We start from the raw sequence: 125,377 nt of genomic DNA, 5'->3' as shown, positions 1-125,377 counted from the left end.
CCAACCTGGGCTACATGAGGTCCCACCTCAAAACAAACACAACTAATATCAGTCCCTCTATGGGACTGTCCCTTCCTAAGAGACCCCAGAATGCACACAGACAGACCCAGGACTAGACTTCCTCCCGAAGGTCTCAAAGAACACTCTCTGCAAGCCGTGAGGCGTAAAAGCCTGAGTAAGGGCTGCGCACATCTGCATTCTGCGCTGTGTGACAAACCCTCCCTCTGGGGGCCTGAGTTTGTGCACAGGATGTAAGCTAGCTCTGAGCTGGGACAGCGCAGGTTGCTGTGACCAGCAGTGCTGTGTGCAGAGTACCAGCCAGGCTCAGCGGGGGACGGGATGGCCTCACCCATGTTCTCTGTGTAAGCAGCCAATGATCTGACCACCGAACAGACCTCTCTCCTGCCCGCCCTCTCTGCCCCTTCCCTTCTTCCTCCATCTCCAGGACACTCCACTCACCTCCCACACACACTTAAAATAAATTAAAAAATTCAACAAAACAGGTGTGGTTAGAGAAGATGCCAGGTCACAACCACCTGTGACTCCAGCTCCAGGGGACCCGATGCCCCTTCTGGCCCCTGTGGGTAACACACTTACAAGGCGCACAGACAAGCATGCTTGTTTATTTGTTTTGTTTTTTGAGACACATTTTCTTTGTCCTGGAAATCCCTTTGTAGACCAAGCTGGCTTCAGACTCATAGGGATCTGCCTGCCTCTGCCTCCTGAGTGCTAGGATTAAAAGTGTGTGCCACCACCGCCTGGTGAGCCCATAAAATATTTAATTTTATTGTGTTTTTGTTTGTTGTGTTTTGTTTTCTGAGACAGGGTTTCTCTGTGTATCTTTGGAGCCTGTCCTGGAACTAGCTCTTGTAGAACAGGCTGGCCTTGAACTCACAGAGATCCACCTGCTTCTGCCTCCCCAGTGCTGGGATTAAAGGCGTGCACCACCACCGCCCGCCTTTTAAATTGTTTTTAGGCAGGGTCTCACTATGTATCCTTGCTGGCCTGGAATGCTGGGATTAAAGGCATTCCAAAATTTTTAATTTTAAAAAAGGAGTAAATCGCCCATCAAAATCCCAGCAAAATTCTTCAAAGGCCACAAAAGAACAGTACTCAACTTCATTTAGAAAAGCAAAAAAAAAAAAAAAAAAAAAAAAAACCAGGATAGCCAAAACAATCTTATGCGATAAAAAACCTTCTGGAGGCATCACAAACCCTGACTCTACTACAGAGCAACAGTACTGAAAACAGCCTGATATTGGCATAAGAACAGACAGGTGGGTCTAGAGAAATGGCTCAGAGGTTAAGAGCACTGACAGTTCTTCCAGAGGTCCTGAGTTCAATTCCCAGAAACCACATGGTGGCTCACAACCATCTGTAACAAGGTCTGGTGCCCTCTTATGGTGAGAAGGCATATATGCAGCCAGAATAATGCCCCTAGATCGAAGAATGGATAAGAAAAATGTGGTACATTTACACAATGGAATACTACACAGCAGAAAAAAAAATAACATCTTGAATTTTGCAGGAAAATGGATGGAGCTAGAAAACATCATTTTGAGGGGGCTGGAGAGATGGCTCAAAGGTTAAGAGCATTGCCTGCTCTTACAAAGGTCCTGAGTTCAATTCCCAGCAACCACATGGTGGCTCACAACCATCTGTAAGGGGGTCTGGTGCCCTCTTCTGGCCTACAGGCATTCACACAGACCGAATATTGTATACATAATAAATAAATATTAAAAAAAAAACTCTTTCAAATAAAAAAAAAGAAAACATCATTTTGAGTGAGGTAACCCAGGCACAGAAAGACAATTATCACATGTACTCACTCATAGGTGGTTTTTAAACATAAAGCAAAGAAAGCCAGCCTACAAACCACAATCCCAGAGAACTTAGACAACAATGAGGACACTAGAAAAGACTTACATAGATCTAATCTACATGGGAAGTAGAAAGTAGAAAAAGACAAGATCTCCTGAGTAAATTGGGAGCATGGGGACCTTGGGGGAGGATTGAAGGGGGAAGGGAGAGGTAGGGAGGAGAGCAGAGAAAAATGTAGAGCTCAATAAATATCAATAAAAAATGAGTAAATCAATCTGGCTTTACCCATTTCTTTCTCTTTCTTTTAAGATTTATTTATTGCCGGGCGGTGGTGGCGCATGCCTTTAATCCCAGCACTCGGGAGGCAGAGGCAGGAGGATCTCTGTGAGTTCGAGACCAGCCTGGTCTACAAGAGCTAGTTCCAGGACAGGCTCCAAAACCACAGAGAAACCCTGTCTCGAAAAACCAAAAAAAAAAAAAAAAAAAAGATTTATTTATTTATTTTATATATACAGTGTTCTGTGTATATGTCTGCAGGCCAGAAGAGGGCACCACATCTCATTACAGGTGGTTGTGAGCCACCATGTGGTTGCCGGGAATTGAACTCAGGACCTCTGGAAGAACACACAGTGTTCTTAACCTCTGAGCCATCTCTCCAGCCCCTTCATTTCTTTTTCATTTAATTTTTTAATTTTATTTTGTAAATTGTTTCATTGAGCTATATATTTTTCCTGGCTTCTCTCCCTCTAAGTCTAAAAGCCACTTATGAGTGAGTACATATTATATTTGTCTTTCTGGGTCTGGGTTACTGCTGTGGGACAATGGTCTTCTATCCTGTAATGATCTGTCACTTGTTTGCTGTAATAAAACACTGATTGGCAGCAGCCAGGCAGGAAGTAGAGGTGGGAAGTGAGAGCAGGAGACTTCCAGGAAGAGGAAAGGCTGGGTTTGCAGTCGTCAAAGAGGAAGCAAGATGAGAAATCCTCGCTGATAAAAGGTACCAAGCCACGTGGCTAATACAGACAAGAACTGTGGGCTAATTTAACATGTAAGAGTTAATACGAAGCCAACCAGTTTATAATTAATGTAGACCTCCGTGTGTTTTTCTTTGGGACTGAATGGTTGTGGGACCGGGCGGGATAGAAACCTCTGTAAACAAGTTACCTCACTCAATATGATGTTTTCTAGCTCCATCCATTTGTCCGCAAATTTTAAGATGTCATTATTTTTTTCTGCTGTGTAGTACTCCATTGTGTAAATGTACCACATTTTTCTTATCTATTTTTCAGTAAAGGGGCATTTAGGTTTTTTCCAGGTTCTGGCTATGACAAACAAAGCTGCTATGAACATAGTTGAGCACATGTCCTTGTGGCATGATTGAGCATCCTTTGGATATGTACCCAAAAGTGGTATTACTGGGTCTTGAGGAAGGTTGTTTCCTAATTTTCTGAGAAATCGTCACACTGACATCCAAAGAGCCTGTACCAGCTTGCATTCCCACCAGCAATGCAGAAGTGTTCCCTTTCCCCCACAACCTCTCCAGCATAAGTTGTCATCAGTGTTTTTGATCTTGGCCATTCTTAAAGGTGTAAGGTGGAATCTCAGAGTTGTTTTGATTTGCATTTCTCTTATAACTAAGAATGTTGAACATTTCCTTAAGTGTCTTTTAGCCATTTCAGATTCCTCCGTTGAGAGTTCTCTGTTTAGGTCTGTACTCTATTTTTTTTTATTGGATTATGTGATCTTTTGATGACCAATTTCTTGAGTTCTTTGTATATTTCGGAGATCAGACCTCTGTCCAATGTGGGGTTGGTGAAGATCTTTTCCCATTCTGTAGGCTGTCATTTTGTCTTGTTGACCGTGTCCTTTGCTTTACAGAAACTTTTCAGTTTCAGGAGGTCCCATTTATTAATTGTTTCTCTCAGTGTCTGTGCTGCTGGGGTTCTATTTAGGAAGTGGTCTCCTGTGCCAATGTATTCAAGTGTACTTTCCACTTTCTCTTCTATAAGGTTCAGTGTGGCTGGCTTTATACTGATGTCTTTGATCCATGTGGACTTGAGTTTTGTGCATGGTGATAGATATGGGTCATTCTTCTACATGTTGATATCCAGTTATACCACCACTTGTTAAATATGCTTTCTTTTTTCCTTTTGATATTTTTTGCTTCTTTATTAAAGGTCAGGCGTTCGAAGATGTGTGGATTGATATCCGGGTCTTCTATTCGGTTCCATTCGTCCTCCTGTCTGTTCTTATGCCAGTACCAGGCTGTTTTCAGTCCTGGAGCTCTGTAGTAGAGTGTGAAGTCAGGGATTGTGATGCCTCCAGAAGTTCTTTTATTTTACAGGATGGTTTTGGCTATCCTGGACTTTTTGCTTTTCCATATGAAGTTGAGTATGGTTCTTTTGAGGTCTGTGAAGAATTTTGCTGGGATTGCATTGAATCTGTAGATTGCATTTGGTAAGATTGCTATTTTTACTGTTAATCCTTTTTATTCAAGATCATGGGCGATCTTTCCATATTCTGGTACCTTCTTCAATTTCTTTCTTCAAAGACTTAACGTTCTTGTCATACAGGTTTGTTTGGGCAGAGTTACTCCAAGGTATGTTATTTGTGGCTATTGTGAAGGGTGATGTTTCTCTGACTTCTTTCTCAACTCACTTATCATCTGTATAAAGGAAGGCTGTTTTTTTTTTTTAGTTACTCGTTGATCCTGCTACACTACTGAAGTCACCCGGTTCTTAGCAGGGGCTGGACTTGACCTGAAGTGCTGTGTGTATTTTGAAGCTATTGCCACATCTCTGTTCTCATGCAGGAGTAAGGCCAGGCACTCCCTCCTTCTGTCCACCCCTGAGCTGCTCAGACTAACTTTCCGGACGTTGAAGTCGTTGGATTAAAAAAAGAAAGAAAGAAAAAAAAGAAAGAAAGAAAGAAAAAAGAAAATTAAATAAGGCACAACACCATTGCACACCTCTGGAACGTTTGCCACGCTCAAACCCCCGCCACTGCTGTCCAATGACGGACGATGCCAGAATCAAAAACTTGGACACCACAGAACCCAAGGTCTGGCAGCTTAACTATGACCTGAGATCTCAAATTCTCAAATTAATGGAATTAACGATTCCACGTCTTTAATCCCGGATCTCGGGAAGCAGAGGCAGGCAGATCTCTGATTTCTAGGCCTAACGAGCTAGTTTCGGGCCAGCCTGGTCTATAGAACACCTCGTCCCTCTCCCTCCCCTCAAAAACAAACAAGGCCTGCAGGTTTCCCAGCCGCAGTCGGGGAGCGAGGGTTCAAATCCTCTTTCCCCACCTCACTGGGTATTTATCAGCCCTCCCTGCGCTCCGGGCTCCTTGTCTGTAGACAGGTTAGTGTTTGCACACAGACGTCAGAAATCTTAAGAATTTTGGCTCGGGCTGCCGGAAGCTGGCGGCCCGGGCTGGCCTCGAGCCCCGGCAGTCCGCCGATCCTGGACCACACGGGCAGCCCCGGCACTCCGCCCTCAGCGCTGCCCCAGCCAATGAGCGGGTGTCAGGGAGCCCCATGCTAATGACGTCCTCGCCGGACTCCGCCCCAGTGACGGATCACATACCACGCCCCTATAATAGCCTCCGCCAATAGGAAGCTGGATGCAAATTACAGGGCTGTAGCTCCGCCCTCCCGCGGAGGTAGCCGAGCTGCGGGCACCGCGGCAGACAAGTTAGGCGAATGCAAATGAGCTGGGATCCGGGCCACGCCCCCAGTCAGCCCGCCGCTCACCGGCTCGGCACGGGCTCGACGGGGCGGAGCTCCTCGGAAGTGGACAGGCTCCGCCCCTGCAGCCCGGCCTCCTGGGGCGGCCGCGGCGATCCCAGAGTGCCCCGCGCGCGGCGGCGCTCTGGCCCGGCGCTCTCGCCGGCGTCGCTGGCCGAGCGGACGCGAGCAGGAGCGCAGGCGGCGGCGACTTGCGGCGGCGGGGGGGGAATCCGGCGGCCGGGACACGGCGGGGGGGGGCAGCCGGCGGCCGCCGGGGACACACGGGGCTGTGATGTCGGAGCACGTGGCGACCCCGGGGCCCGGGCCCAACGGCGGCGGCGGCGCGGCGCCCGTGCGCGGCCCGCGCGGCCCCAACCTCAACCCCAACCCGCTCATCAACGTGCGCGACCGGCTTTTCCACGCACTCTTCTTCAAGATGGCCGTCACCTACTCGCGCCTGTTCCCGCCTGCTTTCCGTCGCCTCTTTGAGTTCTTCGTTCTGCTCAAGGTGACCCTTGACCCCTGACCTCTGACCCCAGCTGCCACCCACCTGCCCACTGTCACTGCTTCAGCACCTGACCCCTGACACCTGGATGCCCTGATGTCAGTCTTCCCACAGATGCAGCCCCTGGTCCCCACTTCCCCGGCTCCCAGGCCCCGCCTCTTGCCCTTTGACCTCTGACTCTGCAGCCTGGGAGCCTAGGCCCCGAAGTTTTCACTCAAGACCAGAGCCTGGTGTCCCCTTGGGAACACCTCCCACCTGTCATTCCCGTCCTACCCCACTCTGGGCCTCCCCTGGGCACAGTTCCCTGCCCCCTGCCCCCGTGTCACTCCACTGTTCTCAGAGTCTTGTCAGGCCTTCTGTGGCTCTTGGGTGAGGTCACCTTACTGGGGTCAGCAGCAGAGTCACAGCCCGGGACTGTGTGGCCTGGGACCTCACGCCTGCCTAAGTCTTGCTGGGAGATTGCAGTTGCCAGGCCCTGCCCTGGCTGTCTTCCTGCTGTGTTCCAGGGGGACACTGGGTTTGCAGTCACAAAGGCTGCTCAGGAGGGATGGGCACCAGGCTGCCTCTCACTGGGCACCGTGCCTGAGACAGCCTTCCGAGAGGAGCTGGCTGGGCCATCTGGTGTTGGGGGCGTGGCATGATGGCGGATGTGCTGGAGTTGGAGGGCATTGCCTTTTCCTCATGTGGGGCTGGTGAAGGTGGGACTGGCTCCTGTCGCTTCTCCAGAGCTAGTAGTTTGGGGTTTCATAGAGGTAGCTCAGGTACAAGCTCCAGACAGATGTCGGGTTCCCCTCAGTCTCCAGTCCCTGGTGTGGAGATGAGCCGGCGGCCCCTCTTCCTACCTTCTACACCCTCAGAGTCTCCGATGATGACCCCCAGCTGGGGTGCCAGGTGCCTGATCGTAGCCGGGGGTCTGCTGGATTACAGTTGGTCCATGCTGTCTGAATTGGGACAACAGGCCTTTTAGTGACTGGTTTCTGGGGCTGCTGTTGTTTCGGGGAGCCCTGTTGCTGTGTTTCCTGCCCATCCTGCCTGCCCAGCTTCCTCCCAGCCTTCATAGAGGGGGTGTGCTTGATGGCCAAGGCCTGTCAGGCCTGTACCACCCTGCACCCTGTCCCCACACCCAGCCTAGGCGTCAGCTCCTGCAGAAATCCAGAGAAGAACTGCTGGCCGTGGTATCCCCTCTGCTGGCCTTACAGCCTCAAAGACTGAAACTAGACAGCCCTCCCTTGAGGCTCTGGGAGCCTAGGCTAAGCAGCCATACTGTGTGGGCGACCGTGGGGTAGAGGGAGCTGCAGGCTCCTCAGGGTGTGGGCAGCTGTTGAAGGGCCAGCAGGAGTAATGGCCCCAGCTCAAGCCCTGCTCGAGTGGAGATCTGACGCTGGCAGGTGCTGTGTGGCACCCTTTGGTGGGCCAGTGGCACCGAGTGTTCTGCGGGAGGCGAGAGCATGCAGCCCTCACCAGGCCTCTGTGACCAAACTCTGCCTGTTTCTCTGGCACAGAGTGGGTGGATGAACGGAGGAGTGGCCCCAGGGCCTGAGTGGGCTGCCAGACACTAGTTCAGTGACAGGTAGGGACTTGTGGGATTGCCTAGCAGCTGTGGTGCAGAGAGAAGCCTAGATACGTCCACCTGTCCACTGGCCACCTCCCTCTGCTTCTGGTTGCCCAACATGTAGAGCATGGGCCTGTTTACTCCCAGTTCTTGGGCCTGACTAGCAGGAGCCGCTGCCTCTGCTCTCAGCCTGGGAGGTCAGACTTCATGACACCTGATATGGGAGAGCCTCACAATTCACAGGGGTAGTGTTGGCTTTAGGCATGGTGAGCTCCGGACTTTAGCCTTGCTCTCAATCCCAGGGTCTGCATCCCCTCAGGTCACTACTAGGAGGGCTGGGGCAGGCTGCAGAGGGGAGGCATGGGCAGCAGGCAGAGCAGGTTGGGCAGCAGAGCAGCCCTGGCTGGTTCTGGCCTTAGGTTGCTTATGTCCCTTACCTAGCGGAAAGTGGGGGCGCTGCTGCTGTGCTTGCCACCACAGAATCTCTCTCGAGATTGGGGTTCAGGAGTCCAGTCTCGTCCGTGAAGAGTGTCGGGACTTGGCTGCACACATTGAGCATGCCAGGTTGTCCAAGACTGTCATGGTCCTGGTGACTCCCATCACCTAAGGGTCAGGGTCCTGGTTCTCGTGGATCTGCAGACAGACAGAGATCTGTACTGGTCAGTGGGACTGCGGGAAGTTCAGGGAAGGTGTCAGTGGGGATCATAGAGGAGTTTTACTCTATACCCTGTATAGGCCCAAGGAGCGCAGAGTCCCCTTCAGCCCAAGGACATGGCACATGAGGGACATCCTGGGGTCTACAGGTGCTGCGAACATCCCTGCCCTCCGCCTGACATGGGTTAGGGCAGTGATTCTCAACCTTGAATCTGTGACCCTTCAATACAGTTCGTGTGGTGGTGACCCCCAGCCATAAAATTCTTTTCATTGCTATTTCACAACCGTTATGAATCATAGTGTAAAAATACTTGCATTTTCCAGTGGTCTTAGACAACCCCTCCCCCCCAAGGGGTCATGACCCACAGGTTGAGAACCCCTGGGTTACCAGCTTTCTAGTTACTCTCGCACTGTGCAGAGAAAGAGGAGGTTGTTCCCAAAGGGTGGGGCCTCTGGGGTGACTGTTGGTCTAGCATGGGGCATTTGAGGTTAATAAGTAGTATTAAGTAATCTGTGACTGCCGGGCGGTGGTGGCGCACGCCTTTAATCCCAGCACTTGGGAGGCAGAGGCAGGCGGATCTCTGTGAGTTCGAGACCAGCCTGGTCTACAAGAGCTAGTTCCAGGACAGGCTCCAAAACCACAGAGAAACCCTGTCTCGAAAAACTTAAAAAAAAAAAAAAAAAAAAGTAATCTGTGACTTTTAAAAACTTGTAGCCAGGTGGTGGCTCTACAGAACGTGTGTGAATACATATGTGTGTGGGAGCCTGTATCCCCCAGTATTCATGGGGAGGTCAGAATAGCTTGTAGGTGTCAAATTGGGGATCAAACTCAGGTTCTCGGGCTTAGTGGCCAGCACCTGTACCAACTGAGCCATCTCTTTTCTTGACCTGTACTTGAACATCTGGAGCTGGGTTGGTCTCAGCAGGGCATCATGGACCCTGCAGGGTGTGAGCAGAGCTCTTGCCCTTCCATTCCAATCCCCCACATGGCCCACAGTTTCCTCGCTGCAGGGTTACCAGCAAGAGTGGCCATTGCCCTTTTCCAGGTGAAGCTACATTTCCCAGGCAAAGCAGCCTGCTACTACTGAGGTGCCCTGGCCCCACCTGGCAGGGCAGCCATGTCCTTAGGGCTCCTGCTAGTCCCAGGAGCAGGGCAGAGGGTGCCTTGCTGGAGACGTTGGCTATTTTTAGCTGGTGAGATCGGGGCTTCTGTTAGCAGCAGTGAGACTGGGGTCCCCAAAGGCAACTTTGTGGGTTTTTTTTTTTTTGAGATTTATTTATTATATATACAACATTCTTTCCATGTATGCTTGCATGCCAGAAGAGGGCACCAGATCTCATTATAGAAGGTTGCTGTGAATTGAACTCAGGACCTCTGGAAGAGCAGTCAGTGCTCTTAACTTCTGAGCCATCTCTCCAGCCCCCTCCAAAGGCTACTTTGAGTTGAAGCAGCTGCTGGGCCAGGAAACTGTTGGAGTGGGGACCTTAGGCACCTGGGTCCCAAGGAGGCACAGGCAGCCAGGGATACCTGGCTGGGAGAGGGGTGTCCCTCTGCCGTGCTGACTGCCCTCACCGCACCCCCAGGCCCTCTTTGTGCTTTTTGTGCTGGCCTACATACACATTGTCTTCTCCCGGTCGCCTATCAACTGCTTGGAGCATGTTCGAGATCGATGGCCGCGGGAGGGCGTCCTGAGAGTAGAGGTGCATCACAACTCAAGCCGGGCACCGGTGGTCCTGCAGTTCTGTGATGGGGGTCTCAGCGGCCTGGAGCTGGGGGAGGAGGAGGAGGAGGAACTGACCGTGGAAATGTTCAACAACAGTTCCATCAAGGTGAGCGGGTCTGGGCGCCCAGTCCTGGGGACACCCACCCAGTAGACCATCAGGGACTGACACCTAGGCCCCCTGTGCTGCAGTTTGAGCTGGACATTGAGCCCAAGGTGTTCAAGCCTCCAGGCGGCCCCGATGCCCTGAATGACAGCCAGGACTTCCCTTTCCCCGAGACGCCAACTAAAGGTTTGTGGCCCCAGGTAGGGAGGGTGGCAAGGCCACACTGAGGGTGGGCAGCTGACCACTCTTTCTCTGTCTGCAGTGTGGCCACAGGATGAGTACATTGTGGAGTACTCGCTGGAGTACGGCTTTCTGCGGCTGTCACAGGCCACACGCCAGCGCCTGAGCATCCCTGTCATGGTGGTCACCCTAGGTAAGGCAACTTGGGCACCCTGGCGGACTGGGGCTAGGCCAAGGAGCATCCGGCTGTGAAAGGCTCCCCGTCTTCTGTGAACGCTTGACTCCCATCTACCCACAGACCCCACCCGGGACCAGTGCTTCGGAGACCGCTTTAGCCGACTCTTGCTGGACGAGTTCCTGGGATATGATGACGTCCTCATGTCCAGTGTGAAGGGCCTAGCAGAGAATGAGGAGAACAAGGGTGGGGCTCCGGGCGGGGAGGACGGGGGGGGGGAGGGATGGTGGCCACCCAGCTGCTCATGGCCGCCTCTCCCAGGTTTCCTGAGGAATGTGGTGTCTGGGGAGCACTACCGCTTTGTCAGCATGTGGATGGCACGCACGTCCTACCTGGCGGCCTTCGTCATCATGGTCATCTTTGTGAGTGAATAGGCATGACTGGCACTCCTGGGGGGCTGCCGGGCTGGGGTGCCCACCCCCAGGCACCCCTGACCCTGCCCGACCTGCCCGCCCGCAGACCCTCAGCGTGTCCATGCTGCTGCGCTACTCGCACCACCAGATCTTCGTCTTCATCGGTGAGTCCTGGCCGGCCGGGGGTGGGCTGGGCTCTCCCCAGGCCCTCACGGGCGGCCGCCCTGTGCCCGCAGTGGACCTGCTGCAGATGCTGGAGATGAACATGGCCATCGCCTTCCCCGCAGCGCCCTTGCTGACCGTCATCCTGGCCCTCGTCGGTGAGGACCCCCGCTGCGCCCCCGCCCCCGCCCCGCCCCACCCGTGCCAACCCCGCCGCGTGTCCCCGCAGGGATGGAGGCCATCATGTCTGAGTTCTTCAATGACACCACCACGGCCTTCTACATCATTCTCATCGTGTGGCTGGCCGACCAGTATGATGCCATCTGCTGCCACACCAACACCAGCAAGCGGCACTGGCTGAGGTGGGGGTGGGGCCAGCGGGGGCGGGGTCAGGGTGGATCGGGGCGGGGCCTGTCAGACAGGGCAGCTTCTCCCGCCCCGCAGGTTCTTCTACCTGTACCACTTTGCCTTCTACGCCTACCACTACCGCTTCAACGGGCAGTACAGCAGCCTGGCCCTGGTCACCTCCTGGCTCTTCATCCAGGTGAGGACCGCCCTGCCCTGCTGCGCCCCACCAGGCTGGCTGGCCTACTGCTGGTGGGCGGAGCCTCATGCGGCCTGGCTCACCTGACCTCTGACCTCCGCAGCATTCCATGATCTACTTCTTCCACCATTACGAGTTGCCGGCCATCCTGCAGCAGATCCGCATCCAGGAGATGTTGTTGCAGACGCCACAGCTAGGCCCCGGGACCCCCACGGCGCTGCCCGACGACCTCAACAACAACTCTGGCTCCCCTGCCGCCCCCGATCCCGGTCCTCAGCTTGCGCTGGGCCCCAGCTCCAGCTCCGCTCCCGCGGGTGGGGCATCTGGGGCTGACTCGCTGGGCGCCGCGGCCTCGGTGTCCGGCAGTGACCTGGGTTGGGTGGCCGAGACGGCCGCCATTATCTCGGACGCGTCCTTCCTGTCGGGGTTGAGCGCCTCACTGCTGGAGCGGAGGCCGGCAGCCCCCAGCACCCCGGACAGCGCGCGCCCTGACCCCGGGGTCCCCCAGGAGGATTCGCCTGCGCCTGCCGGGTCCTGAGAGCAACGACTTGCCCGGCTCCCGGCGGGGCCCGGCCGGAGCCTGAGAGAGCTGTGGTCTGCAGGGAGAGGGGCTGGCGGTGAAGGTTCTGGAAGCGGCCGGGACAGGGCGGCGAGGTGCGGTGGGCGCGTGGCCGCCGGCCGCCTGGTGCTCCCCAGTGCCTTCCTCACGGCGCCCGCGCAGGGCCCAGCGCCCGGGCCCGGACTCGCAGGTGGCGGCTCAGGACGCGGGGCGCACGTTCTACGCTATTTAATTGCAGTGTACAGAGTCGTGTTTGTATATAGAATAAACTGTCGTGGACAGCGCGGCCGTGTGGTCCCTCAGCTTTCCGCCGGTCGTACCTGCAGCAGACGCAGTGGCCGGAGCTGGGCGCCATCCCCCAGTCGGGCCCGCAGCTCCCCGCGCCGCAGTAGCGCACTGCGCAGACGCTCCCGCGCCGCCTCGATGCGCAGCTCCAGCTCCTGCAGCTCCGCTTGCGGACCAGGCCCATTGGAGCAGAGCCATGGGCGATCCCCGCCGACCTCCCGGGTTTCCAGGAGGAACCGCACGCGCCGCTCTCGTTCAACAGCCCTGCGCACCCGCCTCCAGCGCGCCGCTCCTTCAGCTGCAGGCGGCTGCTCCTCGGGGCCGCTAGGACAGAGAGGAGGCAGTGGCCCTTGCAGCCCGCCTGGCCACCTACCTGGGGCTCCCCCCTCCCCGCCCCACGCTCACCTGCACTCTTGTTCCGGCTTCTCCTGGTGCCCTTCTGGCGTCCCAGTGTTGAGTGCTCGGTGGATCTTCTAGGGACACAGACCAGCATGTCAGTGGGCGCCCGGGTTGCCCATCTGCGCCATCCCACCCTATTCTGGTCCCTGCCACCTCACCTGGCTCGTGTGAAGCCAGTACTGCAGTCTGTTGCCTCTGCGGATGCGTGGCAGCACCAGGTGGTAGAAGACGTGCTCACCCAGAGAGCTGAGGAGTGCGCTGCCCAGCCCGAGACACAGCAGCACAAACAGCCCCGAGAAGTGGTAGACACCCATCTGCAGCGTCTGCGGACAGCGGTGTCCCCAGGGGGTCGGGGCCAATAGGTGGGGGGATCTTAGGAATGAAGGGGTGTTGGGGCTGTGTAGGGTGAGTGCCAGTGCACGCAAGCATAGCCAGAGCTCCCCACCCTGTGTCCCGGGCGCCTGCCCACCTCCGTCATGGCGAACACCCGCTTCCCGCAAGGCACCATCTTGTACCACTTGTCATGGAGCAGGTCAATGAAACCGGAAGACTTGTAGCGACTGATGAACTCCGACAGGTTGGAAGTGAGCGGTGAGTTCTGGGGCAGCCCTATGCCGTAGCCTGGAGAGGTTGAGCCGGGTGGGAGGAGGCTCCAGTACACTGCGCGCACCCACGGCTGGGATGCCCAGAACCCCACTCCACACTCACCCTCGATAGCAAAGGGTTTGCCCACGGTGAGCAGCTTACAGTCAGCGTCAATGGACACCTCGTAGTCCAGTAGAGACTTGTCCATGATGAAGGCGTTGAGCTTGGGTGGGTCGCTCCTGTGGAGCAGGATGGTGCAAGGTCAGCAGGCCCTGAGTGGCAGGTGGCCCTCCGACACCACACAGTACCCCGCAGACTCACGTGAGCATGGCCACTCCATGTGGAGTGGTGGGCGCACTGTGGCGCCGCATGTGCGCGTGCATCTCAGGGAAGCTCGCCTTGATGTAGGCCTCCGCGCTGCTCTCCCACACGGTGCCGAAGCGGAAGCCTTGGGAAGGGTGGTGCAGCTGCGGAGGAGGAGCGCTCAGCCGGCAGCCTGCGCCCCTACCAAGGGCCTGCTTGACCTCGCGCAGGGGCCTCTCGTACAGCGCTCAGATGCGGTACCATCAGCTCTGCAAATGCTTCATTTGGGAACCCCAGAGACACTCCATATTCTTCTGCTCTCACCCCAACCCCAGTCCTCACCTCACCTGGCCTTGGCTATCAGCCACTATGGTGGCTAGAGCACTGGGCAGCACCTAATTGCAGGGAGCCCAAGACTGGGGGTGGGGTCAGCAGGTTGCGACCAGCTAGATCCCAAAGAGGGGGAAACTGAGAAATAGCACGAACTCCAAAAACATGAAAGGCGAGAATAAATTCGGATGTACTTCAGCATGCCTGCCATCCCTGAAGGACGGCTGTTGTTGGTTTATGTTTTTTTGCGACAGGGTTTCTCCGTAGTAGCTTTGGAGCCTGACCTGGAATTAGCTCTTGTAGATCAGGCTGGCCTCGAACTCCCGGAATTCCGCTTGTCTGCCTCTGCCTCCCGAGTGTTGGGGTTAAAGTCATGCGTCACCACCGCCCACCTGGCTGCAATTCTTTAAAAAAGGACTCATCCTTAAGAATGAAGGCCTCGGATGGTGGTGGCGCACACCTTTAATCCCAGCACTTGGGAGGCAGAGGCAGACGGATCTCTGTGAGTTCGAGGCCAGCCTAGTCTACAGGAGTGAGTTCCAGGACAAACGGACAAACAGGACTGTTAAACAAAGAGACCCTGTCTGGAGGTAAGGGAAGCAAACAGAGGTGTCATCAGGGTGGGGCCACGTCTAGAATCCCCCAGGGAGGAGCTGGGGCCAGGTCAGGGGGTAGAGACCCTGGATTCCATTGCCAGCACTGCAATTGCTGAGCCCAGTGCCACCCCACTCTGACTACAACCCACAGCCCCTCAGCTTTCCCAGGCCCCACCTTGGGGTCATGGATTCCAGACAGCTCCTCAAAGGTCTTGTCCCCGACCATGACGGCAGCCAGATTGGCTGTGTAGCTGGACAGCACAAGCAGGCAGAAGATTGCCCAGAGGTTCATGAGGAAGCGTCCGGTAGGACACTTGGGTGTCTTGCTGGAGACAGTGCGCCCGAAGAGGATGGCATAGCAGAGGTTGAGCGCCGAGGAGTAGGAGAACACAGTGCCACGGTTGCGGCCACGGGGCGTGAGTCCATAGGGGCTCCGCCATTCGTACAGGGTAAGGAAGAGCGCTGTGAGGTGCAGAGCAGCGAAAACACCCACCCACATGGACCAGTGCAGAGGCCACATGAAGGCCCCGATGGGTGAGGCCGTGTCCCGCGTACGCACCATGATGCCCAGGCTGGTGGAGAAGAAAGGGCTGGTGAAGTCCACCACTCGGGAGCGAGCCGAGTTGATGCTGAAGCTGGTCACAGCCATGTGTGCCCGGCCAGCCAGCAGATCGCCCACCAGGCCTGTCCAGCGTCCATCACGCAGGGCCCCATATTTGCCGTCCCCCACAATATAGAGCTCGAAATCAAAGGCCAGGTCCTCAGCCAGCCGCTCCAGCAGGTCAATGCAGTAGCCGTAACAACATCTTCGCAGCGTGCGGGGAACCGAGCCGTTGGCTAGTGCTGCAAACAGCGCATCCAGCTTGGACGAGTCGTTGGTGCCTGGGTCTAGACACAGCTGTCCAGCTGGGCACTGCCCATCCTCATCGGATTCCCTGGTGAACACAAACGGGTGCTCCACCAGGGTCACCACTCGCAGCTTCGGCCGTGCCTGGGTGCCAGATGGAGACGGGATGCGCACAGCAGCCGTCCCGGGCTCAAACTCCAGCAGTCCGTCCTGCCAGCTGCCCACCGTTGCCCAGGCTGGGGCGCCCAGCGGATCCCGGCGCAGGCTCCACACCTTGAAATGCCGAGACACGTGCACCTGAGAGGAGCCTGTCACCCACACGGCCCCTGTGCGGCCCTGGAAGGATGTGTTGCTTAGAAATCTGGGGAATGGAAAGAGTAGGGATTATCACAACTCTGAGAGAGCTGCGCCTTGCTCAGCTAGCCCCCGCCTGGAAGCCATGGGGGCTCTAGGCTGAGGATGGAGGGACAACCACCCGCCTCTAGGTTCTGTTCCTGCTGAAGCACCCACCCCTAACACACGGGACAGAGCCAGGCTATGGGCCTGGCCTTTCCCCCGCGAAGCTGGACTCACCGAGCCAAGGTGTGCCCAGATGACTCAGGCCCAGCTGGTTTCGGGTCCTCACAGTTGACGGCACCCGGAAGCAGGGAGCGCTCCGGATGTGCGAGGGCCATGCTACCGAGTGCTCGTGCCACCAGCTCCACCGTGTCGTGAATGGCAGCTTCCAGTGAGGGTCGTTTGATTTCTCCCAACGCCAGCACCCCAGGTGACAGACCGGCTGTGGGCAGTGCCTCCGCAGGCAGTGGTGTGCCCAGTAGCCACTGAGGACCTGGTGGTGCAGCCTCTAGGACCTCATGTGCGCGGGCAGCGCTGCAACCGAGGAGGACCGCGGCAGGCACTATGCTTAACCCTCCGTCCAGTGCCCCCAGCAGGGACAGCCCAGCCCGAAGGCCGCCATTGCTACTGTCCAGCCGACTCAGGTCCAGCACGAACTTTGGAGCCTGGCCAGCACGGCTAGTCCAGAGTGTCACAAGGCTGCCAGGGTCCCGGACTCGGCAGAGTACCAGAGCAACGTCCTCCCAGGCATGCGCCTGTAACAGGGACACCAGCACATCCAATATGGTCTCCAGGGGACTGGCCCAGTCCAGCTGCAGATGGAACGGGGTCTGGGAAGAGGAGGTTCCAGTCAGTGCTAGTGAGCTTGGTATCTGCAGCCCCATCTCCACTCCACTCTCTCAAGCTGGGTACCGTCCTGCCTGCTTCAGCTCACCCTGCTCTGAACCCTCTAACCCTCCCCGGTACCTGCCCTCCCCGCCCAGGCTGGTCTTGAACTCATGATCCTCCTGCCTCCTGTCATCCCAGAGCCCTAGGTTGACAAGCAGGTACCATTTCTTCCAGTTATGCCCTGCTGAGATGGGATCCCAGACTTCATGCACCATGGCCCCAGCTTCTCTCGTGTTTTCTATGCATTCCCCCAGCTACAATGACCTTTCCTCTCCAAGCTAGTCAACTCCCATATGTTGGGGAATAATATTTTAAGGCGTGTTGCTTTTTTTTTTTTTTTTTTAAAGATTTATTCATTTATTACATATGCAGTGTTCTGCCTGCGTGTATGCCTGTATGCCAGAAGAGGGCACCAGATCTCATTGTAGGTACCTGGGAGGCACCATGTGGTTGCTGGGAATTGAACTCAGGACCCCTGGAAGAGCAGTCAGTGCTCTTAACCTCTGAGCCATCTCTCCAGCCCCCAAGGCGTGTTGCTTTTGTCTATGCTGCATTTATTTAACTCTGTGAAGCTACGATTCTGTCTGTCTTGAAGCTATGATTCTGTCTGTCTAAAACACCTGCTGGTCTAAAGGGCTGAACGGCCAATAGCAAGGCAGGAGCAAGGATAGGCGGGCCGGCAGGCAGAGAGGGAGGAAAAAATGAGGAAGAGAACAGAACAACAAGGGAAAAAGGAGAAGGGAACCCAGCCACCCAACAACACAGCCAGTCATGGAATAAGAGTGAAAGTAGCTGAGCGTTGGTGGCGCATGCCTTTAATTCCAGCACTCGGGAGGCAGAGGCAGGCGAATCTCTGTGAGTTCAAGTCCAGCCTGGTCTACAAGAGCTAGTTCCAGGACAGGCTCCAAAACCACAGAAAAACCCTGTCTCGAAAAGCCAAAAAAAAAAAAAAAAAAGATTTAAGAAAGAGGCAGGGCGGGCTGGAGAGATGGCTCAGAGGGTAAGAGCACTGGCTGCTCTTCCAGAGGTCCTGAGTTCAATTCCCAGCAACCACATGGTGGCTCACAACCATCTGTAATGAGGTCTGGTGCCCTCTTCTGGCGGGAAGGCATACATGCAGACAGAACATTGTATACATAATAAAAAAAGTTAATTAAAAAAAAAAAAGAAAAGAAAGAGGCGGGGCGGTGGTGGCGCACGCCTTTGATCCCAGCACTAGGGGATCTCTGTGAGTTCTAGGCCAGCCTGTTTTACAAGAGTGAGTTCCAGGACAGCCTCCAAAGCTACAGAGAAACCCTGTCTCAAAAAATCAAACAAGCAAAGATTTACAGGAGAGAAAGATAAGAGCCCAGTGGCAAAAGGTAGTTGGGTTAATTTAAGATAAGAAAAGCTGGCAAGAAACAAGCCAAGCTAAGGCCGGGCGTTCTTTTTTTTTCGAGACAGGGTTTCTCTGTGGTTTTGGAGCCTGTCCTGGAACTAGCTCTGTAGACCAGGCTGGTCTCGAACTCACAGAGATCCGCCTGCCTCTGCCTCCCGAGTGCTGGGATTAAAGGCGTGCGCCACCATCGCCCAGCCGGGCGTTCATTTTTAAGAATAAGACTCCGCATATTCCGGGTGGTGGGCCCCCAAAAAGCCTAAAGAGTAAAACATCACACAACACCTCCACATCCTTCAAAACCCAGCTCTGTCTCTTCTCTGTAGACCTGGACATTATCAGGGAGAACCTTGGACTCTCCGGAGCTCGCCCAGACTTTGGTTCCTGTCTGTCTCTCTCCCCACTTCGGCTTCCATCCTGACCTAGTTCCACCCCCCCCCAGGCGCCCCCTGGTGCTCAGCACGCGCTGATCGAGCGTCCTTAGGGGTTTTGTAGTACATGGCCCCAGTAGACACCCACCATCCCCTGGGGCGCTGCTGTCACGGACGCGTGGCTGAGGAACACAGGAGGATGCCACAGCTCTGTTTGGGGAGGCCAGGCCAACCCCAGAGGAGCCGGAATTGGCTCAGAGGCTGGAAGCATAGCTGCCCGCAGTTCCCAGAACGGGACGATCTTCAGCTTTGGTCTTGAGTCCCCCACCCAACCAAGCGGCCTTAGGGGATACAGGGAACCCAGGGACACGAGGGTCTCAAGCCCTGCTCCGAGTTGTTACTCCTGGTGGGAACTTTGGTTGGCCTGCTTGGTCCGGAGTGAGACAGCTTCAGACACAGACACAGAGACCCTAGCCAGGTGTAATGGCGCATGCTTTTAATCCCAGCACTCGGGAAGCATAGGCAGGTGGATTTCTATGAGTTCAGGGCTAGCCTGGTCTACACAGTAGAGGTTGTCTCAAAACATTAAGTAATTTTAAAAACTTAAAAAAAAAAAAAGACATAGCGAGGATGAGGATGGGACATGCCGAGGTTGGGGATGGACCGGCTCTGCTCTTGGGCTGGAGGCCACCAGAGCGCTGTGGATAGGGAGTTGCTGGCCTGTAGGGCCCCTGGGAAGGAAAAATGGACTTCTGGGAGGATTTCCCAAACTGGCCAAGTCCAAGGAGAAGAGAGTGGCGCGCCCTCCTAGCCAAGGCAGGCTTAGCAGGGAAGGGATGGGGCAGGGGTCCTCTCCATTCCCTGGTTGGAGAAGTGGGGCTCCCGCTTCCCTTCCCCGCACCCCAGGGTCCCCAGCGCTCCCTGCGTACCGGGGTTCCGAGGGGAGCGCGCGCCTCCCTCCTCAGGATGCTCAGTACCGGGGTCTCCGTGGCCGCTGCCAGGAACTGCAGCAGCCGCAGCTCGGGCCGCGCCTCGGGAAAGGCTACCGAGGCCACCACGCCCGGCGGTGCCAGGACCTGGCACAGACCTCGGGCCAGAGACGCGGGGTCCCGGGCGGGGGACGCGATGGCCACCAGATCCAGACTCAGGTTGTGCGGCAGCCGCGGTGCGGGGATGGCCAAGGCGGCCAGGACGCGGGCGCGGGCGGCGGGCGCGCGGGGCAGGAGCGCAGCTAGGCGTAGGGAGCCCCCGGCACGCGAGGCAACCCCGCAGGGCTGAGGGTGACCGCTCACCGCCCGGAGCCCCAGCGCCAGGACGAGCCACAGCGTCCTTACACGTTCCATCCCGAAGTTGCCCCTGTGCGCGGGGAAGGAGGAGACACCTGGGCCAGTCCGCTCCTTCCCTCCTTTGGGTCCCCGTCCACTGAAGGAGGAGCTGGGCCACTGCCTGGCTTGCTGTGGCTGGCAGGGAGGGATGGGTGATGCCTCCCACAGCCCAGAGGTTCTCAGAACAGTCTTTACCAGCTCAATCGTGTGTGCACCCTGGGGGAAACTGGGGCAGGCACATCTGGTGGAAGGTAGATGTGCCCTCCAGTCCTGGCAATCATCTTTTTGGTAATTTTTTTTTTTTACTTTATTGACATACTGAGTTTATTTCACATGTATGTTTTTGTTTTTGTCCCCTGCCATTTCCACTTCTGAGCACCACTATGTCCTATCCTGACATCCATACATACTGAGAACCAAGTAAAGGGTGGAGCGCCATCCTTGAAAACTAAACAGGCATTTTAGACAACACACTGTTGGACAACATTTATCGAACACAGGAGGGAAAGTTCTCCCTTCGCATTATAAAAAGGACAGCCAGGTACATCAACTGTTGCAGAAATCAAGTAAGACGGAATATTTCAAACTGTTTAAACCATGTTCTTAAGGAGACTGCCCCCACTGTCAGAGATCTTGATAGTCTCCTGGTCAGTCATCTGGAAGCAATTCTTCACATCTTCATCCTCCTCATCTTCATCCTGACTCCTCTACAGCTCCCAGGTGCTGCCCACTACTGCGCACAGGCCCTGACCCGCACTTCAACAGGTGTTGGGATTTCAAAGCCCTCAAGAGAAACGCTTGGCTGTACAGACATTTTCAAAGTTGCCAGTGTTGCTTTAGTTGGACTGCCTGTATAGTTCACTGCGTCTGCCTCCGTCTTTCGCCCCAGCACCTCAACTAACCATTTCAGTGATAATTGGTGCTCATTCTCACCATTATCCGCCTTAAAGTGAAAATCTTTGTCAGCTTTTAGTTCACAACCGAAAAGGTAATTCTGAGGCCTTAGAGGGCTCCTGTCCATGGAGTCTTCCATGAGGTGAAGGCGCGTTCTTCGGTGGAGGGAAGTCGGACGGAGAGTACTGCCTGCCGCTCCTCAGAATAGACATGCAGGATGCAATCACGCCAGGGACCGGCAACAATCTTGAATCACAAAAACCAAACAACAAAAAGGTATCTGTATTTATATCTTGGGTTTGTGGGCTAAGCTGCATTCTGCAGGCCATGTGGGGACAGCCTTTGGGGTCTGTCACCCCTCTCCACTCTGTGGGTCCTGAGGATCGAAGTAGGGTCCTCAGACTTGGCTGCAAGCACCCTTACCCCATCTTGTTTTCTTCTCTTTTAAAATGTGAATTATTGCCGGGCAATGGTGGCGCACGCCTTTAATCCCAGCACTCGGGAGGCAGAGGCAGGCGGATCTCTGTGAGTTCGAGACCAGCCTGGTCTACAGAGCTAGTTCCAGGACAGGCTCCAAAGCCACAGAGAAACCCTGTCTTGAAAAAAAAAAAAAGTGAATTATTATTGGCGCACACCGTTAATCCCAGCGCTCTGGAGGCAGAGACAGGCGGATCTCTGTGAGTTCGAGGCCAGCCTGGTCTACAGAGCTGGTTCCAGGACAGCTGGGGCTACACAGAGAGACCCTGCCTCAGAAAACAGTATTATTTTTCGTATTCGTTTGAGACAGGGCTCCATTATGTAGCCATGGCTAGTCTGGAACTCCATGTTCACACCAGGCTGCCCTTGAACTCAAGAGATCCATCTGGGTCTGCATTTGGAGTTTCCGTGGTGGGTGGGTCCACGCTCTCAGGGACCACTGGACTCCCCGGAGCTGGATGTGCACCACCCAGCACAGGTGCCTGCAACCAAAGTCACACTCTCTACAACAGTCTGAACTGGCCATAGAGCAAGCAACCTTTCTGGCCTCCAGAACTCTTTAACCTTCCAAACCCAGTGTCAAAAGCCCAGACACACACACACACCGCCAGGCTCATCTTCTTATGACTCATTTAGGCAGCATTGTCATTGTCCCCTCGGTTCAGGGAGGATGGGTAACTTCAGTCCAGTTCCCCCTGCCTCACATATAGTAGATCCTTACACTCTCCTCCTCCTCCACTCCAGAACCCTCTATAGCTCCACTGTCACGGTTCCCCCCAACTCAATTGACTCAGGGTCCAGCTGTCCGCTGAGTGTGGCCTGTAGCGTCAGGGACCAAAGGCTTTCCTGGCTGGGAGGTTCCTGCTGGGAACTCTGTGGTCTGTCCTCACAGGCAGGGCCTGGCCTGGGAAATATGGCATTCTCCCAAGATTGGGCAGCGCCTGCAGAGAACACTCAGCCCTGATGAATGAATCTACACTCACCCCCAGCCCCACCCCCCACGCTCACTCTCCTTGCAGAGCTAAAGGAAAAACATCCATCAAGCAAATAAAAACGCCAGCAAGACAGACTGCACTTTGAGTCGCCTTCTAATGGGATGGCAGCTAGGCACCTGGCCAGGGCTCCAAGGTACATCAGGTTAGGGGTACTTCAGGATTCCTGCCTGGGGCCACCATGCCACCAACCTCAGTCCTCTTGGATGGGGCTAAAGTCCTCAGAAATCTGCCCTTGTCTACAGTGTTCCCAGCTGGCCTCTTCCAGCCTACAAGGACTCCTGGGTGTCGGTCTGTTCAGCCCACTGAAAGTGAGACAGTTGGGGTACAGGCCCAGCTGGATTCACCACTCCTAACAGAAGGGCAGAAAGGGCCGGGCGATGGTGGCGCACGCCTTTAATCTCAGCACTCGGGAGGCAGAGGCAGGCGGATGTCTGTGAGTTCGAGACCAGCCTGGTCTACAAGAGCTAGTTCCAGGACAGGCTCCAAAACCACAGAGAAACCCTGTCTCGAAAAAACCAAAAAAAAAAAAAAAAAAAAAAAAAAAAAAAAAAAAAAGAAGGGCAGAAAGGGACCCTCCCCTCCAGCTGAGTGAAAAGACACGCAAGACTCTCTTGGGGTGCAGGGATGCCTCAGTGTATGAACCTATCCCCAAGAATCCGGTTGTGCACATTTCAGGTCATTCGGCGCAGTGGCTGGCACTGGGCACAAGTCCCCACGGTTCCTGCTGGTCTCCGCCTCCACACTGTCCGCTCCCATCTCAAGAGGATGTCTGTAGGGTCTTGGTCCAGGCTGCCCCACTGCTCAGAAGACTGGGAACCGTGCCTTCCTGCAGCTTGGGTGCTCAACCAGCCCGATAATTATAATGGCTGAGTCCCAAAAGCAATTCTGATTTCTTATAAGCCCAGAGAAGCCAGTCAGCTCAGGGAAGTGGGGGCCGCACAGATGAAGGGATAATCCTAAGGAACACACTCAGCCCAGATGTCAGGAAGGCTCAGGCAACCTAGGCCAGCTAGCCTTTGAGGCCAGCCACAGCAGGTGATCACCCAGTGTGTGGCACTGCAGAGCTCACACACACTCATTCACTCACACACACTCACTCCCAGCTGGAACACCACACAGAAGCAGGAGCATGATAAACACCCAAGGAGGGAACCGAGTTCACCTTCACCCGTCTCAGGTAACCTCCCGAGGTCTCTGGTGTGCTGAGAACCCATGGCTGGTAGAGTCCCTGTGTGCCTGCTTCCCCAAACCTCTCCGAGGGAGCAGGGGCGGCTGGTATGGGAGGAGTCAGGGTATCTGGCCCAAGAATGCAAGGAGCCAGCTCAGAGGGGAAACTAAGGCAAGCGTCAGGGACACTAGAGCACCCAGCATCCCGGCACAGGACGCCATGGGTCCTCAGGGTATGGTCACATTCTGCCACCAGGTGCTTTCCAGGACGTCCTGAGCACACGGTGATGGGGTTTCAGGGTGAGGTCAGCACTGGCACCCGCTCCAGCTGCAGCGGCGACAGCTCTGCTAAGTCACTTTTCTGGATCGTTAGGCAGAGGTGTCAGTTGACAGTGGTTTTCCAGAAGGCTCTGTGAGTATTTGGGCTGAACTCCAGACTGCGCTCTGGACCATGCGGGGCTGGTCACTGCCTGGTCGGCCCCAGTGAGGACCCTATGCTGTCAGTCCCTCACGACCTCAACCACCCACGCCCTGGGGTCCCCAGGTGTGAGGCCTCCCAACCCAGCCCCGCAGGGACAGAACAGCCCAGGCACAAGTTTCTTTGTCCATCCTTTGTTTTTAAAGCACCAGAGCCAATGGCAAGTGTTCCCGTGACAGCCGCGCAGCTCGCGTCACTTAGAGGGCCGGGTGATCATGCGCGTGGAAAAGTCGAAGAGGTCCCGGTTGATTTTGCGCAGGTTGCGCACCTCCTCCTCCAGCTCCAACACGCGCACCGGCAGCATCTGATTGCCTAGCATGTTCTGTGGTGACAGGGGCGTGTGGGTGAGGCCGCTCTTGCCCGACCTGCCCAGGCCCCTCCCACAACCAGGACTAACCCCGCCCACCTTCTCCACATAGCCGGATAGCGCTGCCTGCAGCTGCTCCAGCCGCTCCAGGTAGGTCGGCTCGGTGCCCTGAAAAGTGGTATGGTCACCCCATTGTGTCCCGTGTCACACAACGGAGCACTCCGGACACTAGGTCCTCAGCCTGTGTGCCACCCTCTGTGGAAGGGCCAGACACCACCCGGCCAAGGGCCCGGGGAGACGCTGAGGACGCGGGGCTGGGCAAAGTCCCTCCCTTCGGGTGCTCGCCCATCCCCAGCTGCTGTCCTCGGGCTGCCCCAATGGTCTATCCTGCTCTATTCTTTAAGACCCAAGTGACCTGCTCACACAGTGGGAGCAGTATGACAAGCCAGCCTTTGAATGTGGGCCGATGCCCAGTGTGCTCTCAGACAGGAGTCAGTTGTGTGAGCAGCCGTGGGTGCCGACGACCTGGCAGTAAGGACTCAGGTCTTTAAATGTCAGGCTGGGTGAGTACCTGCAGGTGGAGCCCTAGCTGCAGGCGCAGGCCCCCACCCTGGGCCTCATCTCCATGCTCAGCACCCAGCAGGTGCTTGTTGAAGAGAGGCAGGGGCGAGTTGGGCTTGAATTCAGGGTTCAGCATGCTGGGCGGGGCCAGGATGATGGCTGCATTGGTCACTGGGCCTGAAGGACACAAAACACCAAGTCAGGGGCTGGCTGCCGTGCGGGCCGATGTGCTCCCGGCGAGGCGCGGCGCGCACCTTTGAGTGTGACTGTGCGCAGGCTCTGTTTGCTCTTCACATCCCACAGCCGCACTGACTCATCGTGGGAGCCGGAGAGGAGAACACTGCCGTCCGTGGACACCGACAGACACGTCACCTGGTTCCTGTGCCCCCTGAAGACCTTCCCTGCGCTCTGTTCAGGCCGGAAGCTGTGTTCTTTCTGTCCAGGCTGTGGTGTGGGGAGAGGGCAGCTGTCAGTGTCTGGGATGTGGGGCACCCACCGTGTGCTCCCTCAGCCCCCAGTGGCCACTCACCCAGCTGCACAGGTCCACCTGGAAGATGGAGCCATCGCTGCCTCCACAGAACACATGGTGCTCAGCCAGGTCCATGGTCACAGACGTGATGCCCACGTCAAACAAGACAGACAGAAGCAGATCTCCCGAGGAGATGGCCCAGAGCTGCAGGGATGGGAGGCCTGGTACCACGGACAACCAGGCACACAGCCAAGCCAGGGAGCCAGGAAGGCTGAGGACCCTGGCACCACCCTGCCCATGCTACAAGCCTCCAAACCCATCACAGCCGCGCAAGCCACTCTGGCTGGTGGTGCGGGCAGCTCGGCTTCTGCACCAGACAGGGAAACTAAGTCACCAAGGCTGGGGTAGGAGGCCATGTCTTCGCTTCCTATGTTCCTAAGCATGGGCAAGCCATGGCTACACAGACAGACAGACAGAAAGACATTTAGAGGAGAGAGAGGAGAGAGAGGGAGGGAGGGAGGGAGGGAGGGAGGGAGGGAGGGAGAGAGAGAGAGAGAGAGAGAGAGAGAGAGAGAGAGAGAGAGAAGAAAAAAATACTTTCTTATAAAAAAAGGGCTGGGGTAGAAGCCTGGATTGATCCAGCAAAGTGAGGTCCTCGGTTCCATCTCTAAAACTGCGCCAATAATAAACAAACAATCGCGAACTCTCAAGGGCAGCTGGCTACTGCAGCACAGCCGAGTGGGAATTTCCAGCAGACAGGTTGGACCGTCCATCTCTGGGTGTCCTTGGTCAGGCATAGGATTACGGGCTGTCTGGAACGGAGGCAGCCAGGGCAAGGGGAGGCCAGCCTCCCTCTCTCCTGGCTGAGCGCCAGTGGCAGTCAGGAATTTATGGGTCCAGGTTGGGGATGCTACCTTCATGGTCTGATCCAGCGAAGCTGTGGCCACCCGGGCCATGGGGCCTCCGAAGCCACAGTGCACATCTGTGATGGGGAGTGTGTGCTGGGACCAGACGTGCCTCGGGGCGAGGATCCTGGACGGGTCTGCCTGCAGCACACTGGGCATAGCACAGCGGTGAGGCCATGTGCAGAGATCCTGGCCTGCCTCCTCAAGCCCCCATGTCACCAGCCCAGGTGCCCCCACCCTCAGGCTCCCGTGCTCTTTCTGTGCAGACTCCTGACATGCGCCCTACCTGCAGAGGTTCCAGACCAGCACCAGGCAGTCCTTGCCCCCCGAGACAAAGTGGCTGTCGTCACCCGTGAACTTCAAGCATGACACGTCCTGGTAGTGACGGGTGAGGATGACCAGGAGGTTCCCAGTGGAGACCTGGGGTGGGCCAGGCAGCAGTCAGGGGTGACAGAACCCTGTCTACCTGCTCCAGGCCTCTGGTGGATGGAACCAGGGCACTGGGCCAGGACTGGCTGTGTCCCCAGTGTCTGCTGGCAGTGTGACAACCACCAGGAAAGGGGGACATAAGTTTCCTGGGTCCTCTGAGCCCCCAGGGGAGCCTAAGCTTGATCATGTCTAAGGTCAGCTGATCTGGGGTGTACTGGAGGCCCCCCGCGGCACAGCTGTCCATCAGCTGCATGAGAGCCAACGAGAAAACCAGAGGAAACAGTAAGCAACAGTTCCGCAGGAGTGAGGCTGCAGCCAGAACACCCGGATCTAAGGCCCGTGTCTGTCCACCTCACAACGGGGAGGGACAGAGGGACAATGTGGTGAGCCCAGGCTCCAGGCCAAGGGGTGCTGTTTCTGTCGGGTGTCTGGGCACCTGCAGACAAAGAGCTCGGCCACCCACACACTAATGTCACAGGAGACCAGCTCCCCCAGGAAAAGGGGCAATCTGTGGGGCCGGGCAGCGCCCCCTGGTGGTCACGACTCAGACTCCCCCAGGAAAAGGGGCAATCTGTGGGGCCGGGCAGCGCCCCCTGGTGGTCACGACTCAGACTCCCCCAGGAAAAGGGGCAATCTGTGGGGCCGGGCAGCGCCCCCTGGTGGTCACGACTCAGACTCCCCCAGGAAAAGGGGCAATCTGTGGGGCCGGGCAGCGCCCCCTGGTGGTCACGACTCAGACTCCCCCAGGAAAAGGGGCAATCTGTGGGGCCGGGCAGCGCCCCCTGGTGGTCACGACTCAGACTCCCCCAGGAAAAGGGGCAATCTGTGGGGCCGGGCAGCGCCCCCTGGTGGTCACGACTCAGACTCCCCCAGGAAAAGGGGCAATCTGTGGGGCCGGACAGCGCCCCCTGGTGGTCACGACTCAGGCTGGGGTCACCTTGACACAAACAAGAGTCACCCGCTGGACCATTATGTAGGGCATTTTCTTGACTAAATGATTGACAGGGGTCTTCCCACTGTGGGTGGCACCAGGCCTGGACAGGGGCTCCTGGGTTGCTGTAGAAAGCAGGCTGGGCTGGGCCGAGCTCCTGGAGTTCAGCTGAGGAGAGGGAGGAGGAGTCACCTGAACAAGGGGGTCAAGGGCATGATGGGGAAACCAGAGACAGCTGACCCGATCCAGTGGGAGCTCAGGGACTGTGGCTGGGGAACCTGCACGGGACTGAACTGAGACCCTCTGAATGTGGGTGACAGTTAGGGGGCTTGATCTGTTGGGGAGCGGGGCTGGCAGTGGGACCAGGACACGGGGGCCCATTCCTTGTGGAGGGTGGGACACCTTGCTCAGCCTTGATGCGGTGGGGAAGGAGCTTGGTCCTGCCCCAAGTTGGTAGGCCAGACATTGGTGACTCCCTAAGGAAGGCCTTACCCCCTCTGAGGTAAAGATGGGGGATTGCTGGGGGGGATGTGGGGGGTGGGAGAAGGGAGGGAGGTGGAACTGAGGTTGGTGTAGAAAATAAAAAGTAAATTACTTTAATAAAGAAAAATATGAGAAAAAAAAAAGAGAAGAAAGCAGGCTGGATAGGCTAGAGAGATGGCTCGTGGGGAAGCACTGGCTGCTCTTTCAGAGGTCCCGAGTTCAATTCCCAGCAACCTCGTGTAGCTCCCAGCCATTTGCAATGAGATCTGGTGTCCTCTTCGTGCCTGCAGGCATACGTGCAGACAGAACACTGTACACATAGTAAATAAATCTTTTTTTAAAAAAATATTTATTTATTTATTATGTATACAATATTCTGTCTGTGTGTATGCCTGCAGGCCAGAAGAGGGCACCAGACCTCATTACAGATGGTTGTGAGCTACACGTGGTTGCTGGGAATTGAACTCAGGACCTTTGGAAGAGCAGGCAATGCTCTTAACCGCTGAGCCATCTCTCCAGCCCCGTAAATAAATCTTGAACAACAGCAACAATAACAACAAAAAAAAAACCAGGCTAAAATGCAGGGGTGGGAGGTGGGGGTGGGCAGCATAGGGAGTTTGAGGGACACCTGATCAGGGCCGGTAGGGAGACAGGTGTGAAGAGAGTAGTCAGCACTGAAGTGGTGACGAGGAGGAGGGACTCAAGGGCCACACAGTGAGTTCAAGGCTGGTCTGCACTACTTGAGACCCTGCCTCTAAAGACAAAATCAAGAACCAGGGATGACTTGGTGGGTGAAGTACCTCCAGAACCCATGTTCAACCATCACTGACAGTGGTAGGTGGAACTAGGAGGCATCTTGCGTGCCTGAGCAGAGAAACACCGGCCCACATGCCAGCTGAAGTGGCTCTCTGATGCTCACACGTGCACTTTTACACAGTGTAGCAAACCCAAGAAGGCACGGGAAAGGGATCTTAGATGCGCCCAACCTAGGTGGATCCCTCCTGCGGGACCACACCTCAGGACCCTGGTCTGAGAAGGACGTGGTGGCCCAGGGATGGCCTGGAGGAAGATGAAGCTAGGAGGGGCAGAAACATGGCTAACCTCAGCTCTGAGGAGCAGGGTCAGGACACAGCCTAGAACCCCGCCTCCTCCGGCCTCACTCATGGCCAAGGTCATTAACTGGAGCCAGGCAGCTGGGGCCTCTGGCGCTGAGGAAGCAGGATGAGGCCGAGGGCCCTGCCACCTCTTGTCGTGACTGAGACAAATGGGGCGGGGCTGGCTATCACAGGGTTTGTGATAGGGTTTTTTGAGACATGGTTTCTCTGTGTAGCCCAGGCTATCCTAGAACTCAAGAGATCTGCCTGCTTCTGCTACCCTAGTGCTGGGATTAAAGGCATCCACCCTCAGCATCCGGCAATAATTTTACATTTTAAAAGATTTTATTGACATACATCTAGGAGGCCCTCAGAGGCCAGATGAGGGTGTGTGCTGTGGACTGGGGCAGCCGGAGCTTCTACTGCTGTCTCTCCAGTCCAATTGATGGTTTTTAAAAGTTCAATATTTTTTATTTTTCAGTTTATTTTCTTTATGAGTGCTTTGCCCACAGGTATATATGGGTACCAGGGATCACACCATTAAAGTCAGAAGTGGGTGTCGGCCCCTCAGAACCGACATCACGTGGTGCTGAGAACGGAACCTGGGTCCTCTACAAGAGCAGGACGCGCTCTTAACCACATCGATGTTGCCTGTGAGGGCGTTAACTGTTAAGTTGTGGCGTTCCTGCTTCCTGCCCTGATGTCCCTCAACACAAGCTATCAGATAACATCACAAAACGATAAACCAAACAGACGACTTCCGATCAGCGTTTTGTCAAGAGAAAACAAGTTAGAACACTGTCTTCTCCTAAGTTTCTTTTGTGGTTACCCATAAAGGTGGGGGCCAGCACCGGGGCCACCTTAGGCTGAGCCCTGGGCTGCACCCCACAGTCATGATAATTTAGGACCCCATAGACACAGTCATATTTTCGGTAACATCATTAAGAACACCTGCCTCCGTCAGCCTGGACACTAACCAGCGTTCCCAAGTGACACATATACGTGACAAGCTGTTCTCACCTCCCACAGGTAGATGCTCTCGGCAATTCCCGCCAGGACATAAAGGCCATTGGATGCTGTGGTCAGACAAGTGACTGGCCCAGGACACATGATTTTCTGTTGGAGCTGGTCCTAGGGACACAATGTGAGACAAGCCGTGTGAGCCTCGGGAAGAGCAAAGAGCTGGTTACATACAGGGAGCAAGAGGAAGGAGTAGGGGTAGGCAGAACCCCCAGTGGGTGGTTGGAGTGTCTCAGGGCTAGACCCTGGCCTAAACCCCCCACTCCCCACTGCAGCAGCCAGCGCAGCCTGGATGCCGAGACTGGCGGTGTGTGTGTGTGTGTGTGTGTGTGTGTGTGTGTGTGTGTGCCGGGATTGAGACACTGAGGCTTCTTTTCAGGTGGAAGAACAGCAACCTTTCTTTTGCCCAGCAACCTTTTATACCTCTCCTCCTTCTGTGGAGACCCATCGGCCAGAAAGAACACAAACATCCTGTCAATTACAGACCACAAGGAAGTTCCGCTGTCAGTCGGGGGAGTGAGGGCAGCTGGGTCACAATACCCCCCAAGAAAGCTCTACCCGACATGAAGGAGGCTCTGGTTCCAGAAACATAAGAACCAAAAAAATCCCATGCCTCAGTCAGTGCTTATAGTGAAGAACCGAGACCCTTAAGAGGATAACAAGAGCCGGGCGGTGGTGGCACACGCACTCAGGAGGCAGAGGCAGGCGGATCTGAGTTTGAGGTCAGACTGGTCTGCAGAGCCACTTCCAGGACAACCAAGGCTAAATAGTGAGATCCTGTCTCGAACCGCCCGCCCTCCCCCCGAAAATAAGAGGGCAATGAAAGCATTTGCAAACACTCCATCTCTTCCCAAGAACTCTGATCTGTCATGTCCTCCAAAAGCACGACTTCTATCTGACCCCACTTTCCTTTCTGCATCAAAATTAGCGCTTCTTTGACTAGAAATGCGCAAACGTTGATTCGCCACACATCATCTGAGCATGCGCGCGGAAATCTCAGGGCGCCTTTGCACCAGGCCCGCCAGGACGCCAGCATCACACAGCACCCCGGGTCGGGTGACCCCAACTCCAGCGCGTCCAGTCCACGCGGCCGTCCCTCGGCCCCCACGGATGCTGAGGCCACGCACCTTGCGCTGCAGCTCCCAGGCGCAGATGTAGTTCTTGCCTTGCTGCGCCGCCAGCAGGTATTCGCCATTGAGCAGCGCCAGGCCCCGCGGCCCCGCTTGTCCGCCGCGGTAGGTGAGCAGGTTGGCTCCCGAATGAAGCTCCCACACCACGCAGCTCCAGAGCTGCGCCGCGGAGTCCGTACACACCGCCACTTCCATGGGCGCCGCCATGTTGAACGGGCAGCCCCGCCTCTGAATCCCGTCATCCCTAGCAAGACTCTTAAGATGGCTCCTGGCCGGCTAGAGCGTCTCCTAGCGGCCGAACGGGAGAGCGCGCGCATGCGTGGTAGCTTCATCGTGGCGAGGAGGCGGAGCTCTCCGGTGCTCCCTGGCTCCTCCAGGCCTAGAGCGGCACGGAAGCGCGTGGGGCGGAGCTCTTCTGCGCACGCGTACAACGTTCGCCGCGGAGGGCGGAGCCACACGCTCTACGCCTGCGTACCAGCTCGGAGGGAGCGGGATCTCGCCACACGGGCCCTCGGGGGTGGGGGGACCAGCCGCTCCGCGCACGCGCGCGCTCTCCGTGCTTGCACCCGCTGACTGCTCGCAGGGTTTGTTTTGGACCGCAGATCAGAGGCGATTGCTATGCAGAGTGACTAGAGATTTTCGCCGGTTCTGCTGGGTGTTGGGCTCAAATGAGTCAAACTTTTACAGTTGTTTATTTCGTCTTGAGACACTCTAGTCCTCGACCAGTTCCCCTGCCTCAGCCTCCTGCGTGCAGAGATGACAAGCCTGTCACCATGGCCGGCTTACTTTTTAAACTTTGTTTTAAGGCAAAAATATATAAAAAGACCTTTATGCTTTATTTAGACCGAAAGAAATTAGTTACTGCATGTAAGATCAGGTTACATACACACCAAGGATAACACGTCTGGCCAGGGCGTCGCTTTGATGATTAAACGCGTACTGATTGAACACATCCTTTATTGATTTGCCTCCTCTTTGACCTTTGCTCTTTGGCGTCATAAATTTCACATTTGTATTTGGTTCACTCTGTGTAGACCCAACAAGTCAATCTCCAGCCAAACAGCCTTTAGCCTCAAGTCACAGCCTGCTGGCCGTAGGCCAGGTCTCAAACCAAGGGGTTTTGTTTTGTTTTTTTCCTAATGTGCCGTTAGTAAAGAAGAACGGATGCCAGTGTTGAATCTTGCAGCCGCGGATGTGGCTGTCCAGAGCGCTGCACCAGCCGGGGCCGCACCGGTCAGGTTTTGAGCCACTGTTGGGCCTCCCAGGGGAGGAGGTGCATGCCGGTGCCAACTTGGGACTCCGGGTCCTCCAAGCAGAGGAGACAGTTGCGGTGGAGAATGGCACTTAATGTGGCCACCAGATGGCAGGCACAAGCTGCGGGGACGTGAAGAACACCGAGGAGATCCACATGGGGCAGCCTACAAGAGTCTGAGGAAGAGGCGCCCGCTTGGAGCACGAGACTCAGGGAAACAAGGCGCTGTACGGGGCGCAAACAAGTCCTGGGGCAGAGCGGAGGATGTGGAGCTGCCTTTGAAAGCATCGGAGAGGCGGGTGAGGGTGGCGCACAAACCGGGCAGTGGTGGCGCAGGTCTTTAATCCCAGCACTCGGGAGGCAGAGGCAGGTGGATCTCTGTGAGTTCGAGACCAGCCTGGTCTACAGAGTGAGTTCTGGGACAGTCTCCAAAGTTACAGAGAAACCCTGTCTCGAAAAACAAAACAAAAAAAGAGCAAGCAAGCATCGAGGGACATAGCCTGTGTGTTACTGGATCGTGGGAGGGAGGGAATTCACCTCCCAGGACTCATGTAGCCCAGGCTGTCCTTAAACTCCAGTTCCTCAAGGTTGGAGAGATAGCTCAGAGGATAAGAGCACTGGCTGCTCTTTCAGAGGACCGAGGTTCAATTTCCACCACCCACATGGCAGCTCACAACTGTGATTCCAGTTATAGGAGATCTGACACCCTCACACCAATACACATAAAATAAAATTAAATAATTAAAAAAAAAACCTGTCAGATTGTCTTGCCTCAACTTCCTGGGACCCAGATCACAGCGACTTTTAGTGCTAAAGTGTGACTAGGAAGAGACCTGTGAAGATGGCTCGGTGGTCATAGCCCTTGCTACTCTTGCAGAGGACCCAGGTTCAGTTCCTAGCTCCTGTGCCAGAGCGGCTCACAATCCCCACCAACTCCAGCTCCAGGGGATCCGACACCTCTGGCACTCAAAGGCACCTGCATGCAAGCGAATGTACGCCCACATAAATACATGCACATATAATTAAAAATAACAATAAAATAAGAGACACAGAACCTGGGCTCACAAAGAGAAAAGGGGTAGGGGACGGGTGGTAGAGGGTGGGTCCAGCATGCACGAAACGCTGGGGCTCACCCCTAGCACCACAGAAAGCAGACACGGTGACACGGGTGTCGTCCAAGCACACGGGTTGTGTCAATTATTTTGGTTTTTCAAGACAGGGTTTCTCTGCAGCTTTGGAGTCTGTCCTGGAACTAGCTCTTGTAGACCAGGCTGACCTCAAACTCACAGAGATCCGCCTGCCTCTGCCTCTCGAGTGCTGGGATTAAAGACCTGCGCCACCACTGCCCGGTTTGTGTAAAATTTTTAAGAAAAGGCATTCAAGATGAAAGATATAGGGGTAATCCTGAAGGCCTGGGTTTTGCTCTCAGCAGAAAGAAGGGTGGAGGTGCCAAGAGCCAACTTGGGGTTTGAACTTGGTCCTGAGTTCCGCATGCCAACTGTGAGCAGTGGGTGAGGCCCTTGTAGGAATCCAGGCCTCCCTAAGGGGGTTGCTTAGAAGACCCAGCAGTGACAGGTCCGTGAGCCTCAGGGCCCAGGTACATCCTTATCTGGGTCGGTCAGGCCTACAAGTTTCCTTAATCTCCGTTTTAGGATTCGAGACTGGAACAGAGCCGGCTGGTCAGCAGCTGGGGAAGGCCTCCCTCGCGGAGACCTGGCTACTCTCCCCTTCCCAGGCGCACTGTGAGGTTAGGGGTCAGCCCGCCCCCAGTCGGTCCCTGGAATGAGGATGGTCCAGTTGTGTCAGCTGAGGACAAAAGCCACACTTTGGGCATCCGGGACCACCCAATTGCTAGACCTCTGAGAAAATGCAGGGCACAGCAAGGTATGGAGGATCCGGATCAGGGGAAACTGAGGCCCAGACATCCTTAGCGCCTTCCACCCATACGGAAGCTCTCCTACTCTGTTCTGCCAGCACCAGCCTCCACCTTCTCCCTGGGGGATCCACAAGCCAGCCCACCATCTGGGAAATCCTCAGGGAGAAAGGCTGACAGTGGACCCCCAAGAGGAGGGAGGTCTGCTCAGAACAGTTTTGTGGGTCACTGGGTGGGACCCGGCTGTGAGACACTCAGGGCTGCTCAGTTCTCTCTCTGGTGCTTGTCAGCCCAGCCGAGTCTCCCAAGAGATGCCGATACAGAAACATTGCTGGTCCTTGTCCCCCAGGCGGCGGCAGGGGCAGGAGTAAGTAGGAGCCAGCCAGCTGCTGTTTTCTGTCAGTACCCTGGGGAGGGACCAGCCTGGGCCAGACTTGGCCAGAGCAGGCAGGATGAGAGTCAGGTGGCCACGGTCTGGGCCTGTCCACCTGGCCTCAATTACCTTGAGTCATTCAGTCTCCCGAGTCCCCTGGGTGTGAGACTGACATTCAGGGATCCTCTCTCCACTCAAACCCTTGAGGCGTCAAGCTGGGAGCGGTGGTGGCACAAGGCACATGCCCGCGATCTCAGTCCTCTGGAGGTTAAGGCAGGAGTGCACCCGAGTCTGGGAGAGAGGGCTGGGGGCTGGGGAGGCTGCCGGGAGCTCTGGCCCCTGGGGGTAACAGGTGTCTGACACGGGGCGGGGGTGGGGAGACCTGGGGAGTTAGTTGGCTTCCCCGGAGGCCTCACCTGGCTGCTGGGGACAGAGAAGTGTGAGTGTCACGTGCAACTAGCCCAAGGGACAAAGATGGAGAGATGATGTCCCAAGGTGAGTTGAGGCTGGGACAGAGAGGAGAGAATGGTTCCAGGTGGGAGCGGGGAATGTCCTCTGGAGAGGTCCTGACACAGGTCAGGCTGGGTGCGGTGCCTGGGGGCAGAGGCATGCCCATCTCTGTGAGTTTTAGGCCAGCCAGGACTGTGGAGTGAGACCCTGTATCAAAAGAAAATGGTCAACATACATTGTATGAAATTCTCCAAATGTAAACCGGAGGTGTTCGAGACAGGGTCATACTATGTGGCCCTGGCTGTCCTGGAACTCGCTCTGTAGACCAGGCTGACCTCGAACTCAAAAGACCTGCCTGCCTCTGCCTCCTGAGTGCTGGCTGGGGTTAAAGGTGTGCGCCACTACAGTCCCAGCTTGTTATTTTTATTTTTTTCCTGAAGCAAGAAAAGAAACAGTAGCCATGGAGATGGTTGAGCAAGCAGGGACACTCATTCCCTGCTCCCATGACCTGAGTTCAGTTCCTAGGACCCACATGGTGGGAAGCACCCACCACACACGACATACGGACCTCAGGCGAAAGGAGAGACTGGCTGGGGCAGCCTGTCCTCCAGTCCTGCTGGCCACTCATGTCCGCTGGGGTCCCCTCCACACAACCCATCAACCCCCCAAAGCCCCCAAACCATCAGGGAACCACTCTTTCACAGAGGTGTCTTAACTCTTTTAATCTTACCAATTCACAGGGTTACAATCGCGTTAAATATTTCTGAAGTTTAAATACAATCCACAATAAGGTCATAAAATGTAAACTTTCAGTGGTTTTTTAATAATTTCAAAAATCACACTTGCTTTGCTGTTGCTGTGTTTGAGTTTTCCTGGTAATAGCTGAACTTTCCTGAATATCCCGCATAGCTGTGGCCACAGCAGGCCAGCCTGGCGGGAACTTTCCTGAATATCCCGCACAGCTGTGGCCACCGCAGGTCACAGCCTGGCGTGAGAGGTAGAAAGCAGTTTTTACTTTTCCTTTTTTTTAAAATCCACTTTTTTTTTCATTTTACCTGAGTTGGTGCACGACCCCACACTGTCGGACAAGCCCCTCCCACCCCAAGAAACCAAAAAGTTCACATGTTCTGAACAAGCAGGTTCAGTTCACCTTCACCCAGAAGGAAAATTAAATTCACAAAAGCCAAAATTATGTGGGGTGTGGGGAAAAAAAAAAAGAAGTGTGTAAAAATGATACAAAAAAGGAAAAAAATCCCACAAGACTATACAGATGTATAACTCTCAGAAAACACGAACCCAGCTGTCCCCAAGCCCCATGCCCACCCACCCACTGCTGCTGGACAGACAGACAGCCTGGTGGCCAGCAGAAGGGCCACCAGGAAAGTTGTAGAAACAGCCTGTCCCTGGGAAGGTTCTAGAAGCAGCCTATGCCTGCCCTTACACCCTATTTGCCCTGAGTTTGGGGGTCTGGCCTGCCTCCACCCTCTTCGCCCTGAGGTGCCAAGCGGACAGTGACCATGTCCAGCCCTGTCCCCATTCCAGCTTGCCTAACAAGCGCCAAATGTACCACATGCCAAAGGCCGGGTGGGGCAACTGAGGCACAGACCTGACCATGGAGGGTCACCGATTGTGTCCAGCAGAGGACCCCCCTACAATCGCACAGCCCTGGTGGGCAAGGTCCCCTGAGTTAGGATTGGGTGCTTTCTGGCCACTCACAGACCCAGACACAAGTGGACATCAGGACACTGGTCGCCACTGTAGACTCGAGCAGGTGATGAGAAAAGTGGGTGACCCAGCTGCAGTTTTTTTTCTTTTTGGCATCAAAAGACCTGAGGTAGAAACACGCCTTGGATGTGGCCACCAAGGCGACCCCCGTCACCCCAAGTCAGGTACTCACGGACGGAGGCTGACTCTGCACAAAGTTGTCAGAAGGGGACAAAAACCCCCTCAACACCTGTGACCAGGAATGATTGTGCGGCTAACAGTAGCCCCAAAACGGGGCAGGCAGAAGCTTCCAGAAGGAAAAGTTGAGATTTCCCCTCCCCTCGGAGCAAGGCGTCCTTCCTGTAAAGATGGGAGGGGGTGTCAACAACCCTGAGACAGGAAAAAAGAGGGCTTGCTCCCCAGAGTCAAAACATAGAAGTGGGGTGACTGGGGATCCAGGACTCCTGGGGCTGAGGGACAAGCAGGTCCCAGCTCCCTTGGGGACAGCGACCAGAGCAGAGTCCAGGAAAGGTCCCCCAATCCAGCGGGAGATTACATCATTTCTGCCCTGGTGGTTCCAGATAAAATGAGATGCAATTTTCTTTTCTTCCTTTTTGAGACAGGTCCTCGTGGTTTGGAATCCACTGTATGGACCAGGCTGGCCTACTCACAGAGGGCTGGATTAGGTGTGGCCACTGCCCCTGGCCTCATCTTTGCTTTGTTGAGACAGGGCTTCAAGTAGCCCAGGTGGGCCTCAACCTGCACGTGCAGCCAAGGATAACCTTGAACTCTCATCCTCCTGCCTTGCCCTCCCCGCAGCCAGGATGACAGACTATGCCACCGGGCTCAGTTTAGCTAAACTGTGGTATGGACACACCAGACCAGGAACCTTCCCGGTCACATTCAACTGCTATCCCAGCAGCAGGGGGAGGGTGATACAGACAGGAAGAGGCACTATGCACTGTGCATGTCTCAGCAAGAATCCTTGCCCTGAGCTAGGCGTGGTGCGCCCCGTCTCCCCTAGAAGCAACCCTTCCAGGCAGAGTCCAGATCTTCATCCCTGAGATACAGGAGGCCACTGCATTCTGTGTGCTGCTCCCCCTACCCGTTTCTAGAAGATTTTGTGTCCTGGGTAAGCAATCCAGGTCCCTGAATGATGGAGCCAGTGGGCAGGGCCCAGCATGACTAGAGAATTGTGGAGTTCGCCAAGAGCCAGCACTGCCTGACTCTACCACAGGACACCGCAGGGGCTCTGTGGTGACAGGGGCTGGGGGCCATGGTTGGTACTTTTGCTTAAAAAAAAAAAATTGTCCTTTTCCCTGAATGAACACAAATATATAGATATACAGATAGGACTCTTCCTAAGATCCAATCCCCGCCCTCAAGAATATAATAGAATATTTACAAAATTGGAAACCCCAAAACCTTAAAAAAAATTGCATCTGAATGTCGAGATCTCGTTTAAAAAAAAAAAAATTCATAGCTTCCAAGGAGAATGAAACAAACAACCATCCCGGCCTTCTCAGAAGGAGAGAGAGGACACAGTGAGGGGATTTGTGAGGTAAATAGACGTGCTTGAACCGGGTTGGTCAAGCCGGACCCCATGGAAGCCTCTGGAAAGGTGGCCTCCTTCAGCTTTGAGGTGCCTTGTGGCCCTTGTGAAATCCGTTTCTCAAAGTCTCTAAAACCTGAGAGATTCAAGTGTTCTTTGCCCTGATTTATTAAATCTGCTTCTCTATCTATCTAGCTCTCTCTATATGTATATATATAAATTTCTTTCTCCTTTTTGGCGTCAGTGTGGCTCCTTGGGAATCTGCCCGCCTGCTGGAATTCTTGCGATGTTCCAGGTCCCCATGTGGCTATGAGGTCTCCATGGCGGGTGGGCAAGCAATACAACTTGATTTCCTTTAAGGCAAGGAATTATTTGAGGTAGAAGATGTGGGGGGCGCAGATACCCCGGCCAGCCCAACCTGGCCGCTGCTGGTCCCGCCGCTGGCTCCTGTCCGGCTACCCACGGCGTTGTTGGTCCCGATACCACCAATGCCACCTTTGCTGGGGGCGGAAGGTGGTGTGGGGGGTGGTGGTTGAGCAAACAACACCCCTGAAACAAGGACAAAGTGGGGGGACATGTCACAGGGCTGGGCTTATCAACTGAACAGTGTAGAGGAGGGGGGTGAGGCCAGCCTGGGCTACAGAGGGAGTTCAAGGCCAACCAAGGTGCACTGGCTAGACCCAGTCTCAAAACATCAGCATGTGCCAGGTGGTGGTGGCTCACGCCTTTGATCCCAGCACTTGAAAGGCAGAGACAGGCGGATCTCTGTGAGTTCGAGGCCAGCCTGGTCTACAGAGTGAGTTCTAGGACAGCCAGGACTGTTACACAGAGAAACCCTGTCTTGAAAAAAACAAAAAAGAAAACAAACAGACAAAGATGAGGACCAGAAAGTAGGACAGCTCAGTGGGCAAAGGCGCTGGCTGCCAACCTGGACGTCCTGAGTTAGGGAAGGAGAACGCCGACTCCCACAGGCGCCCTATACCCTCACCCCGGCCCTGAGAGAAAGCAGCCGAGAGCAGCCTCGACAGCAGGACCGGGTGGTGGCTGTGGTGCTGGCAGCGGGGACCCCGTGCTTACCTGTGTACACAATACCGTTCATCTCCACTGACATGCTAATACTGTTGCTGCCGTTGGCACTGGTGAGGCTCACAGCTGAGTCCTGGCGGCTCTCGGAGGCTGCGGGACAAGAGAGCCGCCATTCAGGTCAGAGGTACACCCACCTGCGGAGCGGCTTGCTTCCTGTCTGCTTTCTTTATAGGACTGTACTAAAGTTTTTGATGGGGTTATTTTATTTATTCATTTACTATTTATTTTTTTATGACCCCGGTTATCACGATGTAGCTTAGGCTAGCCTTGAACTTACCATCTTCCTGCTTCAGCCTCCTGCTGGGCTAACAGACATGCACCACTGCGGGTGACCCCAAGGGCTCCATGTGAACAAATGCCGATGGACGGTTAACACCTCCTTGGAACTCGCAGCTTCCCAACCAGACAGACTCAAGTTTCCCATGAATGTACTAGCCCTAGAGGACCTTTTTCTGATTGATTTGCCAGGACTCTTTACATAAATGGTCCAAGGCACCCACGGAATGTGGAGGGTCCCAAGCTCAGGGTACCTTGGCTATTGATCCGGATGTTCATGGGCAGCTGGGCTGTCATGGCCAGGAAGTTCTGCTGAAGAGCTCGCTGCATGAGGCGCTGCTGCTCGTCAGCCACCAGGGCCATCTTCTTCTCTGGAGGCTCAGTGGACTCCAGCTTCTCCCGGAGCTGCTCCAGGGCAACTGCCTGGGCTGCCACAGCTGCCTGGGCTGCCGCTGCTTGCACGGCAGCGGCCTGAGCTGCCACCACGGGGTGGCCTGCCAGAGACACAGGGAGGCGGCCTGGGACTGTGATGGGAACGGTGGAGTCTTCCTCTAGACAGAAGAAGAACAAAGGGTCAGGAGGGTCCTGGGGAACAGGTGGCTTCGCCTCCAAGGTGGGAGGGGACTCGGCAAAGCCTGCACTCCCTGCTCCCCTGTAGCCAAGGCTAGCCTCATAGGTGTCTACCACCACCCCACGCTAATCTGCTGTTGGAACGGTGCTCAGGGTTCTGGCTCGCCAGGTGAGCACTCTATCCACCGAGCTACTGCCCTAGCCCTGTGTGTGGTGGGAAGAATTCAAGATCCTGCCGGGCGGTGGTGGCGCACGCCTTTAATCCCAGCACTTGGGAGGCAGAGGTAGGCGGATCTCTGTGAGTTCGAGACCAGCCTGGTCTACAAGAGCTAGTTCCAGGACAGGCTCCAAAGCCACAGAGAAACCCTGTCTCGAAAAACCAAAAAAAAAGAAAAAAAAAAAGAAGACTTCAAGATCCTCAGCAGAGAAGACCATCATCGACCCCACTAGTGACATCTACGCAAATGATTTCCTCCCTCCCTCCCTCCCTCCTTCCTTCTTTTTTCTGAGACAAGGTTTCTCTGTAGCTTTGGAGCCTGTCCTGGAACTAGCTCTTATAGACCAGACTGGCCTTGAACTCACAGAGATCCGCCAGCCTCTGCCTCCCAAGAGCTGGGATTAAAGGTGTGCGCCACCACTGGAAAGCTAAAATAGGTGCTTTTTTTTAAAAAAAAAAAAAAAAAAAAAAAAAAATTATTTATTTATTAAGCATCCAATGTACTGCTGGCAAGGAAGGCACCAGGTCTCAGTACAGATGGTTGTGAGCCACCATGTGGTTGCTGGGAATTGAACTCGGGACCTCTGGAAGAGCAGCCAGTGCTCTTACCCTCTGAGTCATCTCTCCAGCCCCCAATAGGTGCTTTCTTATTAAGATAAGAATGCATGGTGAGTTTGAGGCCAGCCTGGTCTACAGAGGGAGTTCCAGGACAGGCTCCAAAGCCACAGAGAAACCCTGTCTGGAAATAAAAGAAAGCATGGACTTGGGCCTCCCGTCTCTGACAGGTAAGCCGAGCTCAGAAAGCATCAGAGAGTTGTGGAGGGTACTCGGCACTGGAGTTAGGCTGGTTCAAGGGTCAAAGCATCATGACAGACACTCTGCCCATGTCTGGTGAGTGTGATGTGGGCCAGAGGTCTCTAGGGGACAGAAAGAAAGAGAGGTGACCAGTTAGTAATGTTTGCTGTGCACAAGAGACCCATGCCACCACTGACTAACAATGCTGGGCTTAGAAAGGGTGCTGTGCTCAACTCATAATGACTGCCCTTATGGGGACGTGAAAACCAGAACTCAATTAGTAATGTCTGCTGTGGGCAGAAGACAGGGGCCTGGAGAGCAGGGACTGATTCCCTTTCCTGCTAATTTACATTTCTCACGGTTACCCATAAATAAAAAGATAACCTCATTCCTTCCCATGATTCACCTTTCTTGATCTTGGCTGCTGGGGTGATGGAGCTGCCGTTGGTGCTGGTGGCAAGGCCCAGAGAAGTTACTGGTAGCTTGGGTGAGGACAGCATGCTGTGGGCTCCACTGGGTGAGTAGGCGAAAAGCGAGCCCCCAAAACTCTGGCGCCGGCCCTCCCTGCGGTTACTGTCTATGGCAGCCTGGAGTTCATTGGGGCTGCTCAGGCCTCGCCGCTCACACTCATAGGGGTAAAGATACTTCATGTACCTGTGGACAGGGAGAGGATGGCACTGGGGACAACCAGGGGGGTGGCTTCCTGCCACAGGCTCAGGGAGGGGATGCATTACCTCAGGAGGAGGAGGTGGGCTATCTCAGGAGGAGGTGGGCTATCTCAGGAGGAGGTGGGCTATCTCAGGAGGAAGTGGGCTATCTCAGGAGGAGGTGGGCTATCTCAGGAGGAGGTGGTGGGCTATCTCAGGAGGAGGTGGGCTATCTCAGGAGGAGGTGGGCTATCTCAGGAGGAGGTGGGCTATCTCAGGAGGAGGTGGGCTATCTCAGGAGGAGGTGGGCTATCTCAGGAGGAGGAGGTGGGCTATCTCAGTAGGTGGTGGGCTATCTCAGGAGGAGGTGGGCTATCTCAGGAGGAGGTGGGCTACCTTAGAAGGAGGTGGTGGGATATCCCAGGAGGAGGAGGAGGTGGGCTATCTCAGGGGGTCGTGGGCTATCTCAGGAGGAGATAGGCTATCTCAGGAGGAGGAGATAGGCTATCTCAGGAGGCAGTGGGTTATCTCAGGAAAAGGTGTTGGGCTATCTTAGGAGGCGGTGGTGGGCTATCCCAGGAGGAAGAGGTGGGCTATCTCAGGAGGAGGTGGTGGGCTATCTCAGGAGGAAGAGGTGGGCTATCTCAGGAGGCAGTGGGCTATCTCGGGGGTATAGCCCGGCACTCACTGTGTCCGCAGTGTGAAGGCAGCACTGGTAATGGAGGTAGGCAGGTTGAGCCCCTTGGTGATCTCCCGCCACAGTTTCTTATTGATGACCTCCACAAGGCCGCCCTTCTCAGTCACCAACACGTACAGCATAAACAGGTCCAGGACCTGCTTGGCCATGATGGGGATCCGGTTCACTGGTGTGCCTACAGGACAGGGAGGAGCTACTGAGGGCAGGGGGTCACGGGGATCAAGCAGCCCTCCGGGACTCATTCTGGGAAATGTCCTTGGCCATCCCTGCCTCCCAACTCCACACCAGGACAGACACAGTCCCCCTCACGGCATCACCCTGGGTGATACCCCTGCTCTCCTCAGGGCAAGGGATGGTGGCCATGCTGGGGATAAAGAAGACTCCAGGGTTCCCTGGAGCCCCCTCTCCAGATCTCCAACAACAGTAGCTGCCAAACAACCACAGAAGATCCCCAGAGCCCTTCTGGCTCTGCCCTCCATCCCTCCTCAGCCATCCCCAGAGTGTGGCAGACTCCAGGGGGCGTGGGGAGGGCTCAGCTAACAGGATTTTCAGTTTAAGAAGCAGGAACAAGCCGGGCGGTGGTGGCGCACGCCTTTAATCCCAGCACTTGGGAGGCAGAGGCAGGCGGATCTCTGTGAGTTCAAGGCCAGCCTGGTCTACAAGAGCTAGTTCCAGGACAGGCTCCAAAACCACAGAGAAACCCTGTCTCGAAAAACCAAAAAAAAAAAAAAAAAAAGAAGCAGGAACATCCATCTTGCATCTAGTGACGCTCTGGGCTCCTCTTCACCTCTCAAAACTCCTCCTATGACATCTGTTTCCCAAGTCCATTACAGACAAGGCCCTGCACCTTGGACTCCAGAGTCCCCCCCACCCCCAGACAGCCTCTATAGCTCTGGCTGTGAACTCACTCGCTTTGTAGCCCAGGCTGGCCTCAATCTCACAGACATCCACCTGCTTCTGCCTCCAGAGTGCTGGGATTAAAGGTGTGTGCCACCACCATCTGGTGACTCCTAGAGAATTTTCATATGTCCCCAACTCAGAGCAACTCGTGTCTGTGAAGTTCTAGCTCAGGTGGCTTTCTCTGCTTAGCCACTTCTTGCCTCTCCCAAGCTGCAAAAACTCCCTGTGCGAACCAAGGGGAGCCCAGGGCAGCTCTGGTGAGGTCTCGAACCCACCACCCTGTATGATCGCAGCTCAGGCATAAAGGGAGGCCAGCCTCAGTCGGTGGAGGAGGAACTTGATCGGAAGTCTAGGAGCCCGATGGAGGGCTGAGGCTGGGGTGAAGGAAGGGTGGGGGACCTGCCAGGGGTACAGGCAGGTCACCTCCGTCCATTTCCCATCTCCAGAGACTTCTGGGGGAAATTTCTTTCAAGCTCTGGGCTTTCTGACTCCAGGAGTCCTGTGTCCCTTCCTAAGGACCTGTGGGCAGTAGGTTGTGCTGACTAGGTGAGGGTAGTGGTTTGAACACCAGCTCTAAAAACTAAGGCCTGGGGCTGGAGAGATAGCTCAGCGGTTAAGAGCATTGCCTGCTCTTCCAAAGGTCCTGAGTTCAATTCCCGGCAACCACATGGTGGCTCACAACCATCTGTAATGACGTCTGGTGCCCTCTTCTGGCCTTCAGGCATACACACAGAAAGAAAATTGTATACATAATAAATAAATATTTAAAAAAAAACTAAGGCCTTCAGAAGAAAGTACCGGAGATGGCAGTGGACCTGGCGTTCTGAGGAATACCCAGGAGTCTGTGCTTGACCTGGTGAGGGAGGCAGGGGTAAATGTGACCTTCCTGGCCCTTTGTGGTCAGTGGCTGCACTGCAGCATTGAGGTCCCTGGCCTTGCTGACCCCATTATGGTGGAGGTGGTGAACAAGATGGTCAGCTCTGAGGCCCCAAGGCAGCTGGGGGCCTCCTGCTGTGTGCCGGGCTAGGGCAGGTGGGGACTCAAGATAACTGAGTGGGGGGGAATCTCTCTGGCCACACGAAGGGCAGCAGGACTGGACTCTGCGGATAGCACAGGGTCATCCCCACACCCACAGGGACCTGCGGGCCCCACCCTCACATGGAGGGGTTAACTCAGAGGCCACAGTACCCCCTTCTCTCCCTGCCTTCCGGTGGGCAGGCCTGGCCTGGCGGCTTGTGTTTACAGAAGCTGGGCCCCAGCGCCGGCCCAGGCTGGCCTCAGGTCCCCTCCGCCCCTTCCTGCTCCGCGGCTGAAGCCTTGACCCTCCTTGGGCCTCAGTTTCTTCCTTCAGAAGACAGATTACGACCTAGCCTGTCCCATCCAAGGGAGACACCTGAAACTGGGGGTGGTCACAGAGTTTGGGGAGCATTCCCTCATGGGAGGACTGCCTTGTTCCCCATCATCCCCTCCTGCCCTGGGAGGTGCTCACCCCGCTTCTGCATGAAGCTGAACAGGTCGTCCAGGAACTCCTTCCTCTTGGGGTCCGTGTCCAGTTCATAGAGCTGCAGACAGAGCGGGCATGGGTCAACAGGATGAAGGGACGGGGCTCCCCACCCACACAAGCTGCAGACAGTTCTGACCCTCTCCACCGTGTTCCGGGGTCACTAACCAATGCCCCCACTGGGGGTGGGGCACCGGGTCCTTCCCTCCTCTCCCTCATTAGAAGCTCTGGGCATGATCCCACAAGAAACTGAGGTATAGAGACAGTGACAGCTCTGCGGGGCACCCAGGGTCCCCTGGCTTGTTTCGTATGTAGTGTGACCCTCTGCCCACCCGGGCTGTGGTACCGACTGCGGTCACAGGATTGTGTCCTGGGTGCCTCAGGGTACTGGGACTCACTGACTAGCCGGGGAAGTGGGGCGGAGATAATGAGACCGCTCAGCTCAGCTGAATACCAGGCCTCAAATTAACTACCAGGAATGCAGCTGGCTGGACTGTGGGGGGCCTTGAAACCACCAATTACACCTGGGTCTGCAGGAGCCACCATTTAGTCTCCAAAAGCTTGGTGGGCTCCTCAGGGCGGGCAGCCGGGGCCAGCCCCAGACCATCCTTCCAACAACAACTGCCCCCAAGGACTCAGCTTCTCCATCTGCTCAATGGAGACCGTGGACAGGGTGGGCAACCTTCTGCCCTGGGTGGCCGTAGCTGCCAGCTGCCCAACTGTCCGGCTTTGTCTGCGCCCCACCCCGGGCCAGCCAGCGCCAGACTGGCCAGCCCACATTCCTAAGTTCAGGGAGGCCGCTCTCCCTCTCCAGGCTGCCCTCCCTGCACGGGGCCTCTGGGTGGAGTCCTCCGTGCCGTCCCAAGGGGGTTCTGCCTTCACTGGGGGGGGGGTACACAGCATGGGAGAGTGGGGATCCACGGGTGGATGTGCCCCGTAAACAGCAATCACTCAATAAATGCTTCACCCTACAATTTGATTTCCTCGAGGGGCTACCTAGGCGGGGTGGGGCAGGTCATGAATGGGCAATTGACGGGCAGAGCCCCCAACTCTCAAAGCCCGGCATGAACCCTTTCCTGGACAAGGGACAGTCTCTAGGGTCCCCCACCCTCCTGGCCTTGGTCCCCTGCACAAGACACCATCATGGCCTCCTTCCTCGTTTTCCCCATCTTCCTTGAGAGGCAAAAAAGTGCAGGCAGCCCTTGAGGGTAAGGTTCAGAGGGCAGAGCACTAGCCCAACCCCCAGCACCCCAGAAACCAGGTGTCTCTGTGGCACACACCTGTCAAGCCAGCATTCAGGAGGCGAAGCCGGAGGGTTGTGAGTTCAAAGCCAGCCTGGGCTACAGGAGACCTTGTCTCAAAACAACTGTCACCCCCCAAAATAACACTTCTATCTTGAGTTTCAAAGCATTAGTGTCTTTGGGGAAACTGAGTCTCATGCGGTGGGTAGCTGCCTCGCAAGGGAAGGACACCAAGGATGCCATTCTAACAGGAGGGACTGATGTCTGCAAGGACAGGACATCAATTCAAAGCCATAAAGGGGGACCCACGGGGATCCCCCAGCTGCCTGTGGGGGAAGGGTCAACACAAAGACAGGCCATAAAAGTCCCTTTATGGATATTTGGCCCTCCTGGCTGACCTCTGGGAGGGGAGCATCCCACCCTGGAGGGCAGGCTCCTGAGGACAGTGTCCAGGCCCGTCTTCCAGCCACAGCCCAGCAATCTGAGGGTTTTTTTTTTTTTTTTTTTGCCTGTTTTTCTTGTCTGGACTCAGACAGAGCACACAGCAGTTGTCTAATAAATGCTCGTTAAATATGCACGATTTCTTACAGTGGGGGTCCATTCCCTGCCACGTAATCCTGGTTACCCACAGCCACTCTGCTTCATCCACTGACGGGCTTCAGGTAAAGGCATACAGCAGGCACTTCCTAGGTGCACACTGCTTTCTCACCTCCCCTTCACGGCTACACAAACACTTCCTCCTTAGGAGCGTGACCCTGGATCACACTGTCCAGCCCCCTCTGATCTCACTAGGGAGATCTATTTGTTTCGGCTTTTGTGTGTATGTGTGTGTGTGGGGGGGGGGGTTTCAAGACAGGGTTTCCCTGTGTAGCCCTGGCTGTCCTGGAACTTGCTCTGTAGACCAGGCTGGCCTCAAACAAGAGATCTGCCTCCTTTGCCTCCAGAGTGTCCGCTCTTATTTTTCCTTCAGGGGACCTTTCGGCTGTCAATGGTCGTCTGGCTTTTTTGAGACAGAGTTGGAGTGACAGACCTGAGTGGACACCACAACCCCCTGGCTGGCCTTGGGGCCCAGATGCCCATGGTCACAATCCCATCTGTAGCTTTCTGTTCTGACCACACCTGGGCAGCCAGGGCCTTTCCCACAAGGGCCCAGGGCGGTGTCTCAGAGCCAAGGGGCCCTGGCTGTCCCCGACCGTAAAAAAAAAAAAGACTGTTCTCTGAGTGTACATGTGTGAGGGCCCCCGAGAAAACCTTTGTCCCCCAGACTGTGGCAGCCCAGGCCCCCTGCCAGCTCCCCAGGGTTCCAAAGTCCACAGGGCCCCACCTTGGACGGGTGCCAGGCGGGGTGGACCCCAGGAACAAAGACATTCGAGGAGGGCCTGGCCCGGCCCCAGGATGGGCGCTCCCCGCAGTTACCCAGTTTGGGGTACAACAGAGACAGAGGGACTGTCTGTGGCCTGAGTTTGATACCCTGGGCCCTGTGGTAGGTGCATGCGGCATGATGGGACAGTTTGGGTTTTCTTTTCTCCTTTTTTTTTTTTTTTGATAGGGGCCCATGAGCCCAGGCTGGCCTTACCTGAAGCAATCCTGACTCTCTCCAGCAATGCCGGGGGGACCACAGGATGTAGCCACCCCAACAACCTGGCTGGAGGGGCTTTCTAAGGCCACACTGACGCCTGTCGTGGGAGCTCAAGCTGTTTTCCTCTTTAGTGATCAGATTTGAGTCAGCACTCCAGCCCCAGGTGAGGGGACAACCCAGAAAAGCCACCTGGGGACACGGGGACCTTGAAGGCCCTGGAGAGGCACTGCCAGACTGGCAGGAACCAGTGAACGAGAAGAAACCGAGTCTCCCTGTCCGCACCCCTCCTCTGTGTGGAGTTTCTAGAACAGCTTCTTTTGACCAGGTGGCAGTGGCGGGGGTGACACACAAAGATGACGCACACCTTCAATCTCGGCACTCGGGAGGCAGAGGCAGGCGGATCTCTGAGTTCAAAGCCAGCCTGGTCTACAAGAGCGAGTTCAGGACAGCAAGAGCTACAGAAAAACCCTGCCTCTAAACAAAACAAACAGGCCAGGAGAGGTGGCTCAGAGGTTAAGAGCACTGGCTGCTCTTCTAAAGGACCTGGGGTTCAGTTCCAAGCACCCATGTGGAGTTTCAAAACCATGTGGGGACTTGGTGCCTTCTTCAGATGATGGAGATTAGCCCACCCCCACCCATTTAAAAACATTATGCATAAAAACCTGAGATCACACATAATCACATACCTATCTGTTCCAGAATATTTCACCACACGAGAGAAAACACCACATTCCTTTCTAGCCAATGACACTCAACTCCGTGTTGGCCTGTCGGGGCACTGCCACACACTGTGAGGCCTTCTGTGCCTGGGTCTCAGTGAGCACAGTGTCCGCAGGTCCCTCACTACAAGCATGTATTGGGAGACCCCACTCCAGTTCCTGGCTAAGTAACATTCCAGTATACAGAGAGACCACACTGTGTGGTCATTCACCTGTCTCAGGGCTCCAGGAGCCTTTACCCTCTCTACACCGAGGATCTTGACTATTGTATTTTGTCTTTTGGGCTCTGGATAAGACAAGACTTGCAGCCGTGAGGTGGTGGCGCACGCCTTTAATCCCAGCACTCGGGAGGCAGAGGCAGGCGGATCTCTGTGAGTCCGAGGCCAGCCTGGCCTACTGAGCTCCAAGACAGAGAGAAACCCTGTCTCAAAAAACAAAATACGTGACTTGTAACAAGGTCTATAACCAACATCCAAATAATGGCCATGATATTCCTGTCTCACCTGCATAAAGTCCCAACCAGGACAGTCACTCAAACACTTCCTTCTCCCAGCTGCCCATGGGGGGCGGGGGGCTTGGACCTTCGGCGTGACCACACATCTCCCCCACCAGCCCAGCCCTGCCGTGAGTCTCTCTGGAAGCTCACAGTCCTTGTCCACACGGGCCTCTAGGCTGGCTCTACACAGCCCTGCCCAAGGGTCTTTGCCCTGTGTCTGGTCCTTCGTCTATGCCCCTCCTCCTACCCCAGCAAGGCCCTGGGCACCAACAACTCAGCGCTGGGGGCAGTCTGAAGTCTCCCCTGAGCAGACACGCCCATTATGTCACCGAAGCAGAGGTGATGACCTGTGAATGAAAGGGTGCCAAGGACCAGTAGAGCGCGCGACTGACCCTTCTCCATGGAGACCCAGGGTGTGCTGGTACACCCTAGCACTCGGGGGGGGGGGGGGTTGAAGCAGGAGAATGGCCATGACTTCTAGGCCAGCCAGGGGCTATGTAGGGAGGCCCTGTGTCAACATATCCCATGGACTACACAGCCAAAAAATCAATAAATGAGCAAATAAGAACAGAATAGGCTCAATGGGGCCTAGAGACAGCGTGGACGGGTGGGCGTGGACTCAGTAGCTACTCCCCCTGCTTGCCTCTGCAGGCCTCAGTTTTACTCACCACGGCATTGGGTCACTGTGGCCCAGAGGTAAGAGGAGGCAGCTGGCCAGAGGGCAGGGGAGTCAGGCTGGAGATTTGGGGTTCTTATTTTCGTATTTGGAAACCCCAGAAGTTTTGCTGCCATTACTGAATACTCTCTGCATATGAGGCCAATGATGCACGGTTAGACGTTTATAACCACAGCCAAGGACCGGGCCAGCAGCAGATTCTAAACCTGTCTCCCAGCTGCACAAGAGACCAGGCAGGAGGACTGCAGGTTCAAGGCAACCCTAGGTATCTCAGTGAGACCCTGTCTCAAAATGAAAAGAGAGGACAAGAGATGTTAGGGTGGAGCCCCGCCTAGAATCCCCCAGTGAGGGGCTGGGGCGTGATCAGGGCGGAGCCCCGCCTAGAATCCCCCAGTGAGGGGCTGGGGGCGTGGTCAGGGTGGAGCCCCGCCTAGAATCCCCCAGTGGGGCGGCGGGAGTGGCCAGAGTGGAGCCCCGCCTAGAATCCCCCAGTGAGGGGCTGGGGCGTGGTCAGGGCGGAGCCCCGCCTAGAATCCCCCAGTGGGGCTGGGGGCGTGGTCAGGGCGGGCAGTTAGTTACTGAACTGAACAGGTAGGAGGCAGAGTTTCTTCCCAGAAACTCATGCTGGGGATGGGAGTGTAAGTCCCATGCCACCCCAGGACCCAGGAACTCTGCACACAGCAAGGTCATCGTGAATGTGCCACCCCGCTGCTCCAGCTCTCTCCTGGGGGGGGGGGCTCTTTTGTCCACGCGGTGGCCTCAGGCTGCACCTGAGGGCTAGGGGCTTCCCCTCCCAGCTAGCCGCTGGGCTTTTTCATTTCCCGTCAGTTCTGTGGGCACCAGGGGCCAGCTCTGGCTCTCAGGAAATTGGGGAAGTGATTCTGGGCTGGGTCAAACATCTGTCTCTTCAGCTGCCTCCGATGGAGGCTGGCCTCAGAACACACAGCGTGCCCCACCCACGAGGCAGATATTAATAGTCCTTGTGAAATGACCACTCGGAGCCGCAGGAGTGGCTGCCACAGATGAGGCCCCTGGGTTCCCGACTGCAGGGGAGCGTGCAGGCCTCCAACCCGCCTTCCTCTCCAGAGTGGACAGGTTTGATCAGGAGCCTCTTTTTCTGTGAAGTGGGGGTGGGGGCTGTGCCCAGAGCTTCCAAACTGAGAACAAGACACAGCAAAGGTCAATCCCAAGGGAGAGGCCACGTGGGAACAAAACTGGTCAGGTGCTAGCCTACTTTACAACAGGGAAACTGAGGCAGAGGGATTAGGCAGTCCTGGGGTCAACAGTGGGGAGAGAAGTGCCTGCCAGAAAGTGCAAAGAAGCTTGTGTGGAAGAGCCCAGGGCGACCTCCCTAAACTCCAACACAGAAGCCAAATAAACTAAGCAAGAGCCAAGATGGAGCCCTCCAGAGCCTTGGTGGAGGGACCTCACAGAGATCAGCAGAAGACAATGCCTGGCGCTCTGGAACATGCAGGAGGGTGATTCAAGGATCAGAAAGACGCCAGGCATTGTGGCATAACTCGGTGATCTCAGCAACAGGGGAGGATGAGGCAGGAGAATCACAGTAAGTCCAGGATGGCCTGGAACACTTAGTGAGACCCTGTCTCAAAATGCAGTGTATAAAAAATATGTTGGGGCGTGGTCAGGGTGGAGCCCCGCCTAGAATCCCCCAGTGATGGGCTGGGGGCGTGGTCAGGGTGGAGCCCCGCCTAGAATCCCTCCAGCCTGATTTCTCTAGCTATTATAGTCCAGTATAGTCTGGACTCCCCTGTTGGCTACTGACAGGATTGGGGACAGGTGTCCCTTCCTTGGCTACACAACAGGAGACAGACAGGCTGGAGCTTATGAACTAAGACAGAAATGGGCTACCTTCCATTTAGAGTTCCTGCTAGTGCGTCCTCATACTGTGAGCCAAGAACAGCTGACACCCAGCCCAAGGTGGAGGCTCCGAACACCCACTTCCTGCTGCAGGGAGCTCCCATCACTGGAAAAGGCAGGGTGGATAAACATGGGTAAATACCGCCAGCGCCCATTCCCCGCTCTGTGCCTTTGCTATGTGAGCCAGATGCGGAGGCAGACAGACAAACATTAACCAGTTCTGACCAGTGTCAGCACTCAGCCACGCTCGGGACATCAGCTCTGTCTGCTCTACAGAGGACAGAGGGGTAGACAGATAGGATGGCAAGCGAATGACCCAATGCCCACCCAGCATGCCCTGGGCAACTGGGTCTGCCTCCTATCCCCCAGACCCCGTCTGGCAATACCCAAGTCCATCCAACCTGTGGCTCTAGGGTTCTCTCAACAAGACTGAGAGACATCACGGCTACACACAAAGCCACAGATGACCCGGCCTGGACAGAGGTGCATAGCTGTCTCCCTAAGCCAGATGTGAGGACACACCTACCTCTCCCAGACAGGACCCCACCCCATGGAGACAGACAGTGGCACAGAGAGGCCCACCCCACCCATCTGCCCCACTGCATCTCACAGGGACCCCTACAGCAGGGTTCTTTTTTGGTTGTTTGGTTTAGAAGGGGTTTGTCTGTGTCACCCTTACTGTTCTGGGGTTTGCTCCCTTAGAAGAGAAGTCCCTTCTAGGATTTCGGGAGGGGTTATATAAGAACTCATTCTGCTGCCCTCTGCCTCTCACATGCTGGGATTAAGGGTGTGTGCCGCCTTACAGCCGGGTTCTTGTCTATGACTCCGTGGTATACAACGGCATTCCACTAATGCTCATGGAAGGACTGCCAGAACTCAGGACGAGACAGCGCGTATAAAGAGCCTACAAGGTCCACTCCTGCTTCCACCGTGCCACGGTGACAGCTACGAGCCACCACGAGCACCCGCTGAACCTAGCTCCGGTTGTGGTGTTGAAATGAGAATCCCTACTACGTAGTCCAGCTTCAAAGTAGCAATCCATAGCCAGGCAGCAGTGGCACATGCCTTTAATCCCTACACTTAAGAGGCAGAAGCAGGAAGATCTCTGAGTTTGAGGCCAACCTGGTCTATAGAGCGAGTTTCAGGACAGTCAGGGCTACACTGAGAAATTGTTTCAAAAAACAAAACGAAATTAAATAAAGGCAATCCTCCTTTCTCTGTTGCCTGGTCTCAGCACATCTGAGTCCATGACCGGAAGCAGATCCCCAGGGGTGGCCAGGGAGCTGACCCCACTAGCCAGTCATCCGCCCCCTCAAGGACTCACAGACCGGGCCCTTCAATGGACACATTAGTTACTGTTTAACCCTGTGACCCCCAATTGTCCCCTGGCCATGTGCAGCCAGGCGAGCTGGGAAGGGGCGGGCCACCACCACCCCATGCGTGCCACCCACCAGGCCACACCGGGTTGTTCCTGGGCTAGTTCTGAGAAGGAAAGAGGTTGGTCATGCTTGACAGCCGTCAGGGGCCACACTGGGGGCTGAGAGCTGTCTCTCCAAGTGACATGTCTGCTGTAGTCTGTGGCCTTGGCAGGGGACAACTGTTTGGAGAAGTTGACAGCCCCCTCCAAAAAAAAAAAAAAAAAACACAGGCCTTAGTGGCAAGTAGGGTAACTGTGGGGGTGGGGCAGGCAGAGCCCTGACCAGGCTGGTTCCATCCACACCTCAGTTACCATAGGCAGTGCCTTAATGTGGCCAACGCAGGCCAACATGGGCAGCGACTGGCAGCTGACCTGTGTGTGCCCAGGGAATTTTAGAATTAGTGACCAGAACCATGCAACCTGCAAGGAGATGGTTAACAGGTTCTCACTACTACCGTGTTCTCAGACCAGGGTGAGCATGCACCTTGCCCAGGTGGTGCACACGACACATATAGACAGAAATACAGATACACAAACACATATGCTCGCAGACAGACATGTGCACAGATAACGCGTGCACAGACACACAGACACATAGATACACACATATACACAGACACACACAGACACAGGCATACACACACAGATACACACAGACAGACACAGGCATACACACACAGATACACACAGACAGACACAGGCATACACACAGATACACACATGCACATAGATACACACACAGACACAGACAGACACACACATACATACACACTGACATAGATATACACACAGACACACACATAGATAACACACACAGACATACATACACACAGACACACACATGCATACACAGACACACACATACACACAGATACACACATATACACACAGACAGATACACACAGAGACACATAGATACACACATATACACACAGACACACACAGACACACACACATACACACAGAGACACATAGATACACACACATACATATACACACAGACACACACACATACATACACACTGACATAGATATACACACAGACACACACATAGATAACACACACAGACATACATACACACAGACACACACATACATACACAGACACACACACACACATACACACACATACACACATATACACACAGACAGATACACACAGAGACACATAGATACACACAGACACACACACATACACAGAGACACATAGATACACACACATACATATACACACACACACACACAGACACACACACACACACACACAGACACATGTACCGACACATAATTGGCCCAAGGAACAGTCCCAAAGACACGGGGAGGTTTGTCTGAGTGGCCCCGCAGGCTCATGGCTGTCTGTCTCCACCCTCTTGAGGGTGGCAGCTTTGGGGACACCGCTCCCTCTGCCACAGCGTGTATTATTAGAAAGCGTGGGGCGGGACGGCGCTTGGCAACGGGTCACAGGGTGGGGAGCCTGGCCGGCGGCGGTGACCCGGTGGCCAAGTTGGCGGCATAGGAACCAGATAAGGTTCTTCCGGCTGAGTCAGCACGGTTCCCGGGGGTTGGCACGGGTCGGGGCGCAGTGCCAAGGCTGGTGGGCAGGCACCCTCCTGTGCCTGCCACAGCTCGCTGGCTGGGCGCCAGTAGCCACAGCGACTTTGATGAGGTGGCCCCGGGGGCTTCCCAACACCTCCAGTCCCTGACACCCCAGCGCACGGGACTCCTGAGCCCCAGGAACTCCGGGCTGGGGCTAGCCGCCAAGACTGGCTGTCAGCCCAGAGACAAACATGCCCCAGACATCGACAATGACGACAAAGACAATGCTGCCCTCGGAACCGGGAGCCTGACCTCTGGGTCTGCCTGGCACACCCTTCTCTACAGAAAATGGTAGCCTATCCTTCACCTTCTGGCCCCCTCTAGTCCCTGCCTCTGGGTCTACCCGGCACCTCTCTCCTCCACTGCTCCACCAAGGCTAATTCTGGTTTTCCAGAATGTTCTCCTAGAAGTAGACCCTGTTTTTCTTGCCTGGTCAGTGGACTCTTAGCCACTCAGCAAAGCCCCAGCCAGCGTGTCCCTTCCCGTGCAGCGTTATGTCCCCTAGGCAAGACAGGGAACAAGCACCCACCTCCTCCCTTGTGGCCCCTGAGGGCTCATGAGTAGCCAGTGTTTAAAGTTCTGCCTGGGGCAGACACACCAGGTGACAGGGACAGGACCTGTCAGCCCCACCCAGAGCCCCCACCTCTAACACCTGGCTGGCTGTCCATTTCCCTGTGCAAGGGAGGAGGGGAACAGCCACAGCCACCCTGGCAGCCCTCCCTCCCTCCTCTGGAGGCCTCCTGGGATGCGGCCCATTTTCCCTCTCCACTGGAGTGCTGTCTGCTCTCCTAGAATTGGAAGCAGACTTTAGTGGGAGAGGACAAGATGGCTTAGAGGTACAGGATCTTACAGCCAACCCCCGTGACCCGCACACAAGAAGGCAAGAGTGTACTCCTCTGACCTCCACACGGCTGTGACGCACATCCCCTGCTCACTCAAAGTAAAGAAAGAAATGTCAATTTTTTTTTAACGTGTTAGGGTTAGGAAGGGAGGGTGGAGGGTTTGCCTGGGAGAATGGAGAGTTTTGGGCCAGCCTGGGCTACAGCACTAGGTTCTGAGTCTAGATGTAAGAGCAATGCTAACCCCCGACCTGCCAGGGACTCCCTGTCTCAGTGTGCCTCAGTTTCCCTTCTAGTCCCTTCCTTGTAGGATGAGTAAGGATCCCGCTCACTTTTCTTTTCTTGCAGCAGGGTCTCGGGGAGCCAGGATATAGCTCTGGTGTGAACTTCCCCGCCTCCTGCTCCCTAATGCTGAATGAGACGCACGCCACCATGTCAGGAGTGGGCACGCACGGCCTCGTGCATGCAAGGCCAGAGATCAACGGTATTTGTTTATTTTTGAGACAGAGTTTTGCTTAGAGCCTAGGCTGGTCTTAAACTCCTCAATGCTCCTGCCTCGGGCTCTCTTGGGCTAGGTGACAGGCACGTGCCACCATAGTGGGCTTCCATTCTATTTCTTTATTTATTTATTTTTTTTTTGGTTTTTCGAGACAGGGTTTCTCTGTGGTTTTGGAGCCTGTCCTGGAGCTAGCTCTTGTAGACCAGGCTGGTCTCGAACTCACAGAGATCCGCCTGCCTTTGCCTCCCAAGTGCTGGGATTAAAGGCGTGCGCCACCACCGGCCGGCTTTCCATTCTATTTCTGAGGTCAGGCATGGAGGTGATGGGTGCGGCTGGGGAAGACCGGCCCTGCACAGGGAACATGGACAGACAGCTGCCGTGACAGAGCTCCTAATAGGCACCTTCCGACTCTGTGCTACCTAGCAATTTCACTTCAGACACACGCCCATGAGGAACAAGAATAAACCCAAGAAGGGAGAGCTGCAGAGCCAAAAGGTGGAGACAGCCCGGTATCCGGCCCAGATAGAACGAACACGCAGAACAGTCAGCCCACACGCCAGGGTACCGCACAGCCATGAACGGGAACAGGGACTCTGACATACCCCAGAAGTGTCCAGAACGGGACATGAATGTAGGGCACAGTGTAGGAGACAGGTGACCACGCTGGGGGGCGGAGCTGGAGAGGCCCACACATTCTGAACCAGACAGGAGTTCTGTTTATGATCTTGACCCCATGACTGAGCTAAAGGCCAGGCATGGCAGTGCACGCGTGAGTCTGAGGCAGGAGAGCAGCCCTGGACTACACACCAAGACTCAGCCTCAGAAAAAAAACCTGGGTGCGGTGGTGCCCGCCTTTAATCTCAGCACGCGGGAGGCACAGGCAGGGGGATCCCTGTGAGTTCAAAACCAGCCTGGAGCCGGGCGGTGGTGGCGCACGCCTTTAATCCCAGAACTTGGGAGGCAGAGGCAGGCGGATCTCTGTGAGTTCGAGACCAGCCTGGTCTACAAGAGCTAGTTCCAGGACAGGCTCCAAAACCACAGAGAAACCCTGTCTCAAAAATCCAAAAAAAAAAAAAAAAAAACCAGCCTGGGCTACTACCGAGTTCCAGGGCAGCCAGGGCTCCACAGAGAAACTTTGTCTTGGGAAAACAACAAAAAATCCTCACAAAAGACTGCCAGCTTGAAAAAATCCCAGAGAGGCCACTCTGAGCCTGGGTGTGGCCGCAGAGGGACAGGAAGGCTGCAGGATGTGAGCGCGTCCAATGCCAGGAGGCCCAGATCCTAATCACAGCCACGAACCGCGCCCCGGTGTCCCCTCCTCAGACCCACAGCCCAGGGCCAATCCCAGCTGTCTAGGCTCAGCTGGTGGAAACCAGCCGTGGCCAAGACTGGGAAGGAAGACACGGAGACAGTGCCAAGTGGCCAGCCAGCCGGCACCGCCACGTGCCAGGAAGGGAGCGGGGCAGACGCCAGAGTCAACACAGGCCGGGCCTGGGGCTGACATCTGTGGGGCTGGCTGGACCACTGTTGACACAGGCCGCACAGGTGCCAGGCCAGCAGGGCAGAACGTGAAGCCTCTACAAAGGCGGAAAAGGAGTCTCAGAGCACAGGGCTGGCTTCTGCTGACATCAGCTAGCTCTACATCCAGCCACCAAGCAGTCTTGTTTCCCAGAAGACCACTTGGCCCCTAACACACCGTTGGTTCCCCAGGACCTCTGCCTGGCTCTTTTCTCCCCAGAGATCCCCCTTTCTGAGCTTCCCCAGCTCTGGGGGTAACAGATACACACCACGCGGGTCCATGAGATGCAAAAGCAGGCCCTTACCCAGGGAGCCGCCTCCCCAGTTCTGTATACACAGACCCCCTCCCAGGCTGTGTCTCTGCATGACCCCTGACCCTGACCCAGGATATCCCCCAGAAAGGCCCCCACAATGGCTCTTGAAGTCCCCCTTTGTCTTGCTGCACTGGGGGTGGGGGGCGGGGTTGGGGCAGCCAACCCCTGGCCCTGTTGCCCTTTTTATGCCTAGTCAGTGTAGAGTCAGGCGGGGGTGGGGTGGGGGGTGTGGTGGCGTGCACAAGGGATACCCGTGATCTGTGACGGTAAGCTGTGACGCAGTGGGGTGGGGATGACCGACTTGCTTGGCGCTGGGGTCTGCAGGGAGCTGAGCCAATGCCAGGAAAATTGATAAACTTCGCTTGCCCTCAAACTGGCAGGCGCCAGCTGAAAACCACACACCTTGAGCCTCTCCGGGCGACAGACCTTTCAACTCCTTACAGAACGGCTCAGGCCACGGCTGCTCTGGACCAGGGAGACCGAGGCGAGGCACTGAGTGGGGTGGGGCCCACACACACCCAGCCAAACACAAATCGGTTTATGTGTGGTGTGTTTAGCGAGAACCTCCTGGGGAGTGGGAGGCCCAGTCTTCAAGCCCACAGCCACCTCCGGGCCTAGTGTGGGACGAGGTCACACCCAGGAGCGGTGATGTCCATTTGACAAGTCAACTGGCAGACTGCCCAGCACCTAAGCAAGCCAGGGCGAGGCCGCCCCGCCCAGCCCGGGCCCTGTCTCAGCAGGTCCCGCGAGGGCACAGAGGGTTTAATTCTCTCAGTTCCTCGAAGCTATTCCTTGTACCCCAGGGCCTTTGCGTGGCCTCGCCGCCGGAACAGGGGTATTTACCACGTCTTGCCCACAAGTACTGGACACGAACCTAACTTAGTCCCCTTGGTGTCTCAGTTCAACGACTTCCTGGGCACGCTCTTCCACGTCAGATAATTCTCCAAAGGGCACCAGGCCTGCTCCTTGGTGACCCCCTGACAGCAGAGCTCAGGTCACCTCCAGAAGCCATCCTAATCAGCTCTGTCACCCTGGGACTCAGCCAAGCTCTGGGGCTACCTTTTGGCCACACAAGACTTAGCTCTGGAGCCAGCCCGGGAGCTGGTTTCCACCCTGGCCACACACCCAGGGGTCGGCTGGGCCAGCTGTCCAGGCTGGAATGCAGGCCCCAGCCAGGCAGGCCAACCATCTGGTTTCCATTGGCCTGCCGACTTCAAAGGTTCCCTGCTGGCCACTTCCTCCAGCTTGGCTGCCTGCAGGGAAGAGCTAGGGCGCCTGAAGGGATGGCTAGGGCCGGCTGAGCTTCCTTCAGGCCCCTCCCTGGCCCAGGACACCCTCTACCTAGCCAACCAACACAGCCCAGCACTGCGGCAGGACCCTAGCCCGCTGTCCCCCACCACTGGAGCTCAGGCCACAGGCCTCTGCAAACCTCACAGCTCTCCAGAGCCGGACTCTACAGCCTTGTTTCAGGTCACCGAGACACCTCATGCGTGCTGCGCATGTGTACACGCATGTGTACACGTGTAAAGCACAGGCAGACGCCGGGCGCCTCCCTCTAGGCTCTGCACGGTACTGTTTGAGGCAGGGTCTCTCACTGACTCAGCTAGGCCACCTGCCGGCGAGCCCCAAGGGTACTCCTGTCTCCCAGCGCTAGGACCACAAGCACACCCCACTGTGCACGGCGTTTTCCAGGGGTGCTGGGGATCCTAACGCAGTCCTCCTGTTTGCGCGCTCTTTACCACCAAGTCGTCCCCCAACACCAACAAGCCACCTTTCTACCGAGGAGGGAGGACTCAGCAGAGTCCCACATTGTCCTCAAAGTTCCTGGTGCCTTGCCCTGACCTGTGTACCTCAGCCACACTCAGGATCTAAGCTGGGCCTCCCCAGGATCCTCACCATGTCTGGGGGTGGGGGCGGCAGTGATCAAAGGCCCCCCGAACGGCTGGACCCAAGCGCATGGCCTACCTGTTTGAACTGCTCCTCAAACGTCCAGTCTCCGTGGTCTGGCGGTGGCATCTGGGATGCCGTGTGAGTGGGGTGGGCCGGGCCAGGTCCCAGGCGCTCAGGGCCGCCCAGCACCCTGGGACCACCATCTCCGCGGAAAGCCCGAGCAGGTTGGGTCTTGGGGGCAAACAGGCCTGCAGAGCCCAGGCTGGCAGACCCTGGCGGGCCCAGGCCCTCCTCCTCCTCTTCCTCAAAGTCCTCCTCCTCCTCCTCCTCTTCCTCCTCCTCCTCCTCCCCTAGCTCTTCCAAGTCTTGTTCTTCCCACTTGGGCTTCCTGCAGTGGAGACAGGCACCCTCCGTCAGGGGAGACAGGCAGGCGTCACCTTGTCTCAGTGGCAAGGCCAGGCCCACCCATTGTCCCTGCCTCAGTTTCTCTCTCTGCAAACAAGAAGAGCAGCCACAGGCCTGTCAGGGCTCTGGGTGGGTTCCTGCCCACACCCCACTCTACCTGCTGAACAGACTCTTACAGAGGACCCCAATACATCTTCTCAAAGGTTCTGGCCTCAGGACCTTTGCATGTGTGGCTCCCCACACTCGGCTCTCTGTAAACAGTTCAACATTCTCCAGGTCCCTTCTCAAAACTCACCCCTCCCCCACACCGCAGCCTCATTTTCTCGGCAGCATTTGGCACAGCCACAGAGAACACCGAGTCTCAGGATCCCTGCGTGGCAAACCCAGGAACACAGGTTCACTCAGCAAACACTTGGCCAGACCTGCAGTATCCCCTCTGTAACCCTCCTGGCTCCCATGAAAAACATCAGACGCTGCCGTCCCCAACCCCAACTCACGTGTCATCATCTGAGTCCATGTCCAACAAATGCCCCTCTCCTTCCGTGTGTCCTGGGCCCTCCCGGTCTCTTCCACGCAGGATGGGTGAACCCAGAGTCCCTTCCTGGGCTGTGTCTTCATCTTCGGAGCCAGGAGGCCCATCCTCAGAGGCACCAGGAGAGGACGGATGTCCCAAGCCAGCGGCAGCGGCTCGCATGGCAGCCAGAGCAGCCATCTGCGTCCTATGCATTCGGGCATTCTCAGGCTCCCTGTCCTCATCCGCCATGGTGGTCCGAGCCCGGATACCAGTGGGCTCGGGTGGTGGGGGTGGCGGTGGCTGCCGGGCCTCCAGTTCCTGCCGGGCACGCTGTTGCCTCTGAATGAGGGTTTCCATCACAGCCTGCAGCTTCATGGCCCTACGGGCCGGGCCACCCCGGGCACCAGGGGCAGGTGGTGGGGGTGGCCCCTGTGGGGAAGGGTCTTGGCTGCACCGCAGCGTGGGAACCTTGGGGGAGCCGGGACAGTGCAGGGTGGCGGCCGCAGGGGCAGGGGCAGGGGCCGCCAACTCAGGCTGAGGGGAGGTGGGGCATGCCAGGGGCTACCAAAGGGCTCCTTGCTGTCACGTTGGGCACTCAGGGGAAGAAGCTGGTGTCAGGCTCATTCAAGTGCTTGTAGACTCCTGGGGGAACACAGGAGACGAGGTTAGACCACACCTGCGCCCATGGACACATCCCTCCTCAGAATCCCTCACACCTGCTCATGCCCTTCCTATCCACACCTAGGGAGATTCTGGGTCCCCTCTGGTTAGGCCCACCAGGGACACCATGAGTTATTGTCCCATAAGCAGGACAGTGGGGGAGGGGCCTGGTGTCCTTGCTTTCTTATTGGCCGTACCCCTGTTCTAGACCCTGGAGTGCCTCTGGGTTCTGGATTCTGGCTCTATATTCTTCATGTTGCTTAGCCCGAGAGGCCTGGAACCTTGGTCAAGATTATGACCTTGCTGTGTGTACAAGCCTTAGGCAATGCACCCTTCTAACACACACACACACACACTGCCTCAGAGAGACCTCAGCTGGTCTCCGGGCCTGATCTGTCTACTTATGGGGAGAAAGCGGACAGAGAGGACAGCACGCAGGTGATGGTGGAGGGTCCTGGGGAGGACGGTCTGTGCTGCAGATGGGGAAACCAAAGTTCAGAAGGTCACCCAGGCTGGGGTTTGGCCGGGTACCGGTGTCCTGTGCTGCTCATCTGGGGTAAATGTGACAGAAAGGGGGCCCTCCTAGGCCTACCAGAAGCCAGCCCCCAATGCCCAGGCCACACCCTCAACCCCCACATAAACCACCAATAAAACAGTGGGAGGAACCCAGCAGGCCTGAAATCAAGAAGAAAGTTGAACCCACCTCCCAAATAGAGGGCCTAAGTCACCCTCAGCCTAACCTGAACCCCAGGACACACATGACCCCCGAGACTTACTCCCTGGGCTGTGGGGAGGAAGGGACAGCTGAGGGACTTTCAGGGCCTCGTCCTCCACCTAAGAGACCCTGCAGTGCCTCAGGTGAGAACGGGGAAATCTGTCCCCTTCCCTAGACATCTGGCCACCCAAACCGTGGGGCTCACAGGAGAACTGTGGCAGGTGTGGCCCCAAGGGACCTGTCGGTCTAGGATTCCTAAGACAGGAAGATTTTAGAGGCCCCGGCAGTGGAGCAACCATCCGAGACTCAACACACACACCCAGTGGCTGCTGGTCACTCTGGGTCTCCTCCCGACCCCCCACCCGTCCACCAGACCCAAGAACTGCTGAAGGGGACGCTTCTGGACACTCTTTGACGTGGTCCATCCCGTCCGTGCTTCTGACAACTTGGAGCTGCTGAGCTCACACCCGTACGGAAATGCGAAAAGTGACACCCCTCTTTGGAGCGGGGTAGGGAACACACAGGGAAAAGGCTAGAGGAAGCCCCTCTCCCAGACTCTGCCCCCCTCCCAGGCCTGCTGGGTTTAATGACCCTTCCTGGTGGAGGGGTGGGGGAGGGGAACAGGGCCGGCCTCCACCGCTGGGGCTGGTAGTGGGTGGAGGGAAGTAGGTGGGAACCCCAGCGCTGCCCCTAGGCCAGCCAGGACAAACCCCCTACCCTCCAGGGGTACCATTACCCCTAATCTGCTGTTGCTCATCCCTGGAGAACCCTCCCACCCAGCTCTTTGTCCTTGGCCCCCACCCTCAATTTACAACACCCTCTGAGAGCCAGGACTGGGTGGCTGGTGTTTGAGGGGGGGGGGAGCAGGCTGGGGTGGGGGCTGGGAGGAGACCCAGAGCCACACCCTCATCCCCCACCACCTCAGTGAGAGCGACAGGGTGAGAGAGAGAGCGAGAGAGCGAGAGAGCGAGAGAGCGCGAGAGAGAGAGCGAGAGAGAGCGAGAGAGAGCGAGAGCGAGAGAGAGAGAGAGAGAGAGAGAGAGAGAGAGAGAGAGAGAGAGGTCACCAGCTCGGCCAGGCCTTGCAAAACACGGTTATTTGGAGTTGTGCAAGGCCAGGGCCCGAGGGTGGCGAAAGGGGCCCCTCTCTCCTCCCAGGGAGGTGGAGGGGGAAGGGCAGGAGCTGGGGAGGGGTCTGGGAAAGAGGGCACCGTGTCCCCCCCCCCACCAGGAGACGTGTGCAAAACACATTCCAGTAAGTCCTAGTAGTCAGAGGACAAATATAACAACAAGACAAACGAAAACCCCTAAGGTAGTCGGGATTTCAAAGGCTTCTTGGAAAGAGAGCTCAGGAGGGTGTGTGGGGGGGGGAACCCCTGCTGCCCAAGTCGTAAAAAACGGAAGATATTTGACAAACCGGCTGCGAGTTGACACACGCGCGCGCACTCCGCGCTTCCTGCCCCCTCTTTTGTGTCCGGAGGGTAGGGGGGTCCTGGGACCCCGTGGGAAGGATCGGGATGGGTGCACCCCGCGAGAGAAGGGACCCCATCGGTGCACTGGAGCTAGGGAGCGAAGGGGGTCGGGACGGCGAACCCCGTTGGACATAGGGTTTTGGAGGAGAAATAGAACCGAAGGCACCGGGGCGTGGCGCCGCGCCCGGTCTGGGATTTTCCCAAGCACTTGGGAAGGAAAGCTGAGGCAGGGGGATGGCCTCGAGTTCCAGGCCAGTCTGCACTTTAAGCGGAGTTCTAGGTCAGCCTGGACTACACGGTGAAATCCTAGCTCCAAACATTAAAAATACGTTTTTTTTAGGGAAGAAAAAGCGAAATGAAGTCCCCAGAGCGCAGCCCCCAGCCCCCGCGCGTACACACGCGCACACACCCCGGGTGCGTTTCCTTCCGCCAGGGGACAGCGCGCACTCGCGACCCCCGCGCGCCCGGACACTCGCGGACCGGATGAAGGTCTCCAAGGTCTACGGCCGCGACAGTCGGTCGAGTCACCCACCCAGCCCTACACCCCCACACGCATCCCTGCCTAACTTTGGAGACCCCACACTTGTCGGTTTCCAGGGTGCTGGAGCCGCGCTGCAAAAGGCCTTACGGAGACTGCTCGGGGTGGCCCGGGGGGCGCATGCCCGGGTGCCCGGAGTCCAGCCCGGTGGTGGCCTCCGGTGGCCTCTCTCCCCTTTGGCCTCCCCCTGATGCCCGCTGCACGCTCCCGGTTCCGGGGTCACCCGCCTCACCGAATCTCCAGGCCGCGTCTACACCTCCATCCGTCCGGATCCGATAGGGACGAGGTCTCCGCGCGCGACCGGCCCCCCGCCCCGCCCCTCCCCCACCCGGCAGACGAATCGCCGAGTGACAAATTGCTCTCAGATGCAAATACCTCGCCGGTGATTCAGCAGCCCCGGGGACTCAGGAGAAGGTGGTGGGTGTCTCTCCGAGGTTCCCCCTTTCCGAGCTTCCCCAAGACCTCCCCGGGTCCCCCCCTCCAACTCAATTTACGGACGCCCACGATGGGAGGAGGTGGAGGGCAGCTGGAAAGCCGCGACAGAGGGACGGAAATTTTCAGGTCGCGGCCCCTTTAAATGATAATAAATAATAAAAGGAAGGGGGAACCGGACTGAGGGACGCCCCGCCCCTAGTTTAGGGACTGTGTGCAAAATGCACGCCGCGGCCCACGACGCAGAGCCGCGAGCGGAGGGCGGGGCCGCGCGGGCGCCGTCGAGGGGAATCAGAAGGGTTTCGGGGTTCCCCACCCCACCTGGGAGCGGAAAGCCGGCTGGGGCCCTGCTCGTTTCCTGGTTTCACCCACGTGAGATGGAGCAGCCGAGCTGGCGCTGGGCCTCTTGCCCACTGCGCTTCCCGAACTTTTCCTGCCCGGGTCTCCACGTCTCTGAAATGGACTTAAAATCCCGGGAGAGGCCGGGGGCGGGGACGCGGGCGGGGCGGGGGGGGGGGAGCCGCGGACGCTCGCGGGGGAGTGCGCTGCGTGCGCAAAAGCACGGAGTTGGGCTGCGCGCGCGTTCGAGGAAATGCGAGGACCCGTGACGACCCCGCCTAGGAGCGAGGGAGCGAGGGAGGGAAGGAGGGAGGGAGGGAGGGCCGACCTTCAGCCGGCTCGGCCCCGCGCGTGCGTCTCGGCAGAGTGCCCGCTTCTTAGCCCCCATGTTGCGGGGTGGGAAACTGAGGCTCGGCGTGAGTTCGGCTGAGTTACCCAGTGGGTAGCGTCCGTGCTCAGGACAACCCCCACTTCTGCACGCTCCCCGGGGGTAGTGCCTGCTGTTGGGGCTCTCGAGCAGCCTGAGCCCCTCAGAAGCCGCCTTGAGGGAGAGGGCAGGTCGGGTGGGTGCGGTGGGTGACTCCGGACTTCACGCCACACCTTGACCTGTTGGGCGCGGCCCCAGGGTGGAGCCTGCTCGTGCGGCCGCGGTCCTCCTGCAGCGTCGCCCAACATCTTGTGGGTCCCCCAGAGTTTGGACAGCGCCCCCCAAGCCATACTGACCCTAGTCCTAGATAGTGAATGCAACCAAAACGTTATACATGCTGCGCTACATATAAACTGTCACTGTATGGGAAGGGCAGTGAAGTTTATGCCCTGGCAGTGCAGAAGCACGGGCAGCCCGTATATGGCGGCTCTCTTGAATTTGTCCATGTTGGGCTTCATGGTCTAAGCTGATGAGGACGACTGGCCAGTCACTTCCTCATATAGCTGTGTATGTATGTATGTATTTGTGCATGTATGTGCGTATGTATGTATATGTGTGTGTATTTATGTATATATGTGTGTGTATGCGTGTATGTATGCATGTATGTATGCGTGTGTGTATGTATGTATGTGTGTATGTATGTACTCATGTATATGTGTATGTGTGTATGTATTTGTGTGTGTGTATGTATGCAAACGGAGTCTGGCAATGTACCGCGGGCGCAGCCCTAGCTGGCTATGTAGACCAGGCTGGGCCTGAACTCACAGAATTCTGCCACCATGAGTACTGAGATTAAAAAGCACGCACTATCACGCCTGGCAAAGAAATCTGCGGGTCCCATTTATGTCCGGGATGTATTTAGCCGAGGGTCCAGGTGGCGAGCTTACTGGCCGGCCTCCTAGGACCCAGACATCTCCGTGGTCTTGAACCGCATCGGACCGGTTCCGCGAGGCGTGCCCGCCCCCTCCTGGGCGCCAGCGGAACTGCTCCCAGTCTGGCTCGGTATGGAGTGCTGAGTGGCCGCCGGGTGGCGCCATTGCCCCTAAAAAGCCAGTTTCCCAAGTTAGAACGGAAGAAATTGAAGCCTGAAGTTATTTTCTCTTACATAGCTTTTTCTGTCTAGACGGGGTGTCAACGCGTAGCCCATGATGGCCTTGAATTCATGAACCTTCCGAGTTTATCACAAAGTTGAATTCCCAAAAGAGGCCCTGTGCGTGACCACATCACTGTCTGACTTTCTTTTCCTTCTTCTTTCCTTTTTTTTTTTTTTTTTTTTTTTGGTTTTTCGAGACAGGGTTTCTTTGTGGTTTTGGTTCCTGTCCTGGAACTAGCTCTTGTAGACCAGGCTGGTCTTGAACTCAGAGAGATCCACCTGCCTCTGCCTCCCAAGTGCTGGGGTTACAAGTGTGTGCCACCACACAGGGTTCAACCGTTTGCATTTATTTATTTACTTATTTATTTTTCGAGGCAGGGTCTCTCTGTAGCATTGAAGCCTGTTCTGGAACTGTTGTAGACCAGGCTGTCCTCAAACTCACAGAGATTCACCTGATTCGCCTGCCCCTGATTCCAGAGTGCTGGGATTAAAGGCGTGTGCCGCCACCGGCCTTTTGCTTTTAATACCGGGTCTCAAGGTCGTGGCTGGGGATCAGGGTCAGCCTCAGCTACATAGGTTGGAGGCCAGCCTGGGCTACATGAGATCCTGTTTCAAAAAAGACAAGGGGTGGGGGAGAAATTTAGCTTTGTGGTCCAGCATTGGCCTAATAAGCACAAAGTCTTGAAGTAGATGCAGAAAGTGGGGACATTAATCTCCAAACTCTGCAGAGTACAGAGAATTATCACAACCACAGCCAAAACCATGGCCCACAGAAGCCCAACCGAAGAAGGAAGAGAAGGAGGTTCACACGGGTTACCCCGGACACAAACTAAGCTTTTAACAACGGAAAACGGGCTCGTTTATCCGGCAGGGGTTGGCTCAGAGTGGAACGGTTTGTTCTTGCAAACCGCACAGGGAGCGCACTGAAGGGTTTCCAGGCTCGGGCGTCCTGACTCCATCGGCGGGGTGCGCGGCCAGACCGTGCGGCGCGGTGTGGGTTGCGGCTCGGTCTGAGAGTGCAGACCCGCGGGACCGGCGCTGGCGTCGCTGGCCACAGGGGCACACTCGGCAGAAGGCCTGTCTGAAGTGTGAGCCCAAGAAGGCGTAGAGCAGCGGATTGAGCGCCGAGTTGCTGTAGGACATGCAGTGAGCCCAGATCTTGAGCGCGTAGGCGGCGTAGCTGCGAGGGTGCCACGCCCCCGCGGGGCCCAGGGCTTGGAGCACCAGGAACAGCTGGATCGGGCCCCAGCAGGCAGCGAAGAGCAGGACCACGGCGGCCACCAGCCGGGAGACCTTGGTGCGCACTGCTCCAGCGCGCTGTGCCAGCAGCTGTCCCTGGTGACCCAGGGGTGTTAACGGGAAGGGACAGGACCCCCTCCGAGGTACCCCCAGGATCCCCCACGACATGCACACACAGTCCGGGCTCCGATCGCCCCCTGTCGCCCCTCTATCCTCACCTGTGTCTCCGCACATGCACATACAGTCCGAACTCCAATCCCCTCCATCAGCACCGTGGGTCTCCCCCGCACGCGCGCGTGTACACACACAGACATACGCACACACGTTCCAGTCTCCGACTGACCCCCAGATGCCCTCCCTCCTGGCCCTGAGTCTCCCGCACCTGCAGGGCGCCGTCAGTGGGAGCGGGGCGCACAGCGGCGCGGCCCAGGTGGCGCAGCATGGCACCGTAGCAGGCGCAGGTGGCGAGCAGAGGCAGCAGGTACAGAGCCAGCAGGTTGTAGAGCGCGAAGGCGCGCTCCAGGGCACGGCTGGGAAACGCCTCGCTGCAGTAGGTGCGAGGCCCGGGCGACAGGCGGTGCAGGGCCAGCACCGGAGCGGACACGGCTGCAGAGCCTGCGCCACCGCCCAGAATGAGCACCGTGGTCGGAGAATGGGGACAGGTCCCGCCCAGGAGTCAGGGTCCCGTCCACCCCACCAGTGCCACGCCCCTCCTCTGCGTCCCTGTCTCCCCCGCCCTGTTTCCACCCCAAACCGCACTCACCCACCCAGATGCTAAGACTGACAGCCAGGGCCAGTCGCGGGGTGCGGCGGTGCAGGGCGCGCAGCGGGAATACAGTCACGTACCAACGATCCACGCTCATGGCCGTCAGGGTGGCACATGTGGCTTGCACCGAGACCTGGAAAAGCCAAGGACTGAGTGTGGGTTCTGCCAGTCCCACTACATATCTGACCACTCAGGCGTACACGAACATGTCCTGGGATGAGCAGGCAGTGGCCATGGGTTTAGGGGACCCGAAAACCCGGAGAGCTGAAAGGGAGGGAAACACTGGGGTTTGTTAGGCATCCCGAACAAACCCACACAGTCCGGAACGCGCCCACTGTAGGCTCTAGCCCACGCCCACCGAGACTCACCAGCGTCCAATCAACCTTTGGCACAGAGACCACATGGGGCGCCTGTGTTTTGGGGGTGTCCATCCTGACCACCCCTCCCTGCTCACACCAGCTCAGACCCCTGCCCTGAAAGACCGTGCCCTCGGGAACCTGGACAGACGGCAGACTGGTTAGCGCACCGGCTGCCCCTGCAGAGGACCCGGGGTTCGGTTCCCAGCAGCCACACGGGCCTCACAACAGTCTGTGACTCCAGCTCTGGGGACCCCACGCCTCCTCCTGGCCTCTGGGGTACTGCACACACGTGGTGCCCAGATACTCCCAGGCAACACATACACACACACACACACACACACACACAAAATAAAACCACATTTAAATGGGGGCTGGAGAGATGGCTCAGAGGTTAAGAGCACTGACTGCTCTTTCAGAGATCCTGAGTTCAATTCCCAGAAGTCACAACCATCTATAGTAAGATCTGGCATGCATGCAGAACACTGTATACATAAAAAAAAATGCATCTTTAAAAAAATACATTTAAATGGCTCACGTTTTTAAACCCAGCACGGATCTCTGAATTCTAGGCCAGCCTGGGCTACATAGACTCTGTTTCAGAAATCTAAAATAAGTAAATAAAAGACCGTGCCTCATTTCTGATTATGCCCGATCCTGCGCACCCCAGACCCTGGCCATCCCTCCTACCCGCAGGCTCTCTGGTCTCATCCACGCCCAGATCAGTCTCTCTCTCACCAGAGCGTGCGCCCAGCTCCCGGCCCCACCCCCACCAGACTCTCCAGGGCAGACCCCATTCCTGCTCCCCGGCTTCCTGCTCCCCGGCTTCCTGCTCCCCGGCTTCCTGCTCCCCGGCTCGCCCCCCAGCCCAGCCCGCGCACCTGCTGGATGTAGTTGACGAATTTGCACATGAAGTCTCCCAGCACCCAGGCGGGCAGCGGATAGAGCAGCGCCGTGAAGGGGACGCAGCACAGTAGAAAAGTGACGTCTGTGGCCGCCAAGTTGGCTACAAGTAGGGGACACGCGGACGCTGGAAGGTGGGGGCACCCAAAGCTCCTGACCGGGGCCCCTGACTTCTCCGTCCCTGTCCGAGGGACTCCCCCCACACACACAGTCTCGCACCAGAGAAGCGGAGGCACCCTCCACCTTCGTTGTGCTCATTCCCAGCAGCCCCGGTGTCTCAGAGCCTGTTTCCCCACCTCTAAATTGGAGACAGCGGGTACCAGTTTGGGCGTGTCACACACCACACACCGGTCCCCTTCTGTCCAGAGGCCCTTACAGGACAGACACCTGTGGAAATGGTGACGTCTCCTCGCGCAGTCGTCAACCCACCCTTTGGTACTCAGGCGGGACGCATCGCAGGGGAGGCTGGGGGGTGGACCCCGCTCCCACCCTGGCACCCCAGGGAGGCGCGCACTCACCGATGTAAAAGTTGGTCACTGTCCGCATGTGCTTGTGGCGGCAGATGACGTAGATGACCAGCGAGTTCCCGACCAGCCCGAGCAACATGAGCGCAGCGAAGAACAAGGGAACCAGCCAGGCATCCAGTGGCCTGGGCGCGGAGCCCGAGTCGTCCGAGGCATTGGCACCGCAGCCCGGGCATCCCGACGCGTTGGTTGGAGCCCACCAGGTCGCGTTGGGACCCAAGGTCGCCTCGGTGGCCATGGCCCGGTCGCCTTCCTCCTCCAGGCAGCCTTCGCGGATTGCGCCCCGGGACTGTGGGAACAGAGGAAGGTCCCTACTCCGCCTCCTTATGGCCGCCCTCCCGGGATGCCAGCGCCCCGGGCTCTGCTGCGGGCGGAGGGGCTGGAACGTGGCTCCTCTGCCAGCGCCCGTCAGTCGCAGCGGCCACTCTTATACCCCGCGCCCCCCTCCCTTGTCCCCGCCTTCGCGTCTCCCTGCGCAGTAGCCTCTCCGGAGCCTCGCGCCGCTCTTCCCAGAGCTGTGCCCGGATGAGAGAGGAGGGAGGGCCCTGGGCACCAAGCAGGGGAGGGGTCCGTGGCCCTCCCTCCCTCGCAGGCAGGGCCCAGCTTCAGTCAGGGCTGCAGGCGGGTGGCCCGCGCCCTAGGGGAGGATGCCCAGAGTATGTCCCCGGGACAGTGGGAGCCACGTGAAGCTTAGGACAGGGGAGGGACCTTCGGTTCCCTTTGGTTGACTCCGATTGTTGGTTACAAGTTTCCCCTCTAACTGGCACCCAGCGGCCGGTCCCTGTCCGGAGTGGGCACTGTGGAAACGGTCACAGGAACCGTGAGGGACTGACCTCAGCCGCACCGTCACACCCCTGTTTACTGCATCTCAGAAGCTCCCTAGGGACCCCGAGATGTTATCCTTGGCAAGTCACCAGAATACTATGCAGCAGAGAAAAATAAAACGAAGGTGTAACTCGGTGGTAGTGTATTTATCTAGTGTGGGTAAGGTTCACCCACACTGAGGGGGGACTTATGGGGGGAGGGTCAGCAAACAGGAAGCTGCCCTGGGAATCCTGAAGGGTGTTGGGAGTAGGCAGCAGAAAGAACCGTTTCTCTGTCCACCCACAGAGCACTCAGGTGTGACGCCAGGAATCCAAGTCCCCACACAGCCCCCGGCCCTCGCTTCCCCCTGACCCGGTTCCTGCGCACAGGCCTCGCTTCACCTGTCTCCACGAAGCCTCGAAGTGGACACTGACTTTTAATTAATTTATTTTTAATAGTTTTTTTAAAGGATCAAAGGCGTGAGCCTTTCCACATAGCCCAGGCTGTCCCTGAACTTGATGATGACGTTTAAACACCTATCTTCTTGCCTCTTGTAAGAAGTGCTGGGAGGCCAGGGGTGCACCTGCCCTCCCCCCACTCCAATCCTGTAGCCCAGGCTGGCACTCTAATGATCCTCCTGCCTCAGCCTCCGGAGTGCCGGGGCGTGCACCACGGTCGACCTCCCTCCACTCGCTCCACCAGGCTGGCACTCCCTCCCGCCCAAGGAGCCGGTCGCAGCTTTGCAGTCGCCTCCCGGGGGAGCGTCCCACCCTTGCCCAGACTCCGTCTTCAGCCCGGCGGGTGACGCCGCCCCCCGTCTACGGAGAGGGAAACCGAGGCAGGGGGTCTACTCCCACAACTACCGCACAGCAGCCGAGGTTGTTCCCGGGCTGTCCCCGCCCCGGGTCGCTGCAGACTCCTCCCCGCGCGTCACTTCCTCCGCGGCCTCGGGCCGGGCTGCAATCGCGGCTGCAGGCCATGGTGGCTCTGGACGACCCTGACGGCGGCCTGGAGGCGACCCCCGGCGCGGAGACCAGGCTGTGAGCAGGGCTGGGGGGCTGACCTCTTCCCTCCTCCTCGGACTAGGGTCTCCTCCTCCTCCTCCCCAGATTGGGGTCTCCTCTCCCCCTCCTTCTCCCCAGGATGGGAGTCTCCTCTCCCCTTCCTCCTCCCCAGATTGGGGTCTCCTCCCCAGATTGGGGTCTCCTCTCCCCCTCCTCCTCCCCAGGATAGGGTTCTCCTTCCCTCCAGGATGGGGTCTCCTCCTCTGCTCCCTCCTCCCTGCCCTTCTCCCCAGCTCCCCCCACGGATGTGTTCTCTCTCTGCCCACACCCCTTTCCCTGGCTGCTCACCACAAACCACCCCTACCCCTCACGCCCCCACCCCCACTCTATGGGGACTCTGCTATATGAGACCTCACTCTATGGGGAGGTAGCTAACTGGGCCCACAGGCACCTGAGCTGAGGCGCTCGGCAGCACTAGTGAGCTGCTACCACTCAGCCCCCTCCGAGGGCCCCCATGCCCTCCACTGCTCCAGCAAGTGGTCTAGCCTGGAGCAGCAAGTGCTGCTCCTCAGGAGTCCTGGTTCTCTGTGTGTGTGTGTGTGTGTGTGTGTGTGTGTGTGTGTCCCCCGTGTGTCAGAGCTGGCTTGGTCTCCAGGCAGGCTGCTGAGCCCCGTCATGGGGAAGGTGGCTCGGGACCCACAAAGCCCTGCTTTTGTGGTGTCCAGAAGTCCTGGGTCCTATTTGGTTACACCTTTGCCTGTTGTGTTTATTTAAATTTAATTAAAAAAATTTATTTTTACGTTTATGGGCATTTTGTCTGCACATCTGTGTGCACCATGAGTGTGCAGTACCCGTGGCGGCTGGAAGGGGGCGTCAGGTCCCCAGAGCTGGAGTCACAGGTGGTTGTGAGCCCCTGTGGGTGCTGGGAACGGACCCCGGTCCTCCTCAGGGGCAGCTCTTGCTCCTCTCCTGGCCTTGCTCTGTTTGTTTGACTTGGGTCCCTCTAGCCCAGGCTGACCTCAGGTTCTCTTTGACCTTCTGCTCCTGGTCCTCCCTCCCTCTACCTCCTGGGACCCCGCCTAGCTACCTTACCATGGCTCTGGTGTAAATAAGTTTGTGTTTTGGTGAATTGCTACTCATCAGGGCCTCACCCAGGTGTCCACCTGTCTGTAGGGTGTTGGGGGCGCTGAGTCACCTCCGCCTTGCTTCCTGTTGGGGAACTGGGTTCTCTGCCATTCTGGGAGTGTTTGCCAAAGATGTGTTTACCTGGGGTGTGTCTCAGCAAGCCAGGGTCCCATTGCCCAACCATCAGGATACAAAAAAGGAACTGTGTTCCCCAAACCTGGCTGACTTAGCACTGTCAGCCTTTGTTCTAGCGACCCCTCCCAAGTGCCGGTCACTTTCCGAGGCGCAGACTCCTCCTCTAGGTCCTCAGCTTCAGTCTCTGCGAAGCGGCCTGGTTATGGGGAAGGAAGTGTTCACTCGACAAGCCCCACGTTAGTTCATTGCTCTGGGCTGCCTGCTGGACACTCGGGAGGCCAGTGAGGGCTGAAGGGGACCCAGCTGGTTCCCAGTTGGCACAGCAGCAAGAAGTGTTGACTGGGCCGGCCGTGCCACCTTCTGGGAGGTGACATTTGAACAGAAACCAGAATCAGGCAGAACCAGGCGAGGTGTTTGCGGCAGGGCCTGTGCAAAGGCTCGGAGGCCTGGCAAATTTGAATTCAGGGAGCAGTTCCGTCTCCGGGAGCCCTTGGTACTCACAAGAGGGTAGTGATGTCCCCACAGCCCTTAGAACTGAACACGGACTGCAAGCTTGCCCTACGGTTACTGGGGAGCCATGGTGGGTCTCGGTCTGACTGGCTCAGCTGTCCAAACGGGACCCAGGTTCACATCCGTCTTGTGTCTGTGTTTCCTGCGGGACAGCTGCGGTTTGTTATCAGCCTGAACCAACTGCCAGGGTGCGGCTTTGAAGGCCTGGGGTTGAAGCTAGGCCAGAAGTGGCCCAGCCTCAGACCTCAGAGCCGACATCAGGTCCACCTGAGGCTGGGAGAAAGTTGGTAGCTGGCCCAGCAGCTTCTGCAAGGAGCCTCAGACCTCACCCTGCTCAAGGGTGACCCAAGCAGGTGGGTGTCCCTGCCAAGGCTCGGGTCCACAGGGCCCTTTTTCAGCGCCATCCCTGGTGGCCTGGGGTTGGGACCCCACCAGAACTGAAGCTCCAGGCCCCAACCCTGCAAAACCCCCAGAATGGGCCGTCTGGGGCCTGGGTGGCTGAGCCTGCTGTCTTCCCGATCTGATCTGTCCGCTGGGTTCCCGGGCGCCCAGCTAATCTCTCCACAGGATTAGCACCTTCTTCAGGAGTTAGCTCTGAGGGTGGCTGGCAGGCTGGCGGGCTCCTGCGGGGAGGCGCTCAGCTGGGCTCCTTCAGCTTCATCAGCCGCCACCCGGGTCAGGTGCTTGTCACCTCGAGATCCTGCGGCTTTTTCTGGTTTACAGGGTGTGTGGGAGAGGGCCCACTTCTGGGGGGCGGGTTGGCTCCAACCCCTGCACCACATGGGGGCCTTGATGGCTTGTGGTTTAAATCTGGGAGGCTGGAGTGGCTGGAAGGGCCACCTCTCCTCTGTGACTTCCCTTCTCAGAGCCTCAGTTTACCCCTCTTGCGTCATAGCTCGAGTCTCCACACACAGGGGCCTGGAGTAGTGGGAGTGTGTGTGGGGGCAAAGCTCCGTGTTGCCAGGGACACCTAGCAGGTCCTGTCTGGGCACTGATGGCCTCCTCCTCCCCTGGCCCACAGGCCCCTTCCTGGCTGCCTGACCACGCTGGGCGGCTCACAAGTGAAGAGGGTCTCAGCCTCCAGACGCAAGCAACATTTTATCAACCAGGCTGTGCGAAATTCGGACCTGGTTCCCAAAGCCAAGGGACGGAAGAGCCTGCAGCGTTTGGAGAATAGTAAGCAGGACCTTGTGCCAATGCTATGCCCCCCTTGCTGGGAAACACTCACTGACCGGGCACTAGAGTCAGGGCTCCAGAGGGTTCCTAGGAGTTTGGGAAGGCAAGGAGAGGTAGATGGGGCTTTAGAGACTGGCTGGGTAAAAGAGGAAACAAAACAAATCTTGGGACAGCAGAAGTGAGTAGTTACCCCAATCACCGCCTCAACCCACGGACCCTCTGTTTCTATCCAGCCCGGTACCTCCTAACTCTGCTGGAAACAGCTGGGGGTTCTCCAGGCCCGGAAGATGGGGACCTGACTCCTCCTGCGGCACCTGGAATCTTCGCAGAGGCCTGCAGCAACGCCACGTATGTGGAGGTGAGACTCCGGGGTCCCCCGGCAGCCCCTGAGATGTGCCCACCCCTCTATATTAGAATAGAGAACCCCGTTACACGAGAAGAGGAAACTCATGGCGCATCCCCGACTTCCATGGAGCGAGTGGGGTCATGCCTGCTGAACTCCAAGCATCCTTTGAAACCCCCACAGCATGGCTCAGGCCCCCACATGTGAGACATTTGTCAGGAGGGGAAGCAGACCCAGGGGCCTCAAGGCTAGCCTGCATCCCTGTCTTCCAGGTCTGGAACGATTTTATGAACCGCTCAGGAGAGGAGCAAGAGCGAGTGCTCCGCTACCTGGAGGATGAGGATCAGGGCAAGCGGAGGCGCGGGCCTGGCCGCGGGGAGGATCGGCGAAGAGGTGGGGTCCGGCTCGGGCCGGACTGGGGGCGTGTCGGGTGTGTCGGTGTGGGCGGGGCTAGCGCAAGGTGTACTCAGGTGTGTAGTGTGGACGGGGTCTGAGGCAGGGGGTGGGGCTTGGGCGGAGCCCAGCTGCGGAGGGGCGAGGTGTTGTGGCTGTGGCCTCCTTGGTCACGGGGCCTTCCCCCCACTTTGCCACTTTCACAGAGGACCCGGCTCTCACACCTCATGAGTGCTTCAGGCGCATCAGCCGTCGCCTGCGGTCTGTGCTCAAGCGCAGCCGCATCCCGATGGTGAGTGGTCCCCATCTTCCTCTCAACCTCACCTTTCCACACCACCGTCCTGACTCGTCCTGGTCGTGCTTAGGAGGAGGTGGTCCCATGCAAGTGGGTGCTGCAGTATGGATAGGAGTTTGGCGGACAAAAGGCGGGGCCTGACACCCTTGGAGACCGCTAGGGCACGTTGTGTTGTGTGTGTGACTTTTGTGACCCTTCAGCTCTTCCCACCCCCACAGGAAACCCTGGAGAGTTGGGAGGAGCGGCTGCTGGGGTTCTTCTCCGTGTCTCCCCAGGCTGTGTACACCGCCATGCTGGACAACAGGTACTGGTGGCGGGGCAGGGGGCAGCGCGCTTTCCTCTTCCCTGCTCTGCCTCAGCTCTGCTCACACCCCTTCTTCCGCAGCTTTGAGAGGCTCCTGCTTCACGCGGTCTGCCAGTACCTGGACCTCATCTCGGCCAGTGAGTGCCCGCTCCCAGGGAAGAGGAGCCAGGGTGGGGTTGTTAAAGCCTGGGCCTTTGTCCTCCGTTTTTTTGGTATACCCAATGCTACCCCCTAACAGCGAGCCTCGGTTGCTCCAGGTGCACTATCTGGTCCTCGGGCTCAGAGTTGCTGCGGTGATGGTTTCCACGGCAACCCTCTGGTGGGAGGTTGCTGCAGCCTCCACACCTGCCTCTTCTCACAGGCTGAGAATGGGGAGGGGTTTGGTGTCGGGGAGACTTCTCTGTAGAGGTGGTGATGCCTCTGGACAGAGCCCAGCTCATGGCTGCCACACACACCCCAGCCACTCTCTTTCGTGTAGCCCAGGCTAGCCTCCTCTGGCCCAGCTCCTCCAATCCTCACGTGATTTTTCCTCCGCAGGTGCTGACCTGGAGGGCCGGAGGCAGATGAGGGTCAGCAACCGTCACCTGGACTTCCTGCCTCCGGAACTACTGTTGTCTGCCTACCTGGACCAGCAGTGATGGCCCGGCCGCCTGCCAACCAGCTCAGCAGGCCGAGACCTCCAACATCTGCTAATTTCTTGCATACTTTCGGAATGAGAACACCCCGCTTCCCTCCGGGGGCCCCTTGCCCTGCCCCTTCATGGCCCAGCTCGCGCAGGGCAGCCAGTTAGCTCCCTGCTCAAGCAGGGGAAACCTGAGCTACCCTTTCCGCTTTTCCTCTGTTGAGCTTTTCTTTGGTGCAGTCTGAAACTCAGGCGAGCTAGACTCTCTTTTATTTCCCCCCCCAATCAGTTTTAATGAATTTGGCATGTTTGGAATAGGTTTGTTTTAATTTCTCTTTTGAGGTGGGAGGCAAAAACACCCAGCGCCAGCCAGCGGTGGGTTCTGTTGTGACCCCTCCCGACCTCCCCTTTCAGCTCTGATGGGGGTGTCTGCCGATCTCCCCAGGGCTCTTTGTCCTGTGTGTGTGTGTGCGTGTGCGTGCGTGCGTGTCTGCCTGGACATGCTTCTTTGTCTCAAGGGCTGAGTTTATGCTTTTATTTTGGTGATGTGTGTATCATGTCCTGACTCCCTGGGCTCTGCCTGTCCTTAAAATCCTCCTCGCGTCCCTCCTTATGCCAAGGGTCCAGGGCTTCCAGCCAGAAGCCTCTGTCCCCTCCCGTCCCCTCTGCAGCCCAGCGTAGCTGTGGTCGCTGCAGAGGCCTTGCACGCTCCGCAGGCCTGTCCTCCTTCCCCTTTCCTGTGATTCTTTGTGCTTGGGAGAAAGGGACACTTTGAATAAAGCCTCGGTGCTCCGGCCCTGACTGTGTGCTTTGGTCTGGTGGGGGCAGGAGTGTGGAAAGTCACCAGGGCCATGGGCTGGAAGTCTGGACACGGGACCCTCCATTCATTTTGAAATGTGTGAATGTATAAAATGCTTAAAGATGGAAGCCAAGCTTTGGCTTAGTGCGTGGAGCCGTTAGCTGCCCAGTCTGCCCAAGCCCCGAGTCCCATCTCCAGCACATGTAAGCCCCATGGTGACCAGCAATTCCAGCTACACCTGAGTTTGAGGCTAGCCTGAGCACACTCGGTGGGGTGGGGGCAGAGGCAGGAGGATCTCTCTGAGTGAGGCCAGCCTGGTCTACAGAGCGAGTTCAGGGCAGACAGGGCTACACAGAGAAACCCTGTCCCCCCCCCAAAAAAAAAACAACCAAAAACCCAAATATAAATTTTAAAAATATATCTGAACCCGTGGCCCTGTGATGCACAGCTGTCGAGCTGAAGTCTGAGAGAAATCTGAGAGGCCAACCTGAGCTACACAAACAAAAGGGAAAATAGTTGTGTAACTGGAAGATGAGGAAAAATATGGAACGCTTCACGAATTTGCGTGTCATCCTTGCGCAGGGGCCATGCTAATCTTCTCTGTATCGTTCCAATTTTAGTATATGTGCTGCCGAAGCGAGCACGAGTTAGTCCCTCGCCCGAGCGGTATTTAAAGGCAAAAAACTCAGTCTCCTCTTAGTTAGGGTTACTACTTTTTGGGTTTGAAATTGTAGTATGTTTTTATTTTCCCCTGTATAAACTAAATGTTATCATGTAAGATGTAGCCAGTGATCAGAAATGAGAGATAATTTGTCTTCTATCGCACAAAGAGTCGCAATGGATACTAGGAATTGCTATATGCAAATTAACAGGGTAGGGGGCGGAGCCACGGCTTTCCCAGAAGTCTGTGCGAGGGGGCCGGCGCGGTCCGAGAGATGGCGGCGCCGGATCCCGGGCGGTGGGGCGAGTGTGGACCGCGACCGCCCGGCCGACTGAGCGCTCGGGGTGGACAGGTCAGTGCGACGTGCAGGCCGCTGGACGCGTGGCCGGCGCAATCCGTGTGAGGCCGGCGAGCGGAAGGCCGAGGGGCGGAGCCTGCGGGGGTCAGAGGGCGGGCGTGGGAGCAAAGCCTGCTGGGTAGCAGTTGGTGGGGAAGCCTGCGGCTGCGAGGCTGCGGAGGGGGCGCGGCCCGAGCGGAGGGGCGGAGCCTGAGAGCACCAGCCAACCAGAGACTGCGGGGTAGGGGCGTGGCCTGAGAAAATGAAGCTGCTCGAGGGGCGTGATCTAAGGAGCGGCGTTTAAATGGGGTGTGGGCGTGGTCTGTCGGCCTGATGCTGATGGAGGGGTGCGTGGCCCGATAACCACAAGCTGAGAGAGTCCGTCGCTGGTAGTTGGTTTGGCGGCGGCACCTAGGGTTTCAGAAGGCGTGGGTGCAGCTTCAGAAGCTTGGGAGGGGCGTGGCTGACTGTACCTGGGTGTAGGCTACGGTTTAAGACTTAGGTCTTGGGACGCGGCCTCGGGTGCTAACTTGTAGGGGGCGTGGCCTGAGCTACTAGCCGGGGGCGGGGCGTAGGGCCTAAACTTGGAGTGTAGGTTGAGGCCCAGACTTGAAGGAGAAGTGGGGTGCCTGGTTATGGGGGGTGCTTAGTGCTTTTGGAGGCTAAGCTCAGGCTGGGTGGGGAGGGGTGACTTTAGGCCCGGCGTTTATGGCAGGACCCGGGCTTCAGTGGCCTAGATCCACTTCAGCTGGGGTCTTGGGGTTTTCCTTGTTCCCAGGAGCCAGGGACCGTGCTGGGTGCGGTGGGCATGATGGACCTGGCCTACGTGTGTGAGTGGGAGAAGTGGGCCAAGAGCACGTACTGCCCGTCGCTGCCCCTGGCCTGTGCCTGGTCCTGCAGGAACCTCATCGCCTTCACCACGGACCTCCGAAATGACGACCAGGGTGAGTGTCCGTCCGTACACATGTGACCCAGTTTGAAAGGCTCAGGATGGCAGAGCCAGGCTCTCTGTTACGAGTTAGAGGGTTTAGAGAAGCCACCATCCTCCAGCTCCAGCGATAGTGCCCCGGAAGGGGACGTTGTGGTCACACTGGATAACCCTGCCCACGGGATTAGCAGCGTAGAGGAGCAGGAGCACCCAGAGAGAGGTGAAACGGGGTACTGTGAGCCGCACTGACCTTACCTGCTCTCCATCCATTGCAGACCTAACACACATGATCCATATCCTAGACACGGAGCATCCCTGGGAAGTGCACTCTGTCAACTCTGGCCACAGTGAGGCCATCACCTGCCTGGAATGGGACCAGTCAGGTGAGGCTGCCAGGTTTGCTGTCGGTGCCGAGCCCTGAGCACCACGGACCACCTTCTCCAGGCCAGGGGGCCCGCTGGGAGTCCAGAGTCGACGTGTCCATCAGGAGGGCTCCTGACGCAGCTCTGTCACCACAGGCTCCCGGCTCCTGTCGGCCGATGCTGATGGGCGGATCAAATGTTGGAGCATGGCTGACCACTTGGCCAACAGCTGGGAGAGCTCCGTGGGCAGCCAGGTGGAGGGGGACCCCATTGTGGCTCTGTCGTGGCTGCACAACGGTGTGAAGCTGGCGCTGCACGTGGAGAAGGTGAGAGACCCACTGTGGACGGAGGGGCACGGGGCGGAGGGGCGAGTACCCGGCCGTCAGCATCCTGTCGGGCTCCGGGCCCAGCTGCTGTTGCCCTGTTCACAGTGGGATACCCGAGCTCCTGTCCGGCGAACACAGACTTAACTGCTGCTCTTACCCCAGCCTCCCCGTTGCTGATGGCCCCTTGACCTTGTTTAACAGACAGCCGTGTCAGTGACATCCCATTTTACAGATGGCCGCCATGTGGCCTTCAGACCCCAGTCAGCCTTGGTTTAGTGGTGACCCAGAATTCCCTGTCCGTGTGTACGCTGGCGTTCAGCATGAGGGAGAAATGAACACCAGCAGAGTTGAACTCCAAGAACCCATTTCTTCAGTAGAGCAGGGGAGGAAGGGAGCGCGGCTAGACCTTGGTGCCATGGTTGTGCAGGGCCACGGGGCCTAGTAGCCTCGCAGTGCCTGCTGAGGCCACACTCACCTGTCACAGGCTTTCTTGGGCCACCAGCCAGCTCCCAGATCACGGCATGTAGACGTGTTAACTACTAATACTTGGCTTTAGCGTAGACTTGCCCATGAGCTCTTTTTTTTTTTTTTTTTTTTTTTTTTTTTTTTGGTTTTTCGAGACAGGGTTTCTCTGTGGTTTTGGAGCCTGTCCTGGAACTAGCTCTTGTAGACCAGGCTGGCCTTGAACTCACAGAGATCCGCCTGCCTCTGCCTCCCGAGTGCTGGGATTAAAGGCGTGTGCCACCACCGCGCGGCGCCCATGAGCTCTTATAACTAATTTCAGCCTCCGGCTTTCACCTTCCTTCACCCCACAGGGCCTCCTTTCCTCGCTGCCTCGTTGGCCCCAGGCGTTGTCCTCCCTCCCCCCTCAGCCCCCCCCCCCCCCCCCCCCCCCCCCCCCCCCGTCTCTTTACTAAATAAATCAGGAGCCTTAGGCAGGCAAGGTCAAACAGTTAAACAACTGTGGCACGTAGTTGAAGTGATATTCCACAATACCTACCCATAAAAAAAAAGTTTGGGTGGGCCAAGTGGTGGTGGCGCACACCTTTAATCCCAGCATTTGAGAGGCGGATCTCAGAGTCCAAGACCAGTCTGGTCTGCTCTGCAGAGCAAGTTTCAGGACAGCCAGGGCTACACAGAGCAACCCTGCCTCAAAAATAAATAATTAATTAATTAATAAACAAATAAATAACAAGGCTAGACCTAGCGGCACAGACCAACCCAGCACTCAGGAGGCAAATAGCCCTCTCTGAGCTTGAGGCCAGCCTGATCTACATAGCCAGTCTTAGGCCAACCAGGGCCGAACATTGATACTCTGTCTCACAAATTCAATGTAGGGACTGGAGAGGTGGCTCAGTGGTTAGAGCACAGGCTGCCCCTGCAAAGGATCTGGGTTACATTCCCAGCACCCACATGGTGGCTCCCAGCCATGTGTAACACCAGCTCCATGGATCCAACACCCTCTTCTGACCTCCATGGATACCTCACTCGTGTGGTGGGAGAACACTCAGACACAAAAAATACAATAAATTTTGTTTTTCCCCAGTTTTTTGAGACAGCCCTGGCTGTCCTGGAACTGACTCTGTAGCCTAGCCTGGTCTCAAACTCAGAGATCCTCCTGCTTCTACCTCCAAGTGCTGGGATTAAAGGAGTGCACCACTATGTAAATAGTGAGCCTGGCTATAAGTCTTATATTAACTTATAAAGTTAACGTAAAAAGAGTTTTATTGCGCTCGTCATGGTAGTGCATGCCCGTCATTTTTGCACTTGGAAGGCTGAGGCAAGAGGATCATAACTTTGAGTCCCGCCTGGGCTGCATACCCTGTCTCAAGTAAACAAGGTGCATTTTGTATGTAAACGACCCCAATTTGGACCTCTGGACCACGAGGACGAGAGTGATTGGCGCTGAGACAGCGCTGCACAGGCAGTGTCCGCGGCCCCAGCTGCTGCCTCTGCAGCACAGGCGGAGATTGCGCCTTGAGGTCACAACCGAGAAACTGCAGGGCCAAGTTTGATGCCCAGAGAAAAATGTCACTGCTTGCACATTACAGAAGAGGAGACCAAGAGTTAGAAGGCCCCATCATGCAGTGTGCTCTGGGCTTATGGGGATCAGCGAACGTGAACCCCAAGGGTCTGAGCAAGCCCTTCCTCCCTCCTCCAGTCAGGTGCCTCCAGCTTCGGGGAGAAGTTCTCACGTGTAAAATTCTCTCCATCACTCACACTGTTTGGTGGCAAGCCCATGGAGGGTTGGATTGCAGTGACAGTCAGTGGCCTGGTGACTGTGTCCCTGCTGAAGCCAAGCGGGCAGGTGCTGACATCCACGGAGAGCCTGTGCCGGCTGCGTGGCCGGGTGGCGCTGGCCGACATCGCCTTCACGGGTGGCGGGAACATTGTGGTGGCTGCTGCAGATGGCAGCAGCGCGTCACCCGTGAAGTTCTATAAGGTGTGCGTGAGCGTGGTGAGCGAGAAGTGCCGCATTGACACGGAGATCCTGCCCTCCTTGTTCATGCGCTGCACCGCCGACCCCAACCGCAAGGACAGGTTCCCCGCCATCACACACCTCAAGTTCCTGGCTCGAGATATGTCTGAGCAGGTAAGCGAGGCTTCATCTCCAGCCTGGGGGCAGAATCTGACAGGGACCTGGTGGGGCAGAGAGGGTCCCTGCTGGTGGCCCACCTCTGCCAGCCCCTGAGGCCCTACATCCCTGGGCCCCTTTCTCCACCTTCAGATCTAGCACAGTGTCTCTATTCTGTCTGCCTCTCACCGTCCTGCCTCACAACCCCAAGGTGAAATCAGGCTCTGGATGGTCTAGGCAAGTCCCCAGTCAGGGTCCTCAGCTTGAGTCCCTCTCACGAGTCCCCTCTGCCTGACTTAGAATATGTCCTGTCCCATCTTTGGGGCTCTCTTCCCACTGAGTTCCCACTGCATCTGTGAATTCAGGAGGCCCCTCCTTCTTGAAGGCCCTGCAATCTTGTACTGACAGTCCAGTGTGAACCCTGTCCTCACTGACTCCCCCAGGTGCTCCTGTGTGCGTCCAGCCAGAGCAGCAGCGTGGTGGAGTGCTGGTCCCTGCGGAAGGAGGGCCTGCCTGTGAACAACATCTTCCAGCAGATCTCGCCTGCGGGTCAGTCTCTGGGTTCCTCATCTTGTGGGATCTGGGGGTTTATCTCAAGACAGGGTCTTATGCCGGGCGGCAGTGGCGCACGCCTTTAATCCCAGCACTCGGGAGGCAGAGGCAGGCGGATCTTTGTGAGTTCGAGACCAGCCTGGTCTACAGTGTGAGTTCCAGGACAGCCATCGCTACACAGGGAAACACTGTCTCGAAACCCCCCCCCCCAAAAAAAAAAAGAGAGAGAGAGGAAAGAGAGAGGGAGAGAGAGAAAGACAGGGTCTTTGCGTGTCCCTGGCTGGCCTTGAATGCACAGAACTGCGCCCACCTCGGCCTCCTGATCCCTGTTAGTTCACTGAGATGAACTGCACAGCCCAGGAGGCTGTTGTCTTCCTGGCTGGAGTGGGATGCAAGGCCCCCTCGTCAAGACACTCTGCGAACCCTCTGCGAACCCCAGTTCAGAGAGGAGGCTGGCAGTACCAGTTCACTTCCCCAGTCAAGGCCCCTAGTCAAGACACCCTGCGAACCCCAGTTCAGAGGGAGGCTGACGGTACCAGCTCACCTCCCCAGAGCACCTCCTGTAACCCTCCGTGGTCTCCCACATCCACACCCACGCTTGCTTACAGATGGTCACCTTCCTTCCCTGAGGCTGCCCTGGCATGGCCATCCCCAGTACAGACAGGAAGGTGAGAGGGAGCGGGCAGAGCGCTAATGGACTCCTGGTGGCTCTGACAGTGACTGGAGGACCTAATTGGAGGCCTAATGAAGTTGTGTCAAGAGGCCTCTCGCTGCAGTTCCGCAAACTGCCCTTTGTGGCCAGCGAGTAATTAAATGTGAATGGTGGCCCGCTGTGCTTCCTGCAGAGGGCTGTGAGTCACCGCAGTCTAGCCGGGCAGGGCTGCACGCACTAGGCCCGCGCCCGCCACACATGCCCACTGAACCTTTTCTGCGCATCCCTAGAACATGCCGCCTGCCGTGCATCTGGCCTAGTTCTCCTGCTCAGTGGGTGGCGCCTGGCAGCCAGGCTGAGGTTTGGTGACCATGGTGACAGGGACTGTCTGTAGCAGGGACCACTGGCTGCCATTGGTCACTGGCTTGTTTGGGTTTTGAGAAAAGTCCTGAGCTCTGTAGCCCTGTCAGCTGTCCTGCCTCCACCTCTGCTTCCTGACTCCCTTGTGAGAGCAGACTTCAGTGCAGGGAGCCCTGACTGCTTTAAACAAGAGGCTGTAGCCTCTCTGGCCTCAGTGTCCTTTGGGAGTGACACCTGCTGGTGCTCTCTGTGGAGTCAGGACTGGTCTCAAAGATGGAGACTGACTATAGATAACCCATCCAAGCCAGAGCACTCGGGGGCTGGGCTCCATCTCCAGCAGTGACCTGGACATAGTGGGGAGTGCCTGTCATCTCAGCACCAAGGAGGTGGGGGCAGGAGGGTCAGTAGAGGGGTCAAGGCTGGTGTGGGCTCCGTGAGACCCTGTTTCAAAGAAAACAAGAAAAATCCTTGGATTGCTCCTACTGGTCCTCAGGTCACCTGGCTGGAGGGGAGGAGAAGTGCTCTGATTGGCCATGCTGATTGGGACAGGAGTGACCCTGCTGCCCTGAGGTGGTCTTTCTGTACCCCTCCCATACCCCTCTTTTCCTGTCCCCACTGTCCAGTTGGTGACAAACAGCCCATGATCCTCAAGTGGCGGATCCTGTCGGCCACCAACGACCTGGATCGCGTGTCAGCAGTGGCCCTGCCCAAACTGCCCATCTCACTCACCAACACGGACCTCAAGGTGGCCAGCGACACCCAGTTCTATCCCGGCCTCGGTATGTTAGACCCAGGAGCGCCCCCCAGCACCTGGGGTGGGAAGGTGGGTTCTGAGTGCTGTGGGAGTGTGGACTGTCCCTCAGTATCTAGGTCCCGAAAGCTGCCAGATAGCTGCACTGCTTGATATGTAAAGAGCTATGGCTAGTCGCCTCAGAGCTGCGTTCCTGAGTGCGTAAAGAACTGGAGCTGATTAACATGGTCACAGCTGTAGCCGGTTACTAGAAAGCTGTGCCCTTCACATGTAAAGAGCTACGGCTAATTGACTGACTTGGGAACATGGGGTAGAACCCTTTTGCAGAGACAGACACATACAATCACCAGAGTATATATATGGTCCAGGGCTCGGATCCTGTCAGTCAGTTATGTGCTATCTCAGCTGCTCAGCTGTGAAATGGAGTTCCTCTGCGCTTCTAGGTCCTTATTCTCCTGCTCTCTCCCAAGTGACGGGAGAGTGCCCTAGCGGTGGGGGCGGTGACCAAGCCTAAGGAGGACCCTGGGACAGAGCCGGGGCTCTCTGGTTCTTGAGGTCACTATGGGAGACAGGGAAGGCAGCTGCTGCCCACCCCGCCCTGACCACAGTCCTGCACCAGCAGGCCTGGCACTGGCCTTCCAGGACGGCAGTGTGCACGTGGTGCATCGGCTGTCGCTGCAGACCATGGCCGTGCTCTACAGCTCGGCCCCACGCTCGCTGGATGAGCCCGCCCTGAAGCGCCCCCGCACCACAGGCCCGGCCATACACTTCAAAGCCATGCAGCTGTCCTGGACGTCGCTGGCCCTGGTGGGCATCGACAACCACGGGAAGGTGAGTGCCCAGACCAGGAGGGTGAAGGGGTGGTTGGTGAGGGTGGGGAGGGCAAGTTGAGGAGGGGAGGTTGGGTAGGCAGTTCCCCTCAGCACAAGCCTCCTCCCAGCTCAGCATGCTGCGTATCTCTCCGTCGCTGGGCCACCCTCTGGAGCCCAAGCTGGCCCTGCAGCACCTACTGTTCCTGCTGGAGTACTGCATGGTGACCGGCTACGACTGGTGGGACATCTTGCTGCATGTGCAACCCAGCATGGTGCAGAGCCTGGTGGAGCGGCTGCATGAGGAGTACACGCGCCAGAAGCCCGCCCTGCAGCAGGTGGGTCTCACCCGAAAACTTCCCTCCTACTGTCCCCCCTCTGTGGGGTTGTGGGTAGGGCCCAGGGCCTGTCAGTGATCCTGGGGAGTAGCTCGAATCACCCCTTCGTCCTCATTCCCCAAGCTCAGAGGTCTGTCCACACTGTTCTTCCGTGCACCTGGTCAAAGGTGGACGTCACGGGACCACATGGGCTGCCAGAGGCCTTGGCCACTAGCCACCAGGGCAAGGGGAGAGCCGACGGCCATTCACAGAGGGTGACTCTGAGTGTGACTAGCCTGCGAGAGTGTGGGAGGGGGGTTTAAGCCTGTGGGCCCAGCATTCCAGAAACTGAGGCAGGAGGATCATGATTTTGGGGTCAGTCTGGGCTACAGAGCAAGACATTGCCTCAGAATGAAGCGGTCAGGGAAGACCGGGGAGCATAGCAGAGTGTGGGGACTCATAACTGGCCACTGTCACCCTTGCTAGTGGGTGTCCTCACAGTGCCAGGGACACTGGATCACAGAGAGGGAAGCCCAGAGGGAGGACCCACCTGCTTCCAGTTGCCTGGCAAGTGGCTCTTTACCCACTGTCCCGTGCTCTAGGCCTTCAGTGTGAGCCCAGCCTGCCAGACCTTCCACTCATGGCTGTGCCCGCCCCCCCAGGTCCTCTCCACCCGGATCCTGGCAATGAAGGCCTCGCTGTGCAAGCTGTCGCCCTGCACGGTGGCGCGTGTGTGTGACTACCACACCAAACTGTTCCTCATGGCCATCACGTCCACCCTGAAGTCACTGCTGCGCCCCCACTTCCTCAACACCCCTGACAAGAGCCCTGGGGACCGCCTGGCTGAGATCTGTGCCAAGATCACCGATGTCGGTGGGTGTTTGGCCTTCCCTGTCTGGAAATGGCAAGGACCATGGTGACCATTTAATCATAATTGGCCCTTGAGGTGGGTGCTGGAGAGGTGCCCAGCCCTGCACCAGAGCCCAGCCCTGTGCAGTCTTCATATCCTTAATGTTCTTGGGTTTGAGGCATGGCTTGGTGGTAAAACACCTGTCCAGCGTAAACCAGGTGTGGTGTAGCTGAACGTCATCCTTGGCTACAAAGCCAGTCGGGCCAGCCTGGACTGCGCCAGGTCCTGTCACGAAGCATCTCACACTGGAGCCGGGCTCTCCTTGTGCTCTCAGTGCTCTTTCAGAGCCGCGTGATGCTGCTTCCTGCACCGCTGCGGTGGTGACTTCCCGCCGCCTCACATGGGCAGGACCCTGCCCCGCCCTGGGACCTGTGGCCATCTCCCTGACCACCCGGTACTGTCCCCACAGACATCGACAAGGTCATGATCAACCTGAAGACAGAGGAGTTTGTCCTGGACATGAACACTCTGCAGGCTCTGCAGCAGCTTCTGCAGTGGGTGGGGGACTTCGTGCTCTACCTCCTGGTCAGCCTGCCCAACCAGGTGAGCCCCTTCCCGCCCCCCACCCCCGCCCCTCAGCTTCCCCTCTGGTCTCCCTGCTCCAGCCTGTGTTTTTGAGAGGCGGCTGTGTCCTAGCCTTTTGTTGAGGCAGCTTTGCTTAGGGCAGCTCCTGGCCCCAGAGCCGGTGACTCCTCCTCCTTGTCTGTCACAGATCAAGCCCCTGGCTTCCTAGGTTCTGTGGAAGGTTAAGACAGTTACGCTTGTCTGGGTTGGTGTCCACCAGGTCCCTGCCAGCGCCACAGACACTGGACTGGTCACTTGTGAGCCACACTGTTGGTCTGTAGGGCACTGAGCGCAGTTCTGGCCTCCCCCGGCTCTGTGCCTACTGTACCCCTTGTGGTAAAGGCCACATTGTCCCAGACTTCACCCAGTGTTCCCACCACAGGGCTCCCCGCTGAGGCCAGGGCACAGCTTCCTGCGCGATGGTGCCTCGCTGGGCATGCTGCGGGAGTTGATGGTTGTCATCCGCATCTGGGGCCTGCTGAAGCCCAGCTGCCTGCCCGTCTACACGGCCACCTCGGACACCCAGGACAGCATGTCCCTGCTCTTCCGGCTGCTCACCAAGCTGTGGATTTGCTGTGAGACATCCTCCCACCAAAAGACCAGCCCATCAGAGGGCAGGACCCTGGGGAGGCTGCCCCAGTGCCGTGTGGGTGACGAAGTGGCTTCCGGGGAAGGCTGTTCAGTGCAGTGACCTCCGACCCCTCCCTGTAGGCCGTGACGAGGGCCCAGCCAGTGAACCTGACGAGGGCTTGGTGGATGAGTGCTGCCTGCTGCCCAGCCAGCTGCTGGTCCCCAACCTGGACTGGCTTCCTGCCAGCGACGGCCTGGTCAGCCGCCTGCAGCCCAAACAACCCCTGCGCCTGCGCTTCGGCAGGCCGCCCACCCTGCCCAGCAGCTCCTCCACCCTGCAGTTAGACGGCCTTGCCAGGTGTGCCTGCTGCCCAGCCACCTTGGTCTCCCCCCCACAGGGTCTCTCGTCGGGTCTCTGCCCCAGTGAGGACTTTGTGTTCCACCTTTGCTGTGTGCATAGAGGTGTTTGGTTTTGTCCAATGAAGCCCAGGCTTGCTTCAGACTCCACATGGGAGGAAAGTGATCTTGAGCTCTGATCCTCCTGCCTCCAGCGCTGAGTGCACAGCTCTGGGTGTAGGATTCATTTCCTTCCCACTCTCTGGTTTGTGGAGGCTGCAATACAGCTCCCACCGGGTGGACCAGGCCAGCTCTCACCCCTGGGAGAGGGTTTGCTATGCCATCACACAGTGAGGCCTCTGCTCCCATCAACCCATATTCAGCTTGGAAGGTTCTAGAAACTTTGGACCTAGCTCACCAGGAAATAGCCATCAGCTCTTGTTTCTTACAGTTGAGCCTCAGGGTCATACACCAGAAGCCAACATCTCCCTATTCCCTCTCATCCCCAGGGCCCCTGGTCAGCCCAAGATCGACCACCTCCGGAGGCTTCACCTGGGCGCTTACCCAACCGAGGAGTGTAAAGCCTGTACCAGGTGAGGGTCTGCCGGCCAGGCCACAGACAGCCTGGGTCTGTAGGGCCAGGCAGCTTCAGGAGGCCCTTGGTAGTCTGTGTGGTACCTGGGGTGTGGTTTGGGGTGCACCCCCTTGGTAGTCTGTGTGGTACCTGGGGTGTGGTTTGGGGTGCACCCCCTTGGTAGTCTGTGTTGTACCTGGGGTGTGGTTTGGGGTGCACCCCCTTGGTAGCCTGTGTTGTACCTGGGGTATGGTTTGGGGTGCACCTCCTTGCCTGCTTGCATCCCTGCAGGCAGAGGCAGGCGGGGTGGTGGGAGGGCAAGTGTCAGCAGCCCCTGATCCCCAGGTGTGGCTGTGTCACCATGCTGAGGTCACCCAACAAGACGACAGCCGTGAAACAGTGGGAGCAGCGCTGGATCAAGAACTGCCTGTGTGGGGGGCTGTGGCGGAGAGTGCCCCTCAGCTGTCCCTGAGCAGACGCTGGGGCCTCGAGTCCCATGGTCACACCCAGGCCACACACAGAGCTTGGAGGAGTTGGTCTGTGTTGTCCACCCTTCAAAAGGTCCACAATCCATATGCCCCTGTCCAGGTTGGGGATGTCGTCCTCAGTTTCCCTTTTAGGCCTATAGGAGCGAAAGGTGGGCCCAATAAAGTTCTCTTGTCGTCCAGGCCTATTTATCACCACAGTCCCCCCCACTCTTGCCCTCAGATGTGCCCTAGCGGGCTCCCCCTCCCCACTGCCTCTCATCTGGTTTCTGGCAGCCTTTGCTCTTGGTCCCCAGGGTCCTGCCTTCAGTCTCCCCGTAGCATCTGCCCCTGCAGTCACTGGCAGCCAGGTCAGGCCTCGTGGAGCTGGGTAATTGGTTTTGTTGTTCCCCCTGGCCCTGTGGAGCAGAGAGTACAGGCCAGTGGCACACATGGCCCAGCCTGGGGAGGGCTGTGTTCAAGCCCTGGCTCCAGCTCACCGTGCTCCGACACAACCTGTGAGTGCAGCCATAGCCAGACACGGTAGCAGGACCTGGACCTGGTGGGGACCCCCAACCTGGAACCTATATAGCTGGGGATAACCTTGAACTCCTGTCTCTCCTTCATGAGTGCTGGGATAGCAGGCAGTGCTCCCATTTCGTCCTAGAACACTGTGCATCCAGAAGAGCCTGGGAGACCAGTGTGTCCCCTTCCTGTGATGGCCACTGCTGGCCCTAGGGTACTGCCTCTGCCCACAGAAGCCAGCAGCATGGTGTGGGGCGTGTTGGCCTTGCTCTAGCCATCCTTGACTTCCCGTGGCCAGGAAGTTCCCTTCCTCCTCACCAGCCTACGTGGCTGCTCACATCCTTTCTCTGCAGTGCTGGCCATGTTAGTGGATTCCAAGCCGTGTGGGAAACTGCAAGGAGCAGCTGAATGACGGGTGTCGGGGTGTGAAGCACCCTGGGATTGTGGGATAAATGGCATTAAAATGCTAGCCTCCCGAGGAGACACAACTGGGGCTTGCCTGTGCCCACCCCTCTGCTGGAGCCTGGGGAGGGCACACAGTAGGTGCTCAGTAAGTGCTTGTTCATAAAGATGAGCCTGCCTGGCAGAACCAGAATCCAGGCCCAGGCTCCAGTTCTACTGCCATTCCCAGCAAGGTCCTGAGACCTCTTAGGTGCTCAGTCTCCAATCCTACGGGAGGCCAAGGGACTATCGTTGTCTCAGTATCTGTTCTCTGGGGAGAAAGGCATGGGGCTTGACTCTGGGTTCTGCCCATTGTCACCCGCAGGGGACCTGGGGTGCTGATTCCACAGTTCTCCAGCCCATGTGGCACTGCAGACATCACTGACTCCCTCCTCAACGAATCAGTGTGGGCTCTGGGTCGGAATCCAGCCTTTGTTTATGGCCTCTCTGTGCCTCAGTTTCCCCTTTTAGTGTTTATGTCAACTTCAGAGCATCTTGGCAGTGATGTCTGACTTCTGTGGGGTAGGAGTGGGCCCGGCCCCATGGTTCCCTGAAAGAGCACGCGCGCCTCCGTGTGGCTGAACACGGAACTACCTGTCTTAAGCCTCCCGGGTGTGTGCGCGCTCGCAGCAGGCAGTCAATAAAGACTCCCTGGGCTCAGACAAATGCATTTATTGTGAGACACGTGTCTCCGAGATCCCCTCAGATCGTCAAGTTACCATTCCTGACGTTTTCGATCCAATCTATGTAGGTCGACACTCGGGTAAAGACGCCCGGCTTCTTGCGGTTTCCACAGACTCGCGAGCCCCACGCGACAATACCCTCGACCGTGTTTCTGCACACCAGAGGGCCACCGGAGTCTCCCTGTGGGGTGGGGCCGCGAGTGACGTTCCCGCCCAGTAGCCAAGCCACTGGCTCCCTGCAGCTCCAGGGCTCCTGAACACCACTCTTCCTGCAAGCCACGCTCCTCGCTGGCCTCTGCAGACCCTCGGGTTCCACTCACCCTGCAGGTGTCCCTGCGGTTGCTCTCTGCGCACATCATGTTCTTGGTGACGGCCCCGTCGTGATGCACGCGCTGATTGCAGGTGTTCCGGTCCATGATTGGCACTGTCAGGGTTTGCAGGACGTCGGGCCTTCGCCCTGCGTGGCTGACCACACCCCAACCGGCCACGTGGCAGAGCGTTCCGGAGGGCAAGTCTCGGTCCTCGCGTTGCAAGGGCAGAGGGTGCACGTAGGGGCCCAGCGAGACATTCTGGGACAGCTAAGGGTGGGAGAAGAGTAATGTCATGGTAGGGGCGGGGCTGGGAAATAGACTGGAGTGATGGTGCAGGAGGAAGGGTCGAGGCTAGACCCTGAGTGGAACCCAGGGGCTAGGAAGGACCCGGCTTCCTCACCTGCAAGAGGAGAAGGTCGTCCTCAATGCGGTCGGACCGGCTGCCCGGGTGACGCACTGCATTTTGTACGTCGTACAGCCGCTTGGAGGGTTCAGGCATGGACAGGGAGTGGGCACCCAGGAGCACTTGCACAATCTCATTCGTGGTCCTGGGGACGTGATGAGGGCCCACCTCAGATCCACTTCCCACCCTCCGGAGGCCCCACCCCCTCCCTTCCCCTACCCCGACTACTCACACTCCGTCCATGCAGTGCGCAGCACTCAGCACCCACTGCTCATCCACCAGGGTGCCACCGCACACGTGTGTTCCATTCACCTGCACCGAAGCCATGTAGGGCCAAGTATGAGCCTTGGCCTCCTGGCCACCCAGGATCCGGCCTCGGGGCTGCGCTGCTGCGGAAGGTGGTTGCACTATGATTTCTCTGGGCTGCACCCAGAGAGACGCCAGACACCACCTCCCCCGTCCTGTTTGCCCCAGATCCAGAACCCCATCCATCTCTATAAAATACACTTCGAGGTGCTGCAAACTCAGAAGCCTGGTGAGTGGGTGCACACCCCTCAAGACCACAGTGAACCTGCGGTAGCTGGAAGACAGCTCGCAGAGAATCCCGTCTCCTCTTCCACCATGCGGGTTCAGGAGATCAAACTCGGGTCTTCCGGCTTGGCCACCAGCCCCTTTACCAACTGAGCCTTCTCACTGGCCCCAAGGTGAATTCTAGTTCTTTTTTTTGTTTGTTTGTTTGTTTTTTTTGTTTTTCGAGACAGGGTTTCTCTGTGGCTTTGGAGCCTGTCCTGGAACTAGCTCTGTAGACCAGGCTGGTCTCGAACTCACAAAGACCCGCCTGCCTCTGCCTTTCAAGTGCTGGGATTAAAGGCGTGCGCCACCATCGCCCAGCAGAATTCTAGTTCTTTAATTCTATAAAGCCTACAGGTTTCAGATTCAGAGTCCTGCTGTTGATAAGAGCTCAGAGTCCAGGAGGCTCAGACTGCAGACTGGTATGTTTGACTGCAGGAGTGCACCCCTGGTGAGCCAGCCCGCTGCTGTATCCAGCTGTCCCTCTCTGAACCACTCACCACATTCAGCCGCCCGCAGGACCACCAGAACCACGAGCCACACAGAACTTTGCATTTTGACGCTAATGAGTCCAGATGCTGACCCAGGCACCGGTCCTCGGGGTCTATTTTATGGAGCAGGTACCTCCCGCCCCCAGTCTGCCTCCTGGGCAGAGAGCCAACTAGGGAACTGGGAATCTACTCTTTCAGATTTGAGTGTGTGGCCCTTCTGGAACTGCTTATATAAACCTTCCTTGTGCACGGGGCTCCTTCCTCTCCCTCCCGCCTGGGACCCCGGCCAGTGCCCATCCTGAAGGAGACAGCACTTGGGATGGGTGGGAGGCTGGACCACCCAGCACCCTGGCCCAGTAACTGTCCTTCCAGCCTGGTGTCTGTTGCAACAGCAGCGGCAGGAGGCCAGCTGGCGAACGTGTCTCCATCTTTTTACCCTCCCACACTTCCTCCTCCAACTTGGAAAAAGGTTGTCAGTGGGGGCAGGGAACTTGAATCGACATTTCTGTGGCCGTGAGGGGCCCACACCTCAGTAGCATGGCGGGAAGGAAATGAAAAGGAAAGTCCTATGGATTTTGCCTTCAGGTATGACCTGATCCCAGGCATCCTTTGCCTTTCTCGCCCAGGCTGCTCCCTGTCCAGGCTGCTCCCTGTACCGGTGCAGGGACCCTCACTGGAAAATCTGACCCTCATGTTAATCAAGGTCTTGACTGGCCGTGTCTAGGTCACAGTCCGCCCCTCTGCTTATCCCTAGGGTGGGTTTCGGAGTGGAGGGAGGAGGTGGGGGACTTGGAGGGTCCGCAAACCAGTTCCTCTCAGAGCAGTAAGTTCTCTCTTTGGGGGTAACTTAGTGTTGCAGATGTGATGTCAGAACCCCAGGAGTCTGCTTTATTAAAATCAGAAGCCACCTGGTACCTGAGGCTTTCAACCCCAGCACTTGGAAGGCAGAGTTAGGAGGATCTCTGTGACTAGGCCAGCCTGGACTACAGAGTGAGACCCTGTCTCAAAAGCAAAACAAAACAAAATCAGAAGCCTTTTAGGACAGAATCCAGATTGTGCAAAAAGAAACCCGAGAAATTAAAAAAAAAAAATTGGCTACCACCCAGGGTCAGGCCAATAGGACACACTTCAGCAAGCAACTCTGAGCCTCCACACGCTTGGGGGCCTGTCCTAGTGGGGTGGGGTACGGGGAGTGGACCACTTCTCACTTCATCTGCATGCTTTGTTTATTTCGATGTCCCATGTGCTGTGTGGCGGCCTGCAGGAGTCTCCCTCCACTATGCGCTTCCTGGGCCGGGCACCTTTGCCACCTCACAATCCTTATTGTTCTTAATTATGTGTATGGGGGGTGCATCGCATGCCTGGTGCCCACAGAGTCCAGAGGAGGATGTGGAGGCCTCTGGAATGGAACGGGAGCTATAGGTAGTTGTGAACCACCATGTGGGAACCCAGGCACTGCTGAGTCTCTCCAGCCCCTCACTGTGTAGGCCAGTGATCCCAGGAGGTGCCCCTCACACGAGGCAGTGGCTCTGTTTGGATTCTGTGGCATGGTCAACAGACACCAGATACTGTGTACTAAGGAAACATTGCTTTTATTGAGGGCCGCCAGGAGCAGCTGAGGGGATGGGCCAATCAGCTGGTCCCACTCTCGGGATCTCCGGGGTGGGTATGGGGCGGTCATCATGGATGAGGTTGATGGCAGGGGGAGGACAGGCAGGTCTTAGCTGGTCCCACTCTCGGGATCTCTGGGGTGGGTGTTGGGGTGGTCATCATGGCCGCGGATAACGGAGTTGATCCAGTCTGCGAACTCGGCCACAGGCGCAAAGGCGTCTGGGAACAATCCAGACCCGCAGCCCCCACGGATAAAGGAGTCGATGCCTTGGACAAGCCCATTACAGACCAGAGGTCCTCCAGAGTCCCCCTGTGGAAGCATCAAGGTCAGAGACTGGACCTCGAGGCCCGGTTACCCACACCCCACACTGGCAAGTCCCTCCTGGGTACTCACGAAGCAGATGCCTGCTCGACGCCGCGGCACCAGCGTGCACACATTCAGGCGGCGGCGGCAGAGGTTTGTCACCACCGTCACATTGAGCTGTTGGAGCACGCTGGGTGAAGGTCGGTTTGTGCCCAGCCTGCCCCAGCCCATGGCCAGGCATGAAGTGCCGTTATCCACGCCACGGCCCTGGGCAGGCAGCTGGGCCACCTGCACGTTGGTGTTAATGGTGGCTGAGCCATTGAGCTGTGGTGAGAGGAGAGACTTAGAAACCATTAAGGAGTCACAGGCCACGTTGGACATCGTGTGTCCCCACTTTCCTTAGTGCCCTGCCCCCAAGACGCACTCGAGGAAGAAACGAATGTTCCCCCAGGATCCCCAGAGCCGCAGGGTCAGTGCGTGGAGAGGCACAAAAAATACAGGCGTTTGTTGATTGAATGCTGCACCCTCACCATCTGGCCCACAGAACGGTTTTTCTCCACTGTACCGAGCTGGAACAGGGTCAGGGGGTGGTGGCTGCAGTTGCCCGGGTGTGTCCGTCCCCCCAACCTAGACCCTTCTCCACTGCGCTTTTCTCAAGCCTTTGCACCTGAGGCTCACCCTCCCGGACTCCCAAGCTCACCTGGATGATAACGATGTCGTTCACCAGACGCGAGGGGTCGAAGCCATTCTCGAAGACCCGCTGCACAGAGAAGATCTGCCTAGTGGGTTCCCGACGCCGGAGGTTGTGGGCCCCCAAGACTACCCGCACCGACCGGAAGTTTCTATAAACAGCCAAGAGGGGAAAGGGGGAAGGAGCGTGGGTGGAAGGCCCCACCTGACCTCCCCACTCTGGCCCATGTGGATGCTGAGGTCTGGGAGTGACGGAGGCCGGACTCACAGGCCGTTCACACAGTGGGCTGCTGACATGACAAAGTTTCTGGCGATGAGTGTAGCACCACAGAAGTGACCTCCACGTCGTTGCAGGGACGCCATGAAGGGCCAAGCGTGGGCCCGGGCTGGCTGGCCACCCACAATCTCTGAGGCCAGCACTGGACCTAGGGACACGGGGAGGAAAAGTGAGCCCCAGCCACCGAGTTCTTTGAACCCTTAATGAGAATTCAGAAGGTGGATGAGGGAAACTGAGGCAGAGAGGGTAGAGGACCTGCCCGGGTGCTCCTGGGCTTCAGACCCAAGCCCCGCCCCCAGGCTTAGAGCCCCTATTTCTGCCTGGCAATGGTGGCACACACTTTTAATGCCAGCACTCAGGAGGCAGAGGCAGGTGAATCTCCTGAGTTCGAGACCAGCCTGGTCTACAGAGGGAGTTCCAGGACAGGCTCCAAAACTACACAGAGAAACAAACAAACAAAAAGAACCCCCGTTTCCTGATAGTGCCCTGCCCACCAGAAACCTCCATGTCTTTCTAAAGTCCTGGGGGACCCGGGGAAAGACAGTGGAGCTGGACGAGCGGTCAGTGGGGTGGCTGCGCCTCCATGCGCACTCACCACCCAGGAGCAAAGACAGCAGCACCGGAGCCAGAGTTCGGCTGGATGATCGGCTGAGGGCCATGGTGAGGCTGTGCTCTCGTGGTTCCCCATGCCCCTACCTAACAGCCATACTTATAGCCCAGCCAGGGGCCGTTGAGTTGCCCCATGCTGGCCACAGCCCCACTTCCTCCCTGGGGACAGGATGGTGGGGGTAACATGGAGAGGTGTGTGCCCCCCCCCCCCGGGTCCCCACTTCAGCTTCATCCCTGCTATTGAATAGCAAGGAACACTCAGCAAGCCATCCTTTTCTCTCCTCCTTTTTAAAAACTAGGCCCTCATGCCGGGCAGTGGTGGCGCACGCCTTTGATCCCAGCACTGGGGAAGCAGCAGGCAGGTGGATCTCAGTGAGTTCAAGGTCAGCCTGAGCTACAGCAGGATCCATGAGGGCTAGGGCTACACAGAAAAACTGTGTCCCAATAAATAAATAAATAATAAATAAAATAGGATCTCAGGTAGCCCAGGCTGGCCTCAAACTCTTAGTTTCCCGGCCTCCACCTCTTGAGTGCTGGGATGGCAGGCATGCCCTCCAGGCTCAGCTTGGCGCTCTGTACCCAGCTACTCATATCTGAAGGCCAAGTCCTTTGCCTCTGTTTGCCTTAGGCGGGATAATAACAGCAACACGTGGTGCACTGGGTCAGAGGGGCCAGTGCCAACCTGACTTTTTCCTGGGGTGACAGAGTGGCTGGCTGGATCCTTACTTAAACCAGAAAAATTGAGGGACATGGCAGCTCTACCCACCCAGTGACAGGTGAGTGTGTCTGTGTGTGTGCTTGAGAAAAGGTCTCACTACGTAGCCCAGGCTGGCCTCTCAGAGATCCGCCTGCTCTGCCCGCCCCGCACTGGGACTAAAGGTGTGTGGCGCCATCATGCCCATGCACGGCCCATGCCCAGCACAACGGGTCATCTTAACCTGATTCACACTGCAGCAGCTCAGCCCCTAAATTGCAGGCCGCTCCTCACAATGGAGAGCTCACTCCCATCTGACCCCATCCATCCCTGGGTACCCGTGAGAAGGAATCGCTATCCTTGACAGTGGCCAGACTGTGGGTTCCCCTCCCACAAAGGAGACAGGACTTGGGGGGCCCAGCTCTCCCCCCACTCTGTGGCCAGCTCCCCTCCCATCTCTTCCAGGAGCTGCTGCCAAGGCTGTTGCAAAACCAACGTCCCAACTCTAGGATCGGGCATGGTGGGGTGGAGCCCAACGAACATGGGCAGATGGCCAGGGTGCCTGGGACCCCAGTGGGGACAGCTGCCCTCTTTCACCCAGATACACGCTAACTCGACTCCTTTCCTCCTACACAGTGAGTGCCTGCTGTATACACCATCCCTTGCCGCCTGGCGGGTAGGGCAGGGCAAACAAGATCAGGAGACCAGGTCTCATCACAGCTACACGTATTGAGCACCACCTGTATGCTGTGCTCATCCATGCTGCGCAGGTTAGGTCTGCATTCGGGTTCATATTCCTCTGCTGTGGAATTCCAGGCCCTGGGGAACCCCTCTGAGCTCAGGCTCTTCTCTGACTCCATTAGTGTTCCCAAATCCCCAGTGTCTCCACACTGGGACCCCACCCCAGGAGTTGGAGGATTGAAAAGAGGCTGGGGTTCAGTGGGCAGTTGCCCTCCTGGAGCGCACCAAGTCCCGGAGTGGCTGCTCACACCTGTCATCCCAGCACTTGGGAGGTGAAGGCAGGAGGATCTTCGGCTTTGTAGGGAGTTAGAGGCTAGCCTGGTTTTCATGAGACTCTCCCAAAGCCAAAGCAATGTTAGAGAAGGAATAAGCCTGTGGCCCCGGAACAGCGCCACCAAATGGTGGCACCAAGAAAAGTCAGAGAACAGCCCACTCCCACTTCCTAAGACCCTGTGAGGAGACCGCCCCTCTCTCACCCTTCCAGGGTTTTCCTCCTCCCTGTGCTGGCCCCAGCTCATTTCCCTGCCGCTGGGGAAAACCCGAGGCTTCCACGGCTGCCCCTTGCTCTTTTGGCCTCGCTGTGCCCGTCCCTTGGGTCCCGCCCCCTGCTCCCGGCTTTCCCACTGCCCGTCCACCTTGCCTCCTCCAACAGGAAGGCCTCCTATCTGCTTTGACAGGATCACAACCTGAGGCCCCGAGAAGCCCAGCCCCTACCCACTGTGGTGTGAAAAGAGCCGGGGCTTCAAGGAGTCCGGAGCTGGGGGACACCTCACCAAACCCCACCAGCCCCACATCCACGTCTGGGATGTGTCCAGGTTCTAGTTAGGGGAATTGAGACACGGAGGTGAGAAGCAAAGGGGGTGCTGAATCCAACCGCTGCGGTTTGGGAGTGAGCCTGGCTTCCCCTCCACCCCTGTGGTAAATCCCCGGCCTCCGACACCGAGGCTCTGGCCACATCCCAGGTCCACATGAGGTAAGACAGACAGAAGACAGCTTTTAAATATTTCTCAGATTTATTGAGGTCACATGGACTGGGGGACAGAGCTGGCTCCACTCCAGGGGGTGCGGAAGTGATCCAGCTGGAGGAAAAGCCTGGAAGGACCACCCTGCTCCAGACAGACTGGAGTGCAGAAGGGTAGCTCAAGGCTCAGCGCCCCGGAGCACCATGTGGATCCAATCCACGTACATGGACACCCGGGCGAAGAAGTCGGGGAACTGGAGGGAAGCGCATTCCCGGATCACGAAGGAGTCGACTCCGTGGAGAAAGCCATCACAGATCAAGGGGCCGCCCGAGTCTCCCTGAGGCAGAAGAGTGCTCAGTCCCCAAGCTGACCAAAGTCAGCCCGGATGAGGCCACTTGGGTAGAGTCAAGCTCCACCAGAGGCCCCGCCCCCACAGAGCGGCCCCGCCCCACAATCACAGGCCACGCCTCCCACGACCCAGCCCAGCACTCACGAAGCAAATGCCAGCTGCCCGCCGTGGCACCAGCGTGCACACGTTGTGTTCCCGGCACAGGAAGGTGACCACCGTGACGTTCAGCTCCTGCAGCACGCGTGGCGTGGGCGCGCGGGTGCCCAGGCGGCCCCAGCCCATGGCCAGGCACTGAGTGCCCTGGGCCAGCGACTGGCCCTGCTGGGGCAGCGAGGCCAGCGCCACCTTCTCGCCCAAGGAGGCTGGCCGGTTCAGCTGCAGAAAAGATGTGAGGCCTCTTCCCCACCCGCCACCCTAGGGACCCAACATCTCTTTCAGGCCGAGCACTTAAACAGCAACAACTGGAGGGGGGCTCATGCCCTAAACCCAGCGCTCGGGAGGCAGGCGGATCTCTGTGAGCTCGAGGCCAGCCTGGCCTACTGAGCGAGTTCCAGGACAGTTAGGGTTGTTACACAGACACCCTGTCTCAAAAAACAAAAACCAAACAAAAACTCAACTGAATACCCCGCTCTGTGGAGAGCTTTGAAGCTTTGTTGGTGGTCAGTCCCAGCTCCTCAGGAAAAACTCTGGAGAGAGCTGTCGGTTCGTACAGCATGATGCAGAGGGAAGGTTTCAGGCGGTGAGGCTGACTGTTGTACAACTCCCTCACCCCCCCCCCTTAACCCTAATCCTGACCCAGACCCTAACTCAGGCTCCGTTTCTGACCATAACCCTAACCCTAACATTAGCCATGGCCCCAACAGTAACCAAAACGTAGCCTCAATCCTAACCCTAACTGCGGCCACCAACCAAGCGCACCAGACAGGAAGCACAGCTGGGGCAGAAGCTGAGACACTGACACCAGGAGACATTCATGGTCCTGGCACGGCAGAAAAGAAAGAGGTGCTCCCGGTGTGTCTTCCGCAGGGCCGACCTACCTGAATGAGCAGTACGTCATTGAGGTTCTCCTCAGGGTTGTAGTTGTTCTGGAAGACCTGAACGATGGTGAATTTCTGCTGCTCAGGCTCCTGGCTTTGCAGGTTGTGGGCACCCAGCACCACTGTTACCAGCTGCCAGGGGCTGTGGGGCCAGGGTTGTGGAATTTTGTCGTCACAGGGACCCAGGCCCTCTCACCCCTGACCACACCCCAGCCCCTCACTGGGGGCATCTAGGGGAAAGGACCGCTTTATGGTAGTTTCCTGGAGTAGAAACTGGGGCAGAGCTGAGGGCGGGAGAGGGGGAAAGGACTGGGAGGGGAAGTGAGCACAGGGCGCCCAGCCTGGTGGGTCAGCTAAGCCCCGCAGCCTCCTCACTGGCCCCTGGCTGTTGTACTCACATGTCCTGCAGGCAGTGGGCAGCCGTCAGCACGTACCGCGGGTGGATCAGCGTACCACCACAGAAGTGGCTCCCAGGGGACCTGCTCAGCTGCAGGGAGGCCATATAAGGCCGAGAATGGGGCTGAGCCTCGCGTCCACCCACGATCTGGGAGGCCTGGACTGCACCTGGGGGAGGAAGGTGTCAGTCAGCGCTATGGCTTCAGGGAGACCCATGCCTGGGGAGGATTTGGGGGTCCTAGCGTGAATCTATGGTTACTATTCTGTGTCTCGCTCTGTAGACCAGGCTGGCCTGGAACTCACAGAGATCCTGCCCGTGCTGGGATTAAAGGCCTGCGCCACTAATCGCAGTTTCTGCAATTCTGCATTCCCTAGAAATCCGCCCCCCTACAGCAAGGGCCTCTGGGTAGCAAAGTCATAGAGACTTCTAAGAGAAAACCATCAAGGGACTGAAGCTGGGCTGCAACTCAGAGGGCAGAGCACTTGTTCGGCACCCATAAGGCCGTGGAACCCATCTCCAGCACCACAGAAAGTCAGCACGGTGGTGGCAGCCTGCCATCCTAGTACCGGGGAGGCGAGACTCTCGAGGCTCAGGAGCCCAAACTCATATCCACTGGCTATAAAGTGAGTTCAAGGCCAGTCTTGGCTACGTGAGACCCTGTCCAAAGACCTAGGCTTCTCCCTCTTCATCCTTCTCCTCCCAAGCACTTAGCCAAGGGGTGCCCTGGTCTCCCCAGCTGTGCCAGGAGGGTGCTGGTTGATGGACAGACCCCTACTCACCGCTAAAGACCAGGGCAAGCAGGAGGAAGGGATGAACCCAGCAGGGGGATGGGTGGTTTCTGGCCATGGCCAGGCTCCTGGCCTCCTGATCGCTGAGCCCCTCTTATAGCCCAGCTCTGTAGGGAGCCGTTGAACGGTGGCTGAAGGCCGGCCGGGCTGGGTATTTCACTTCCTCCTTCCAGTTTTGGGGCCCAGGAGAGTATGCAGTAAGGCAGGATAAAGAGGTCTCTCTGGAGGCGTGGGAAGCCAGCTGCCACCCACTGCATGCTGAGGGTCCTGGAAGAGGCCTTGACTGACAGCCACAGGGCCCTGTGATCCGTCGGTTATATCCTGCCTGGGTTTTCTCTTGAGAGATCATCATTATTTCTCCTTAGTGTGGTAGTGTGTGTTAGCTTTCTGCAGTGGTTGGCCTTGAACTCCCCTCCGCCCCTGCCCCAGCCTCCTGCGGCATGGAATGACGGCTTTCACACTGAGATCCTTTCCTATTCCTCTCTTTCTCTCTCTCTCTCTCTCTCTCTCTCTCTCTCTCTCTCTCTCTCTCTCTCTCTCTCTCTCTTTTAAGTAACTTTAGCTTTGGGGCTGGAGAGATGGTTCAGAGGTTAAGAGCACTGCCTGCTCTTCCAGAGGTCCTGAGTTCAATTCCCAGCAAACACATGGTGGCTCACAACCATCTGTAATGAGACCTGGTGCCCTCTTCTGGCCTGCAGACATACATACATAATAAATTAATAAATCTTTAAAAAAAATAGCTTTTTTCTGTTTCTTTCTCATTTTTATTTTTGCACAGGCAGATGTGTAGACACACATGCACATAGATGCCTGAGGTGGCCAAGACATGTTCTTCAGGTCCTGCCTGACACTAAGGCAGGACTCGCCCTACGGTTTCAGTCAGCCTACTCACTAGCTGCTGCTTGCGGTGGAGCGGGGGATCCCTGTCGTTGCCTGGCCCTGCTCCCACCCAAACTTGGGAATACAAGCAGGCTGTCTCCACCATGGAGTTCTTCACCAGGTGTGGGGCAGGGACAGTTCTGAGGACCAGAATCCCAATCCTCTCTTGTGCCACAAGCACTTGACCCACTGAGCTATCTCCCAGCCCTCTTCCCTTCTCTTCCCTTCCCATCACCCACCCCCTTTTGTTAAATCTCAGGCTGACCCAGAACTCACATCAACCCTCCTGCCTCCATTTCTCAAGTGCTGGGATCACAGGGCAAATATATCTATTTATTATAAAACAGTCTAAACTCAGAATACTGGAATATAGCTAATGGAATGGGGGATGGTGAAGTATTTGCCTAGGATGTGAGGCCCTGGGTTCCACCCCAGTACTACAAAAATTAATTAATTCTTTCCTTCCTACATGCCTCTCTCCCCCGTGCGTGTGTGTCAAAGGACATCTCTCCAGAGACAGGCGGATCTCTGTGAGTTCGAGACCAGCCTGGTCTACGAAGCTAGTTCCAGGACAGGCTCCAAAGTCACAGAGAAACCCTGTCTCGAAAAACCAAAAAAAAAAAAAAAAAAAAAACAAACAAACAGCCAGGCGATGGTGGCGCACGCCTTTAATCCCAGCACTCGGGAGGCAGAGGCAGGCGGATCTCTGTGAGTTCGAGACCAGCCTGGTCTACGAAGCTAGTTCCAGGACAGGCTCCAAAGCCACAGAGAAACCCTGTCTCGAAAAACCCATCATATGAGTCCCTGGTAGTGAACTGAGGTTTGGCGGCAAATGCCTTTCCCCTCTGAGCCGCCTTGACAGCCCACAAATAAAGTTAATTAATTAAATTGAGTTAAATAATAAACCACACAAAGAGAAAGAAACCACAGACCTGTTATACTAGAAATAGGAAAGAGAGAGAGAGAGAGAGAGAGAGAGAGAGAGAGAGAGAGAGAGAGAGAGAGAGAGAGAAAGGTTGTGTGGTTTTTTCGTTTTGAAATGCAGCCTCCTCGCTGGCAGAGGTCCACGGGTTCCAGGACAGCTTCTTACACAACCCAACGGCTGGGGAGACTCTGGGCCCAGTGTTGGTTCAGAGTAATGGCACCATCAAAGTTCTTCCTCATCCCACACCTCCTCCTGCTTGAGCTCATGAGGCTGAGACACCAGCGTCTTCTGATCTCCTTAGTGACCTTCCATCAGGAGCCACGCGTGTCCCGTCCTGGGGAGGCCTGAATGGACCTTCTGTTCTCGGACATTTCTGAGACAAGATCTCATGTAGACCAGGCTGGCCCCAAACTCATAGAGCTGTGCTTGCCTTTGTCTCCTGAGTGCTGGGGTTAGGATTTAGGAACTTTGATCGGTCCAGCCTCCTGGATGCTGGGATTACAGCAGAGTTTTAGGATATGATGTTCAGCCTCCTGCCCTTGGTCTTAAACCAGCCAAGGCTCCCTAGCCACTGCTGACATCCAGACCTCTCAGCTAGACCATATGGCCATCAGAGCCCAGCTCCTCATAACCATGTGGAGATTCCACCCTGTAAGACCCCAAATCCTCCTCCCCCACTCATCCCCTGCCGGTCACACTGGTTGCCACAGCCTCCTCCTTCTCCCAGGACCTTCCTTCAACACTAGAATTCCTAAGAGGTCATCCCCTACTGACAGGGAAACTGAGCCCAGGGCTCCTCTAGGTCTCTGTGTCCCCCGTTGGGTTTCTCCACTGCTGCTTTCCTGTGCCCTGTGCCCCAGGAACTGTGGCGAAGGGCTGCCCCAGGGGGACTGGCCCACCCCTTTCCCTGAACACTGGTGGACAGTGATGTCCTGGAGCCTGTGTGGGCCACTTTTACCATCCTCTCTGTAACTTGTTTGTTTGTTTCCATTTTTGAAATGGAGACTCTGTAGCCCAGGCTGGCCTGGAACTCACAGCAATCCTGCCTCATCTTCTTGGGTGTGGGATGACAGGAATGGACCTGCCACACCAAATACTTTTTCTTTTCTTTGATTTTCTTTTTCAAGACAGGGTTTCTCTGTAGCTTTGGAGCCTGCCCTGGAACTAGCTCTTACAGACCAGACTGGTCTTGAATTCACAGAGATCCTCCTGCCTCCTGCCTCCAGAGTGCTGGGATTTAAGGTCTGCACCACCGCCTGGCTGTTTTTGGTTTTGTTTTGAGACAGGGTCTTGCTGTGCAGCCCAGGAGTTATTTAAACTCATAGCAATTCTCCTGCCTCATCTGCCCAAGAGCGGCACACCACCATGCCTGGCTTCGTGCAGGGCATCTCTGTGGGGCAGGAACACCTGCTGCGTGTGGCCACTAGGCCTGGAACTTGCTGTTCCCATAAGGAGACTCTGAACCTTGAGCTGAGCTTGAGTGGAAAACAAACACTGAGTAATGGAATGGACAGAGAGCAGGGCAGGGGCAGTGGGGAGGGCAGGGGCAGTGGGGAGGGCAGGGGCAGTGGGGAGGGCAGGGCAGGGGCAGTGGGGAGGGCAGGGGCAGTGGGGAGGGCAGGGCAGGGGCAGTGGGGAGGGCAGGGGCAGTGGGGAGGGCAGGGCAGGGGCAGTGGGGAGGGCAGGGCAGGGGCAGTGGGGAGGGCAGGGGCAGTGGGGAGGGCAGGGGCAGTGGGGAAGGCAGGGGCAGTGGGGAGGGCAGGGGCAGTGGGGAGGGCAGGGCAGGGGCAGTGGGGAGGGCAGGGGCAGTGGGGAGGGCAGGGCAGGGGCAGTGGGGAGGGCAGGGGCAGTGGGGAGGGCAGTGGGGGATTAGTGGGGAGGGCAGGGCAGGAGCAGTGGGGAGGGCAGGGGCAGTGGGGAGGGCAGTGGGGGATTAGTGGGGTGGGCAGGACACTAGAGCAGGGTGGACACTGTAGGTGCTCCATGGATCAACCCCCGTGCCCTTCAGATGACCTTGTGCTTACTCCCTTGCCCTGCATTTCGCATGTTTCCCTGTGAGGGCCTGTTTGCTCACGTGCCCTTTGAGCTGCCCACTTTGTTTTGTTCTGGTTTTGTGTTTTTGATTTTTCGAGACAAGGTTTCTCTGTAGCCCTGGCTGTCCTGGAACTTGCTATGTAGACCAGGCTGGCCTCAAACTCACAGAGTGCTGAGATTAAAGCCCTATGCCACAACCGCTCAGGCCTGGTTTCGTTTTTTAGAAACAGGGTCTTGGGATTCATAAAATCCCTCTGCCTCTGTCTCACAAGTGGCTGAGATTACAGATGTACACAGTCACCCCCAGTTTTACCTTATGTTTTGGGATAGTCTCTTTTTTTTTTTTTTTTTTTTTGGTTTTTCGAGACAGGGTTTCTCTGTGGTTTTGGAGCCTTTCCTGGAACTAGCTCTTGTAGACCAGGCTGGTCTCGAACTCACAGAGATCCACCTGCCTCTGCCTCCCAAGTGCTGGGATTAAAGGCGTGCGCCACCACCGCCCGGCTGGGATAGTCTCTTTGATTAGGATCAGGGATCATTCGGTCCTGCTCTCCCCAGCGTTGGGGTTAGATATGACACCATGGATGGATTTTTATGTGGGTGCTGGGGATTCGAACGAGGTCCTCTGCTTGCAGCATGACTGGCTAACCCCAGCTTAGTTCTTATTTTAAGACAATGTCTTACTATGTAGCCGTAGCCCAGGGGATCCCAAGTGTCTGTTCAGGATCTGGTATACAGTAAGCTCACTCACTATAACGACAGAATGATTTCCTAACTTCTCTGGGCCTCGGTTTGCCCCAACTGAGATGCGGTGGCTGCCTTACTGGGCTGCCTCTGTCGAGCCAGCGCTGTCTAGGTGCATTTATCCTCCAGGCATCGGCAGTATAGGGTCAGGAGGGTGAGGCGGGCCTGAAGGTTGGATGGAGAAACGGAGGGGCGGGGACGAGGGGAAAGTAGAGTGAGGGCAGCCCCTCCACCCGGGAGTCTTTGTCTCTTTTCCCTCAGGCGCCCAGGGACCTCACCATGGCAACCGACTCCAGCAAGCAGCGGGCACGGAAGACGTGGGGGCCCGAGGACTCGGCGACTGTGAGACGCAGGGAGATGATTTGGGGCCGCGGGACCTCGCCTTCCCCGCACTACGCCGCGCGCCCCTAGGTCCCTGAGACTGGTCGTGCGCGCGCAAGGCGCACGGAGGGCGCGTACCAGGGGCAGAGAAGGGACCCGGATTGCGATTCCCCGCGGGGCCGGAGACCCTGAGACCCGCAGAGCCGGAGGCGGAGGCGCCCTAACCGGGGGCGGGGCCGGGGCGGGGCCCGAGCGGCTGCAGAGTCCACAGACAAAGAGCCCGCGCCCCGCGCACCGCTCCCGGCCTCGCGTCCCTCCCACGCGGGGGTCCGGGCTTTGTGTTCGCGCTCTGCGGCGGACTCCGCCCTCCCAGGTGAGCGAGCCGTCTGCGCTCCTGCATCCTCCTTCCCCAAGTACCCCCATTCCGCTTCAGCCTCAGTTTCCCCGGGCGGCTTTGTCTATCCCTTGCGTCGCCACCTGGGAACTCCATCTGCGCACCTCCTGGTTTCCAGCGCGCCTTTGTCCCCTGCAACCTCGGCCTACAGCGTCCGCGTCACCATGATTGCTATGAAGGAGAAGAATAAAACGCCGAAGGACAGCATGACGCTCTTGCCTTGCTTTTATTTCGTAGAGGTGAGTGGGGGGTGGGGGGCACGGAGATAGGTTTCCATGGCGTGGAGCTTAAGACACCGTCGCCTCCATGCTGCGGGGACAGGAGCCTGCACCGCGGAACCACGGCACCTGAAGCTGGGATGGGGATAAGGCTGGGTCCAAGAAGCAGGGCTCTGCAGGTCGAGTAGGAGTTCCAGAAATGCGGAAGGGTCCTTTAGACTGTGGGAACAGACCAGGAGAATGCTAGGATGGTGGGCTTTCTTTAAGGACATGGGTGAGAAGCTAGGTCTGAAAATTGGGGCATGGTGGTGAACAAGCCCCAACTGGGGAGGATGGGTGCTGGGGACTTGGGCCCTACAGCACCTTGGATGTATCTAAGCCCTCTTCTGCTAATGATGAGGCTGCGTGCCGCCCCCAAGACTAGCCAGCTGTGCTGGAGAACTGAGGAGTCTAAAAATAGAAGACAATACATGCATTCACTTGGTGCATACTAAGTGTGGATGATGGCGTTTTTCTCTGAATGACAGGATTCGGATGGGGACAGAAGCTGGGTGACAGACAAGCCCCGGGTCAGCCTGGAGCCCAGCTTCGTCCCCGCAGGTGACCCTGTGTGGGCCACAGAGCAATTGGGGGAATGCTTAATTAAGTTCCAACATGACAATAGATTAACCAGACCCTCAGGCTGACTCTCACCAGAATCCTTTGAAATCCTTCCAGAAATTGCTTACAGCTATTTTTTTCTCGCTCATTTAAAATTATTTTCAAGATTGTCTTTAGTACTGGCAATAGAATCCAGATCTGGACCTTGCCAGATCTGAGTTCCACCCTGACCACGCCCCCAGCCCATCACTGGGGATTCTAGGCGGGGCTCCACCCTGACCACGCCCCCAGCCCATCACTGGGGATTCTAGGCGGGGCTCCACCCTGACCACGCTCCCAGCCCCTCACTCGGGGATGCTTGGAGTGGGGCTCCACCCTGACCACGCTCACCGCCCCTTGGGGGGGGGATTCTAGGTGGGGCTCTACCGTGACCACGCCCCCAGCCCATCACTGGGGATTATAGGTGGGGCTCCACCGTGACCACGCCCCCAGCCCCTCACTGGGGGATGCTTGGAGTGGGGCATCCCTGACCACATGCCCAGCTTCTCACTATAGGAATCTAGGCGGGACCCTACCTCTGACCATACCCCCAGCCCCTCGCTTGTGGATTCTGGGTGAGACTCTACCCCATGATCACTCTCCCAGGAGGCCCCCTCTGCTCTGACCACGCCCCCTAGACCCTCACTGCGGGCCTTCTGGATGGGAGCTCAGTTCCTCAGCCTCATTCTGAATTTTCACTCTGTAGCTCAGGCTGGATGGAAACTTGATTGTATTCCATGTTAGGCTCAAACCCAGTCTTCCTGTCTCTGCCTCCCTGGCGCTGGGACGCTGTGATAGCACAGACACAGTCACAGGATGACACGGGTGTCCTCCTTCGTTGCTCTTTCATTGGGTCCGTCACGGGGTCTCCATGGCCTCACCTGGCAGTACCCAAGTTACAGGCAGCACCCACCTTACTGTCCCCACCTTGCCTGGTGCTGGGGACTTGAACTTGGGTCCTGGCACCTGGAAAGGAAGCGTTCTTCCCCTAAGGTCAACTTCCTCTCATTTTATTATTTTAAGGTTTTCCTTTTTTAAATAATTTTTAGCGTATGTGTGTGTGTGGTGGCAGAGTGTGGAGGTTCAGAGGAGGGCTTTCAGGGGCCGGCTTGGCAGCAGGCATGCTCCACACTGAGCCTTCTTGCTGGCCCTATACAAGGGTTTTTGTCCAGGGAGGACTTGACTTGTGCACATGAGGTACTCCGCCCCCACACGTGCACACTAACTTGTTTCTGAATCTTCATTTTCACACAGACCTGGATGAGCCTGCATTGTTCCCCCAATGGAGGAGCAGGCTGAGAAGCCCTGGAAGAACAGATGCTGGGAAGAGGGTGGTTTGTTAGAGACTTTTTGTTTGTTTGCTTTTTTTTTTTTTTTTTTTTTTGAGACAGGGTTTCTCTGTGGTTTTGGAGCCTGTCCTGGAACTAGCTCTGTGGACCAGGCTGGCCTTGAACTCACAGAGATCCGCCTGCCTCTGCCTCCCGAGTGCCGGGATTAAAGGCGTGCGCCATCACCGCCCAGCAAGACTGGTTCTCTTTAAGTAGCCCAAGTTGATCCAGAACTCAGAGTTGTTCTTCGGCCACGGCCTTCCACGTGCTTAGGCTACAGACACGCACCACCGTTGCGGGCAGAGGGAAGTGCAGCATCTCACACGCCCTGTTGTGTTTGCCCACATTGGCGCTGGCACCCCGAGTGAGCAGCAGATCTTAACCAAAGCGTGGGCCTTAGGCTGTCTTCGCTTGGCTGTTGCTTTATTTTCAGTACAGATGGAGCCAGGGCTCCAACACACCCGGTAAATAAAGAATCCTGTGGGCTGACGGGCAGCCGCGATAAAGACCCCGCCAGCAAACCCGACAACTCGAGCTCTATCCCTGCAACCGGCACAAGAGCTAAGATGATTCCCATAGTAGGCCTCTGACCTCCTCATCACCCAATAATGGAAAGGGACAGGCTATCCTGGCGGTGGTGGCACACGCCTTTAATCCCAGCGCTCAGGAGGCAGAGGCAGGCGGATCTCTGTGAGTTCGAGGCCAGCCTGGTCTACAGAGCTATAGTTCCAAGACAGTCTCCAAAACCACAGAGAAACCCTGTCTTGAAAACAAAAAAGCAAGCAAGCAAGAAAGAAAGAAAGGCAGGGACAGGCTGGGTGTGGTGATGTATGCCTAGAGGAGGGTGTATCTCTGAGTTCCAGGCCAGCCTGATCTACAGAGTGAGTTCCAGGCCAGCCAGGGCTGTTATACAAGGAAACTCTGTCTCAGAAAGAAAGAGGGGAAGGGAGAAGGAAGGGGTATGCGCATCTGTGTGTGCTGTAGAACAATCCTTTGCTACATTAGTATGTGTTACTCTCATTGGTTAATAAAAAGCTAACAGAAAGTTAGGTGGGAAAACAAAATTGAGAATGACGGGAAGAAGGAGGTGGAGTCAGGAGGAAGGCCAGCCAGCTGTCCGCGGAACAAGTAGGTCATGTAGAAAATGAGGTAACAAGTCATGAGCCACATGGCAAAGCATAAATAGAAATACGGGTTAATAGCCGGGCGGTGGTGGCGCACGCCTTTAATCCCAGCACTTGGGAGGCAGAGGCAGGCGGATCTCTGTGAGTTCGAGACCAGCCTGGTCTACAAGAGCTAGTTCCAGGACAGGCTCCAAAACCACAGAGAAACCCTGTCTCGAAAAACCAAAAAAAAAAAAAAAAAAAAAAAAGAAATACGGGTTAATTTAAGCGTAAGAGTTAGGTACTAATAAGCCTGAGCTATTGGCCGAGCCTTTATATTTAGCATTCAGCCTCTGAGCTAGTTCCTGGGGGTGGGGCAGTCTGGACAGGAAACCTTCATCTACAGGCAAGGGAGTCGGCCACAACCCACTACATCCTGTATGAGTTGTTTTAAAACTATGGGCACACTCTTCATGTAACCCGCTGAACACTGAAAGATAGACAGAATGGAACAGTCCTGTGTGTGTGGCCAGTTCCATTACATACTAAAATGTAGCAGACTTTCTTTGGGCCACCAGCCAGCCCCCAAATGATGACAGAGACTGTTATTAGTTAGATCGCTCTTTTTTTTTTTTTTAAATATTATGTATACAATATTTTGTCTGTGTATATGTCTGCAGGCCAGAAGAGGGCACCAGACTTCATTACAGATGGTTGTGAGCCACCATGTGGTTGCTGGGAATTGAACTCAGGACCTTTGGAAGAGCCGGCAATGCTCTTAACCGCTGAGCCATCTCTCCAGCCCCTCTTATAGCTTATCTTGTTTCTCCTCGTCTACGTTTGCCTTGGGGCTTTTTACCTCTTTCATTCTGTACATCCCGCTGGTGGCTGCCTGGCCCCAGACCCGTCCCTCTCTTTCTCCCTCATTCTGTTCTCCTTCCCCTCTCTCCTGAGCCTGTATTTCTCCTACTCCTTATTCTCTCTACCCTCCAACCCAGCGATCTGTCTACTGCCTAGCTATTGCCTGTCCAACTTGTTGTTTTGTTTTGCTTTGTTTCTTGAGACAGGGTTTCTCTTGTAGCCCTGGCTGTCCTGGAACTCACGCTGTAGACCAGGCTGGCCTCGAACTCACAGAGATCCGCCTGCCCCTGCCTCTGGAGTGCTGGGATTAAAGGTGCACACCACTCCCCCACGCCTGCTATCCAGGATTTATTTACTGAAAACAGAGTTTCAGTATGTAGCTCTGACTGACTTTACCTCTGTCTCCCAGGTGCCAGGATTAAAGGTGCGCCCTGCCCTATTCTGACTATACTGATAAATTATGTATCTGTGTTAATGGATGTTTGCCATGAGCACTACATGCATGCAGGAGCCCATGGAAGTCAGAAGAGGACACAGAAGCCCCTGGAACTAGATTACAGAAGGCTGTGAGCTGTCCTGTGGGTGCCAGGAATTGAACTCCAATCTGGAAAAGCTGGCAACATTCCTAACTATCACACAATTTCTCCAGCCCTTGGCTTACACACACACACACACACACACACACACTTGTTGTTTTTTCAAGACAGTGTTTCTCTGTGTAGTAGCCCTGGCTGTTCTGGAACTCACTCTGTAGAATAGGCTAGACGTGAACTCTCAGAGATCCGCCTACCTCTGCCTCCAAGTGCTGGGGTTAAAGGCGTGCGCCATCACCATCACCGACCATATTCATTCCTTTTTTGCAGCTGGGGAAACTGAGATAGACAGGCAGATGTCACCCATTTTATTCATTTGCCTCAGACCTCTTGTACAGAAGGAGATCAATAAATACTTCTTAACCTGAGGCAAACTGTCCACCCCTGTCACCCTTCGTTAAGAGACTGAGGCAGGAGGATCGGGAGTTCAGGGCCATCCTCAGTTACGCTGTGAGTCTGAGGTCAGCCTGGGACGTGAGATGCTATGTAAATGAATAATTTGGGTGCTCCTTTGATGCTAGCCCAGCTCCCTCAGTCCACTTTCCAGGTCCTTTCAATGACAGTTATTTCCCCGCTTGAGTCCCGTGGCTCCCTGTTCTGTGGAACACTGACACTGGCATCATACCGTGTGGTGGAGACATACGCTGGGTTGGTACAGAGGCCTCGGGCATGAATGAGGGACCTCAGCACCAGCCACGTGCTGGGTGCCATTTGAAGCTGCATAGGGAAATGCCACTAGGGAAGCTGCTCTAAGTAAGACAGGACTTACTAAGTAAGCCTGGTCAAGGAGCAGCTGAAAGGAGAGGGCTATAAACAGAATATATGTGTGTGTGTATGTATGACGGATGGATGAACAGATGAGTGGTGGGTGGACGGACAGACGGGTGGGTGGACGGACAGACGGGTGGGTGGATTTATAGGTGGACAAATGGGTGGGTGGATAGATGCGTGGGCGGATGAATAGAGGGGTGGGTGAGTGGATGCTGGCGGAATGGATGGGTCGGTGGATGGACAGATGGCTGAGTGGATAGACAGGATACATAGTGGATGGATGGATAGATGGTGAGTGAGTGGCAGATGGGTCTGTACCGAGGGAGCCCTTGTGTGGCTGAGCCGTTTCCTGGCTGTGCAATGGCTCTCCCCTTTGCGGCATAGCTGGTTGCAGAAATGGATCTCTGTGCTGTGGTGGGACGGCCGGTGACTTGGACCACCATCTGCCTCCCCCAAGCTGCCTATCGTGGCTTCCTCCATTGTGTCCTTGTACTTCCTGGAGCTGACTGACCTGTTCAAGCCGGCCAAGGTGGGCTTCCAGTGCTACGACCGCTCACTGTCCATGCCCTATGTGGAGACCAACGAGGAGCTGATTCCACTGCTCATGCTGCTGAGTCTGGCCTTTGCGGCACCCGCGGCATCTGTGAGTAGCCTGTACCAGGACCCCGGGTGCTCGGGTCTCTCACTGTGACCCTGCCTGACCTGCCTGTCCCGGGGGGGGGCAGATCATGGTTGGCGAAGGCCTGGTTTACTGCCTGCAGTCCCGGCTGTGGGGCCGTGGCCCAGGGGGCACCGAGGGCAGCATCAATGCAGGTGGCTGCAATTTCAACTCCTTCCTCAGGCGGACAGTGCGCTTTGTAGGTGAGTGGCTGTGGGCTCCCTGATCCTACCTTAATGTCCATTCATGGGGGCGGCTACAGAGTGGATGGGCTTTTGGGGGAACACCCTTCCCCTGCTCCCTTCCCCTGGCCTGGTCCTCTCGCCCTCAGGTGTGCACGTGTTTGGCCTGTGTGCCACGGCTCTGGTGACGGATGTCATCCAGCTGGCCACCGGCTACCACACGCCTTTCTTCCTAACCGTCTGCAAACCCAATTACACTCTGCTGGGCACGTCCTGTGAGGCGAACCCTTACATCACTCAGGACATCTGCTCTGGCCACGACACTCATGCCATCCTGTCGGCACGGTGAGCTGGACCCCAAGCCCTGCAGTGACCTTAGAGAAGCAGGTTGCCCCTAGTCCAGCAGGGTTGACACTGTGCCTCTTGCAGGAAAACCTTCCCGTCTCAGCACGCCACTCTGTCGGCCTTTGCTGCTGTCTACGTGTCGGTGAGTGATGAGCCCAGTGCTGTGCCCTCTGTGGGCAGTAGGCACAACCTGACCTCCCTATGTATCGGCCAGATGTACTTCAATTCGGTCATCTCAGACACCACCAAGCTGCTGAAGCCCATTCTTGTGTTTGCCTTTGCCATCGCTGCTGGCGTCTGTGGCCTCACCCAGATCACCCAGTACCGCAGCCACCCTGTGGATGTCTATGCTGGCTTTCTCATTGGTGCCGGCATCGCTGCCTACCTGGTGAGAGTGGGGCCTAACGAGGAGGTCTGAGGGAGGAGGCTGAGTGGCAAGAGCCTGGGGTGTGAAGGAAGGCTTCTCCCACTGGTTCTGTGTGCACCCATCCTCAGAGTGATGGTGCCTCCCTGTGGCCTGCAGGCACTGTCCCTTGCTGGGTAGCAGGCCTCATGCAAATCCTTATCCCTAGGCCTGCCATGCAGTGGGCAACTTCCAGGCACCACCTGCAGAGAAGGTGCCTCTGCCAGCTCCTGCCAAGGATGCCTTGCGAGCGCTGACACAGCGGGGTCATGAGTCCATGTACCAGCAGAATAAGTCTGTCAGCACCGACGAGCTGGGCCCTCCGGGAAGGCTAGAGGGTGTGCCACGGCCTGTGGCCCGAGAGAAGACATCTCTTGGCAGCCTAAAGCGGGCCAGTGTGGATGTGGACCTGCTGGCCCCACGCAGCCCCATGGGCAAGGAGGGCATGGTCACCTTCAGCAACACACTGCCCCGCGTCAGCACGCCTTCACTGGATGACCCTGCGCGGCGGCACATGACCATCCACGTGCCCCTCGATGCCTCCCGCTCCAAGCAGCTCATCAGTGAGTGGAAGCAGAAGTCCCTGGAGGGCCGTGGCCTGGGACTACCCGATGAGGGCAGCCCCGTGCACCTGCGGGCCCCAGCGGAGCCCATGGCGGAGGAGGAGGAAGAGGAGGAGGAAGAGGAGGAGGAAGAGGAGGAGGAAGGGCCCGTGCCACCCTCACTCTACCCCACTGTCCAGGCTCGTCCAGGGCTTGGGCCCAGAGTCATTCTTCCTCCAAGGCCAGGGCCCCAACCCCTTGTGCACATCCCTGAAGAAGGAGTGCAGGCTGGAGCTGGCCTGTCGCCCAAGAGCAGCCCATCAGTGCGGGCTAAATGGCTGTCAATGGCTGAGAAGGGCGGGGCCCCAGTGGCTGTGGCTCCATCACAGCCACGGGTGGTCAACCCGCCTAGGCTTCTGCAGGTCATTGCCATGTCCAAGGCAGCAGGGGGCCCCAAGGCTGAGACGGCCTCGTCCTCCAGCGCCAGCTCCGACTCCTCACAATACCGGTCCCCATCAGACCGGGACTCGGCCAGCATTGTCACAATCGATGCACACGCGCCCCACCACCCCGTGGTGCACCTGTCTGCGGGGAGCACACCCTGGGAATGGAAGGCCAAAGTTGTAGAGGGAGATGGCTCCTACGAGCTGGGGGACCTGGCACGCGGCTTTCGAAGTAGCTGCAAACAGCCGGGCATGGGCTCGGGGTCTCCAGTTAGTGACCTGGACCAGGAGGAGGCCCGATTTGGGGCGGTTGCCACTGTTAACCTCGCCACTGGGGAGGGTCTGCCCCCTCAAGGCTCAACCGATGGCACCCTAGGTGCAAGCAGCCGTGAATCCACCATGAGGCGCCAGGTGGGTGGCTTGGGGGACCGGGAAATGGAAGCTGAGGCACAAAGTTACTATAGGAGGATGCAGGCCCGCAGGGGCCAGGACTAAACCTGGTTGGGGGGGGGGGACATGGGACACCAATAAAGGCTGACAGTGACTATCCTGTTGTCTGGATCGTCCTTAACCTAGAAGACACATGCAGTTTCCCAGCCCTGTCCCCTCTGCTCCACCGTGACCCAAGCCCTCCCATCCCCAATGCCCAATGACAGGCAGAGGCGCAGGACACAGGCATTTATTGAATCCAGGCCCAGCCCGGGCGATGCCTCTACAGCTCAGAATGAAGGGCTCAGGGCAGGCACAGGTTAGAAAACTGCTTTAATGGAAACTCCCCAACATACCATTTGGGACGGGGTGGAATGTAGCCAGGGCTGGCCCTGGGACAATACTGAGCCTGTAGTTGTTACCAAAATATATATCTGTCACCATAAAAAACTGCTGCACTGCCTCAGCCCCACACAGGTATAAAAATCATAAATATTTACACTCTTGCCACTCCTTCACAGAACCAAGGTCCAGGGAACCCCTCCCCTAGAGACAGGCTAGGCACGACATGGGCATATCGGGAGGGGCATTAAGGCCTGGAGGTCAGCCCCTCACCTGGGCCTAGTCAGAGGCAGGCAAAAAAAACTTTGGTCCAAAATTTGAAGGTAGGAGCCCAATGGTCTCAGGGCTGTTTTCCCAGGCAGGGGCAGCACTGGCCTGGGCCCCACCTGGAAGTTGGTCAACAGGAAGGAGGAGACGAGCACAGGACACAGAAGCTTAGAGTACACACATACCACTGTATCATCGCTATAAAAGTTACTTAAAACTCTATCTCTTATAAATGGAAAAAGATTGGGGTATTTGGTCAAGTGGAAATATTGCTAGGCACAGGTGTCTGTGACCACAGAGAACAGAATACAAAGGTCACATGAGGCTCGGCAGCTGAGGATGGCCTGGGCCTCCTGGGCAGGCCAGGGACATGGGAGAATCATGTCACTTGATTATAAGGGGTGGGGGCCGGTGGCCACGGCTCCTGCACGGCATAGGGGGCCTGCAATGCAGGCCTCGGCTCACCGGCAGGTCTAGCGACAGACTTGGTGGCTGGAGAGGGTGGGTGTGTGGCCGCAAAGTGGGCTGGTTTTGTAAGGCACGAGAAAGCGGCTGTGTTCGGGGGCACCGCTGTGGCCTCACGCCTGAGCTCCTCAAGGCATGGTGCCGGGCCTGACTGGGCCTCTGTGGCCTAAGCCATTTCCCGCCACAGCAAAGTGGACTAGATTTAATTTTTTTAAAAACAGGTAAACTGATCTCTTTAAAAAAATAAAATCTCTGGTCTGTAAGGTCACTTCAGCTGCTTTTAAAGTGGCTTTTCTGGAATGGTGGAAGCTGTCGCAGGCCCACGCGCATCTAGATGGTAGATTTTGAGAAGGACACACGCAGGTGGTGGTTCTCGCCCAGATCATGGTTGTGCAGCTCAATCAGCGCCTGCACTGCCTCCTCCACGGAGCCCATCTGGATCAGTGCCATCTTGCGGTCCTTCCTGCAGGGGTGAGGTGCAGGGTGGTCAGAGGAGCTCAGGCAGGGTAAGGGCGGGAGGGTGGAGGGTGGAGCGGGGCTGTACTCACTGGAAGAACTTGAAGCCTTTGACCACACCACCATTGCTGGAGAAGAGGCTCTTGAGGTCATCCTCTGACACAGAGGGCCTGCAGGCAGACAGGAGGCATCTGGCTGGGTCCCACACACATATTGGGGGGGGGGGCACAATACAAGGACAGCAGCAGGCAGAGACAAAGACTAGGAACCATTCAGGGCTCACAAAAGGACAAGCTACCCTTTGGCTAACTCACTCACGGGATATTAGATAGGTGCAGAGTGGCTGAGGGTGGGAAGATGTTCTGGAAGTTCTTAGAGCCCGGCTTCTTGAAGCGATGCAGAGGTGAGCTGCCATAGTCCTTGGTCAGGCCCTGGTCCTCCTGTCCCTCACGAGGCAGCTGCACACTCTGATGCTTTGACAGTGTGATGCGCACTGACTTCCCATGCAGCTTGTGCCCATTCAGGTGGCTCATGGCTGGGCAAGGGTGGGAAACAAACACATGAACAGCAGGCCCCATGCTCACCTGCTCCCACCGCCCCCCGCGGTCAGGATGAGCCTACGCCCGTCCCCTCCAGTGGCTCTCACCCAGCTGGGCCTGGCTGCCATCGGCCATCTGTACAAGTGCATTCTCCTTCTTGTTGAACAGAATCTTCACCCGCTGCACATCACCATAGACGCCTTTGAAGCCCCGGGAGAGAGAATGAGATGCCTGGCCCCTCAACCTCTCCCACCCACTCACCCCACCCACTCCCCACCCCTCACGCCCCAAGCTCTCGCCGGCCAGATTTGTTTAGTGGGTACCGGGAGCCTGCGTCTCATAGTCCAAGGCCTGCTAACGGGCACCGTGCTCAGCAGTCTCGGACTCCAGACAGCTGTCAGAGCAGCCCAGTTCACATGCTACTGACACGCTTAGCTCTGGAAGCATGCAGGGCGGTAACCATGCGTGTCTACTCAGTACAATCCGCAAACCGGAAGCAAACCAAGGACCGAGGCAGAAGGCCAAACACAAACTCAATAGTACATCGCAGGGTGTAAAATAATCAAATAAACGAAACCAAGATAATAAAAGTGAGAATAACATACCGAAGAGAATAAAGAGGCTTTGGGGTGTGACTCTCTTTAGAGACAGCAGAGGAAGGCAGCAGGGGACAGGGAGAGGGAGAGGTCAAGGGGGCGAGTGCCAATCGTCCACGAGGAAGACAGTCCCCGCAGGCGAGCAGGTTCATGATGATGAAGTTGTCAGGATGTTAATATTCAAGGGCAGGTTGGTTTCCGGAGAGCGGGTTTGAGAGGGGAGTTTGTTTTTATTGATTTATGTTTTGTTTCAAGCAACAACAGGAAGCAGAAGAACCGTGCAGTCAGTTGGCAAAGAAATTCCGGATCAGGCAAGAAAAAAAATTGGGAGGGGAGGGGAGGAAAGAAAAAAGTAGCAAAACACAGGTCAGTAAATACATAGGAAAATGAGGCGGTGTTCCACACACTCACGCACCCACACTCTTGCACACACACGTTCACGCGTGTGAAGAGAAGCACTGCACACAGGCTCAAGGGCCATGGCCAGCACTGCAGCCAGGACTAAGAACTGAGGCAAGGAGTGGAGCCTGTTAGTTCCCAGGTGGCAGACGTGGATCTCAGGACAGCTGCAGTGAACTGGCTGGAGCAGGGCAGGCCTGGAGAGCCACAGGAGCCAAAGAGAGCAGCCTGAGGCACTGCCACGCACAGACTCAGCCTGGAAAAGTAACACTGGGCCTCAAGGGCCACTTCTAGAGCTCCCGCCACGCAGACAAGCTGGCTGGCACTGGCCTGAGCCACCGCCCCTCCAGCAGGCACTCCCAGGCCTTCTCCTTGCTGTGCCCCAAATTAACTTAGACTGCCTTGTACAGCAAGAAAAACACCCCGGCTCTGAGCACTGAGGGCCGGGGTGTGAATGGAGCTGAGAGGAAAAGAGAAAACCTCAGAGCAGCTGGAGAGGAGCGGAGGCCAACAGGAGCAGACAGAGGGCAATACTCCTGTGTGCACGGTGCCTGGGACACCCAGAGCCCCTGCCTGCCATTCAATGCGCCCTCCAGCACCCATCACTATTCCAGGTATAAGCAGAGCAGAGCAACACCCACATACCTCAGGGTTCAGGTTGCTGACCAAAAGGACAGAATTCCCTGCGCCTGCCAGGCCTGGGATGGCGATGCGGCCAGCGGCAGCAGCTGCAGCAGCAGAAGGTATGGCTAGGGGGGCCAGCGCTCCGTGGACGTTAGGAACAGAGAGACCTGCAAGGAAAAGTAGTGTGGATTTGAGTCTGGATAGCTGTACTCTCTTCTCACACACAGCCACAAGGTGTCGCCTGGCTATGGACTGCCCAAGAGGCCACGCACACTGCCTGGCACCATGGCCAGTCCGAGTGTGTTCAGACTACATGCGCCCGACAGCACAAAAGCTCTGGTCGACACGGGCCCTCTGCAAGCAGGGCCTGCCACAGACACGCCCGACTGTGCACGCATGCGGCGCCCATTCCTCCATGCAGGCTCGGGCGGCACGCGGAGGCTGAGGCCCATGCTTCTCAGCCCTGGAGGCCACTTGCTTACCAGGCCATTAAATTCAATCTACTAGGGACACTGCATCCTCGTCCTCGCCCAAGGTGCTTGAAGGGAACCAGACCAAAGACTGCATGATTAGTACCTCATCTCCAACACCATCGGAGGGCGCCTGGCCCAGCCTGCCTGCTACTGCCCTACCTGCCTGGGAATGCTGCCAGAGGCCCCTTCCCCTCTCCCCACAAGGGGGCCCGGGACCTGACACTCAGGGCCAGAGAGGCATCCCGGTCTATGAGCAGCTATGGGGTTGTGTGGGCATGCAGGCGCCGGGGTCAGGATGAGCGTGAATACCTGCGGCCTGAGGGATGGCAAAGGTGGGAGGGAACCCGGCTCCTGCATACGGAGAGGCTGACATTATGCCGGGCGCACCTAGAAACAAACAGACACTAATCACTGCACCTCACCTCACGGCTGGGCCGGACATGGGCTGGACTGCTGAGTGGCTGGGCTGTGCAGTGCCAGGGTGGCGGGGAGCCTGACAGAGCTAGGTGGTGGCCTTTCCCACCCCGCTGACTTGGTACAACTCAGTATAGCATCTTACCAAAGGCTGCCGCCATGGTCTGGTCCAGAGAAGGCTGGCTGTCCCCAGAAGGCAAGTCGGGCCGAGTATAATCTCTGCTCTTGTCATTGTTGTACTTGACGTTGAGACTGGTGAGCTTGGAGAAGTCAATGCGCAGCGTGCAGCAGGCGTTGTAGATGTTCTGGCCATCCAGCGACTACGAGGAGACAATGGTGAGTGCGGCCCAAGAACACGACTGCCCACCTCGCCAGAAGCCCAACTCACCAGCTTAGCATGCTGGGCGCTCACAGGGTCAGCATACTGCAGCAGCGCCTGGAACTGGTTGTTCTTGGTGAATGTGATAATCTTCAGGACTGTACCAAACTTAGAGAAGATCTGCAAGAGAGCTGTGTGAGTCCCAGCTGCGGGCAGATGGGACCCACTCCCTGGTGTCGGGCATGTAGCCACTCACCTGGTGCAGCACGTCCAGGGTCACTGGGTAGAAGAGGTTTTCCACAATGATCCTGAGCACTGGGCTCTGGCCTGCCATTGCCATTCCAGCATCCACGGCAGCAGCAGAGGCTGCCAAGGCCAGATTTCCGGACTGCACAGAGTTCACGGCCTGCAGGGCTGCCTGGGCACGCTGTGGATGAACCATCATGAGCTGCGACCCAGGGCTGAGGCAGGGAGCCAGACCACCCACCCGCCTGTGCCTGCCCTTTGGACGCACCGCCTGGTTTGGCGAGCTGTCAGTTTTGAGCTCCTTGTGGTTAGAGAACTGGATGTAGATGGGCTGTCCACGCAGCACGGGTGCCACTGACGTGTAATAGTTGACCATGGTATTGGCAGCCTCCTCAGTGTTCATTTCAATGAAGGCCTGGTTCTTCCCCTTCAGCATAAGGAGGTTGGTAACCTTCCCAAAGGGCAGCCCCAGGGAGATGACCTCGCCCTCAGTGACATCACTAGGTAGCTTGCGGACATGGATGACTCTGGATGGAACCCCTGTGCTCCTGTTGTCGCCTTTGAACTTCTTGCTATCATTTCCATTGGCTGAAAAATTGAATATGGGTGCATTTGGGAGACTGCAAGCCCTTTTCTGCCTGGGTCCTACTCTCCCCAACCCCTCCCATTGCCAAGCCAGGCTTCCCTAGGGCACTCCCTGATTGAGAAAGGCCAAGTGTGGCCTGAGCACTCTTACCTGCTGAAGTCGAGCTGCTCATGATGAAGGGGCCGTTGCTGACACACGTGGAGAAGAGTTCGTCGGATCCCCGCTGGGAAGAGAGCATGAAGCTTCAACTCCAGGCTGACCCCTCTTTTCTTACCCACCGAGCATACACCAGCCCCCAGGGATGTGTACAACGTCCCAAGCCTGCCTGTGGCTTAGTGCTCACGACCAGCAGCCTTCATTGAGTACTGAGGCCCTGTGCCAGCAGCCATGTAGGAGGGAGAGCACACAACTGCCAGCCTCACGGTATCCTCCTAGCAGAGGTGCTGGCAGCTTCCACAGAAACAAAGCTCAACCCTGCTGCCCTGGCCATAATCCAAGGAAAGACGGTGGCTATACCTGGTGAGTGGGACCATCCAGTGATGGAAGCCACTCACTGGCGAACACCCAAGTTGACCCCACAGCGGGGACCCCTCCTTGCCAGAAGCAATTTGCTGAGCCAACCCCTCCCTGGAAACCAGAGGACCTAGGCTCAGTACAGCAAAAGAGATGGCCTGCCACCCAGAGGCTGGGGGGGGGGGGACGACAGAGCTCCCTGGTTATCTATTCCTAGTCAGCCACAGATCCTGAAGTTAAACACCAAGGGATGCGGGGCCACCATCTTGCCCATGTCTTATCTCACCCTCACTGAACATTACCAAGGCACTGGCTTCCACCCTCCAGTAACCTGGACTGACCCACTGTGAGCTGACAGGTCTAGAGACCAGCACCTGGGAACCCCAAGAAGTCCCTCATGTCCTGCGCCCACCTGAAGCTCGCACATTAATGTCTTAAGATCAAGGGCTACAGAGAGACATGGACCTGCCCAGCATGAGGGGCAAGACCCTGACATGCAAAGCCCAGAACACCGTGTCCACGTTGGGGTTGCAGGAAGTCACTTCCTGTTGGCAGCCAGTCTCCCATGAGGTCTCTCAGGCCTGACCCGACTGGGCGGGAGGAGCAGCACTTCCTGTAGTTCTGTTCCTGGCAGGCTGCCGGAGCACTAACAGTCTCCTAGTAGGTTCAGGAGCCCAGACTATCAGAGGAACTCCAGCACCTGGGCCAACAACCCCAAGAGGCTATGCAGACAGAAGCACATGAGATCACAGCATAGGGAAGCCTGCAGGGCAGCCTTTCCGAATGCTTGCCAGTCCAGAGCAAGGAAGGCCTGGTCTCTTTCTCCACGCAGAGCTGCCTGCTCCTAACTTGCCAGTGTGCTCTGTGGCTAGCCACAATGGAGTCTTGTGCAGACGAGGAGCCACGACACGAGGCAATCCAGGTCAGCAAGCAACACCTCGCCCAGTCACCTGCAGGCCTGGACCTTAGCGGGGTCCCTCCCTCCACCACTGAACACACAGGTTAGTCTGAATCTGAGGGAAGGGAGAGCAGCAGGCAGGTGCAGACAGTCCACTCAGGAAAGAACGAAACTAGTCCAGACAGCAGCCTGGTCGTCAGCTGTCAGAGCCGGGGTGACCCTGGGGTGACCTGCGGGGCCTTCTGAGGGTAGGAACCGCCACCCACTACAGCAATTCTAAATAGCTCACCAACAGAGCTTGACCAATCCCCGACACAGACCTGCAGCCCTTCTAGTCCTAGGCCCCACCCCCAATGCCAATGGAGCCAGAGGCATGCTACTGTCCCCTGCTATGTGAGTCCAGGGGAGACCTGCCTGGTCAGCAGAGATTCAGACAAGTCTGCAATCTTCATCTCAGAACATGCCACACCTCCAAACCAAACCCATATGGGCGGGCAACACTCAGTAAGTGCCCAAATGCCTGAGCCCACTGCTCAGATGAAGACCTAACGGCAGGACAAAACGAGTCAGAGGCCATCAGAGCTGCAGTCAGACCCAGAAAAGGGTCTTACACATCACTTGGGAAGCAAGTGTGTGTGCACCTGTGCCATCCTCTGCCTACTGGTCTTTGTAGACTGGACCAGGGGCAGGCCACCTTACAACAGGCAGTCTAGCTTTGACTACAGCAGGGCTGGGTGTAGTGCCAAGCAATGACACCTACCTTCGTACCAACTGCTATGTCTGGGACGATGCTGTGGAGAGAAAAAGAGACATCAGCACTGTGGGGCTGGAGGGCCCTCTGCCAGTTGGGCTCGGAAGGAAGGGCAGGGAAGTGAGCCACCCATTGAGTCTCCACTTGAAAGGGGGCCATCATTGTCCTCGGAGCCCCTCCCTCCTTCCATGCAGGACCCTGCTCCTGCCTTCAAACACATTAAGGCGGCCACTTTCTACCAAGTCTACCAGTGATCCGGGTCCACTATTCGACTCCTGGGTATCCTATAATCCCAGAAGCCCAGAAAGCAGATAAAGGCAGCGGCCAAAGACTGATTCCTGAGTGGGGGTGGGGAGCTGCAGAGCCAGGCGGCTGATGGCAGTCAAAGTGGCCTTGTTACCATTTACTAACCAATAGAGCTGCCCGGATACACCCTAGGTTACTGATCAACCCCAGCCCCTCCTGACTGCACTCTGCCTCACCTGCTGCACCTAGCCCGCAAGCAGTAAGCCTGCCCTGGCAGGCCAGGTTCCCAAGTGACTCCAAGAGTTCCGCCTAGGAAAGTGGTGCCTGGGTTGCGTGACACTGATCGTTAGTGGGCACCTCTCTGCTTTACTGCGTGTCTTCCAAAACCCTTTATGAGACAGTCTATCTACAAGACCCGGCTGAGCCGGAACGCAGCGATCTGCCCGTCTCGGCCCGGATTAAGGGTGCACACCACCACACCCGGCTCAAAAAGTCTTAGTAACTCGCTAACCGACTGCATCTGCAGGCTCTCGCGTGTCACATCAGCACTCAGGCTGGGACAGGAGGACTGCAACAGGGACAAGCCCTGAGGCCACGCCGAAACACTTTATTTTGTAGGGCTGATTCTTAAAAGAAAAGAACAAAGCTGCTACTAAGCGTGGTGACTCACAGCACTAGGAATACTAAGTTGGGAACCTCAGGAATTCAAGGTCAGTCTGTCTCGAAAAACCCAAACAAGTTTCAAGAAAAAAGTCGCAACTACCAACGCAGGCCTTTAGTCCCAGCACTCGAGAGGCGGGGGCGCGGATCTTCGAGTTTGAGGCCAGCCTGGGCTACACTGGGACCCCCGTCTCCAAAACAAACCCGAAACTACAAACAAAAGTTTGCCGAGCGCAGCGGCGCGTCCCGGAAGCGCGCGGGAGGCCAGAGGCCAGGCCGGCGCGCGCTCCGGGCCATCGCGCCTCGGCCGGGGGCTGCGGACGGGCCTCGCGACACCTTCCCACGAGGCGGGGAGGGCGCGCACCCTCAGACCCACGCGCGCGCGCGCGCACGCGGCGCCGGACGGGGAGCGCGAAGGGACATCCGCCGGGCACGCGGAGAGCCGGCACCCATTGGAGGACGGGAAGCGGGAAGGGCCAGCGCGCCGGCCCGCTTCCTGTGAGCGCGGCTCACCGGGGGAGCGCGTGCACGCGGGGAGGGGGCGCCGGGTTGCTCCGGAGCAGGCGCGCGGCCGCCGGAAGTGCGCTGGGAGAGTGGGCTCGAAGGAAACGGGGTATGGGTGCGGCCGCCCTAAACCAGCCGGGCTCCTCGCCGGCCTCCGCCGCCCGGGGTTCCGAGCGCGCCACGCGGACAGAGGCCGGCCACGCGCGCGCGCGGCGCAGCGGCTGGAGGGGCCGGCGTGCGTGGCGGCCAAGCCTGGGACGCGGTGCCGAGAGCGGCGGGCGAGGGGCGCGGCACTACTCACCCGTCCATGGCACACGGAGCAGACCCGCGGGGGACGGAGCGGAGGCGCAGGAATAGCAGGGACCGACCCAACGGCTCCGAGTTATAGAGTCACAAGATGGCGGAGACGCCCGCACACGTCCCCCGCGCGCGCTACTCATTGGCTCCCACCGCGGACGGTGGGCGTGGCTAACCGTGCCTGCCCCCGCCAACGCCTCCCATTGGCCAGGGCGCTACTCCGAGGGCGAAACCCAGACGGGCTGCAGACGGCTATTGGGCGAGACGTCCTTCAGTCAAGGCGGAGGACGGAAACGACCTGTGGGGGAGGGGGGGGGCGTGAATGAGCCGGCGCACGTGATAGCATGCGAACCAATGAGTGAGCCCCCGTCCGGCCCGGGGGAAGCCATCTTGAGAGTGGGTACGTGGCGGGTCAGAAGCAGAGAAGCGTGCTTGCGGGAGGTTGCCGCCATGTTGCAAGCGGGCAATGGAAGCCGTTGGCCTTCTGCGT

General features: G+C 57.0%; 12 protein-coding genes and 1 non-coding gene across 24 annotated transcripts; 4 read left to right on the top strand and 9 right to left on the bottom strand.

The window, feature by feature from the left end:
* The first annotated feature begins 5,718 nt into the window (after nt 1–5,718).
* Tmem259 (transmembrane protein 259) lies at nt 5,719–12,409 on the top strand. 3 transcript variants are annotated; one of them, XM_057771834.1, is made up of 11 exons: nt 5,720–6,062; nt 9,850–10,095; nt 10,179–10,278; nt 10,355–10,465; nt 10,571–10,693; nt 10,769–10,869; nt 10,967–11,024; nt 11,148–11,180; nt 11,252–11,384; nt 11,467–11,566; nt 11,670–12,409. In XM_057771834.1, exons 1-11 carry the CDS (start codon nt 5,847–5,849, stop codon nt 12,102–12,104), a joined length of 1,656 nt encoding a protein of 551 aa, XP_057627817.1. In that variant the 5' UTR covers nt 5,720–5,846; the 3' UTR covers nt 12,105–12,409. The 3 variants fall into 3 exon arrangements, with proteins under 3 accessions (XP_057627815.1, XP_057627817.1, XP_057627816.1); XM_057771833.1 differs by having other exon boundaries at nt 5,721–6,062; nt 11,097–11,180; XM_057771832.1 differs by having other exon boundaries at nt 5,719–6,062; nt 10,967–11,180.
* A 15-nt stretch (nt 12,410–12,424) lies between these two features.
* Grin3b (glutamate ionotropic receptor NMDA type subunit 3B) lies at nt 12,425–19,783 on the bottom strand. Its single transcript, XM_057771831.1, has 9 exons — nt 19,370–19,783; nt 16,044–16,636; nt 14,799–15,831; nt 13,716–13,861; nt 13,518–13,633; nt 13,279–13,430; nt 12,968–13,132; nt 12,816–12,883; nt 12,425–12,734 (listed from the first exon to the last, which is right to left on the bottom strand). Exons 1-9 carry the CDS (start codon nt 19,781–19,783, stop codon nt 12,425–12,427), a joined length of 2,997 nt encoding a protein of 998 aa, XP_057627814.1.
* A 4,068-nt stretch (nt 19,784–23,851) lies between these two features.
* Wdr18 (WD repeat domain 18) lies at nt 23,852–31,337 on the bottom strand. Its single transcript, XM_057772134.1, has 9 exons — nt 31,103–31,337; nt 29,976–30,086; nt 26,305–26,438; nt 26,028–26,169; nt 25,174–25,317; nt 24,899–25,088; nt 24,655–24,821; nt 24,183–24,251; nt 23,852–24,098 (listed from the first exon to the last, which is right to left on the bottom strand). Exons 1-9 carry the CDS (start codon nt 31,310–31,312, stop codon nt 23,970–23,972), a joined length of 1,296 nt encoding a protein of 431 aa, XP_057628117.1. The 5' UTR covers nt 31,313–31,337; the 3' UTR covers nt 23,852–23,969.
* A 5,011-nt stretch (nt 31,338–36,348) lies between these two features.
* Nucleotides 36,349–64,441, bottom strand: Arid3a (AT-rich interaction domain 3A). 2 transcript variants are annotated; one of them, XM_057773042.1, is made up of 9 exons: nt 64,339–64,441; nt 60,563–61,221; nt 59,736–60,048; nt 44,987–45,059; nt 42,589–42,772; nt 41,660–41,907; nt 39,926–40,222; nt 39,387–39,485; nt 36,349–38,858 (listed from the first exon to the last, which is right to left on the bottom strand). In XM_057773042.1, the coding sequence occupies exons 2-9, from the start codon at nt 60,952–60,954 to the stop codon at nt 38,665–38,667; spliced, it is 1,800 nt and encodes a 599-aa protein (XP_057629025.1). In that variant the 5' UTR covers nt 60,955–61,221; nt 64,339–64,441; the 3' UTR covers nt 36,349–38,664. The 2 variants fall into 2 exon arrangements, with proteins under 2 accessions (XP_057629025.1, XP_057629024.1); XM_057773041.1 differs by lacking the exon at nt 64,339–64,441 and adding an exon at nt 64,196–64,335.
* A 2,692-nt stretch (nt 64,442–67,133) lies between these two features.
* Nucleotides 67,134–70,280, bottom strand: Kiss1r (KISS1 receptor). Its single transcript, XM_057771652.1, has 5 exons — nt 70,037–70,280; nt 69,497–69,621; nt 68,257–68,392; nt 67,876–68,108; nt 67,134–67,589 (listed from the first exon to the last, which is right to left on the bottom strand). The coding sequence occupies exons 1-5, from the start codon at nt 70,278–70,280 to the stop codon at nt 67,134–67,136; spliced, it is 1,194 nt and encodes a 397-aa protein (XP_057627635.1).
* Nucleotides 70,281–71,730: 1,450 nt separating this feature from the next.
* R3hdm4 (R3H domain containing 4) lies at nt 71,731–77,549 on the top strand. The gene is made up of 8 exons (XM_057773257.1): nt 71,731–71,886; nt 74,642–74,796; nt 75,030–75,154; nt 75,412–75,532; nt 75,739–75,824; nt 76,046–76,131; nt 76,213–76,268; nt 76,669–77,549. The coding sequence occupies exons 1-8, from the start codon at nt 71,825–71,827 to the stop codon at nt 76,767–76,769; spliced, it is 792 nt and encodes a 263-aa protein (XP_057629240.1). The 5' UTR covers nt 71,731–71,824; the 3' UTR covers nt 76,770–77,549.
* Nucleotides 77,550–78,089: 540 nt separating this feature from the next.
* On the bottom strand, nt 78,090–78,196 carry LOC130876669 (U6 spliceosomal RNA). Its single transcript, XR_009057322.1, has one exon. It is a non-coding gene; the product is annotated as a U6 spliceosomal RNA (small nuclear RNA).
* Nucleotides 78,197–78,450: 254 nt separating this feature from the next.
* Nucleotides 78,451–91,161, top strand: Med16 (mediator complex subunit 16). 4 transcript variants are annotated; one of them, XM_057772573.1, is made up of 15 exons: nt 78,451–78,565; nt 79,329–79,494; nt 79,754–79,861; nt 79,997–80,166; nt 82,328–82,759; nt 83,185–83,290; nt 84,929–85,084; nt 85,679–85,887; nt 85,997–86,203; nt 86,845–87,055; nt 87,502–87,635; nt 88,039–88,231; nt 88,368–88,584; nt 89,072–89,155; nt 89,482–91,161. In XM_057772573.1, the coding sequence occupies exons 1-15, from the start codon at nt 78,488–78,490 to the stop codon at nt 89,606–89,608; spliced, it is 2,598 nt and encodes an 865-aa protein (XP_057628556.1). In that variant the 5' UTR covers nt 78,451–78,487; the 3' UTR covers nt 89,609–91,161. The 4 variants fall into 4 exon arrangements, with proteins under 4 accessions (XP_057628556.1, XP_057628560.1, XP_057628559.1 ...); XM_057772577.1 differs by lacking the exon at nt 78,451–78,565 and adding an exon at nt 78,811–78,897; XM_057772576.1 differs by lacking the exon at nt 78,451–78,565 and adding an exon at nt 78,873–78,928.
* Nucleotides 91,162–91,228: 67 nt separating this feature from the next.
* Cfd (complement factor D) lies at nt 91,229–93,224 on the bottom strand. 2 transcript variants are annotated; one of them, XM_057772579.1, is made up of 5 exons: nt 93,034–93,224; nt 92,196–92,349; nt 91,961–92,108; nt 91,570–91,827; nt 91,229–91,430 (listed from the first exon to the last, which is right to left on the bottom strand). In XM_057772579.1, exons 1-5 carry the CDS (start codon nt 93,086–93,088, stop codon nt 91,269–91,271), a joined length of 777 nt encoding a protein of 258 aa, XP_057628562.1. In that variant the 5' UTR covers nt 93,089–93,224; the 3' UTR covers nt 91,229–91,268. The 2 variants fall into 2 exon arrangements, with proteins under 2 accessions (XP_057628562.1, XP_057628561.1); XM_057772578.1 differs by having other exon boundaries at nt 92,196–92,352; nt 93,034–93,223.
* Nucleotides 93,225–94,618: 1,394 nt separating this feature from the next.
* On the bottom strand, nt 94,619–96,578 carry Elane (elastase, neutrophil expressed). The gene is made up of 5 exons (XM_057772780.1): nt 96,502–96,578; nt 95,898–96,054; nt 95,640–95,781; nt 95,030–95,263; nt 94,619–94,945 (listed from the first exon to the last, which is right to left on the bottom strand). Exons 1-5 carry the CDS (start codon nt 96,563–96,565, stop codon nt 94,745–94,747), a joined length of 798 nt encoding a protein of 265 aa, XP_057628763.1. The 5' UTR covers nt 96,566–96,578; the 3' UTR covers nt 94,619–94,744.
* Nucleotides 96,579–98,962: 2,384 nt separating this feature from the next.
* On the bottom strand, nt 98,963–106,939 carry LOC130875380 (myeloblastin). Of its 2 annotated transcripts, none has more exons than XM_057771052.1 (5): nt 106,341–106,939; nt 100,697–100,862; nt 100,299–100,440; nt 99,406–99,636; nt 98,963–99,249 (listed from the first exon to the last, which is right to left on the bottom strand). In XM_057771052.1, exons 1-5 carry the CDS (start codon nt 106,804–106,806, stop codon nt 99,091–99,093), a joined length of 1,164 nt encoding a protein of 387 aa, XP_057627035.1. In that variant the 5' UTR covers nt 106,807–106,939; the 3' UTR covers nt 98,963–99,090. The 2 variants fall into 2 exon arrangements, with proteins under 2 accessions (XP_057627035.1, XP_057627036.1); XM_057771053.1 differs by lacking the exon at nt 106,341–106,939 and adding an exon at nt 101,475–101,823.
* On the top strand, nt 106,624–115,358 carry Plppr3 (phospholipid phosphatase related 3). Of its 3 annotated transcripts, none has more exons than XM_057771047.1 (7): nt 106,624–106,756; nt 106,896–107,016; nt 112,748–112,933; nt 113,016–113,151; nt 113,280–113,475; nt 113,560–113,863; nt 114,048–115,358. In XM_057771047.1, exons 2-7 carry the CDS (start codon nt 106,942–106,944, stop codon nt 115,356–115,358), a joined length of 2,208 nt encoding a protein of 735 aa, XP_057627030.1. In that variant the 5' UTR covers nt 106,624–106,756; nt 106,896–106,941. The 3 variants fall into 3 exon arrangements, with proteins under 3 accessions (XP_057627030.1, XP_057627032.1, XP_057627031.1); XM_057771049.1 differs by lacking the exon at nt 106,624–106,756 and having other exon boundaries at nt 106,806–107,016; nt 113,052–113,151; nt 113,560–113,617; nt 113,690–113,863; XM_057771048.1 differs by lacking the exon at nt 106,624–106,756 and having other exon boundaries at nt 106,806–107,016; nt 113,560–113,617; nt 113,690–113,863.
* A 250-nt stretch (nt 115,359–115,608) lies between these two features.
* Nucleotides 115,609–125,015, bottom strand: Ptbp1 (polypyrimidine tract binding protein 1). Of its 2 annotated transcripts, XM_057771050.1 has the most exons (14): nt 124,892–125,015; nt 123,190–123,220; nt 121,169–121,241; nt 120,701–121,020; nt 120,443–120,613; nt 120,256–120,366; nt 120,013–120,187; nt 119,763–119,840; nt 119,002–119,147; nt 117,967–118,000; nt 117,469–117,561; nt 117,141–117,357; nt 116,915–116,992; nt 115,609–116,829 (listed from the first exon to the last, which is right to left on the bottom strand). In XM_057771050.1, exons 1-14 carry the CDS (start codon nt 124,897–124,899, stop codon nt 116,697–116,699), a joined length of 1,668 nt encoding a protein of 555 aa, XP_057627033.1. In that variant the 5' UTR covers nt 124,900–125,015; the 3' UTR covers nt 115,609–116,696. The 2 variants fall into 2 exon arrangements, with proteins under 2 accessions (XP_057627033.1, XP_057627034.1); XM_057771051.1 differs by lacking the exon at nt 119,763–119,840.
* Between the last annotated feature and the right edge of the window lie 362 nt (nt 125,016–125,377).

This window comes from Chionomys nivalis, chromosome 6 (assembly GCF_950005125.1).
Source record: "Chionomys nivalis chromosome 6, mChiNiv1.1, whole genome shotgun sequence".
Classification (NCBI taxonomy): domain Eukaryota; kingdom Metazoa; phylum Chordata; class Mammalia; order Rodentia; family Cricetidae; genus Chionomys; species Chionomys nivalis.
This window is presented reverse-complemented; position numbering and strand designations above follow the sequence as displayed.

Bases quoted from the DNA above. Each gene is read 5' to 3' on its own strand.
- Tmem259 (XM_057771832.1), top strand. From the start codon at position 5,847: ATGTCGGAGCACGTGGCGACCCCGGGGCCCGGGCCCAACGGCGGCGGC. The intron at 10,694-10,768 runs GTGGGGCTCCGG...CGCCTCTCCCAG, and splicing joins AGAGAATGAGGAGAACAAGG to GTTTCCTGAGGAATGTGGTG. The intron at 11,385-11,466 runs GTGGGGGTGGGG...CCCGCCCCGCAG, and splicing joins AGCAAGCGGCACTGGCTGAG to GTTCTTCTACCTGTACCACT.
- Med16 (XM_057772573.1), top strand. From the start codon at position 78,488: ATGGCGGCGCCGGATCCCGGGCGGTGGGGCGAGTGTGGACCGCGACCG. The intron at 78,566-79,328 runs GTCAGTGCGACG...CCTTGTTCCCAG, and splicing joins TGAGCGCTCGGGGTGGACAG to GAGCCAGGGACCGTGCTGGG. The intron at 85,085-85,678 runs GTATGTTAGACC...CTGCACCAGCAG, and splicing joins CCAGTTCTATCCCGGCCTCG to GCCTGGCACTGGCCTTCCAG.
- Arid3a (XM_057773042.1), bottom strand. From the start codon at position 60,954: ATGAAGCTGCAGGCTGTGATGGAAACCCTCATTCAGAGGCAACAGCGT. The intron at 45,060-59,735 runs GTAGGCCATGCG...CTCTGTCTGCAG, and splicing joins TTGAGGAGCAGTTCAAACAG to CTCTATGAACTGGACACGGA. The intron at 41,908-42,588 runs GTGAGTGCCGGG...CCCTGTCCACAG, and splicing joins GCCTTCACACTGCGGACACA to GTACATGAAGTATCTTTACC.
- Wdr18 (XM_057772134.1), bottom strand. From the start codon at position 31,312: ATGGCGGCGCCCATGGAAGTGGCGGTGTGTACGGACTCCGCGGCGCAG. The intron at 26,439-29,975 runs GTGAGAACAGCT...GGCCCACCCCAG, and splicing joins AGAGCATCTACCTGTGGGAG to GTCTCCACTGGGAACCTCCT. The intron at 26,170-26,304 runs GTAGGGCGCATG...TGCTATGCCCAG, and splicing joins CTGGTCTGGAACCTCTGCAG to TGTGCTGCAGGCAGACCCGT.
- Kiss1r (XM_057771652.1), bottom strand. From the start codon at position 70,280: ATGGCCACCGAGGCGACCTTGGGTCCCAACGCGACCTGGTGGGCTCCA. The intron at 68,109-68,256 runs GTGAGTGCGGTT...GCGGTGGCGCAG, and splicing joins CAGTCTTAGCATCTGGGTGG to GCTCTGCAGCCGTGTCCGCT. The intron at 67,590-67,875 runs GTGCGGGAGACT...CTGGGTCACCAG, and splicing joins CCACTGACGGCGCCCTGCAG to GGACAGCTGCTGGCACAGCG.
- Grin3b (XM_057771831.1), bottom strand. From the start codon at position 19,783: ATGGAACGTGTAAGGACGCTGTGGCTCGTCCTGGCGCTGGGGCTCCGG. The intron at 13,431-13,517 runs GTGAGTGTGGAG...CAACCTCTCCAG, and splicing joins CAAACCCTTTGCTATCGAGG to GCTACGGCATAGGGCTGCCC. The intron at 12,735-12,815 runs GTGAGCGTGGGG...TCTCTGTCCTAG, and splicing joins AAGCCGGAACAAGAGTGCAG to CGGCCCCGAGGAGCAGCCGC.
- Elane (XM_057772780.1), bottom strand. From the start codon at position 96,565: ATGGCCCTCAGCCGATCATCCAGCCGAACTCTGGCTCCGGTGCTGCTG. The intron at 96,055-96,501 runs GTGAGTGCGCAT...CCGTGTCCCTAG, and splicing joins GCTGTCTTTGCTCCTGGGTG to GTCCAGTGCTGGCCTCAGAG. The intron at 94,946-95,029 runs GTGAGTACCCAG...ATGCTTCCACAG, and splicing joins GTCGAGCAGGCATCTGCTTC to GGGGACTCTGGAGGACCTCT.
- Cfd (XM_057772578.1), bottom strand. From the start codon at position 93,088: ATGCAAAGTTCTGTGTGGCTCGTGGTTCTGGTGGTCCTGCGGGCGGCT. The intron at 92,353-93,033 runs GTGAGTGGTTCA...CACCTTCCGCAG, and splicing joins CCTGCGGGCGGCTGAATGTG to CAGCGCAGCCCCGAGGCCGG. The intron at 92,109-92,195 runs GTGAGTAGTCGG...TCACGTCCCCAG, and splicing joins GCGCACTGCATGGACGGAGT to GACCACGAATGAGATTGTGC.
- R3hdm4 (XM_057773257.1), top strand. From the start codon at position 71,825: ATGGTGGCTCTGGACGACCCTGACGGCGGCCTGGAGGCGACCCCCGGC. The intron at 71,887-74,641 runs GTGAGCAGGGCT...CCTGGCCCACAG, and splicing joins CCCGGCGCGGAGACCAGGCT to GCCCCTTCCTGGCTGCCTGA. The intron at 75,155-75,411 runs GTGAGACTCCGG...CCTGTCTTCCAG, and splicing joins GCAACGCCACGTATGTGGAG to GTCTGGAACGATTTTATGAA.
- Ptbp1 (XM_057771050.1), bottom strand. The intron at 120,614-120,700 runs GTGCGTCCAAAG...GTTCATCCACAG, and splicing joins ACAGCTCGCCAAACCAGGCG to CGTGCCCAGGCAGCCCTGCA. The intron at 116,830-116,914 runs GTGAGTACAGCC...TCACCCCTGCAG, and splicing joins AAAGGCTTCAAGTTCTTCCA to GAAGGACCGCAAGATGGCAC.
- Plppr3 (XM_057771047.1), top strand. From the start codon at position 106,942: ATGATTGCTATGAAGGAGAAGAATAAAACGCCGAAGGACAGCATGACG. The intron at 112,934-113,015 runs GTGAGTAGCCTG...GGGGGGGGGCAG, and splicing joins TTGCGGCACCCGCGGCATCT to ATCATGGTTGGCGAAGGCCT. The intron at 113,864-114,047 runs GTGAGAGTGGGG...CCTTATCCCTAG, and splicing joins CCGGCATCGCTGCCTACCTG to GCCTGCCATGCAGTGGGCAA.
- LOC130875380 (XM_057771052.1), bottom strand. From the start codon at position 106,806: ATGGGGGTACTTGGGGAAGGAGGATGCAGGAGCGCAGACGGCTCGCTC. The intron at 99,637-100,298 runs GTAGGTCGGCCC...TCTTTTCTGCAG, and splicing joins ATGACGTACTGCTCATTCAG to CTGAACCGGCCAGCCTCCTT. The intron at 99,250-99,405 runs GTGAGTGCTGGG...CTTCTGCCTCAG, and splicing joins GGGCAGCTGGCATTTGCTTC to GGAGACTCGGGCGGCCCCTT.